The sequence below is a fragment of the Bos mutus genome, chromosome 16 (genome assembly GCF_027580195.1).
Source record: "Bos mutus isolate GX-2022 chromosome 16, NWIPB_WYAK_1.1, whole genome shotgun sequence".
NCBI lineage: Eukaryota > Metazoa > Chordata > Mammalia > Artiodactyla > Bovidae > Bos > Bos mutus.
Genome location: NC_091632.1, coordinates 2,721,011 through 2,862,639, shown reverse-complemented (window position 1 = coordinate 2,862,639; position 141,629 = coordinate 2,721,011). Strand labels below are relative to the sequence as shown.

Below are 141,629 nucleotides of genomic sequence, written 5' to 3'. Positions count from 1 at the left end.
CTTGTGTTGTTGGAAGAGGGTGTTTGCTATGACCAGTGCGTTCTCTTGGCAGAACTCTATTAGCCTTTGCCCTGCTTCATTCTGTACTCCAAGGCCAAATCTGCCTGTTACTCCAGGTGTTTCTTGACTTCCTACTTTTGCATTCCAGTCCCCTATAATGAAAAGGACATCTTTTTTGGGTCTTAGTTCTAGAAGGTCTTGTAGGTCTTTATAGAACCGTTCAACTTCAGCTTCTTCAGCGTCACTGGTCAGGGCATAGACTTGCATTACTGTAATATTGAATGGTTTGCCTTGGAAACAAACAGAGATCATTCTGTCATTTTTGAGATTGCATCCAAGTACTGCATTTTGGACTCTTTTGTTGACCATGATGGCTACTCCATTTCTTCTAAGGGATTCCTGCCCACAGTAGTAGATATAATGGTCATCTGAGTTAAATTCACCCATTCCAGTCCATCTTAGTTTGCTGATTCCTAAAATGTTGATGTTCACTCTTGCCATCTCCTATTTGACCAGTTCCAATTTGCCTTGATTCATGGACCTAACATTCCAGGTTCCTATCAATATTGCTCTTTACAGCATCAGACCTTGCTTCTATCACCAGTCCCATCCAACTGGGTGTTGTTTTTGCTTTGGCTCCATCCCTTCATTTTTTTCTGGAGTTATTTCTCCACTGATCTCCAGTAGTATATTGGGCACCTACTGACCTGGGGAGTTCCTCTTTCAGTATCCTATCATTTTTTTTTTTTTTTTAGTATTCTATCATTTTGCCTTTTCATACTGTTCATGGGGTTCTCAAGGCAAGAATACTGAAGTGGTTTGCCATTCCCTTCTCCAGAGGACCACATTCTGTCAGAACTCTCCACCATGACCCGTCCGTCTTGGGTGGCCCCACACAGCATGGCTTAGTTTCATTGAGTTAAACAAGGCTGTGGTCCGTGTGATCAGATTGGCTAGTTGTCTGTGATTGTGGTTTCAGTCTGTCTGCCCTCTGATGCCCACTCTCAGCGCCTACCGTCTTACCTCGGTTTCTCTTACCTTGGACATGGGTATCTCTTTAGGGCTGCTCCAGCGAAGTGCAGCGCTGCACCTTACCAAGGTAAAGAGCCCTGCAAATGTCCCTGCCATGCTGAATCTGCTCAAAGCTGCTTGGGTCCTGCCCCTTGGTGAACTTACCTGTGTTCTGTCCCTGAGACTCTCCTCTGGTCTAGGCTGGCCCTCTGAAGCCATTCCCATCTGACACTGACCTTGCCTGCAGAAAAGCCGACATGTTTTCATGGAAGAACGGACTCAGCATTTGTCTACCTCTGATCCCTATTCAGCTGGATCTCTCTGCTTTGAAGGCAATTTTGGTGTCTCCCCTGATTCCCTGGGCGCCTGGTGCGGCTGGGAGGAGGACTCAGGAGGAAGTTTAACTCCAGAGGAAAGTTCTCTTTGTAGAAGAGTTTCTGTTTCTTCACGGTCAGAGGGAAGTGTCCTGAAGAAAGTACCCTTAAAAGTGTTGGTGTTGTTTCAGACATTTCCCTGTATGTGTTACCACTCAGATTGGACTGTCCCCAGCTGCACAGCGGGGACTGCATTTGCCAGCGATTTTAAAGCTCTACCTTCTAGCAGTGACCCTCAGGGGCCACATGAGGACCTAGAGGCCACTGTCGCTGCCAAGCTTGAGATTTGAGGGGGAAGAGGCAGCTGTCCAGCTCTTCTCTCAGCACTTTCTGTTTCCTCCCCTCTGTGCTTGCGGAGTGTTTGTGATGGTGGAAATATGGCCCAAGTGTGGGGTTAGACCCCCCTTTCAAACTGCTCCATCCTATTTCTTCACCCAAAGCACTCTAAACCTCTCAGTTAAGGAGGCCCTGGGGGTGGTTTTCCTGCTCCGGCCCCCGATCTCCCAGTCCCTAACCTCTGAGCAGAAATGGGGTGCAAGAGTCCCCACTGGGGAGCAACCCATGGGTGACGGCTCCTTCCTCTTTCTTTATTTTATTCTTTTCCTTTAAAAAAATAATATTTATTGATTCTTTTCTTTCCATTTACAAAAGCAATTTATGATCCACTACAGAAAGATTTTCCTAACCTCCTGCTGCCCTATCAAAATCATCCATCCCATTCATTGAAACCCAGAGTTCACATTTTGGCTATGTCCTCTTAAAGCTTTTCTGTGGATATTCACCTAGTTTTTAAAACTTTTTATTTTGTAATACTTTTAGATTTACAGAAAAGTTGCAAAAGTCATACAGATTTCCCATATACCCTTCAACAAGTTTTCCCTGATGTTTTTGTTGTTTAGTTGCTAAGTTGTGTCTGATTCTTTGTGACCCAGTGGACTATAGCTCGCCAGTCTTCTCTGTCTATGGGATTTCCCATAGGCAAGAATACTGGAGTGGGTTGCCATTTCCTTCCCCAGGTTATCTTCCTGATTCAGGGATCCAACCCGTGTCTTCTGCATTGGCAGGTGGGTTCTTTACTGTTGAGCCACCAAGGAAGCTCTGATGTTAACATCAGAGTATAATAATCCAAACTGAGAAATTAGCCATCTGTATGTCTTCTTTGGAGAAATGTCTATTTAGTTCTTTGGCCCATTTTTTTGATTGGGTCATTTATTTTTCTGGAGTTGAGCTGTAGGAGTTGCTTGTATATTTTTGAGATTAGTTGTTTGTCAGTTGCTTCATTTGCTATTATTTTCTCCCATTCTGAAGGCTGTCTTTTCACCTTGCTAATAGTTTCCTTTGATGTGCAGAAGCTTTTAAGGTTAATTAGGTCCCATTTGTTTATTTTTGCTTTTATTTCCAATATTCTGGGAAGTGGTTCATAGAGGATCCTGCTGTGATGCATGTTAGAGAGTGTTTTGCCTATGTTCTCCTCTAGGAGTTTTATAGTTTCTGGTCTTACGTTGAGATCTTTAATCCATTTTGAGTTTATTTTTGTGTATGGTGTTAGAAAGTGTTCTAGTTTCATTCTTTTACAAGTGGTTGACCAGATTTCCCAGCACCACTTGTTAAAGAGATTGTCTTTAATCCATTGTATATTCTTGCCTCCTTTGTCAAAGATAAGGTGTCCATATGTGTGTGGATTTATTGCTGGGCTTTCTATTTTGTTCCATTGATCTATATTTCTGTCTTTGTGCCAGTACCATACTGTCTTGATAACTGTGGCTTTGTAGTAGAGCCTGAAGTCAGGTAGGTTGATTCCTCCAGTTCCATTCTTCTTTCTCAAGATCGCTTTGGCTATTCAAGGCTTTTTGTATTTCCATACAAATTGTGAAATTATTTGTTCTAGCTCTGTGAAGAATACTGTTGGTAGCTTGATAGGGATTGCATTGAATCTATAAATTGCTTTGGGTAGTATACTCATTTTCACTATATTGATTCTTCCAGTCCATAAACATGGTATATTTCTCCATCTATTAGCGTCCTCTTTGATTTCTTTCACTAGTGTTTTATAGTTTTCTATGTATAGGTCTTTAGTTTCTTTAGGTAGATATATTCCTAAGTATTTTATTCTTTCCGTTGCAACGGTGAATGGAATTGTTTCCTTAATTTCTCTTTCTGTTTTCTCATTATTAGTGTATAGGAATGCAAGGGATTTCTGTGTGTTGATTTTATATCCTGCAACTTTGCTATAGTCATTGATTAGTTCTAGTAATTTTCTGGTGGAGTCTTTAGGGTTTTCTATGTAGAGGATCATGTCATCTGCAAACAGTGAGAGTTTTACTTCTTCTTTTCCAATTTGGATTCCTTTTCTTTCTTTCTTTTTTTTTTTTTTTTTTTTTGGCCCCAAAATGGGCCAAAGAACTAAATAGACATTTCTCCAAAGAAGACATACAGATGGCTAACAAACACATGAAAAGATGCTCAACATCACTCATTATCAGAGAAATGCAAATCAAAACCACAATGAGGTACCATCTCACACCAGTCAGAATGGCTGCAATCCAAAAGTCTACAAATAATAAATGCTGGAGAGGGTGTGGAGAAAAGGGAACCCTCTTACACTGTTGGTGGGAATGCAAACTAGTACAGCCACTATGGAGAACAGTGTGGAGATTCCTTAAAAAACTGGAAATAGAACTGCCTTATGATCCAGCAATCCCACGGCTGGGCATACACACTGAGGAAACCAGAAGGGAAAGAGACACGTGTACCCCAGTGTTCATCGCAGCACTGTTTATAATAGCCAGGACATGGAAGCAACCTAGATGTCCATCAGCAGATGAATGGATAAGAAAGCTGTGGTACATATACACAATGGAGTATTACTCAGCCATTAAAAAGAATACATTTGAATCAGTTCTAATGAGGTGGATGAAACTGGAACCTATTATACAGAGTGAAGTAAGCCAGAAAGAAAAACACCAATACAGTATACTAACGCATATATATGGAATTTAGAAAGATAGTAACAATAACCCTGTGTACGAGACAGCAAAAGAGACACTGATGTATAGAACAGTCTTATGGACTCTGTGGGAGAGGGAGAGGGTGGGGAGATTTGGGAGAATGGCATTGAAACATGTAAAATATCATGTATGAAGCGAGTTGCCAGTCCAGGTTCGATGCACAATACTGGATGCTTGGGGCTAGTGCACTGGGATGACCCAGAGGGATGGTATGGGGAGGGAGGAGGGAGGAGGGTTCAGGATGGGGAACACATGTATACCTGTGGCGGATTCATTTTGATATTTGGCAAAACTAATACAATTATGTAAAGTTTAAAAATAAAATAAAAATTAAAAAAAAAAACTGAGAAATTAACACTGGTGGAGAACTATTCACTAACCAGTAGACTATTCAGATTCCACCAGTTTTTTTTTTACTAATGTTCCTTTTCTGTCCCAAATCCAATCCAGGATATCAGATTGCAGTATGTGGGAGCACTGATCTGCATTGTGGGATCCTTAGTTGCAGCTTGCGAACTCTTAATTGTGGCATGTGGGATCCAGTTCCCCAGCCTGGGATTGATCCTGGGCCCCCTGCATTAGGAGCTTGGAGCCACTGGATCACCAGGGAAGTCCCAGTATAAACCTAATTTTTAACAATGTACACCCTACTGTGCATACTATTTTGTACCCAGCTATTTTTATCAGTAATATAGCATAAGCATTTTCCCATTCAATTAAATTATTCTGTTATTATCATTTTTTAAAATAAATTTATTTATTTTAATTGGAGGCTAATTACTTTACAATGTTATTATCATTTTTAATGGCAGCATAATGTTCCATTATGTATGGGTGTGAGAGTTGGACCATAAAGAAGGCTGAGTGCTGAAGAATTGATGCTTTTGAATTATGGTGCTGGAGAAGACTCTTGAGAGTCCCTTGGACTGCAAGGAGATCAAACCAGTCAATCCTAAAGGAAATGAACCCTGAATATTCATTGGAGGGACTTATACTGAAGCTGAAGCTCCAACACTTCGGCCACTTGATTCAAAGAGCCGACTCATTGGAAAAGACCCTGATGCTGGGAAAGATTGAAGGCAAAAGGAGAACAGTCTGGCAGAGGATGACATGGTTAAACAGCATCACAAACTCAATGGAGTGAATCTGAGCAAACTCTGGGAGACAGTGAGGGACAGGGAAGTCTAGTGTGCTGCAGTCCTTGCGGTTGCAGAGTTGGACGCAACTGAGCAGCTGAACAACAACAACAATGTCCATTATGTGGATTTGCTGTAATTTACCCAGCCAATGGCTTATTAGTCTACATTTAAATTGTTTCTACTTTTTCACTATCATGAAGGATGATGAGATGAACATCTTGTACATACTTCTGATATACATCAGTTCAGTCGCTCAGTTGTGTCTGACTCTTTGTGACCCCATGGACTGCAGCAGGCCAGGCTTCCCTGTCCATCACCAACTCCTAGAGCGTGCTCAAACTCATGTCCATTGAGTCGGTGATGCCATCCAAGCATCTCATCCTCTGTCGTCCCCTTCTCCTCCCACCTTCAATCTTTCCCAGCATCAGGGTCTTTTCCAGTGAGTCAGTCCTTCGCATCAGGTGGCCAAAGTATTGGAGTTTCAGCTTCAGCATCAGTCCTTCCAATGAATATTCTGGATTGAATTCCTTTAGAATGGACTGGTTGGATCTCCTTGAGATACGTATCTCTAGTTATCCTTCCACAAGAGAAATTCTAGAAATCGAATTCTTATGTTCAGAATTCTTGGGTTCCATCCCTCCCCGTTCAAGGTCCACAGTGAAGATTTGGGCCAGTTTAGTGGCCTTTATGCTTAACGAGACTGCTGACCCATCATCCCAAGGCAAACAGAGGAAGAAGCAACAAGCCCTCTCCACCAGGACCACAGCCTTCGGGTGGTGGAGATGGGAGGGCAGGTGGAAACATTAAGGGAACTCTAGGTTCTTCATGGCTTCTCAGCCTTCGTTTTTCAGGCTAACCAGCCCCAGCTGGGTATCTTATCTCTGTAGAAAGAGGAAGACACTTCCTCTGAGCCCAAGGATAATGGGAAGGGGTTGTGGGTGGGGGATGGAGCAGAAGTTGCTAATGCATTTTTGCCAGCATCTTTGGTTTCTCCAATATCCAGCCAGACTATTAGCAGTTCCCCAAGGAATGCCTTGCTCCTCACGTCATCCCCTATTTCCTATAAATGGGAAGTGGCTAGGGAGTAGGGTGTGTGTATGTGTGTGTGTGTGTGTGTGTGTGTGTGTGTGTGTGTGTGGGGGGGGGGGGAGCAGAAGAAGGGGAAGGGACACGGTGGTTTTTCCACAGCTGACTTAGTGAGGCTCTGAAACCCAGAGAAACTGGTGTGGATGTTAGAACTTTCGTTTAGGCTTGGAAGTCACTGGCCAGGACTGCCTCTGCCTCGTTTCTGGGGCTCAGAGACTGTATGTGAGTGTGGGTGTGTAGTGTTAGCAGTAGTAATTGGACTGAGTGACTGCCTCAGTTCATCTGAAAATGGTACCCATGTCTTGCATCATTATGAGGAATGGATGAGTTTATGCATGAAATGCATTTAGAAGGGCGACTGGCACAGTCAGTAAAAGTTAACTATTATTATATGAGGCTACAGCAGCAGAAAAAGGGGAGGGAGCATCTTGCCAGCGGAGGGTCCTCCAGTCCCCTGTGCTGGGTGGGGCCTAGACAGTCTGCCCACCTGGTTTGGTAAAGAAGGGTCACCGGCAGTGCAGAGGGGTGAGCCAGCACTCATCCAGGTGGCCAGACCCCTAGTGGGGGCCAGGATCTCACAGGACACTGTCAGCTCAGTCTCTGAGCCCTCCTCCCCCTTCCTCCTCTCAGGACACAAGGCATGCAGGCTCCCCTAGTCAGGGGAGGGTGGGCTCCTGCTCCCTCTTGCACCCCCAGTGCTCCTCCCCCAAGCCTGGAAAAAACCACCATCCACGCTCTCCTGGCTCAGTAATTTTCCAACTGACCTGGAATTCCTCCTGACTGCTGCCCTCTTTTCTGGGGCAAGAGGGACACCAGCTAAGGGACCCAGGACTCCACCCAATCCTCTCTGCTGGCCACAAATGGGTGTGCCAAAGGCTTTGGAAAGCGATTGCAGCCCTGGAGGGTCACCTGCTGGGAGGCTGGGGGAGGGGTAAGTGTGCCCAGAGAGGCAACTTATTCAGTGATCCAGAAAATAGAGTAGATTCTTGTTTTTTTCTCCCTCTCTTCTCTCCTGTGCCCACTCTCCTCATCACCATCACCAGGGCTCCACTGTTCCTCTCTCCCTTCGAGATTTCCCATTCTTCTCTGCCTTCAATTGGAAGTTCCCTTAGAGACCCTCTGGCCAACTCCTTCTTACCCAGCCTCAGAATATGGAAGGGACTTGTTCCCACATCATGCCTGGTTGATGTCAGGGCCAGCCTTGGAGCCCTGTGCCTTGGTGCTGGATCCATGGCTACAGTCAACTAGGTCCTCCCTTTCAAAAGCATCTTCCCCCTGATTTTACAGTATTCAAATCAACAATGCACATAAATCGGAGTGCTCTCCACTCCATGGAGGAAGAAAGACACAACTGGGCCCCCCACCCCAAGGGCAGCCTGGGCCCCCAGTTCTCTCCCACCTGCACAGTTCAGTCTTGTTAAAGGCATCCTAGAAACAGGCATCTTCTGGGACCTTGCTCAACAGCTGATAAAGGGAACATTTTACTGTCAACATATCCTATTTCCCCCGCCCCTTTCCCGATACACAGCCTTAAGCAGAAAGAAAAAAATCTGAAATCTTTTTTAACTTCAGAAAGAGGGACTGAGTGAGCCATCAGGAAGCTCTTTCTGCTTCCGAGAACAGCAAACAGTAGGAAGAGTAACTCGGGGAGAATACGACATCTCTTGCAAGGGCTGGTCCTGGGTGGGTGGGGTGCGGCTCGGCCCGGGGGACCAGGGGCTGGCCGGCATAGCTCGCGCGGGTAATGGCTGCAGACCGGCCGCGGGGAGCGGAGGCGCCCCGAGAAGCCGGGCAGGTACTACCTAAATGTTTGGTGGCGAGGGCGAGGGCGAGGGGGCGGCGCACTGCCCTAGGTAATGATAGTCTGGGAGCCACGCGGGGGCTGCCCGTCGCGGTCGCGGCTACAAAGACAGCTCGGGGACCTCCCGCTTTCCTCCCCTGGGTACCGGCCCCACCCCGCCCCCTCCCCGCAGCCCCCCACCTTCGGCCCGCCTCGCCCCGCCCCCTCCGGGCCCAGCGCGCATGCTCTCTCCCCCCGCCGAGTAACCTGGAGATTTAAAAGCCGCCGGCTGGCGCGCTGGGGGCGGCGGGGGGGACGAGCCCGCGCGCGGCGGCCCCGGGTGACAGGCGCCCGCCTCGGCCAGGTAGGGGCGCGCCCGCCGCGCTCCGCGGGAAGGGTCCCGGCGCGGGGAGGGGCGCGGCGCTGCCGGGCTCCGCGGCGGCGCGTGTGTTGCGCCCTCGGGGAGGGGGCGGCTCGGTGGCCGTCCCGCGCCCGCGCGCTGGCTCCGCGAGTCCCGGGGGGTGTGACGGGCTGCAGGCTCCCGGGGCGCGCCCCTCGCCCTGCCGCGGGCGGGCTGCGGGGGCCCCCGCGGAGCCGCGCTTTCTCTCGCGGAGGCGGGCCAGGCTGGAGGCGCCGGGTCCCCCGCGTCCCCGACCGACCGGGCGGCGGGGCGGGCGGAGAGAGGCCCCTCCCTGGAGCCCCGGGTCTGGCCGACTGCGGGCGCAGCGGCCGCTCGCTCCGGTGGCCTTCTCCCGCGTCAGAGTTTTCTTTGGAAAGTTGCGTTTATTTTCTTCCCTTGTCTCGGCTTCACCGGAAAGGGGCAGGGTGAGTCACCGGGGCGCGCGCAGCCCGGGACCTGGGAGCCGAGGAAGGGGCCGACGGCCGGAACGCCGCGGGGTCCTCGGGCGCGGGCGGCTTGCCTGGGGGGAGTGAGGGGTTGTGAGGAGGGAAAGGGGGCTGAGCCCTTTCGCACGTCAGTCTCGGGGCTTGGCTCAGGGCCGAGAGCTGGGCTGCAGTGTGCGCGCCGTCCTGAGCCTCGGTTATCCGTCAGAAGAGGGGGGGAAAGAAAGGGCGTCCTTATCTTCGCCTCCCGGGCTCAGAGGTGCTGAAAATCCTGAGATCAGCCAACAGGTGTGCTGAGGTGGTCCCCGGGCACCCACCACAGCGTCGCAGGGCTCCGGGCCAGGCCTGCAGGGGAAGGCCCCAGGGAACTGCCGGGTCCCGTGGGTGAGGACCAGGTCTGCCCCGGTCCCCTGTGGTCCCCGGTGCTACATCACTGTGCGTTGACCTTGCCCTTGACCCCTGAATCGGTGTCTGCCTTCCTGACCGGCACTCTTGACCTGCTCCGCTTCCCGCCCTCCCCCGCCCCCCCGCCCCGAGGGCCACACCTCCCTATCTTTTTCCTCAGGGGCCAGACTGGAGGGTACAGTAGGGTTTGGCCCGGTGGGTACCTGGTGCAGACTTGTTCTTCAGCTGTAACACAGACCCCATCCCGGCGAAGCTGCCGTCTGCAGCTGGCCGCAGTCCGTGGACCAGGGCCTAAAGGGATCCTTGCTGGGCTCCCGAAAACGTTCTTCGGGGGCTTGATGAGGCCCTGGGGGGCTTCTGACTGCCTTTCCGGGCTCACTTCGAGAGGGACAGCCTTGGTGTTGGACGCCCCTGCGCGGAGGCCCGCCCGCAGGCTGGCGTGTTGGGGTGGGGAGGGCAGTGTAGGCTGCTGATTGCCCCAGCCTTCCCTATAGAGCAACTTCTTCCAGTGTGAGATTGCAAAGTTATTTGAGATCACAGCCAACAAATACGGGTCTCATCCTCCCATTCCTCCCTTATCTCCTCTCACCAGGCTTGTCCGAAACCAGGACTCTGTTCTAAAAGTGCCCAGAAAAATGGAACTTGAGTCCACAGGATGAATCTGAAGGTAAAAATACAGCTGTGAGTACAGCTGTGGACGTTCAGGCTCCAATTTAGTGCAGGCATGTTGGGGGTGGGAGTTTTTCTGTCTGCTCATGGAGTGTGCCCCTCCCGGCTCTGCGGTGTCCTTCAGGAGGATGAGGAGCTGCACAGTGATCCTCGGTGGCCACTGAGATACCTCCAGGCTGGGTGCTGGAGGGATAGCGTAAATACCTCTCTCTCAGCCTGGGCAGGGCTCTGGAGAGAAAAGGGAGAGAGGCCGGCTGTTCTTGAGGACTCTGAAAGGCAGATTAAGCTCTCATCAGGACTCTTGGAGCCTGAAACATAGTATCATAGATAACAAGCCAGATTGTCAGGTGTTTATATCCTGGCTGCTCCACAGGCTGAGGGATGAAGGGCAAGTTACGTAACATCTTTTAAGTCTCAGTATCCCTGGCTACAAAATGGACATGACAGTAATAATGAAAATTCCTACTCTGTAGCTTTGTTATTTATTAAATAATAATGGAGCAAATATAAATATATGTACACATCAGTTCAGTTCAGTCGCTCAGTCGTGTCTAACTCTTTGCGACCCCATGAACCACAGCACGCCAGGCCTCCCTGTCCATCACCAACTCCTATGTCTAAAATGTAGAAAGCACTCCAGCTTTATTAAACCATGCATACAGAGCACTGGACTGTGTGCCTGATAGGTAACAAGTGTCAGTTACAGGTAACTGGTGTTAACTATACCCACTGTATGCACACGTGTGCCCTAGTGGACAACAGCACCCACCCTGGGCCTCTGTTCTTGGGTTCTGCTGTAGACTTTGTTTCTTTGGGATCAAGGCCTTCTGTACTCTGGGGAGTCCGTATGACTAGTTAAGAGCCTGGGTTTGAATTCTGTTTCCTTTTATTTACTTATTTAGCTGCACTGGGTCTTGGGTGTGGCATGCAGGCTCTTTAGCTGTGGCATGTGGACTCTAGGTCCCTGACCAGGGACCGAACCTGGGCCTCCTGCACTGGGAGTGCAGAGCCTTAGCTGCTGGGCCACGAGGGAAGTCCCAGTCTTATTTCCTTTTGCACAAATTACTTCACCTATCTGTGCCTCAGCTTCCTCCTCTGTAAGATGAGGATAGCAGTACCTGCCTCGCAGTATTGTGAGGATTAAACAAGCTGACGATCTCAAGCTCTGAGCACAGCCACCGTGATAACGTCAGCTGCTATTGTTTGGTAGCGATGGAGGCAGTCCTTATGGTTCATGCTCAGGAACCAAAGTTTCTTAGCAAGGGAATTATACCGTATACAACTGTATGTAAGCTGTAAACGACACACTTGCAGTTGAACTTGTCCGGTGCAAAGAACACAGCAGGACTTGACGTCCTGGTGTCTTCCCTGTCAGTACTGTGCATGGCTTGTTTTTCGATCAGTCCAGAAACCCCTGCCCTGCCTGTTTCCTCAAGTTGGAAGAAAGTGCCATGAAATGATGAAGGTACAGTGCCTGAAAGGTTAAATGCCTTCTGTGCAGAGAAGACTTTTTTTGTTCTGGTTTTTAGAGAAACTGTGCGAGAGGAGGGAGGGTTCTGAAGTTACTGTTCTGCTCTGTCCTCCCGCCCCAGCCCTGGGAACCCTTTGCTTTCTGGTGTCAGGAAGAAAAACCCAGCCTGGCTTTCTGTATGTTAACAGTCCGGGGCCCTGTTTGCTGGATAGCAAGGGCGGAGGCTGGACCAGTTGGTACCAGGCCCAGTGTCTTGAACGGTGATGCCACTTGACTCCCAGCAGCAGAGCTGCAGCGTGGAGCTTTGTCCAGTGTATTGAGTGTCCCCGCCTGGGGGCAGGGGCTGGTGACAGAGCCATCACGGGATCGTCCTGATGGCTGACCAGAACTTCCTGTGTAAGCCCTTTTTGTGCTACACAGTCTGTGTTTCCTCCCCCACGGGAAGAAGTCCACATTTTGCCACTGACCCTTAACGACTTGTGGGCCTTCTTGCTTCTGATGTTGGAGACAAGCCTACCTCACCTGTTGGCCTTGGTTTCTGTGTCTGTAATGGAGATGATCGTATCCACCTTACAAGGGTACGGTAAGGATTAAATGAGATCACCATATTTAGCAAGGAGCCTGCACAGACCAGGTGCTTGGTACGTTTGTTCTTTTTGCCTTCTTTGTTAATTCTAGAGGTCATTCTCTCTAGGAACCTGGGATGAGCCAGCTGGAATGGAGTTTGGAGACCAGCCTCTGGTCTCATAGCCCGCAGTCCCTCAGTCATCAGATTCAGGCCAGATGAATGTCTAGGCAGACAGCATGCCCCCAGCAGCAGTCAGCCAGAGACAGACCCCCTTCCCCAGTGCTTTCTCTTATGCCCCCGCCTCCCTCGTCCCAAGCATACTTGAGTTAGCAAATAGCGTTCAAGCTGGGAGTGCCTGACCCATCCCTGGGAGTATGGCAATCTAGATTCCTGCTCCTGGCTCCTGTGGCTTAGAGCAGAGCACCTTCAGTGTACCTGGACACACTGGTCGGATCCCATCAGACAAGAACTCTGAATCAGCCGCACCTTTAAGGCCCTTGGTTGAGCACCTCCCTTGGCAGGGCCTGAGCAGGGACAATGCTCCTTGGTTTCTAGGAGCTGAAGGGCTGGTGGAGTGGGAGACAGGGAAGGACTACAAGTCAGAGACCAGGAGGACCATATCCATCACTCAGTGTCCAGTGAGTGTCATCAGGGTTTGGGAGAAAGGGGTCCTTGGCAGCTCGAGGTTCAGGTAGCCCTGGGGGACGTGGGGACTTTTGCTGGATAAGATTTAGGTGAAAGGGAGGGGAGGGCCAGGGGAGGTAACTGGAACATGATGGCTGCTTTGAAAATAAAAACAAGCCCAGTGCTGATGAATATCCCATGTCCCATGATTTGAGGTCTGGTATTCTTCCCGCCACACCTGACTCAGATCAGGTCAGTCGCTCAGTCGTGTCCGACTCTTTGCAACCCCATGAATCACAGCATGCCAGGCCTCCCTGTCCATCACCAACTCCCGGAGTTCACTCAGACTCACGTCCATCCAGTCAGTGATGCCATCCAGCCATCTCATCCTCTGTCGTCCCCTTCTCCTCTTGCCCCCAATCCCTCCCAGCATCAGTCTTTTCCAATGAGTCAACTCTTCACATGAGGTGGCCAAAGTACTGGAGTTTCAGCTTTAACATCATTCCTTCCAAAGAAATCCCAGGGCTGATCTCCTTCAGAATGGACTGGTTGGATCTCCTTGCAGTCCAAGGGACTCTCAAGAGTCTTCTCCAACACCACAGGTCAAAAGCATCAATTCTTCGGCGCTCAGCCTTCTTCACAGTCCAACTCTCACATCCATACATGACCACAGGAAAAACCACAGCCTTGACTAGACGGACCTCTGTTGGCAAAGTAATGTCTCTACTTTTGAATATGCTATCTAGGTTGGTCATAACTTTCCTTCCAAGGAGTAAGCGACACCTGACTGGGAAGGGGCTAAAAGGAGAGGCAGGTGCATATAGCAATCCCAGGCTCCCGTGGCGGTGTTTTATGGACATTGCCTTTTGTGCATAGTTCCTGCCTGCTGACTTTCACGGCTCAGCCTCCTCCAGGAACCCTGGAGAGCACGGAGCATGCACGCCTGCACCACCTCATGGTGCTTTGCCTGCATCTTGGCCCTTCTGAAGGGCGCTGGTGGGTTGTTTCCCAATCCCCAGCCCCTTCACAGCGGGGCTTGCACAGAGGGGGGCTCAGTGGTGGTGGGTGGGCAGGCTTTAGTCTCACTGACATTTCTCTGGGGGAGGTGAGGTTGTAATGAATGAGGCACACTCTCTTCAAAGGTGGGCAAACTCGGGCTCTTTAGCAGCAACAGAAAAAATGCCTCTTTCTTGGAGCCCCTCACACTCTGCTCACTGCTAAGGGGACTGTTTTGAAGAACACATCCCTAAGACTGAGTCCAGCCCAGAGCCCCCTCTGGTAAATGGGGCTGGTCACAGACCCTAGGATCAGTTCCCTTCAGTTCAGTCCCTCAGTCGTGTCCGACTCTTTGTGACCCCATGGACCGCAGCATGCCAGGCCTCCCTGTCCATCACCAGCTCCCGGAGTTTACCCAAACTCCAGCAGTCAGTCAGAGACAGACCCCCTTCCCCAGTGCTTTCCATTATGCCCCCGCCTCCCTCGTCCCAAGCATACTTGAGTTAGCAAATAGCATCCAGCCATCTCATCCTCTGTCGTCCCCTTCTCCTCCTGCCCTCAATCTTTCCCAGCATCAGGGTCTTTACAAATGAGTCAGCTCTTCGCATCAGGTGGCCAAAGTATTGGAGTTTCAGCTTCAGCATCAGGGCTGAAAGGGCCTCAGAGACCATTGAACTTGAGATCCAGGGGTGGGACCAGCACCATGGTCTAACTCCCGGGCCCAGGGCTCTCTGCTCCTTAGTAGGTCTGCCCAGACCTCCATGCCCTGGTCTCTTTCCTGTATCTGTCACCTTCTGAGGGAGGTCAAGCTCGGGGGTGGGGGTGGGGGGACAAGGATGTGTATGGCTGGGGAGAGCCGCCTGGTCTGGCTGGCTGGCAAAGTGCGAGTTCGCTGCAAGAGAGGCTGGTCAGGTTTCACTTTGCAGGGCTGTAGGGAGCAGGGGGAGGGGACTCCCCAGCAGCCTGAATGTGCCGCTTGCCCTTCTCCTGTGTTCCTCTCCCCCACCCCGGGCCAAGGGGTTCTTTGTGTACCACTACCCCCGCCTTGTAGGGAAGTGTTCATTGTGGCCCAAGTTGAGAAAGAATTTAGCTACTCTGCCAGGAACAGAGTCCAGCTCTGGGAGGGAGTAGGGGAGAGGTCAGTTCTGCCCCCAGATGGGTGGGTTACTCGGATCAGTTTCAGGTGACCGCTGACCCTTGGCACTCTATGTACTTGAGCACTGTGTAGGCAGGTAAAGGATGGGGTAAGTGTAGCTGGTGAACCCTTTTCCACCTGGTTCCTCTTGGCTCTCGGTGGTAGAGGACTAGGACTGCCCGGCCAGTGCCATGCGACATTGTTGGTGGGCACCGTCCATGGTGAGCACCCCACCTGGGGCCAGGGGGCAGGTGTGAGATCACATCGCCGTACAGTTGTAAAGAACTTGAGACAGCATCTAGACTAGCACTCATTTTACAGTGTGGAAACAGTCCCAGAGAGGTATTTCAGGATACACAGCTGTGAAAGTTGCTGAAACTGAACTACACTGTCCAGGCTCCTAGTTCAGAGCACTTTCTAGAATTCAGGAACAGTTTGAACTTTCCGTTCAACCGTTTTTTACCTGTGCAGCCTGGGCGTGTATTTCTCTGAACCTCTCCTTTCATCCTTGTGAAATAGGAATGTCAAATACTTTGTGGGATTGTGCAAATGGTATGAACTGGAGAAGATACATCAGGTACATGCAGACAACCTCCTGAACAGTCAGCAAGTGTCGGCCACTGTGATGATTTTCCGTGGCTGGGAACCACACTGTCCCCTAACTGGAAATGTCTACCCCAGCCTCCATTTCCCTTCGCAGCCTCCAGCACAGGCGCGTCTGCCCAGTGACCTCTCCTCACCTGCTGGGGCCAGCACCTGGGGAGGCATTTACATTCCTGGCATTCTTTGTGCCTTTGGGGGCCCCTGCAGGAGCCACGTGTGTGAGGGGGGTGGAAGCCGACGCAGAGCTGGTCCCCTTGCGACCTCTGCTGCTCCTGTTGGGAATGAGAGACCCCTTCCCACGTTTCTCCACAAGGAGGCCCAGTGCTGCATGAATTTGCAGGTCCTTGCTCTCACACACGGTGAGAGACGTTGGTGGTATTCATCTAAGCTTCCTCACCTGTCAAGTGGGTGCACTCATGCAACTGTCTCATCAAGCCAGTTGGAAGACTCAAACGCTTGGAAGGGCCCCTGGCATGTGGTAGACCTCAGTGTTAGCTGCTGTTGGTCATTGCAGATGAGGAAACTGAGGCTTAGGGAGGGCAGTGAACAAGGCCCTATAGTTACAGTGAGGTGCAGAGCTGGCAGGCGAACCCAGGTCAGGCTGATTGTCGAAACTTGGCCACCCTGGAGAACCCACTGGGATGTCTGGGTTGAAAGAGCTGCCAGTTGACTGTCTCCATCCGGACCGCACTGGGTCAAAGTGGTCCCGAGGGACCTTGGGTCGCCGCTGTTTGCAGGAGGGGCGTCTGATCCGGAGGCCGGCTGCCTGGCGTTAGGTGTGTGTCCGTTTTGACCGTCCCCATGGGGTTGCCAGGTGACTCTGGGAGGCGCGCTCGGCCTAGGCGGGCCCAGGTGAGGGTCGGCAGGCCCCGCCGCCCCGTGGCTGCATTGGCCGGGGGAGGTGGGCGGGCTCTGGGCCCCGGGTCCTTTCCCCTCCCCTCCCCCCGGCCTCCCCAGGCACTTGTGTGTCTCAGAGCCGGGTCTGGGGCTCTCAGGCAACAAAAGCGGCTTCCCTCCGCGCGCTGCCACCTGTTGGGTTTTCACACGTCGGGGGGAGTGGGGGGAGGGAGCCGCTGCCCTTTTCCCAGTGTCTGCGGCCGCCCCCCACCCCCAGCCCGGGGACTGGGGGTCTCTGCCTCCCAGCGTGGCGGGGCTCAGGGGCTGGGCGGGGAGAGGGCCGCAGCAGCTGGAAGGGGCCCGAGCGGGCAGGGGCCGGGGCGGCAGCCGAGGGGGAGTTTGACGGATTACTCTGCGGCCGAGAGGTCTCTCCCTAATCCCCCTTTGTGTCCCGGCTCGCAGCCCCGCGCTCGCTCTGACAAGCTGCTAAGCAGAAGGCTTCCCGTCCGAGCGAAGAAAAGGCGGCGCAGCAGGGCGGACGCTAAATCCCCGGCCCTGGGCCCGGGGGAGGCCGGGGCTGGGCTGCAGGAGGTGGGGGAGGGCCTTCTCTCTGCCGCGGCCGCAGCCCCGGGCCTCCCGCTCTGCGGCTGCATTCCGAGTGGGGCTCCGGCACGTCCTGGGGAGCCTAGGGGGTCGTGGGCCCTGGCTTCTTATGCAGATAGCTGTTGCCGGTGGTCGGGTCGGGGTTGGGGAGCAGACCCTTGCTTCTTTGGAAGTACACTTGAGCCTGGAGAATGCAGGCTGACGTGGGCTGGAAGGCGTGGGAGCTGCATGGAGGCTCCTCCCGCGTCCCCTTCTCCCTCGCTGCCCAGACAGGAGGAATTCCCACAGCCCAGCGGCCCAGGCAGAGAGGTTTGTCATGGTGGAAAGCTCGCCACCTCTCAAGCATGTTCATCTCCCATCTCCTGTCTGGCCAGCACAGGCTTTCTGGGGTGTCCTAAGGCTCCTGTGAAGAGCTCATTTTGGGGGTGCAGGGGGCTAGGTGTTACGAGGTAGGACCAAAGGTACTGGCCCCCTGGGTCTGAGGCAAGGGGCTGGGTGACCCCCCCCCCAAGAGGTTTTGGTGAGCTTCCAGAGCCATTCCCTGCCCACGACCCTAGAGGATCTGAGAGACGGCAATGTGGGGTGTGGCTCTGGGGTCCAGTCTGGTGTGGAGGAAACCGGGTCCCTCGTCCTGTGCGGTCTCGGGACCTCTACCTGTGGGATCCTTTGCACCTGCAGCCCCGGCCTGGGCTGGGGGGCATTAGGGAGCCTGGCCCGGGGTGACCCGACCCCTTTCTACTGCTGAGTCTAACCCTAACCCTGCCTCCTCCCCGTTTCCTTCTCTGCAGGGAGGGGCTCCCTGGCCTCGTGAGAAAGATGGCGGGCTCACACAGACCGCACGTCGCGGGGGGCTCGGGGTCAGGCCGGGGCTGGGGCCCTTTGATGCCTGGGCGATGTGGGGGCACCGGCCTGCATAAAGAGGCCACAGAGATGCCGCCCCCAGCCCACTCCCTCGGCCTCTGTCGTCCGCGGGGGCCGCCTGCTACCCCAGCCCCACCTCGCCGGAGGGGTGGCAGGAGCCCCTTTGAACGGCCTCAAAGGCCTCTTTATGCGTCCCTCCACACTCCCTTCCTGGAGGGGCCTTCCCACCCACCCCCCCACCAGCCTCCTCCAGCCCTCTGAGTTTTGGAGAGAAAGTTCAGGCCAAGTTTCACTCCTGTTGCTCAGTTGCACTTCCGTACTCCCTGCTGAGGCCTAACCTGAGAGGGGCCAGGGAGACAGGGGTGCCCTCCAGCCCAGGACCTTCTGCCATCCGCTCAAACCCCTGGCTGAGCCCTTAGGAGCCGCCCTCTGGGGGTCATGCTGGAGTCTCCTTGGGGTGTCTGGGCGTGGGGGCAGCACTTAGGTCCTGCTGTCCCTTCCACCTCCCACCCCGGGCTGCTGTCCGTGAGTTGTTCTTTAGATAAACGTTTCCCAGGCTCCTCTGCTAGAGTGGGTGCTGGAAAGCTGCATTGGTGCCTATAGCCCGCTCTGGGAGTGTGGCACCCGGAGTGTTTGGGTATCTGGAGCTGGGCAGGTAAAATGCAGGTTCACCCTCCATCTAAAGGGCTTGAGCTCTGGGGCAGAGGTCCCTAAAGCTTTCCAGAAGTCTTGGGGTTCCTTCAGCTTCCTTGCTGTCCTGTCATCCAGGATCTGGAAGGAAGGGGGGAAACAGTTGGACCTCGAGAGGGACTTGTTCTCCTAGAGGTCTTCCGTTCCTGTGCACAGGGTCAGCCCCCTTTCCCTCGTCTTCCCGCCCCCTCGCCACCAGGTGAGCTCCTCTGGTTGGGTCCAGGAGCCGTGGGGAGGAGGATGAGTCAGAAGCGTCTCTGAGGCTGGAGGGTGGAGGGTGGAGGCGTGGAGTGGACCCTGCTGCCCTGCCTGTGTCCCTGAGGACGCAGGGGGCTCTGAAAGCGGGGGGACCTATCGGGAGTCGTCACTTTCAAGCTTTAGGGAGAGGTGTTCCTTGGGATGCAGATGGGAGCGGGAGGCAGGAAGGTGGTGACAGACTGCCTGTCCGAGCCTGGGCCCTGGGCTCTTCTGTGTCTAGAAGGCTCCGGGAGGACCACTGGTGACTAGAGTTGGTACTGTGGGAGTCCTCCTCTAGCTTCCTCCTCCTGAGGGCTGAGGTGGGGGTCCTCCTCTAGCTTCCTCCTCCTGAGGGCTGAGATGGGAGTCCTCCTCTAGCTTCCTCCTCCTGAGGGCTGAGATGGGAGTCCTCCTCTAGCTTCCTCCTCCTGAGGGCTGAGATGGGAGTCCTCCTCTAGCTTCCTCCTCCTGAGGGCTGGGGGGGTCCTCCTCTAGCTTCCTCCTCCTGAGGGCTGAGGTGGGAGTCCTCCTCTAGCTTCCTCCTCCTGAGGGCTGACGGGGGGTCAAACGGGAGGCTGGGGCACTGGGGAACGGTAAGGAAAAGAAAGAGGGGCTTTGGAAGGGAGGGTGTTCTCATGGGCTTGGGCGTCTCTTGGGCAGTTCCGGGCTGGGGAGAGTCTGGGGTGGCAGGGGTGCCCAAGAGAGGGAGACCAGGCTCAGCACCCTGAGTGCAGAAGCAGCAGGGCTGGGTGCCCACCTCCTCCCCAGGAATCCCTCAGCTGGCCCAGGCCCTGGTCCTGGGCACAGCGCCTCCAGAGGGTGGAAAGAGGAGCCAGGCATGGGAAGGATTGCCTCTGGAGGGTGGAGAGAGGAGCCAGGCATGGGAAGGATTGCCTCCTGAGGGTGGAGAGAGGAGCCGGGCATGGGAAGGATTTCGTCCTCCTCAGTCCTGGCTGTGGGGAGCTGAACCGAAGGAGGGAGGGAGGCAGGGGGGTTGCTTGATAGTTGCTGGAGAGCTGCAATTTATTCTAAACAATCGGGGCAAACCAGGGTTTGGGAATGGGTGCCGGATGTGGGTGAGGCCGGGTCTGATAAAGTCTCTGTTTGCTCAGGGAGGACCTGGTCCCTTAAAGCCCAGGGCAGGGGAGTCCCCAGGGTGGGGAATGGAAGGGGCTGGAAGCCTTTAGACCCAGAACCCTTCCCTCCAGGTCAGACAGCACTGCCCCCTGGTCTCCATGGCCCCCCGCTTTCCTCCTGGGGTTGCCATGGCAGTGCAGGGACTGGGGAGAACTCGAGCGGAACCCACAGCCCCCAGCTAAGGGTGCTTTCTGGTCCCCCAACCCACTCTGGCGACCACATGGGTCCGTGTTTCACGTTTCTCCCATGCCATCCCCATAGCAGTCCGTGTCTCTTTCCAAAGTGGATGGTCTGGGTCTGAGTGGCTCTTGGAGGAGGAGGCTGCTGGTTGTCCAGCCTCGTGTGAAGTCCCTTTCTTCCTGGGCTACAAGTTGCACAACCCCAGCAGGCAGTTACGGGATGGACACTTCTTAGCCAGCACTGACCGCATCTGATTTCTTTGTGGCGCAGCGCAGACAGCACCTGCAGCATGCTTTGTAATGCACAGGCCCTGCGGGGCTTCGTGGTGTTAGATAAGGAAGCAGACGCTGAGATCGGAAGAGGGCACGGTGCTCCGGGAATGCGCTCGGTGGGGACAGGGGCTGGAGCCAGGCTCTCGGCCGTGAACCTTGCACTGCAGTAGTGCTTTTCAGCAGCGTTTGTGGCGCTGAGTCAGTGAGACTGGAGAAGGCACTCCAGGCTCCAGCCACGAGTGGCCTGAGGCTCTCTGTCCACCTGTCTACCCACCACGGGATGATGACAGGTTAGGGGACCAGGGCTCCCCTCTCTGCCTTCTCTGTGCAGCTGACTTGGTTTTCCCTCTTCTGTGGTCACTTGTAAACAGAATGGACTGAAGTGGGTGCAGTGGTCGGGAAGCAAGACCTAGAGGCCCACTGCCCGAGGGGCTGGGGACCAGGGTGGGTCTTCCCTGCTGGGATCTCTGAGCAGAAGGCCCAACGGAAAGGGCTGCGGGGATTTCTGGGCCAAGAGGGGAGCCGCCCCGGGGTCACTGGCATCATCACAGTGGCTGCCAGGTGGTGAGGCTGGGACCTGGGAGCAGCCCCCCAGTCCCCTGATAGTTGGGCAGCTTACACGGGAATGCTTCTTCCCCATGGCCACTGAGCATGGAGAGAAACTCAAGAGGGATTTTCAGGCTGAGGTTCTTCCAGGGGAGTGCTTTTCAAATGGTTTCAATGACAGGCTCAAACCCAACCCAAGAAACCACAGCCTTTTCTCTTCTCCTTGTCCTCCTCCTTGGGGTGGTAGTTTGGTGCAGCTTGGCTTGTGGCCAGGCAATGTGAAATAGGAAGTGTGATCTTAACAAAGGGGAATTGAACAGCCCAGCTTTGGCAAGTGGAGAGAGAAAAACAAACCGGGCCTTGCAGAGGGTCTCCAGGGGCACCTTGATAACAGTGCCTGGGGAACTGGGAATTCAGCTGGTTTGACTTTTTTTTTTCCCCCTCCCTTCTATACTAGGAAACAAGGGAAGTTGCAAAGATTTCAAAACAGAGAATTACTAACATCTAGTAGCCTCTGGAGTGTACTGAGGTTTAAATATCATGTTTACCTTATTAATTAGGTCAACCTTAAGCTAATATGAACATGCACTTCCTGCCTGCACAATAGGGGGTGGCTCCTGGGTGTCAGGGCCACGCCATCAGCCCGGGGGGTGAACCAGATTCAGAGTTCAGAGTGAATCCTAGAGCTTAGGTTCCCGGAACTTAATGCTCTGTGTTTGTGACTGTCCCTGCCCTTTTAGGATCGAGTGTTGACATCTGTACCCTGCCGAGGCCCCCCACGATGACAGGCGGTTAGCATGGCTGAGAAACCAGACCTGCACAGTGGGCCTGCAGGAGTGGGTTTCTGGCTGAGTCCTCGGCGGTCGGTGGCAACCAGGAGAGGCCTCGGCGTCTGCAGCAAGGCGGAGACGGAGCCATTCTGGAGCGTGTGAGCGGGCCAGAGCCCCACTTGCCCGGTCCAGCATGGTCCAGAGGCTGTGGGCAGGCCGCCTGCTGAGGCATCGGAAGGCCCAGCTCCTGCTGGTCAACCTGCTGACCTTCGGCCTGGAGGTGTGCCTGGCGGCGGGCATCACCTACGTGCCACCCCTGCTGCTGGAAGTGGGGGTGGAAGAGAAGTTCATGACCATGGTGCTGGGTGAGTCACTGCATCCTCTTCCCCTCCTGCTCCAGAGACAGGCCTCCCAGGGAAGGAAGGCACCAGCGCCTCTACCCAGAAGGTGCCTGCTGCCCCTTAGCCAGGGGGTCAGTGCTGCTGAACAGAGGGCTGACCCTGCGCCGAGGGGCTCCGAGAGAAAGAGGAGGACAGGGCCGTTCCCTGGTTACCTCTGTGTCCCAGGCCCCTACACATGTACAGCCCCCTGAGACGTGGAGAAACTGCCTCATCAGTTTGCAATTCAGACCTGTGGCCTCATCCAACTCCTGCAATAACGCTTTGAGGTTACCCATTTCAGAGAGAAGACAGTGGAGGCTAATGAGAGATTAGGTGACTTAGCCCAGCTGTACTGCTAACTTAGCTATGGATAAATTGGGTTGGGGTTCCCCCCACAACCAGCAAGGGCTCTTTCTGGCCCCCAGGGCAGGGGCTGGGCTCCTGGCTGGAGACGAATTCTGCGAAAGCCACAGAAGGCGAATGGGCACCATCGTTTGGTGGTGACCAAGCAAACGGTCACTTCCTTCACTCCCAGGAAGAGGGGTCTGTCGGGATGGCAGGGTCGGGGTCAGCCTGCCTGTTGAAACCCTGCCTCCCGCCCTCCCTGGCTCCGTGCCCGTGCAACTTATCACTGACCGGCTGCTTCATGCCTCAGTCTTAACATGGGGCGTTAGTGATCCCAGTTGTGAGGCATGTGTCGGGGTCCGGTGAAGTGGTTAGCACAGCACCAGTGCGGAGTGGGCCCTGCATGCGATGTCGTCGCCGCGTCCCTCCTTCTCGAGGAGGTTGGTCCCCGTCCCCCGCCCCTCCTGAGCCCTGGCCTTTCGCTCACACTCCTCGCCCTTCTTGCAGGCATCGGTCCGGTGCTGGGTCTGGTCTCGGTCCCGTTGCTTGGCTCGGCCAGTGACCACTGGCGCGGGCGCTACGGCCGCCGGAGACCCTTCATCTGGGCCCTGTCCCTGGGCGTCCTGCTGAGCCTCTTCCTCATCCCGAGGGCCAGCCGGCTGGCGGGGCTGCTGTGCCCGGACGCCAGGCCGCTGGAGCTGGCGCTGCTGATCCTAGGCGTGGGGCTGCTGGCCTTCTGCGGCCAGCTGTGCTTCACACCCCTGGAGGCCCTGCTCTCTGACCTCTTCCGGGACCCGGACCACTGTCGCCAGGCCTTCTCCGTCTACGCCTTCATGATCGGCCTCGGGGGCTGCCTGGGCTACCTCCTGCCCGCCATCGACTGGGACGCCAGCGCCCTGGCGCCCTACCTGGGCACCCAGGAGGAGTGCCTCTTTGGGCTGCTTGCTCTCATCTTCCTCACCTGCGTGGCAGCCACGGCATTCGTGGCCGAGGAGGCGGCCCTGGGCCCAGCCGAGCCTGCGGAAGGGCTCTCCGCCCCCTCGGTGCCGCCCTGCTGCCCAGGCCGCACCCGCCTGGCCCTGCGGAGCCTGGGTGCCCTCTGTCCTTGGCTGCGCCGGCTCTGTTGCCGCACGCCCCGCGCCCTGCGCCGGCTCTTTGTGGCGGAGCTGTGCAGCTGGATGGCATTCATGACGTTCACGTTATTTTACACAGACTTCGTGGGCGAGGGGCTGTACCAGGGCGTGCCTGGGGCTGAGCCAGGCACGGAGGCCCGCAGACACTATGATGAAGGTAAGGCCTTGGCTGTCCGGGGGGGCTGCTGTGGGAGCTGCCCTCCAATGGATGTTCGGGCATAGGGAGACGCCCACAGCCTGGGCATCTGGGCCCCGATTTCCCCACCTGGAAAATGGGCCAGCGTGCAGGCTGCATATGCAGTTGCTGAGGGAGAAGAGCAGCAGGTTGGCTGCAACCTCAGCGGAGCCTCGGGCTGTTTGTCAAGTTTTGATCAGTCATTGCCCCAACCTGGCGGATGGAGAGGCTGAGCTTATTTCAGGTCCGGAGGCCGGGCCGAGGTCTGCCTGGCCCCACGTTCTGTGTGCGCTCTGCGCCGCCGCTGCCGTGGCCACGCCTTGCAGCTCAGGTGTCCCAAACTCTTCCTTTGGAGGCCCTGGCGGGGCTGTCTTGGCCCCCTCCTGGAAGCTGAGTGCTCTGAGCCCTCAGAACGGCTTCCTTGGCCCTTGGCCAGTGGCTGTGATCACTTTCCCTAATCTAGACTCCTGCTGCTTGGGGTGGGTGCGGGGTGCTGGGTGCGGGTCTGGCAATAGCGGGTCTTGGGCAGCAGGGACCAATGCTCCTGGTTCCGAGTGCCCTGTGCCCCTGTGCTGAGCCTTCTCCCAACTACGTCTCATGGCCTTTCCCCCTCCACCCCCAGAGGTCCGGATGGGCTCAGGGACTGGTGCTCCTGGTTCCGAGTGCCCTGCGCCCTGTGCTGAACCCTCTCCCCAGCCCCATCTCATGGCCTCTCCCCCTCCACCCCAGGGGTCAGGATGGGCTCAGGGTCCGGATGGGCTCAGAGACCGGTGCTCCTGGTTCCGAGTGCCCTGCGCCCTGTGCTGAGCACTGTCCCCACCCCCTCTCATGGCCTTTCCCCCTCCACCCCCAGGGGTCCGGATGGGCAGCCTGGGGCTGTTCCTGCAGTGCGCCATCTCCCTGCTCTTCTCCCTGGTCATGGACCGGCTGGTGCAGCGGTTCGGCACCCGGGCAGTCTACCTAGCCAGCGTGGTGGCCTTCCCTGTGGCGGCTGGCGCCACGTGCCTGTCCCGCAGCGTGGCGGTGGTGACCGCCTCGGCTGCCCTCACCGGCGTCACCTTCTCTGCCCTGCAGATCCTGCCCTATACGCTCGCCTCCCTGTACCACCGCGAGAAGCAGGTACTCAGCGGAGCCGGGGGAGGGAGGGCTGACCTAGCAGTCTGGAGCCAGGGTCTGGCCAGAGAAGCTGGAGGAGGAATTCTTTGACGGGAGAGGAAGCCTGTTGTGGTCCCAGGGCCAGAGACCTGGGCTGCGGAAGGAGGGTGTAGATAAGATTCTGGGAATGACATCCTGATGTCAGGATTATAAAGCCCTTCAAGTGGATGATTGCAGGAAATGTGAAATCCTCTGGAAATCCTGAAGAAGCAGGCTAGTCAAAGTCCTCAGTCTGGGTTGCAGTGTTCTGTGCAGAAGCAGGGGGCTGGATCAGATGACCTTTGGGGCACCTAGCTTCCGCAGCCTGTGAGTGGGAAAGGCCTGGCGTGGGCCTTGTCCAGGGAGAGACCTGGTTACTGACCTTGCTCTGGTCTCAGACAGGGAAGGCTCCCGACTCCTCCCTCCCCTCTTTCAGTTTATCTTCCTTTTCCTGCCTCCCTCCTTTGCCTCGTCCGCTTCCCCCACCCCCACGGTGGATCTCTCAGAGCCTGAGGCCCCTGCCACTGCTCGCCTGGGCACTGTGTAAGTCGGGGGACCTCCTCCCTGCTTAGCCCCCCTCTAAGCAGTGGCGATGGCACCCCACTCCAGTACTCTTGCCTGGAAAATCCCATGGACAGAGGAGCCTGATAGGCTGCAGTCCATGGGGTCACGAAGAGTCGGGCACGACTGAGCGACTTCACTTTCACTTTTCACTTTCATGCATTGGAGAAGGAAATGGCAACCCACTCCAGTGTTCTTGCCTGGAGAATCCCAGGGATGGGGGAGCCTGGTGGGCTGCCCTCTATGGGGTCGCACAGAGTCGGACACGACTGAAGCGACTTAGCAGCAAGCAGCCCCTCCAGGAGCCTCCTCCTGTGGGAACCTTCTGAGCCAGGCTGTGTGGTCACCTCTGTGACCTCCACTAGCCTCACTGAGCTGCAGCCCTGTTGCAGAGTTCTGTCCAGGGGTGTCCCAAGAAAAAAGAGACTCAGCCTGCTGTCATAGGGCTTCCAAACTGCAGGGGAGACCTGTTCTGCCCCTTGCAGGCCACGGGTGAGGAAACACCTAGCTGGGGGGCGTGTTAACCCAATCGGTAGCTGCAGGGGTGGGTGTGGGTGGGGGAACCTGACCCCCGCGGCCCCTGTGGGTGCCGATGACCTTTATCAGCCTCCAGTCTCTCCTGCGCTGACTGGGGGCTCAGGCTGGCGTCCAGGGGCCAGCCTTGGACACGTGCCAGGAAATGTGCTGCGGTTGGTCTTCCCCTAGACTGGGGAGCACGTCTGTCCCCAGGGCAGGGCGGCCGGCTGGGGCAGGGTCCCGGGCACCGTTGGCCCCGTGCTGCCTGCCCGCCTCCTCCGCTTCCTGGCAGCACACGAGCCTTGGCTAGAGCTCCGCCGCGGTCTCCCGGCTCTGATGCAGCCGACCCTGAGAACGCGGTGTTCCAGGCACGCGTGGGCCCTGGGACGGCTGTCACACGGGCCTTGTCCTCAGATGGGAGGCTCTGGGGCGTCCCAGGCAGGGCAGGGGCAGGCCGTGGTTGTCCCCGGCAGACGGTGAGACGGACAGGACGGCTCCTACAGGAGCACATCCAGGCCATGGGAGCCAGGACGGGTGTTCCTCTCTTCTCCAGGCTGAGTCTGAGGACCCTGCCTGGCCCAGGCTGGGGCCACAGACCTCACAGGAGGGCAACAGCTGCAGCCTGGGCCTAGGCCCCGCAGCGGGCACATCTCTGTGTGGGGGTCGACGGTTTCCGGTGGCAGGTGGCAGGGGCCGGGAGGAGGAGGCCGGGAAGGAGCGTGCGGTTCGGGCGGCGGACCTCACCTGTGTTCCTCCGCTCCGCCGTGTCTCTCTGCCCGCCTGTCTTCCTTCTCCTGTCTTTCCTTTTACCTTGGGGTTCTGTTCCCCTCCGAACTGGCAGTACTGAGTGCATCTGCCATGCTGATTTGAGGAGAGGCTGGAGGAGACCTCGACATGTGGTTTCAGGGGTCCCCTTCCGGGCCCCCGACCCCCACTCCCGAGGAGACTCCTCGCAGGAGACGCAGACCACGCCGGGGTCTGCCCAGTTTTCTGCCCTGCTCCCGATTTTCATTGAGGCCCTTTGCTGGCTTCCTCTCGGCCCTGAGTTGAAGGCCTGGGCCGGTTCTCACAGCTGGGGGACCCCGTGTCTGGGTGCTGACCTGTCCTGGTGTGTCCCCCTCCCCTCCCCCAGGTTTTCCTGCCCAAGTACAGAGGAGACGACGGAGGCGGTGCCGGCGAGGATGGCGTGATGACCAGCTTCTTGCCGGGCCCCAAGGCTGCATCCCCCTTCCCTCACGGACACGGGGGGCCTGGCGGCCTGCTGGCAGCCCCGCCCGCTCTCTGCGGGGCCTCCGCCTGCGAGGGCTCCGTGCGCACCACGGTGGCTGAGCCACCGGAGGCCAGGGCAATCCCGGGCCGAGGCATCTGCCTAGACCTGGCCATTCTGGACAGCGCCTTCCTGCTGTCTCAGGTGGCCCCGTCTCTGTTTATGGGCTTCATCGTTCAGCTCAGCCAGTCCGTCACTGCCTACATGGTCTCGGCGGCAGGCCTGGGTCTGGTTGCCATTTACTTTGTCACGCAGGTAGTATTTGACAAGAGTGATTTGGCCAAATACTCTGTGTAGGGTGCTCACCAGGCACGGAGGGCGGAGGGCCTGCCTCCTGGTCCGGCTCTCCCTGCTCAGCCTCCTGGGGCCGGGGTTGGCCTTGCCCTTTCTGCTGCTGCCAAAGTGGTTGGTGTGGCTCTCCGCTGCCTCCTGGTGGCAGCGAGGTGCTTCTTCCCTCCCACCTCTTTCCCTCCCAGCCCTAAGCTAGTCTTGGCTGGCTTGGTAGCTCTTCAGAAGGCTTCAGTCTGGACTTCTTCAAGGGGAGAAGGGCAGGGCATTTAAGTAAGTCCACGCACTGGAATGCAGGACTCTGCCCAGGGATCACCCAGGCTCAAGGTGGACAGCTAGTGTCCTGGTCAAGATACACCCAGTGAAGGGATTGGGGTAAATCCCAAATTTGAGTAAATGCAACCACCTGTTCTGGCACCAAGGGCCTTTATCCTGTAGGTTCTCCCATCGTCGCTCCTGCGTGGGAGTTTCTGCTGTGAGACTCTGCAGGATTTGCAAGTACGAAAAGGACTTGGGGGGAGCACAATCCTGAGTGGTGAAGGCAAGCTGCCCCGCCCTCCAGCACCCCCTTTCTGCTATTCCCCCTCTCCTACACTTAGGACTTTGCTTGTTGGCCCCTGTGGTGCCATCACAGGGACCCTGGTCTTTAAATATTTAACTTATTTATTTAAGTAGAAGGAGAATCAAGGTGTCTAGGAGTTGGGTAGGATGAGATCCTCGGTGACTAGGTCCCCTGAGATGGTTGGTTATTGGGTTGAGGGTTGCCAGAATCTCCTTCTCCTGGAGGGATTGGTCTGGCCCCCAAACTGCCTAACCTTGACCTTGCAAACTCCACTCACCCCAACTGATATCCCAGCTCCTGGTACCCGAGGTGGGGAGGGCTGGGGAATGTGAAGGGTGGGGCTCCAGGTCTCAGCAGCCTCCCTAGCACCCCCCACCCCATGATCCTGCCAGCCCCCAAACCCCCAGCCTAGGGGGGCCTAGGACTGGGACTAGGCCTCCAAGCCTAGGACTTGGGCCTAGGACTGGGCCTCCAAGCCCACCTTTCCTCCCCCGCTCCACAGCCCCCTCCTTGGGGCTGTTTTGGGACCAGAAGCACAAAGTGTGGCTCCTTGAGCCTCTATCCGTCTCAGCCCCCAGGGCATATCTGTGCTTAAGAACTCTAGCGCAGAAACTCAGGAGCACCCCCTGCCTGGGCTAAGGAGGTCTTATCTCTCTGGGGGTTTAAGTGCCGTTTGTAATAATGTCACGTCTTATTTATTTAGCGGAGTAAATATTTTATGCTGTATGTGAGCAATCAGAGTATAATGTTTATGGTGATGAAATTAAAGCCTTCTTCTATGTTTCATCGGTCTTTGTGTCTTTTCTGAGGGGGAAACACCAGCCCCTGTCAAGACCCGGTCTGGGCAGCGGCAGGTCCCAGTACCACCAGCAGGTGGAGCCATAGACCAGCACTCATCTGTCTTCTGCCTGTTGGGTTGTGCTGCCTGAGGACTGGGGAAACCCTCTAGGGGGGAAGGGGAGTAAGGCACAGGGAGGGGGCGCATTTTCCTTATCACAGGGCTCACAGTGAGGCCAAGAAGACGAGCAAGCGCCCGTTATCAGCCTCAGCAAGAGGACGCACCTGGCAACCTTAATGGTCTTTGAAAGCTGCTTTGCTTTCTGGCATTAACAGATGTCCCGGCTCACCTTGTGTGTTTCTTGCCATAGATCTGAAATGAGCTATTTTCTCTAAGGGCATCTGATTGATTTCTGTGGAAAAAGGTTTTTTTCCACAGCAACCATAATATTGGCATTGGGGGTGCTTATTATTAGGTTGATTGTTGGTATTAGGCCTTTTCTGTGGACAAAACTAGGGGAAAAAATGTTTAATGTCAATACGTGGTGAGTTTCTATTGATATTGCCTGTTTAAGTTCAGGATTAGAGATTCAGTTCAGTTCATTCGCTCAGTCATGTCTGACTCTTCGCGACCCCATGAATCGCAGCACGCCAGGCCTCCCTGTCCATCACCAACTCCCAGAGTTCACTCAGACTCACGTCCATCAAGTCCGTGATGCCATCCAGCCATCTCATCCTCTGTCATCCCCTTCTCCTCCTGCCCCCAATCCCTCCCAGCATCAGAGTCTTTTCCAATGAGTCAACTCTTCTCATGAGGTGGCCAAAGTACTGGAGTTTCAGCTTTAGCATCATTCCTTCCAAAGAAATCCCAGGGCTGATCTCCTTCAGAATGGACTGGTTGGATCTCCTTGCAGTCCAAGGGACTCTCAAGAGTCTTCTCCAACAACCACAGTTTAAAAGCATCAATTCTTGGGCGCTCAGCTTTCTTCACAGTCCAACTCTCACATCCATACGTGACCATATGGAAAAACCATAGCCTTGACTAGACGGACCTTTGTTGGCAAAGTAATGTCTCTGCTTTTCAATATGCTGTCTAGGTTGGTCATAACTTTTCTTCCAAGGAGTAAGCGTCTTTTAATTTCATGGCTGCAATCACCATCTGCAGTGATTTTGGAGCCCCAAAAAATAAAGTCTGACACTGTTTCCACTGTTTCCCCATCTATTTCCCATGAAGTGATGGGACCAGATGCCATGATCTTCGTTTTCTGAATGTTGAGTTTTAAGCCAACTTTTTCACTCTCCTCTTTCACCTTCATCAAGAGGCTTTTTAGTTCTTCTTCACTTTCTGCCATAAGGGGGATGTCAACTGCATATCTGAGGTTACTGATATTTCTCCCAGCAATCTTGATTCCAGCTTGTGCTTCTTCCAGCCCAGCATTTCTCATGATGTACTCTGCATAGAAGTTAAATAAGCAGGGTGACAATATACAGCCTTGACATACTCCTTTTCCTATTTGGAACCAGTCTGTTGTTCCATGTCCAGTTCTAACTGTTGCTTCCTGACCTGCATACAAATTTCTCAAGAGGCAGGTCAGGTGGTCTGGTGTTCCTATCTCTTGAAGAATTTTCCACAGTTTGTGGTGATCCACACAGTCAAAGGCTTTGGCATAGTCAATGAAGCAGAAATAGATGTTTTTCTGGAACTCTCTTGCTTTTTCGATGATCCAGCAGATGTTGGCAATTTGACCTCTGGTTCCTCTGCCTTTTCTAAAACCAGCTTGAACATCTGGAAGTTCATGGTTCACGTATTGCTGAAGCCTGGCTTGGAGAATTTTGAGCATTACTTTACTCAGAAGATTGAGAGATTAGAGATTACATGTGTTTATATATACACATACATAAATATTTTACTTCTCTAATTTCTACCGCACTGAAACGGAACTCAAGGCCTGGCCTAGCAGGTATGCATGTGTGTGTGAGAAGCAAAAAGAGCCACCGGTCATCCATTACTCTGCCACCAGAAACTAGAAGCTGGCCCAGAGGCATGTTCATTGTTTTTCCTGGTCCAAAGGGAATGAACTTTCTGGCTAGCCCCATACACATCATTTACCTGTGTGGTTAGACTTATTCCTAAGTACTGTATTCTTTTGATGCACTTGTAAATAAGATTGTTTTCTTGGGCTTCCCTTGTGGCTCAGTGGTAAAGAATCCGCCTGCCAGTGCAGGAGACACAGGTTTGATCCCTGTTGGAAGGGAAGGAAGATCCCACATTCAAAGAGCAGCTGGGCCCGTGCACCACAACTATTGAGCCTTTGCTCAAAGAGCCGAGGAAGTGCACCTGCTGAAGCCTAGAGCCGAGATAAGGCCCTCTGGAATTAGGAAAACAAGCTTTTTTATATAATCTCACTTACTTATTCGTTGGCTATGCCGGGTCTTTGTTGCTGCACAGGCTTTTTCTCTAGCTGCAGTGAGAGGAGCTCCAGGTGTGGTCTGCAGGCCAAAGATTGTTTTCTTAATTTCAGAGGGCCTTGCTGCAGCTAAGTCGCTTCAGTCGTGTCCAACTCTGTGCGACCCCATAGATGGCAGCCCATCAGGCTCCCCCATTCCTGGGATTCTCCAGGCAAGCACATTGGAGTGGATTGCCATTTCCTTCTCCAATGCATGAAAGCGAAAAGTGAAAGTGAAGTCGCTCAGTCATGTCCGACTCTTTGTGACCCCATGGACTGCAGCCTACCAGGCTCCTCCATCCATGGGATTTTCCAGGCAAGAGTACTGGAGTGGGGTGCCATTGCCTTCTCCATCAGAGGGCCTTACTAGCACAAATTTTCAATCCTGGAGACCCGCTAAGCCAGCTCACAGGCTGTGAAGACTTGTGTTGGTAGTTCTTCAGTTTTTTTTTTTTTGGATTATAGTTGATTCACAACGGTAGTTCCTCAGCTTTAAACTACGTTCCTCCCAGAAATGCCAGCTCACTAAGAAGTACAGAAAAGGTGGAAAGGAGAAGGAAGAAAGGGGGCTCTGGAAAGAAAAAGGAAACTGCAAGTAACCTCAGTTAAGTTCAGTTCAGTCCAGTTCAGTTCAGTTGCTCAGTCGTGTCCGACTCTTTGCAACCCTATGAATCGCAGCACGCCAGGCCTCCCTGTCCATCTCCAATTCCCAGAGTTCACTCAGACTCACGTCCATCGAGTCAGTGATGCCATCCAGCCATCTCATCCTCTGTCATCCCCTTCTCCTCCTGCCCCCAATCCCTCCCAGCATCAGAGTCTTTTCCAATGAGTCAACTCTTTGCATGAGGTGGCCAAAGTACTGGAGTTTCAGCTTTAGCATCATTCCTTCCAAAGAAATCCCAGGGCTGATCTCCTTCAGAATGGACTGGTTGGATCTCCTTGCAGTCCAAGGGACTCTCAAGAGTCTTCTCCAACACCACAGGTCAAAAGCATCAATTCTTGGGCGCTCAGCTTTCTTCACAGTCCAACTCTCACATCCATACATGATCACAGGAAAAACCATAGCCTTGACTAGACGGACCTTTGTTGGCAAAGTAATGTCTCTGCTTTTGAATATGCTATCTAGGTTGGACATAACTTTCCTTCCAAGGAGTAAGCGTCTTTTAATTTCATGGCTGCAGTCACCATCTGCAGTGATTTTGGAGCCCCGAAAAATAAAGTCTGACACTGTTTCCACTGTTTCCCCATCTATTTCTCATGAAGTGATGGGACCAGATGCCATGATCTTCCAAATAAGATTTACTCAGTCCTTTCCATGTGGGTCTCAGATGAGTAAAGGACACAACCTGGCCAGTGTCCTTTAAGATCAGTAATTTACATGGAAAGGAATAAGAGGGATGAATCAGGTGTACATAGGTGCATCAGGCAGGATGTACGTAGAAAATTTCAGAACACGAAGCAAAGATGTTAACAGAGTTTAGAGAAAGGAAACGATTGTTGTGGAGAGAGGAGGGTCTGGCTATCCGCACCTCCCTACGCTCATCCCCTGGCTCCTGCCATCTCCCAGAGCGGGATGGAGTGCTGGCTTGTGGTCTGAGCCCAGGAATTGGAGGGGGGCTGGACTAGGGTTGGATGGGCTGCCCCATCCTTTGTTCCTTCGTGGGTCTGTCCTTCCGGCCTCGGGTGCTTCTCCCTGCAGGAACGGGAGTGGGAGGGGCAGGGGTCGGCAGCCTGGGTCTCGGGCTGCTGCTTGTGCAGCCGGGGAAAGAGCCCTTGGTTTCCAGGATCAGATTCGACTACAGCGGCCTGGCAGCTTTGTCACCGTTGGCTGGAGGGTTGTGCAGAGTTGGAACTCGCTGATGCCCAACACCGTCACGAGATCTCCACACACGAGGAGGTAGCGTGGGGTGCCCTGGCAACCCCGTCCCTTGACTTCAGTGTGCCCTTGACTAACGTCTGACCTTTGACAAGTCATTCCACTGTGTGTGCGCTGAGGGGTTAGCCGACCGTCTCTGCAGACACAGCTCTGGACTCCCGCCCTTCGTGGCCCTGGGCCACATTCTGCTCCCCAGGACGCTGTTTAGTACCCTACAGTGCCCAGTGAGCATTCTCTCCTTCTCGTCACAGTCTTTGTGTAGTTTCCCGTGTGCTGGACCTGACGTGCACCCTGGGGCTGTGGCAATGAAGACACAGTCACTGAGCTCAGATGCAGCTGGGAGGGGGCACACCGGGAGGGGGCATCTCGGGAGGGCCTCCTGCACCTTAGGGGGCTCTGTCCTGGGGAGGGGGTGGCCTCCAGGGAAGCGAGGTGAGAGTCCATCCGTGAAAAGCTGCCTGGACCCCGAGACTCCCTCACAGGTGGCCATGACTTCTCCCAGTGACCTGAAGAAAGTGGAGCGGTGGGAGGACCCTGGGATCCTTCTTCACCAGGGATGGCCCCGAGGCCTGCTAAGAAGAGGTGACTTGTCCCGGGCACACTGATGCTGGGCTGTTTCTGTGCTACTCAGTGGAAGTGAGGGGTACAGGGGAAGACTCTGCGTTATCTTTGCAGCTTTTATTATTCCAATATAAAAAGTTTCTTTCTTTTTAATGTGGAGGACTTGTGATCCATCTCACCACCTTCTAATAGGCACCCCAAAAATCTATTAATCAACCATTACTATTCACTCATAGGTGTAAGGCACCATTGTACATATAACTAAGGGGGTTATGAAGATATATCAAAGGTGGTCTTTGTTCTTTGTAAGTACTGAGGCTTCTCCATGGAAAAATAAAGCTTGTTCAAATGAGGTTATTTCTAATGGTGCAAGGCAGTTTGACACGTGCCAATGATACATAGGAGTACAAGGGGGATGGGGGAGAGACCACTGCCAGGAGGATGCTTTTAAAATAGGGACAGAGATTCAGTTCAGTTCAGTTCAGTTCAGTCACTCAGTCGTGTCTGACTCTTTGCCACCCCATGGACTGCAGCACGCCAAGCCTCCCTGTCCATCACCAGCTCCCGGAGTTCACCCAATTACATGTCCATCACGTCGGTGATGCCACCCAACCAACTCATCCTCTGTCGTCCCCTTCTCCTCCTGCCTTCAATCTTTCCCAGCATCAGGATCTTTTCCTGACTAGTTCTTCTCATCAGGTGGCCAAAGTATTGGAGTTCTAGCTTCAACATCAGTCCTTCCGATGAACACTTGGGACTGATCTCCTTTAGGATGGACTGGTTGGATCTCCTTGCAGTCCAAGGGACTCTCAAGAGTCTTCTCCAACACCACAGTTCAAAAGCATCAATTCTTCAGCTTTCAGCTTTCTTTATAGTCCAACTTTCACATCCATACATGACCACTGGAAAAACCATGGCCTTGACTAGACAGACCTTTGTTGGCAGAGTAATGTCTCTGCTTTTTAATATGCTATCTAGGTTGGTCATAACTTTCCTTCCAAGGAGTAAGCATCTTTTATTTTATTTTTTTTTCAATTCTGAATACTCTTATATTAGCTCCACTTCAAACATCAAAACAAATTTAAAAAAAAAATCCACACTGGTCAAACTGCTACAAAACAGTTCTTTAAACAGGTTGGAGGCACGGGTATGGCTTCATTCTGCTGCATCACAGTTATATCTGGCAGTTTTGCTTACCTAATTCTGTTTCTGAAACAAGCAACATCCAAAACAGACAAGAGTCAGGAATGTGCCGATTGTCTCCGACGTTTCCAGGCGCTCCCTGATCAGGCCTTCTTCCTGGCATTACTGAGCTTTCTCTCCCTGACTCTCAAAAGGCTAGTTCCTTTCTCAGGACTGACACGGGGTCATCAATCGTATGAACCCAAAGTTTTTAGTCTTGAAAGTGACTTTAGAAGAGGGTATAGGACTCTCCGCCCTGGTATACCTCCATGGGGTGCAGGAGGAGGAGGGCAGGGGTGAGAAAGTCACCCCTCCTCAGGGAGCAACCAAGGCTGACACAGAAGGCAGGATGCACTGTTAAGTTCTGACCAGGATCAGACTGCAAGAATAGTCCTTTTGGCCTCAGAAAACCAGTCTGAAGCCAAGGTGATCAGCTTAGTGAAGTAGTCAAAGTCACTCAGTCATGTCCGACTCTTGCGACCCCATGGACTGTAGCCCGAAAAGTTCCTCTGTCCATGGGATTCTCCAGGAAAGAATACTGGAGTGGGTTGCCATTTCCTCCTCCAAGTAAGCGTCTTTTAATTTCATGGCTGCAGCCACCGTCTGCAGTGATTTTGGAGCCCCAAAAATAAAGTCAGCCACTGTTTCCCCATCTATTTGGCATGAAGAGATGGGACTGGATGCCATGATCTTAGTTTTCTGAATGTTGAGCTTAAGCCAACTTTTTCACTCTCCTCTTTCACTTTCATCAAGAGGCTCTTTAGTTCCTCTTTGCTTTCTGTCATAAGGGTGATCATCTCACACAGTAGCAAAGTAATGCTCAAAATTCTCCAAGCCAGGCTTCAACAATACGTGAACCGTGAACTTCCAGATGTTCAAGCTGGTTTTAGAAAAGGCAGAGGAACCAGAGATCAAATTGCCAACATCTGCTGGATCATCGAAAAAGCAAGAGAGTTCCAGAAAAACATCTATTTCTGCTTTATTGATTATGCCAAAGCCTTTGACTGTGTGGATCACAACAAACTGTGGAAAGATATGGGAATACCAGACTACCTGACCTGCCTCCTGAGAAATTTGTATGCAGGTCAGGAAGCAACAGTTAGAACTGGACATGGAACAACAGACTGGTTCCAAATAGGAAAAGAAGTATGTCAAGGCTGTATATTGTTACTGTGCTTATTTAACTTATATGCAGAGTACATCATGAGAAACACTGGGCTGGATGAAGCACAAGCTGGAATCAAGATTGCCAGGAGAAATACCAATAACCTCAGATATGCAGAGAGCAAAGATTATTGCCTTCTAAAAAAAAAGTTCAGGGTTTTTTGACTTAATGAACACTTTAGAAATACATGAGCACTTCAATCAATTATATATACATTTTCTCAGTCTTCTTGCATTAGTCATAAATATCCTTCACCCTGACTGCCTCACTGCTAACCTCACTGCCCCGTCATGTCGTCCCTCTCCTGGACTAATTCATTAACCTTAGCCATCTCCCTTTCTCCAGTCTAATCTCCATTTAGCCTGACTGCTTGGACTGCAAGCAGTTACAGGCAAGTTAGGTCCGTGCTTGTCCCGCAGCCTGAGCTAGCTTCCCATGCGCCGAGCTGACGGCCCACGCAGGGGAGACTCGGGAGACTCACCTGCCTGTGGCTCCTTCACACGTGGCTCCATCCACCTCTTTATCCCCTTCCTCTCTACCTCCTCGTTCTCCCATCCCCTCAAACACCACTCCAGCCACAGTGGGTTTCTTCCCACTCCTCAACCAAACTTGGCTCGTATGAGCCTCAGGACTTTCGGCCTTGCTGCACTCTCTTCGTGGATAACCCTCTGCTTCTCTGCCTACAGCAGTTGTAGTTATTCTCCAGCCTTCAGCTTAAACCTCTCCTTCTTTGGTTCCCTGTAGTTAATCACTTCCTTTTCTGTCTTCCCACAACACACTGCTAACGTGCTACTCGTGTATGTTAGACAAAAACGTGGCTTATCCCACAGAATGGGGGAAATTAATGGAGTGACTGACAAGGGATTCATCTTCGAAATATATTCATATAAACAGCCCATGCAGCTCCATAACAAAAAACAACCCAATCAAAAAATGGCTGGAAGACCCAAATGGATATTTCTCCAAAGAAGACATACATTGGCCTCCAAAGAAGCCCAAAGTACATGAAAAGATGCTCAATATTATTAACTATTAGAGAAATGCAAATTAAAACTACAATGAGGTATCACCTCACACTGTCAGAATGCTGCTGAGTCACTTCAGTCGTGTCCGACTCTGTGCGACCCCATAGACGGCAGCCCACCAGGCTCCCCTGTCCCTGGGATTCTCCAGGCAAGAACACTGGAGTGGGTTGCCATTTCCTTCTCCAATTCATGAAAGTGAAAAGTGAAAATGAAGTCACTCAGCCGTGTCCAACCCTCAGCGACCCCATGGACTGCAGCCTACCAGGCTCCTCCATCCATGGGATTTTCCAGGCAAGAGTACTGGAGTGGGGTGCCATTGCCTTCTCCGCACTGTCAGAATGGCCATCATCAAAAAAAATCCACAAACAATACATGCTGGAAACGATGTGGAGAAAGGGGAACTTTTCTACACTGCTGGTGGGAATGTAAATTGGTACAACCACTATGGAGAACAGGATGAAGATTCCTTAAGAAAACCAAAAACAGAGCTACCATATAATCCAGCAGTCCCACTCCTAAGCATTTACCTGGGGAAAACCATAATTTGAAACGACACATGCCCTCCAGTGTTCATTCCAGCATTATTTACAATAGCTAGTATATGGAACGGAGAAGGCCGTGGCACCCCACTCCACTACTCTTGCCTGGAAAATCCCATGGACGGAGGAGCCTGGTGGGCTGCAGTCCATGGGGTCTCTAGGAGTCAGACACGACTGAGCGACTTCACTTTCACTTTTCACTTTCATGCACTGGAGAAGGAAATGGCAACCCACTCCAGTGTTCTTGCCTGGAGAATCCCAGGGACAGGGGAGCCTGGTGGGCTGCCGTCTATGGGGTCGGACACGACTGAAGTGACTTAGCAGCAGTATACGGAAGCAACCTAAATATCCATTGACAGATGAACGGATAAAGAAGATGTGGTACACATATACAATGGAATATCAGTCATAAAAAAGAACAAAATAATGCCATTTGTAGCAACATGGACGGACCTTGAGATTATCATACTGAGTGAAGTAGGTCAGGAGGAGAAAGGACAAATATTGTATGATATCGCTTGTAAGTGGAATCTAAAAATGGTACAAACGAACCTATTTACAAAATAGAAATAGAGTCACAGATGTATAAATCAATCTTAGAGTCACCAAGGGGAAAGGGAGGCGGGGTAACCTGGGAGACTGGGATTGACATATGCACACTACCACCTATAAAACAGGTAACTAATAAGGGCCTGCTGTTTAGCACAGGGAACTCTACTCAGTGCTCTGTAATGACCTATACGGAAAAAGAATCTAAAAAATAGTCGGTATATGTATAACTGATTTACTTTGCTGTAGAGCAGAAGCCAGCACACCATTGTAAATCAATTATATTCTAATAAAACAAAACTTGGCATAATCATCTATGAATTCTTTCCACAAACACTTTTTAAGTAGCTACCATGTGCCAGGACTGTGGCAGGGTGAAAAGATAGGAGCCCTCTTGGAGGTCTCTTGGAGGTCCCCAACCAATGAGGACTTTGGAGACACACAGAAGCAATTCAGAACGTGTGACAGTGCTGTGACGAGGAGCCCAGGGCTAGGGGGATACACACGGGGGCCCCTGTCTGGTCGGGATGAGCTCAGGTGGGGGCGGGGTGGAGAGGGCGCCCCAGAGGTGATGGTAAATGAGATGGGGAGCCCAAGCAGACATGTGCAGTCTGTTCTCCTATCAAGTTTCCCCAGAGCAAAACCTGCATCTCATTCATTGTTACTTTGCCCATATCCAGGTCTGTAGCTACACACAGTAGGGGATCACTAAATTTGCTTACTTGATTAAATGACTTGTTGAGCAAACAAAATGAATGGGCAAATAAAAACCGTCTTATTTTTAAGCAAACGGACAACCTCAGCTTAACACCCTGGCTTCTAATATCAGGTGGTTGAGCTGAGGATGAAGGCCGTGTTTTGCCTTTGCATTTCATGTGGTTTATTGTGGTACTTTTTTCTTTTTTTTTTTTTTTGACCTTTAGGTTTGGTTTAGTAATACTGTGTGAGTGGTTTTGTGTTTTTTTTTGGAAAGACTTTGTGGCTTTTGTTTCAGTATGCTGTAGAAGTAAGTATTTAATGCCTATGAACTTTATGGATAGATAATATTTCCTTTAAAATACTTGTAAAATTTTCTTAATGTTAAAAAAAAAAAGAAAAATTACAGTTGTGAAGTGGGACTGGAAAGAGACTGTAGGGGTGATGGGCGGGACAATAGGGGAAGACAGACTTGGATAACCTTGCCTTTACGTCTGGGAGTTCAAAGCAGTTTCCCATCCAATGTCTCTCTTGTTCAAAACCAGGGCCAGGCCTTTTGAGTGACCATCATCTACTTCTATGGTTAATTTTATGTGTCAACTTGACTGGGCTACAAGGTGCCCAACTATTTGGTTAAACATTATGATGAATCTTATCTGTGAAGATGTCTGGGAATGAGGGTGATATTTAAATTGGTAGATGGAGTGAAGCCAAAATGGGTGGGCCTCGTCCAATGTTGAAGTTCTGCGTAGAAAAAAAAGGCTGACCTTCCTCTGTGTTAAACAGAGTTCCTTCTTCCTGACTGCCCTCAAATTGGAACATCGAATTTTTCCTGCCTTTGGACTCAAACTGAAACATTGGCAGTTCCTGGAACTTAAGCCTGCTGGTCTTCATATTGGAGCTGTGCCACTGTTCTCTGGGCTCTCAGGCCTCTGGGCTTGGACTGGAACTGCACCACGGGCTCTCGGTTGACAGATGATGAAATTGCAGCCCAAGAAGGAAGGATCTTTACCTGACACACTTTACCTACCGTATTCACTACATAGCTGATGCTTGAAATCGCCTTAACTGGAAACCATATTTGCAAAGGATACTTAAAATGCAAATATCCCTAGGAAAATAATATACAGATATGGATTCATAAGAGAATATAAATGACTTGGTGGAATGTTTTCTGAAGAGCAGTTTTGGGTGGGGGAAGGCAAGTGTACAGGGTGAAATGGTAGACACAGTTCTTACCCTCTTTGAGGTCCTTGATGGATTAGACTTTCAGAGACGGATGGAAGCAAGCTGTGCACGATGGGCACGTTTGAATCTTAAAAGGAGGAGGCATTGGGGACAGTGGGACCTGGGTACAGGAGGGGCAGTGCAGGCCCGCAGACCTCACCTCTTTGACCTCAAGCACTGCCCCAGACCACGATCATTTGTGTTGTGCTGGGAAGTTGAGAGTTCACACATCCAGGGACATGAACGGCTGGAGCTGGCTAATCCTTAATTTCAGTGAGCTTGCAGGAAATTTCTGAAAATACAGACTTCTAGCAGTAACGCTTGTCTCTTTTTAGAAATAAAATTCTGCGTGCATGTGTCTGCCTTCCTGGCTACACTGGGATGTGTCATGGGTAGAGTGGGTGGCGGGTTATGTTGGGATGTGTTGTGGATAGAGTGGGCAGAGGCTGTTTCAAGCCATGAGGTAACCAGAAGCCTATTTTCAAACCTTTTGTGTAACTTTTCTGCTTTTTGCTTGTATGAAGCTTCTGATTGAATGTTCTCTTTATGGCAACAGCTTGAAGGAGGAAACTGTATTATGCCCATCTGGCCAGTATCATATTTGTCCTTCCTATTTAAAACAGGGGCAGTGGGCAAGATGGTGAAGATACTTGAAATCCCACCACACGATGAAGGTAAAAGGAGTCAGGGATGTGTTTAGTTTGGAGAAGAGACTCCTCAGGAGACTTGAGAGCAGCCTTCAGCTATTTAAAGAGCTGGTCTGTGTTCTTCCGAGGGCAGGGCCCGCCTGGAGGAAGGTCACAGGAATGCAGATTTTGATAGTCAAGAGTACACAGGCTGTTTCAGAAGGTAGAGCGTTCTCTGCACTGGAGGCACTGGACACGTGCTTGGTGCAGGGTAAGCATGAAGGTCTGATTGGCCTATGCTATTTTTTAAATTTATTCATCTGTTTGGCTTTATTGGGTCTCAGCCGCGGTGCGTGGGCTTCTCCCTAGGTGCAGCGCATGGGCTTAGATGCCCTGCAGCATGTGGGATCTTGGTTTCCTGACCAGGGATTGAACCCGCGTCCCCTGCATCGGAAGGCAAATTCTTAACCACTGGACTACCAGGGAAGTCCCTCTGTCATCTTTCATGTAGATCTATTCTTGATGCAGATTCTGAGATTCTCTGGTATGAGGCTACAGACTAGAGGAGTCTGAAGAGATTTAAGTATGACCACTCATCCAACCAAACACGTTGGTCTGTTGTGTATGAAGCACTGTTTGGCATGAGAAACTAAAGTCCCCATCCCAAAGGCACAGATGCCTTTAATACAAAGTAGAATGTTGTGGGTCTTCCCTGGTTGTCCCCTGGTTAAGAATCTGCCTGCCAATGCAGGGCACGTGAGTTTGCTCCCTGGTCCGGGAAGATCCCACATGCCATGGAGCAACTCAGCCTGTGCACACAAGTACCGAAGCCTGCACTCTAGCCTGTGAAGCTTGCGCTCCACAAGAGCAGCCTGAGCACCACGACTAGAGAGCAGCCCCTGCTCACACAGCGAGAGGAAGCGTGTGCCCAGCAACGAAGAGCCAGAGCAGCCAAAAATCGATAGATAAAGCTTCTAAAGTTTTTAAAAATACTTTTAAAAAGTGGACTGTTGTGTAGGCTGTACGGTGTGCATTTTTCTTCTTCTGTTGGATACAGAACCTGGACAAGCAGGCAGAGTTAGGCTAGAAGCCAGGAGGTTGCTTTAAGAGAGCTAAGGGGAATGGGTCAGTAAGAAACAGCAAGAGGGGACCAGACGGGGAAGGTGTTGGGGCGATCGGCCCCGCGCCGTTTGGAAGGGGCGCTCTTGCCTGCACCCTATTGTGCATTTGGCATATCCGGTTACCATGTGCTATGGTCTGAATGTTGCCATCTTCCCTAAATCTGTGTATTGGCTTCCTAACCCCCAAAGACGATGGTATTAGGAGGTGGGGCCTTTGGGGTGTGTTTCAGTCACGAGGGTGGAGCCTTTGTGAGTGGGATTAGCTCTCCTATAAAAGAAAGTCCACAGAGCTCTCTTGCTACTTCCACCCTGTGAGGACAGAAAGAGGTGTTGGTTCTGGCCCAGGAAGCAGGCTCTCACCAGAACGTGACCATGCTGGTGCCTTGATTCTGGGCTTCCCAGCCTTCAGAACGGTGAGAAATAAGGTTTCTGTTTATAAGCTGTGTGGTCTGTGGTATTTTGTTATAGCAGCCTGAATGGTCTAAGACATCATGAAACATTTGACTCATTCAGCTCACTCCCTCGGCCCATACACCGTACTCACCAGTTAGCAGGATGCTCATGATGTGGTCTTTCACATTAATTTCTCTATGGGACACATCTCAGTCTTCTAATCATTGCTTGTCCCCCTACTACCCTTGACTGAGGTTACTTATGGCCCTCTCTCTTTTCACAGGACCTGGTACTTAGCAGCAACTCATGAAATTTCTATTAAATGATGAAGGCTGGAGGGAACTATCACATTTAATTGTGGTGGAAGTGGGCAGTGGTCAGAAGAAATGAGATGTAACATTTGAGAGCTGGGCTTTCCTTGAAGTGGGAGTTCCTCATTCAGCACTTGCTGAGTCCCTATTATACCCAACACTGATCTAGGGGACACTGGGTGTACAGAGGTGACAGATACAGTACTTTTTCAAAGAATTCCATCGGATAGAGGAGACATTCCAGGCTGAGGGAACTACACACACAAAGTCCTGGGAGTGCTTGATATGTTTGAGGGGCTCTACTACGTATGGCTGGAGATTAGCCCGAAAAAGGGCTAGAATGCAAAGGGTCACTAATCAAAATAGGAAATGCTGTAGGATGATATGGCCTTTAAATCTTACTCCTCACAGGCCGCTTGGGCCAGAGTTTGGACTTTATCCCGGAAGCGGCAGAAAAATCAATCACAGGACACTAACATGGATGAGTGACGTAATCAAATGTGGGTTTTAGCAATTTTCCTTGTGGTAATGTGGAGGATGAGCTGAAATGCCTGGATACTGGGAGGGAAAGTAGAAAGCTATTGCAGTAGTCCTAGCAAGAGATGTTAAGAGCCTTTGGGATATGCATGAGGAGGGAACAGATGTGAGATATTCTAGAGATTAGGTACAACAGACCATGGTGACCAGTTGCATAGGGTGAGGAAAAAGGAATCATTAGAGATGACTAAAATGTCTGTGGAATGCTTTCAACTGAGGGGAAGGAGGATTTGGGGAAGGTGTGGCAGGGTATATATTCTGAGATGGAGGGAGGGTCATGAGGTCAGCCAGGGGAAAATACTCTGTAAGAAACTGGAAGCATGGATCCAGAGTTCAGGGCAGAAGTACAGATCAGAGATAAAGGTTAAAGGTCATTAGCACTGGGGTGGTAAACACAGCCATAGAGAAATTGAGGTCTCTTGTGGGGAGAAGCCCAAAGACAGAACTCTGAGGCAAGGATAGAACCCATTCTTCAGAGCTGGTGGAACAGAAGCCCCCAAAGAGAGAAAAACTGGCCAGAGAGAGAGAAGGAGAATCATGGAAGCCAAGAGAGAACTGTGTTTCAGGGAAGGTCCCAGGAAGGGACATCTAAGTTTGCTTTGGAGGTCAGGATATTTTGCCTAAGGGGGTGATGTCTGAATTAGTCTTAAGGACGGAGAACAGGATGAGGACTGGAAGGGGGAGGTTGGATCTGGCCATTTGGATGACTGTAACCTTCTCTAGGGCAGAGTCAGTGGTGGGGCCAGCAAACACATTCAGTGGATTAAAGATTGAGTACAAGGTGAGAAAGCGTAGGTGGCAAATATAAACATTATTTTTTGAAGCTCAGTACTAAAGGGCTTCCCCGATAACTCAGTTGGTAAAGAATCCACCTGCACTGCAAGAGACCCCAGTTCTATTCCTGGGTTGGGAAGATCCCCTGGAGAAGGGAAAGGCTACCCACTCCAGTATTCTGGCCTAGAGAATTCCATGGACTGTACAGTCCATGGGGTTGCAAAAGCTGGACATGACTGAGCGACTTTCACTAAAGCGAAGGAAAGAGAGGAAAACGTAGGCTGAGAGTTGGGGTTTCCTAAGGATGGTGACTTGTACCCCAGCACACTTCTCTGCATCATGCACGTTTGCGCTGTTCATCTTGATGATCTAGTCATTCTGTGAGTGTTTATTGAGTATGGTCCCTCCTGGGATAGGGACCATTCTGGGTGCTGGACTGCAATGGGGAACAAGACCTCTCAAGGACCTCATCCAAAGGTTAAAGAGACAAATAAGAAATTTCAGGGGCTTCCCTGATGGCTCAGTGGTAAAGAATCCACCTGCCAATACAGAAGACATGGGTTCTGTACTGTGAAGATCACACATGCCGTGGAACAGCCAAGCCCACGTGCCACAACAACTGAGCCTGTGCTCTGGAGCCTGGAGCCTGAAATTACTGAGCCCACGTGCTGCAGCTACTGAGGCCTGTGCACCCTGGAGCCTGCGCTCTGAAACGAGAGAAGCCATTGCAGTGGGGAGCCTGAGCACAACTAGAGAGCGGCCCCCGCTTACCACAACCAGAGGAAAAAGCCCACGCAGCCACGAAAATCCAGCAGAGCCAAAAATAAACACAATTATTTTAAGCAAAAAAGAAATTCCAGGTCAGTGCCACAGACAGGGTTAGTACTGGATACGATGGGAGATACTGGAGGTCACAGACCCCGCCTGGAGGCCTGGGAGGACTCCCTGGAGCAGGTGACATCTGAGCTGAGGCCTAAAGTAGAAGATAGCCAGGTAGGGCAGGGCAGGGGAAAAGGCATTCCAAGCAGAATGTCTTTCCTGCGCATCCCCTCCCCACCTTTCTCTAAACCCTAGACACCCTGGATGTCCATGGAGAACACAAGGAACCTCCTGTCCATGGTACCCTCGCCTCCCAGAACTTGTTTTTGCCCCCATTTGGCATGCCTTCCTATGTCATAGTGACTTTTGCCCCCTCATCTATTAGAAACGTCTAAAGAGAAGAGACTTGGCTTAGCCATCTGTCTGTCTGCTGACATATCTACAGCAGTTCTCATGGCTAATGCTTAAAAAAATTTTTATGTGACATCATCTAAGGGCCAAGGACCACTGTCATGGCTAATGCATTTTCAAGGGAGCCACTGGCAAGCTTAGTAAATAGAGGTATAAAGGGAAACGAAACATAGACAGGAATTAAAATAAGGCTGCGAGAAAAGCCTGTGGTGGGAGGTGGAGAGGAAGCAAAGAAGCGAAGAGAAAGTGTGCACAGAGTGGGGAGGGATACAGTTCCAAAGAAAATCTAACCCGAACTCCCTACTCCACACAACCCTGCCTTTGGTTTCTTTTCTGTCATGGGCAGGACTCCTTGTTCTCCCTCTTCTTCAGGGTTTTCCTGTTGGAATCTGATTTCTAGACATATTTCATCAGTTATATGCATCACAACTGCATTTTTTTCAGGAATGAGGAGAAGCTGAGAGAGAGAGAGGTGAGGAAAAAAGCCCTCCAGACCCAGTAATTTTCCCACCTCACAGTGTTGAGCCCAAACAGAATTCAAATTTCCTTCCCTTGAGAGAGGGAAGCTGGTGGCCGTGTCACACTTCTGAATTGGGTACACAACTCACAAGCTAAGTTCTCTAGCACAGCAAAACTAATTTTGTTTTGCAGCTGGATAAATAAAGTAAGGAAGAAAAAAGCAGGCATTACACATTTTTGAATTAGCACCAAGTCTTTCAAACTCCGCCTCTTTCAGGAAATGTTCCTTAATGTGGTGGGAGGTGGTAATTTCATTCCCTCTCCCAATCCTGCCTCACCACAAGAAACCCTGTTTAGAGCTGCACTTACCCCTTCATTTGTCAGGCTGACTTTGCTTTGCCCGGTGTCTCTGGGTCCTTCAGTGAATTCTCTGTCTCTGCCAATGGGGTCAAAAGAAAAGAGTGTGGAAGAACTCAAAAACTACCAAGGAAGTTGTACATGGTGATGGTCTCTGAGGGTGTCAGTACCACTGGTCCAAGACTGAAAGTTTCTAGAAAAAAGAACAAAGCCCCTTTGAGTTTTTCCTGCAATAAACAGGTGAGTATTATGCTGAATTAGTGGTTTCTGAACTAACTGTAATTGAAAAAGAAAAATTTTCCAGCCAGTTATCATAATATATGCAAGAGAGGAAACAAAACTTCTAGTTTAAAATTCAGAGCAATACGATCCTACAAGGAGTTGGACAAGCCACCCAGAATCTTGTACGTTACACATGAAGTGGATTTCATGAGCTTTTGTCAATTGAGCTATATCTTTTCTAAAGAGCAGTTCGGAATCAGGTTCCCTCCTCTTCTCTAGAACACACTTCATATCAATTTTCATAAGCCTAGGAAAAAGTACATTTATCAAAGACCAATAAAGTTATTTTAGATTAAAAATATAGTGGAGGAAGAAAGAAGTAGCTGGGTGTAGATTTTAAAGATGAAAACTATATGAAGTTATTCCTGAGGTGTGTATTTATGACGAGTCATTAAATATATTAGATAATCGTTATGCCCCAGGCACGTAACTGCAGTAACTCATGTCTCATCATGTCCTCTCTGAGAAAAACAATGTTCTGTGTGAAATTTACAGCTTGGGCTGAAAGATGTTGCCATGAGCTTTCCTCATAGTCTAGAAGCCACAAGTACCTTGTCCAAGGAGCTTTTCATGGATTTCTCTCTGGACCTTGAATATTCTCTGATTGTAAGTCTTATTATTGGAGAGGAAGCACTTCCCCGGTGGCTCACTTGGTAAAGAATCTGCCCGCAATGCGGGAGACCTGGGTTCAATCCCTGGGTTGGAAAGATCCCCTGGAGAAGGGAAAGACTACCCACTCCAGTATTCTGGCCTAGAGAATTCCATGGAGTGTGTAGTTCATGGGGTCGCAAAGAGTCGGACACAACTGAGTGACTTTCACTTACTTACTTATTTACTTGGAGAGGAAATATCTTTGTCAAGAACAAGTCTTGGTGAAAAGACATTTCTAACTTTAATTTCATTGATTGTCTTTGGTGAATTTTAGGTCCTTGATAGGTAGTGGGCTTAGCAAATGCTGCCAGATTTGATAGACAGCTAGCACACATTTTCATTGGAAAAGACTCTGATGCTGGGAGGAGTTGGAGGCAGGAGGAGAAGGGGACGACAGAGGATGAGATGGCTGGATGGCATCACCAACTCGATGGACGTGAATTTGAGTGAACTCCGGGAGTTGGTGATGAACAGGGAGGCCTGGTGTGCTGCAATTCATGGGGTCGCAAAGAGTTGGACACGACTGACTGAACTGAATTGAACTGAGCATGCATTTTATTTTCAAAGATAACTTTTCCTCTATGATTTCAGTCTTCACAAATACAGTTAACTGTAGGATCATTTAATAGGAGTTCAGGCATTGTTTGATCAGCCATCTTTTTCTTTTCACTCTATGCACCACACACTAGAAGTGAAAGGTATGACTTTATTTTTAACAATGTTGAAAGGGAGGCAGAAAAGATAAGGATGTTATTTCCTAGGACTTCCTCAGGAGGATCAAGCTTTGGCTAGAAGCCAGAGACCCCTGATTTTTCTTCTTTCATATCAGATGTGGAGCGATTTGCCTCAGATCCATCCCTGCCTGGGATTGTTGGTGCTCCTTTTGATCGAAGGTTATCTCTTCTCTATTTTGTGTGCTGTAAGACATTGCCTGGAAGACGCGCAGGTCAACTGGCTGTCTCCATGCTTGCTCAGTGAGTCAGGGTCCATGAAACATCTCTTTAGGAAAAAGGGATACATTCATCCCTCATGATCTGTGGAGGGTTGCTTCCAGGAACCCTGAGGATACCAAAATCTTAGGATGCCCAAGCCCCATATATAAAGTATTTGAATATAAAGTACATCCTCCCATATACTTTAAATTATCTCTAGATTGCTTATAATACTAATACAGGGGAACACATGTATACCTGTGGCGGATTCATTTTGATATTTGACAAAAATAATACAATTATGTAAAGTTTCAAAATAAAATAAAATTAAAAAAAAATACTAATACAGTGTAAATGCCATGTAAATAGTTATGTGCAGCCAATTAAAGTTTTGCTTTCTGGAACCTTCTGGAATTTTTTCCCCAGAAGTTTAGTTGGATTCATGAATGTGGAACCCCTGGACACAAAGGGCTGCCTGAGCTAACTTAGGGTAATGATGAGGTAGTGAAATAGAAGACAGGGATCAGGAAGTTGCCTTAAGAAGAAATGATCATAACTTACGGTTTCTTAGAAATGTAACTACGTTAGGGGAACTGGAGTGGCAGGTCTGGGATAATTGACACTCTAGGACATGTCAGGCAGAAACACGTGTTTAAATACTGCATAAAATCTGCAAATTATATGTGAGATAGCCCTGAGTAGTTAAGAATGAGAATCCATCTATCTGGTGGGAAAATGACAAACAAGATAACAAAAAAGCACAGTCTTTCTGGTTGACCAACATAACCACCATGGAGTTTTCAAAAACAGAACCATCTGTTGTATAAGGAACCCTGGAGAGAGAGTATGTATTTACAGAATCCCGCATGGGAAAAACAGGCATATTAATAAACTTTTTAAAAAATTAATTACTCTGAAATCCATTTTTCTTCTAGTTTCTCTGCTGTCAGCATATACTGTGTTGAAACAAACAAACAAAATATCCAGTCAATTTAAAAGCAGACAGACTTGCTATGACTAATTTAAGCACTTCCCAAAGTAGGCTCTTTTCCAAAAATACACAGCAATTGACAATACTGGCAGCTCAGTCTACAGGGTTATGATACAACTAAGACCCTGAGGATGAATGTGAAGTTTACTGCTAGTTTGGGCACAGTAGGGTAATCTGTAAAGGAGCGTCTACAGCCCTTAACTGTTTTTGGTATGGGGCTTCAAAATGAAGTCTTCCTATAACCTAATGTTTCCAATGGGTGTACCTTAAATAGTCTACCTTAATAATTCTTATTTTTCCCTCTTGGTTTCTAAAATGGAAGTTGTTGTAAGGAAAAATCTTGAAGGGCCCAGGAGCCCTAGTTGTATGCTCCTTTTAAAACACATTTCTTAGTGGCCTCCTTAGCACAGTAGGCAGTATGTCAGTCTCACAAAACATATATTTCTTTTAATTTTTTATTGAAGTTTAGTTGGATTATAGTGTGGTGTTAATTACTGCTGCGGAGAAGGCAATGGCACCCCACTCCAGTAGTCTTGCCTGGAAAATCCCATGGACAGAGGAGCCTGGTAGGCTGCAGTCCATGGGGTCGCTAAGAGTCGGATGCGACTGAGCGACTTCACTTTCACTTTTCACTTTCATGCATTGGAGAAGGAAATGGCAACCCATTCCAGTGTTCTTGCCTGGAGAATTCCAGGGACGGGGGAGCCTGGTGGGCTGCTGTCTATGGGGTCGCACAGAGTCGGACACGACTGACGCGACTTAGCAGCAGCAGCAGCAATTACAGCTGTGCAGCAAAGTGACTCACTACACATATATTTACATTCTTTTTCATGGTCCCAAACTCCCACCCCTTGGCAACCACCATTCTATTCTCTAAGTCCCTGATTTTGTTTCTGTTTCATAGATAGGTTCATTTGTAGAATACATTTCTTTACCAACTGCACTATCAGGGAAGCCCTGTAGAACACCTTTCTTTATGAAAATATGTGGTAAAATTATTTTTTAAAGCCTAACATCTTTAGGTGTTGTTGCTTTTTCATGAATACCTTTGTGCGTTATAATCACTCTGTATTATGGTGGAGGAGGTTGGAAATCAAAGTAAGTGATGATTCTCTTCCAAAAGGCTTCAAAGGGATAGTAAGATCACATTTCTTCCTTCCTTCATTCCTTTTAAATCCATAATTTTTCTAGGAACTTTTTCAACTAAGTTTTCATATATACCTTCATAAAATTATTCATAGTATTTTGTATGTATGATGTAAGTATGATAGCTTTTTAAAATTAATTTTTATTGGAGTATACTTGATATACAATGTTGTTACTTTGTACTGTACAGCCAGGTAGATCAGTTACACATATCCACTCTTTTTTAGGGTTTCCCTGATAGCTCAGTTGGTAAAGAATCCGCCCACATTGCAGGAGACCCTGGTTTGATCCCTTCCTTGGAGAAGGGAAAGGCTACCCACTCCAGTATTCTGGTCTGGAGAATTCCATGGACTGTAGAAGTCCATGGGGTCACAAAAAGTCAGACACCAGTCAGCGACTTTCACTTCACCACTGTTTTTTAACCTTCTCCCATGTAGGTCATTCCAGAGTATTTGAGTTCCCTGAGAGGATCACGTTTCACTGAGTTCAATTAATTTTACCAGGAGGAATTCCCTGGCAGTCCAGTAGTTGGGACTCCTGCTTTCACTGCCGTGGCCAGTGTTCAATCCCTGGTTGGGGAGCTAAGATCCTGCAAGCTTCTCTGTGCCGCCACAGAGAAATCAACTGTGGAGTTGAGGAGGCAAACATAAATGACCTCAGGACTTCCCTGGTGGTCCAGGGGCTGAAACTCCATACTCTCAATGCAGGGGGCCAGGATGCATCCTGGTCAGGGAACTAGATCCCACAGGCCGCAACTGAAGATTCTGTGTGCTAAGACCTGGCACAGCCCAGTAAATGCATTTTTTTTTTAATGGCATCATCATTTATTGTTTTATCTTCTCAGGAGTGCTGTACACGATCTTCATCTTATATGAGGGGGACTGAAGTTCAGAGAGGTGAAGGGACTCAAAGCTAGTAACTGGACACTGGACTGGCTTGTTGTTGGCTTCCTGCTAAGTGGGATACACAGTATATTTCTTGGAGGTTTTGTTCAGCAGTCTCTATACATCTTCCGCCTCTATACTGTTCAAGTAGTTGTACCAAGTGTGACCTGGTTCCTTAAGAATTCTATTTAATGAGCAAAGAGTCGGACACGACTGAGCAACTGAACCGAACTGATGGGCTAGACACTCCGCGAGGTGATTATACTTGGGTTCTCTCCATTTTACATATGATGAAATTGTTTCGGGAGATAAAGAAAGTTCTTAAAGATTGGCGAGCTCGTGAGAGGCAGAGCCACGGCTGGATTCCAGGTCTCTGACTCCAACGCCAGAAGGAGCTTTCCCCTCTTGACCAGTGTTTCCCTTTGTCAGCCCCGGGGCTAGAGGGCCACAAGGCTGACTGAACGTATATCAGCTGTTCACAGCGCCCTGGGGCCTGGCACTTCCACGAGACAGCTGTGGCGGTTCCGACCTCTCTGTCCACCCTGCCAAGAAGGCAGGACGGGCGGCCTGGAGGGGAAAAGCCCTCACACTCAAGCTTCGCGACGACACACGCGGCCCCCTGGAAGCCACTCAGTGAGCGCCACCCCTTCCCTCGGGCGGGGCAGACACCGAGGCCCTCCGAAGTCCTGACCCAAGCGGCAGCTCTGGCGTGCGGGCTTGGACCGCGCGCCTCAGGGAGCAGAAACCGCTAGCGGTCCGGGGGAGAGAGCAACGCGGGGAAGCCCAGGTGGCGGCTTCCCTCACGCCCGCACCCCTCACCCGGCACCCCGCGGACGCAGTCGGCGGCGGCCGGCAGCGCCCCTCAGCGGCCGGCCGCGCCCTTCCCGCCTCCGGAAGTGACGCGCAGCTGCTTCGGCGTCCGGGAGGGGCCCCCGACGCAGCCGTGGGGGGCTCGAGAGAGGCGGCGGCCGCAGAGCGACTGGCAGGCTCAGCCGCGGCGAGGAACGCCCAGAGCGCGCGCGCCCGGCGGGTAGCGGCCCTGACGACCCGCGCCGCCGCCGCGTGCGGGGGCGGGGAGGGCGGGGCGCGACGAGCCGCGGCGGCGGCGGCGGCGGCGGCGGCGGCGGGAGATGCGGGCGGCTGCGGGCACCCGGCGGGCTCGGCTCGGCCGCCGGCGCCTTCTCCGGCTCCGCCGCGAGGGTCGCAGCGGCTGCCGCGCCGTCCTCGAGTTCCCGGCGTGAGGAGAGGAGCGTCTTGTTGGAGGCGGAGACCCGGAGGGAGCCCCGCGCGTGGCCTCGGTGAGCGTCCGCGTCTGGGTCCCGCGGTCGCCGCCCCCGCCGGCGGGGCGCCGGGGCGGGGGGCTGGCCGCACCTCAGGAAGCGGGCGCGGGGCCGCGGCGCGCTCCCGAGGGGCCCGGCCCGGCCCGCTGGCGGGCCGGTGGGCGCGGGACAGACCCGCCTTGCTCCCTTCGCCCCTTATTTGGTCCCGCGAGGCCCCTGGGGCCAAAGGTGGCAGTGTTTTTTTATTCTTTTCTTTTTTCGCCGGGGGGGCGGAGGGGAGGGCCCGAGGGGAGCGTCTCTGGCTTTCTGTGGTGACAGGAAGTTGGAAAGTGAAAGCGCAGCGAGTCAGTGCTCACCCGGGCCCGGACTTTGATCTCCCCGGGGGCACGCGGTCTTCCGCGTTTCTTCCTCTCCCCACGCTCATAACTCATCCGGCGTCGACTTTCAGTTCTTTTTCTACTTCTTTCCAGCCAATCCTCTCCCCTCGTTACTTTCCGGTTAGTACACAGCTGCCGCGAGGCTTCTTTCTTGGGAAAACCAGTTGGAAACATCTTTTGGGGGCTGAATGTTAACTGACCTGGGCAGGCAACAGGGGACCTTGTTGACCGAGGTAGTCAAGAGATACAAGGTTGGCTCCCACCCCCCGCCCCCCAGGCTATTGGTATTTGAAGTTTAGGGCTTTTAAAGAAAAAGACTTCAGAGTTTCATCCCTCATCAGAACGGTTCACCCATCTCTTTGGTTGGTGTATAAGATCCTTCTTCCTCTCCTTTTGCCTTCTTCCACTCACCGTCCCACTGCGTGGAAAACTTGGTACTTCAGTATTTAAGACTGTCAGTGGTATTTTCTTTAAAACCTATTGTGATTCAGTTTTCCCCGTCAGTAACTCTCCCCACTTTGATTTTATTTAAACGTTAAAACTGCCTAAGTGGAATCCATTTAGGGAAATGTTTTAAAGTTTTTATTGTAATAGTACACTTTTAGTATTCTGTTGGTATAGAGTACTGAATAGTTAGATTTTTGACAGATACAAAGATTTTAACTCAAACTTCGCCTTAATGCCTTTTATAATTTGTTTCTGTTTTACTTAAGTAGCACTCTGAATTTGGAGACATTTATTTTTTGGGTCTTAGCTACTGTTTTTGAAAAATAGTTGGGCCATGGGTCACCACAGCAACTGGGCTGTGTGTATGATAAACATGTTTAGGGTGGAAAAGGTTTCGTTTAGTAGAGACTTCCTTTCCCTAATGAGTTACTTCCAATATGCTCCTTCTTTCCTTTTAGCACAGGGATTAATCTACTGTCTTTTAAGTATGAGTTAGTTAGTGTTAGTCGCTCAGTCCTGTCAGACTCTTTGCATGGACTGTGGCCCACCAAGCTCCTCTGCCCATGAAATTCTCCAGGCAAGAACACTGGAGTGGGTTGCCATTTCCTTCTCCATTTTAAGGGTTAGAATCAATTATGTTTTCCATATATAACCCCTCAAAAATCAGATTCCTTCATTTGGATCAGTTAAGTATTTCTCTTCCTCATTATACTACTTCTAAAAAACTCTTTAAAACTGAAATTTTGGGGAAAACTGTAGTTGTGAAAACATTGAGGTTTTCATGAAAAGGTTTTCAAGAAAAAGGATTTGGGTTTCTTTTGATAAGAATAAGAATAAATGTATTAAATATTTGTGTCTCTTTATTTCACCTTTGTAATTTTAAGTAACTTCTGACTGTTTTTACTTTAATCCCCTTTCACAGCTGAAGAAATCGTTGAATTTCATATCAATGGCACACTTTTAGGAACTCAAATGAAGAGGTTCAGCTTATGTGCCCAGTGGTTCACCGCCTTTTCAATCAAAGAATAAACATATCAAAGTTGAATGAGTAAAATATTCCTTTAAAGTACCTGCTGAGGATGTCCATTTTACGTCGTTAGTTTTTCCCAATAGAAGAAAAATTTTTTCCAGTACTTCAGTCCAAAACCACAGTGCCCATTTTCTTTCACAATAATTTTCTATCCTAGACATACTGTCAAGTACTACAGAAGCTTCAGCGTTTTCCACACAGTTAGGTTCTGCCGTGCAGTATCCAACAGCTCCACCAGGATTTGGCTCAGTCCACAGTTGAGTTCAGTTCAGTCGCTCAGTCGTGTCTAACTCTTTGCAACCCCATGGACTGCAGCATGCCAGGCTTCCCTGTCCATCACCAACTCCCGAACTTACTCAAGCTCAATCCACACTCTCCCCTAGTAACCGAAGGGAGAGGTGGAAATTAAACCCGCACCACCTTGGGAACACTTCCCATTTGCTCAGGATGACTCTTGTGTGATTGTTGCGGAAATATTCACTGTTATTTCTGTCGTTTTGTACGTATTGCTTAGCCATTATAAACCTGTAGGGCTCAAGCATTATCTGCAAGATAGGCATAAAACTCTAGGATTTGGTTTGGGGAATTTTTCCAAAAACAAAGGAAATTATAGGCACCAAACCTGTAATAGTCTTGATATTCCAGTTCTCTGCTTGTCTGTCCTTTCCCTCCTCCCCTCCTCCTAGCTTCGGCATCATCACCATCATCGTCTCTCTCACACATACACTGCTGTAAGCATTCTTAACATGAAGATGGTGTCTGGAAATGTAAAGACTTGGGTTCTTTGGTTAAGCTGAAATTTACTAGGGAATAGTTGTAACAGATTTAGACTAACAAATTGTTTAAGTGGGAAATATATATAGTTTAAAAGTAACTTACCATGACAGTCACCATTAGAAGAAAAGCCTCTCTGGTAAATTAAGAGAAATGACAGGGGACCCCTCCCCCCCAACTATACTTGATGGATATAGTATAAAACCACTGTTTTAATCCAGCTTAAGTGAGGCTCTAGAAAGCTGTTTTCTAGTGAACATGGTTATTTAGCATTAAAGTAGCACTTCATATTTGTACATTATTGTCAGTTATTATCTAACAATGTAATACAATGTAATACTTCTTTATAATCCTAGGTAATGTGAATGCTCTTATCCATCTAGGAAAGTGGTTTCCCTTGGGGACAGAGTACATGACTGTGATGAAAGAGACTTGGATTCATGGCCTCAGTTTCTCTGTTAACTCCCTAACTTTGGGAGGCATCTCCCTTTTTGTATTCTTAATTATTTTCTCATCTCTACTTTTGGACGACAGTATCTCTGTATAACCAGCTTCAAATTTATGACAATAATAGGAGGACATTTTGAATGTCTCAGAAAAATTACTGAGATATCTTACGATATAGTTGCTCATCTCTGGCCTTTTTGAAAGCAGACATTGTTGACTTAAGGATCCCGTCCTTTGTGAGTTGTGCATTGTTAGTGTTAGGTTTCTCAGGCCTAACTTTCGTGTTGTTTGGAGTGTTTGTTTTTAACGTTTTTATTGAGATATATTTCACATAGAGTAAAATTCGCTTGAAGTGTACAGTTCAGTGGTTTTAGTATATTCCCAGAGTTGTATTGCCACTACCACAATCTAAATTTAGAATGTTTTCATCACCCCATTAACAGTCACTCCCCTTTTCTTTTCCACACCCATCCCCCATTCCCAGCCCTAAGCAACCACCAGTCTGCTTTTTTTTTGCCTATGCAGATTAATGGCTGGTTTCTCTCCCTTAGCCTAATGTTTTCAAGGTTCATCCATTGAACTAGCCCATATCAGTACTTCATTCATTTTTCTGGCTAATATTCCGCTATGGGGTTATATGGAGGCTTTCCTGATAGCTCAGTTGGTAAAGAATTCGCCTGCAATGCAGGAGACCCTGGTTCAACTCCTGGGTTGGGAAGATGTGCTGGAGAAGGGACAGGCTACCCAGTGCAGTATTCTTGGGCTTCTCTTGTGGCTCAGCTGGTAAAGAATCTGCCTGCAATGTGGGAGACCTGGGTTCGATCCCTGGGTTGGGAAGATCCCCTGGAGAAGGGAAAGGCTATGTTTTGCTTGTCTGCTCATCAGTTGATGGACATCTGGGTAGTTTATACTTTTTTGGATATTATGAATACCACTCTGAACGTTCCTGCATATAAATGTCTGTGTGGACATATATTTTCATTTCTCTGGGACATACACCTAGGAGTGTAATTACTGGGTCATATGCTAACTCTGGGGAACTGCTGCAACTGTTCTCCAAAGTGGCTGTACCAGTTTACATTCCCATTGGCAATGTATGAGGGTTTCACTTTTCTCCACGTTTTAGCCAATACTTATCATCTGTCTTTTCTGTTTGGCTGCACTGGGTCTTCCTTGCTGTGTCTTCCTTGCTGGGTCTTCTCTCTAGCTGTGGTGTGTGGGCTTCTCATTGCGGTGGCTTCTCTTGTTGTGGGGCATGGGCTCAGTGTTGTGGTGCACAGCTAGTTACTCTGAGGCATGTGGAGTCTTCGGGGATCGAACCCACGTCCCCTGCATTGGCAGGCAGATTCCTAGCCACCGGGGAGGTCCATCACCTACCTGCCTTTTTGATCATAGCCATCCTAGTAGGTGTGAAGCAGTATCTTGTGTGGTTTTGATCTTTATTCCCCTAATGACTAGTCACATCTTTTCATGTGCTTAGTGGCTACCTGTATTACTTTTTGGAGAAATGTCTTTTCAAATCCTTTGCTTATTTTCAATTTTTTTAAATTGTAAGAACTCTTTATATTTTTTTGATGAAGGAGCCTTATTATTTGAAAATGCTTTCTTTCATTCCAAGGATTGTCTTCTCATTTGATGGTATTGTTTACAGCACAAAAGTTTTAATTTTTGCTGTTGTCCAATTTATCTGTTTTTATAGTATTTTAACAGAATTGATTTGACTTAGTTTCTGTTCTGATCCAGTGAGATCTAATTCACAGACTGAAAACAGGAATGTTTTGTGTATGTGTGTGTATGTGTAAAGTTCCCTTATAGACGTTTTAGGATGTGCTTATGTATATTTGGCCAGAGTTTCCACCCTAAGATTTCTTTCTTAGAAACAAGATGTTTTAAAGTTTTTGTGAGGAAAATAACTTTGAGAGAACATTTCCCTGCCGCTCCATTGCCTAAACCAGTGGTTATTAACTGAGATGATACTGTCCCTCAGAATGTTTGGCAATGTGTGTAGACATTTTAATTGCCAAATTGGGCAGGAGATGTTAGTGGCATCTGGTTGGTAGAGGCCAGGGATGTTAAACTGCAATGCCAAAACAGCCTCCAAGAACAAAAGAATTATCTGGAGAACAAAAGAATTATCTGGCCCAAAATATCAATAGTGCTGAATTTAAGAAAGACTGGCCTAAACAGGAAGATCTTAAAACTTGAGATATTGAAAGGTTTTTCAGTTCAAATCTTGATAATCAAATAAAGGTTGCTAATCAAATAAAAGGATCTGTGTATAGGTGGACTTCCTGTGGACAGAATGGTGGCAGAACTTGTAAATCAGGGAACATTCTGCTGAGTTTTCAGTGCTGTCAACTTATACGAAAATTACATTTATTATAATGGAAACTATTCCCCCTATCTCTGGGCCACCCTGAGACACACAGAACATCCTGGCATATAAATCAACTGGGCTAGTATAGATAGATGCTGAAATGGCGGTCACCTCAGAGAATATGGAGAAGGAAATGGCACCCCACTCCAGTACTCCTGCCTCGAAAATCCCATGGACAGAGGAGCCTGGTAGGCTACAGTCCAAGGGGTCGCAGAGAGTCGGACACGACTGAGCGACTTCACTTCAGAGAATATGACGATGAGTTGTTTTTTTAATATTTATTTATTTAGCTGCACCAGGTTTGAGTTGTGACATGCAGATTCTTAGTTGGGGCATGTGTGCCCAAGTTCTCTGACCACAGACCAGCCCAGCCCCCCTGCATTGGGAATATGGAGTCTTAGCCCCGGGGCCCCCAGAAGTCCCGACAGTGAGTTTTTAAGATAAAATTTAGTAACAGTGATACTGCACTGGTTGGCATTCATCAGTCTGCTCCTGTAATTTATGAAATTAGCTTTATCTCATAGCAAGACTTTTCTTAAGCAGTATTGCATGTTTAAGAGTTTGGGTCTGTATTCAGATTGCCTGGGTTTAAATCTCAGCTCCACCATTTACTTGTGTGAGCTTAGACAAGTTACTTAACTCTGTAATGAATCAGTTTTTTCACATATAAAATGAGGCTGCAGTAGTATCTGTCTTAAGGATTCTTGTGGGATGAAATGAACAATTAATAGTCTAATGCATTTAAAGTGCTTAAAACAGTATGTGATACAGTGTTGCCTCTTTCAGCTCATTGCTATGGACAGTGCTATCACCCTGTGGCAGTTCCTCCTTCAGCTCCTAAAGGAGCCTCAGAACGACCACATGATCTGCTGGACCTCTAATAATGGGGAGTTCAAGCTTTTGCAGGCAGAAGAGGTGGCTCGTCTCTGGGGCATTCGAAAGAACAAGCCTAATATGAATTATGACAAACTCAGCCGAGCCCTCAGATACTACTATGTGAAGGTAATACACGTCCACCTCGAAACAAAAATTGTTCCTTCTCTTCTGTTGAGGTTAGACATACTAATGTTGTGGTTTGTTCAGTTATTAAAGTAACTTTTTAATTGAGGTGTAATTGACATATTGCTTTTGAGTGTACAGCATAATGATGCAATATTTGTACGCATTGTGAAATGATCACTGTTTTGGTTTTAACTCAATTTATTTTACAGCTTCAGCAGCTTGGAATTAGAATAAAAGATGTAAATGTTCTAAGTGTATTTCTGCAAATTCATATTCAGTACCGGACTCCTATGCACATATTTTATTCCTAATTGCAGTTGTCTTTAAATAAAAAATGATTATAGAGTTAGAATAAGGAAAAGGAAATTTGAAATTCTTCAGCATAAATACTCTTGTTTATATCATCAGATCAGATCAGATCAGTCGCTCATTTACTTTAAAAATTATCTCATACTGTTTTTTTAGATGTACTTAATTTTTATTGTTTAGTTTAACTCAGAACACAGTACCTTAAAGAATAACTGTTAATACCTAGATTTGATTTCTTAGTTAAAATTTTTTTGTAATTTCTAATTATTTTGAATACATTCTTGGGCACGGAAGTAAAATAAAATGCTCAAATGAAGAGAATTAGAGTGAGAAGCTGGGATCTTAATTTCTTTCACCTTTGAGTGTTGATATTATCAGCTTTCCTGTGTGGAGAGATGAGGTAAGAAACAGCTCGAGTTTCTGAAGGAAGTAGGAACCTTAGAAGTAATGTTCTAAATTCCTTTTGCTTCCTGAGGATATGAGTGTTTTTGTACCTTTGGAGTTAAGCAATTAAAATCTTTCAGCTTTTATGCAACATATTAGTTCAGTTGTTAATAAGACATTTAAATGTTTTTAACTTGTACTCCATAATGGTCAGAACTGTGTTTGGTATGGCTGGATAAATTTAGGTGATTTTGAAGTTTTCAACTAAACTGCCTATCAAATAGAAAACCCCATTCAGTCAGCTTTCTCATGATCTTTGAGGGGGTGGAGTAAAGTTTTAACAAATGCTTAAGAAAGGTTTAAGAAAGTCTGAGTGCTTATTTTATTTATCTACAGAATATCATTAAAAAAGTGAATGGTCAGAAGTTTGTGTACAAGTTTGTCTCATACCCAGAGATTTTGAACATGGACCCAATGACAGTGGGCAGGGTTGAGGGGGAGTGTGAAGCTTTAAGCCTCAGTGAGCTCAGCAGCAGCAGTTCCAAAGATGTGGAGAATGGCGGGAAAGAGAAGCCACCACAGCCTGGTGCCAAGACCTCGAGCCGCAATGACTACATACACTCCGGCTTATATTCTTCTTTTACTCTCAACTCTTTGAACTCCTCCAATAGGAAGCTTTTCAAATCTATAAAGGTTGAGAATCCGGCTGAGAAATTGGCAGAGAAAAAGTCTCCTCAGGAGCCAACTCCATCTGTTATCAAATTTGTAACAACACCTTCTAAAAAGCCACCAGTTGAATCTCCTGCTGCCTCCATTTCAGCTGGCCCGGGTATTTCTCCATCTTCAGAAGAAACTATCCAAGCGTTGGAGACTTTGGCTTCCCCCAGACTGCCTTCCTTGGAAGCACCAACTTCTGCATCAGGAGTGACTGCCCCTTTTACCACCACACCTCCTGTTTCGTCCGTGTCCCCTCTGCAGGAGCCTCCTAGAACTCCTTCACCACCGCTGAGTTCCAACCCAGACATGGACACGGACATGGAATCAGTGGCTTCTCAGCCAATGCAGCTTCCAGAGAACTTGTCCCTGGAGCCTAAAGACCAGGATTTAGCTTTGCTAGAAAAGGACAAAACAAATAATTCATCGAGGTCCAAGAAGCCCAAAGGGTTAGAGCTGGCACCAACCCTTGTGATCACGGGCAGTGATCCAAGCCCACTGGGAATATTAAGCCCATCTCTCCCTACAGCTTCTCTTACGCCAGCGCTTTTTTCACAGGTAACATTCTCTTTCCTTTTAGTGCCACCATTTATCTTGTTTTTTCTCATCTTTTAAAACAAATCCAGAATTTATAACCTCAGTTCTCATTCTTCTACATAGTAGTTTTGCTTTAGAGAGTTTATATGTGACCCTGTGAAAGTAACCTAATTTTTCCACTTTGTCCTAAAGAAAATAAGTATATTCTATCTCTCTCTCTCTCTCTGGTGGAGGCGGGGGGTGGTCTTATAAAACAACAGTGACAATCTCACGTTAGAAAATAACAGATCCTGCGGACCTTAATAAACATGGTGTGATGTTGAATAACAAGTTTTACAGTTAGCTAACATTAGCTATTTCTTAACTTTTTCGTCTCATAGAACATTTAAACACATACCTACTCATTGTTAAGGGGAAAGCATAGTTGTGACTCAGTTACCCATTATTTTTCCATACTTGAATTCAGATTGGTTTTATTTTTCTATTTGACAAAGATTGTATGAGAAACAGTTTAGAAAATACTTTGACCTTTTTCTTTTCTGGGTTGTAAAAGTAATTTCCGACTGTTTCCTGAGGATAAGATTTCAGACTTGGAGATATTTGGAATGGAGAATAGGACAATATTTGGGTTCAGGGCTAATTGTGTATTATTACAAGGATAAAACATAATCCTGATAAGCCATTTAGTTATATTTTTGGCTTGTATATTGCAGACACCCATCTTACTGACTCCAAGCCCCTTGCTCTCCAGTATCCACTTTTGGAGTACTCTCAGCCCTGTTGCTCCCCTGAGTCCAGCCAGACTACAAGGTGCTAACACACTTTTTCAGGTAAGTTACACAGAAGCTTGTCTTTTGTAACTGGGGTATGGTAAATGAACAGAGAGGCAAAAAGGCAAAACTTCTATTTAAAAAGTGTTCCTTAGATTTACTTTTGAATTTCTAAGTGTTAGTTTTCTGGCCCACACATAACTCAGATAAATATTCACAGCAGAGTTTCCTTTTCATTGTTTACTATTCCATACATTTGAATTAGACTAAGAATTGTTCAATACTGTAGTAGATTTTGAGCTCATCCAGTTTTTTAAATCATTTTAAATGCTGGACATCCTCTTTTCTAAAAAAGTATGTGTGTGTGTGTGTGTATGTATATATATTTGGGGGCATTCTCTGCACATAGATTTCCCCTTTTAACCGAGGATTTTTTTTTTTAATAGAAAAAACTCTTGAGAATAGTATTATCAAATACTCCCATTTTCCTGTCACTCAGAACTGATACTCATCAGCATTTTAAATATGCATGTATATATTTTAAAAATGAATATTGCATTATCTCTTAACGAAAATCTTATTAAGAAAGATCTCATAGCTGTAAACCATTATTTTGCCTAAACTATCTAGACTTTATAACTTGGTCAGCTTTCTTATATTGATTCATTCACTTATTCCAGGGTGACTCCCTGGGAGATTTTCTTAGATTTTGTAATTTAAATTTTCATTTGTTCTTTTGAAAATGAAATGGTAAGGGGTGGGGAAAGAAGAAAAATTGTTTAAATCTTTCTACTAATGCAATTACTTTTGCAGAAGCTTCTAAATTGCTGAATAGAAAGAGTATGGAAAATTTTCCATATTTTCCTTTTACATTTTTGTTTGCCTCTCACAAAGAGATAATTGATTTATATAGAGAAAGCCATAGTGCTCATGTAGCTTCAACCTGGAATCTCCATACAAATTTGGTCTCAGAATACATGATGGGGAGTGCTTTTTTAGGATGAGCACACTGCAACTGTTTGTAGCAGGTATGAGATGGGCATCTCCTCCTGGACCTCTTTTTGACAGTCTGTGATTTGCTATATGACTGAATTATAGTCTACAGTGTGCCTGCTATCATTTACTGAACTTTCATTCGAAGTCAGGTGTGAACCTGTGTACTTTAGCATCTAAGGAAAAGTATAGATTTGTTCTTTACATTCCATCAAGGTAGGCTGGAGAGTGTTAATATGTAAGACAAACATTTTTTTTACAGTTTTTGTGACATCATATTGTTCCATGATAAACAGTCAGTGCCTTTGTCCTGTGAGCCACTGCAGGTGCTGCTGTGTTCTGCCTTAGGGAATGTAACAGGGACAGAAAGTGAAGTTTAGGATTGCATAATAGGATGATAATGTGTTTTATTTTCTTTCTCAGTTTCCTTCTGTGCTGAACAGTCATGGGCCGTTCACTCTGTCTGGCCTGGATGGACCTTCTACCCCTGGCCCATTTTCCCCAGATCTACAGAAAACATAACCTATGCACTTGTGGAAGGAGAGAATCAAGGCATAAGGAAAGAGAAAGACATTCAACACGATTACATTTAAAGTGAGGGATTGATACTTCACAATGCTGATAATAGACTGTTATGATTTCTGCCGTTCCCCATTAAAATGCTTTTTAGGATTCCCTTTGAATAGGACTCAAGGTAGACTGTATATAAAAATGCCTTAATTGGAGTCCAAACTCTACCTTCTTCTTTCTTTCTTTTTAAAAAATATTTTGAACCTTGTGTTAAGGAAATTTTTAATGGGGTTTAGCAGCAAGCTATGCTTTGCAAGAGAATTAAGAACAAAGTTATTCCTCTTGCCTTATTGGGACCCTTTGGCAGTTGTGCTTTGAGCATATTATATAAAGAAATACTAGTTAAATGAAATTAGCCTTATCTTTAGGACTTACATGTGCTCTGTTGAATGCTAAAAGTGAGTTGTGCATAAGCAGTGGAGGAAAAAGAATCATTCCTATTCACACGAAATAAGATTGGAGCAGGACTATTGGGGATATTCTGTTTTGCTGTGAAGTATAATCTATGTAAGCAACTCCACAAACAGTTACCTTATTTACATTTATTCAGGGTGGTTCCCTTAGCCCTATGTATGATCTTGCCTGAATCTGAACAGAGCATGGAGCTAGTTTATTCCCACATAAGATTTTTAAACCTGGGGCTTAAGGCAGTATTTGGAACAAACAGTGAGAATATGGGGCCTCATATCTGGCACAGAAATGTCATCTGCTGGTATGATTCCACACCCATGGAATACTTATGGTAAATGATGGCTTTTAGGGGGATGAACCTGGGATTTGAGAGTCTGAGGCATCTCTAAATCAAGGATTCAATTGAAAAAACTTGAAACATGTAGGCGTTTCCCAGTTAGAAGATACCCATTGTGAAGGACCTTTTTTTCTGTTCGTTTTATCCCATTTCGTACTATTTATTTATCTTTTAAATTTAAAGTTGTTGGAGGTTATGATAGTTTTAATTAGGAAGATGAAATGCAAAGTGAACTCTTTAAATCTGTAGTGAAGTAAAAATACACTTGTTTTTTTTTTTTTTTTTAAATTAGGAAGTAGCAAAGCTCATCTGGAAGTGCTCATACATAGGGACTGGATTATTCATATTAGTAGTGAAAAATGTAGGCCTTCATCTCTGCCAGATTTGTGAAATGTTAGCATATAGTCATCACTGCCAGGTACAGACAGATTTGTTGAACCCCTAAGCTGATTTGATGCCAACATCACAGTGGAGTCTTTTGAAAAATTTGGCTTTAAAGTCCAGGATTAGATTATACGCTGCAGCCACCCCTCCGCCATCACCCCTGCCCATTAAACTACTCTTTTAAGCCTAGAAATAGTTCCTATAATTGAACAACTTGAACTAAATGGTATACGAAAGTAGTAAAGGACTTGAGGGCTCAAAGTGACACTGCTATAAACCAGCATCTCCCAGTTGTATATGTTTGCTTGAAATTTGTTTTATACAGGATAGAGAAACTCTGGTATAAGATGCCTGTGCTAGTTCATTAGTAGCAGAAGGATGGTATTCAGGGAGCTGCCTTTATATTTGTAGTGTTGGAGACCTGTTACTGTTTAATTGGTGGTTATCAGCTGAAAAGTTCTGTTCCTGAGATGTGCAATAGTAGTGTTGAAAGGTACTGTTCAATAGTGATGGGGAACAGACATACTGGATTTTTTCTCCCACATTGAATCATGTAGTTTGCATGCTTTTTTGAAATCAGACTGCTCAGCAGCGCTTTGGACTAGTTTTATTAGGTTAATTCACATTTTATACATTAGATAAGTAAATATTGATGGCTTGATTTAACTAGTCTTTAAAATTTTGAAAGCACAAAAAGTATTTTATTTTGAATCAAAGGAGAAAAGCCATTGGTTTGTTTTCACAGATAGTATCTTTGATAACGAACTGTTTCAGTAAAAGGGTGCCTGGGAACCAACAGCACTATTAAAACTCAGTCAAAGCAACTTCCTAGGAACCAGTTTTAGTGAGTCCTCTGCCTGTAAACCTCTCCTGGAAGTCTCTGAGAGGTGTGGGCCTTACGAGGTTGATGATGATCTGCTTTTTCTTTGAGATAACTATTTAGGGGAAGCTGGTGTGTGTGTGTGTATGTGTTCATGTTTTTAAGTGAAATAAAACTGCAACCATAGTGAAGTGTATGAGGCAGGCTGTTCTATTTGTAAACTACCTCCTTCCTGGGAAAGTCTGATTTTGAAACATCCACAGAGTTCTTCTTAGCATCAAAAGGTGACATACCACTTCAGATCAGTATTCACTGGAGAGGCTTATATTTGGTAGCTGTAGCTGGTATCCATCACTAGTCACTTTGCCAGGATGAATGCTGGTAGGCAGAAGTAGCCCAGGTTAAAATAGGAGAGCAGGTTTAGTGAACTTTTGCAGCTTCTGCTGTGATTAGCTTAGCTTTTCATTTGCTCTGGCCGGTATCTAAATCAGTTGTGTGCTGGAAGGTGTTTAACTACCAGGCTGTCTGAAGGGGAAAAGGCCTTAAATTGTAGCATTTGCTGAGTCCATTCTGTGGTGTAAGTGACTCCCCTGTGGCTGACTTCAGGCCACCACCTTGGAGCTGAGAAGGGATGCCCACAGGGGGCTCAGGTCCACACACTCAGCCAGTGAACCACTGCATTTATTCTGCCCTTGGGTGGATTGTCACCTAATTTCTAAAATAATTTTTTCCTTTTGGTTTGTCATAGTGCTTTTGTGATGTAATACTCTTCATGGCCATTTTTGTATTCAAACAAAGGTGGAAACTTCCATTGATTTTTGAAAAAATTTATACATGATGGAAGAATCCAAAAACCCTCAAAAGATCAACCTTAAGCTTCTTAGAGTTAAAAGTTAAAATATAGGTTTAATTTTTCTGTATTTTGGTGGCTAAAATACAGGTAATGTGACTTTTTCTTTAGATTTTGATGGGGAAAATAAGCCCATGAGCCTATATAGTAAAATGGAACTGGATTTTTTTTTTTTTTTTTTTTACTGGATTTTTTTTTTTTTTTTTTTTTACACTCAAAGAATTCCTTGAAGATTTACATACTCTATTAGAGATCAAAAAAAAAAAGAGGGCTAGACTGACTGTTCAATCTATTTTACACGGCATGATTTCTAGTTTTTTCATCCTGTGTGTCACTTAGGTTTGGAGGGACATGTAGGTCAGAGGCTTGGAACTCTGGAGCCGAAACTGCAGGCTGTTGATGTTACACTGTACTGTCCACTCAGATGACAGTATTTCCTGCTGATCTCAGAACTTGTGTTACGATCCTGAAGTTCTCAAAGTCAGTTCTAATGAATTTAGGCCCATTAGAGCCACTCCTTGGCATTTCAGAGAAACATTCTCTAAGCTTTTTGAACACACACCTTGATCAATAAAAGGCTTTGAACACAATCCCCTATTGCAAATTTGTGTGTATGTTTGTTAGGTTATGTACTGCTAAACACAAAAACAGAAATTAAGGATGATATAAAAATAAATCTTGAGTAGAAATTCTGACGTTCTTCCTGCGTCCAGTAGATTGTGTTGTGCACCCTCTGGGGCACACTCTGCTTTAAAGACCCCTGACTCAGCATATTGTTCCTCAGTCTGATCTTGAAAAAAAAAGTTTTGGTTGTGATATATGGGGAAATCCTTTACATATTTGATCTGATTTTTATGTAAAATCTCTAGAAGAGATTAGGAACTTTTCAGCAGAGCTTGTCATCAGCTTTCTGAAATTTGCTCTTTCTTTTTCATACGTTGGTAAATAACCATTACCAAATGTTTTACAGAGCTTCGTGCTTACTGTTTGTTGACAGTGTGGCTGTCTCTTTTCCTTTTCATATTAGGTGACTTTAAAATTTACTGGCCATTCACAAATTTCTTTTGGCCTTATTATTATTATATTTTACCAACACTTTCAGAATTACTTCAAGTTGCTTTGTTTTAAAATACATAACAACTCCATTTTCTTGCTGCATTACTCAGTTTTTATTATTATTTTGGTAACATTTTGGTGTCTGAAGAAATACTTTCTTGATGAGCCTGTTCTGTGTATCACTTCATTTACTGTATATATATTTTATTTGCCTATGCCAGAAATGTAGAGTTGTGCTGAGGTACCATTCTTAGCTATGTAAACAAGTATGGTGACAAGTGTAGGTCTCTGTGCAGAAGCCTGGAGTTCTGAGTGAAGGACCGCTTTCCAGTAGGAAAGCTAGACTCCTCACAAAGTTGGTGGTCTGTTATCTGAGGGTGTGATAGGCCGGAATTGAGAAGTTAATTGTTCAATTCATAGTAATGAAGTGGAGGCCAGCCATGATTGTTCCAGCCAGGTACTCTGACCAGAGAATCAGTTGGGTGGAAAGTGTTTTGTTAGTTATCTTCCTGGTTTTGGGTCAGCAGAGTGTTTTGTTACTGTATTTAATGCTGCTGGCATTGCCTGAAACAAGGTGCCTGTTATTCTTCTGTGTCAACAGAACTGTGCTTACTGAGGTTGAAGTTTTAATCTTAGAATCTAGAATTCTTGTGGGTGGTGGTGTATTAAGCAAGAAGAGAAGGCGGTTTGATTTCATTTCTCGTACTTGGTGGAACCTGTTAGAAGGAAAGTCATGTTTTTACCTGTAAATGGAGCAGATCTGAAAAGGTGAGTTGTTGATGTAGTATAAATGTTCCATTTGAAGCTGCCGTTTCTTCAAGCTCCTTTTCTAGAAGAAAAAAAAAAATTGTGATAGATTGACAGCCTGGCAGAAAACAGTGATCTCTAGGGTGCTGTGATCTGCACTTAGCCATTATGAAAATGGAAATGAGAGTGGTTTACCTGAGAGGGGCAAGGGTAGCTCTAAGCTTTCTACAGAAACCAGGAGATTCAGGCAGTTGTTAACGTTTTCAGTGATACCTTTAACAAGAAAATTTATGAGGGATACAATCCAGCATAGAAAGTCTCTTGAACTCTAATCTTTTGAGTATAATACACATCAAGAAGTTTTATGAGGCTTAAATTTTTATTTTAAAATATTTAGTTGGGAAACCAGAGCATTTTTTTCCAAGTCACTCTGATTGGCTGAGTGCATGTGTATGTGTACTGATTATTGACTTGAGTATGTGTTTGTATGTATGTGTGTAAATAAATCTGTGTTTCAGAGGGAACATGGTCATCCTACTCTAGGATGGTTCCTAGGCTATTTTATACTAAAACTTCAGAAAAAAATTGGCTGCACTTTGCAGTTGTCACTTTTTAAAAAATAAATGCCTTGCACATTTCCATTTTTTTAAATGCATAGAATCATAGGCCTTAAAAATTGCTTGTCAACATTTTAGAAATACTGTATAGTGCTACCTGTGATATACTTTAAGCAAAGTCACCATAAACTGTTCTCTTACGTTCATGTATTATTGAGCAAATAAGGATGTTCTTTCTATAAATTTCTACATTTTTGTGTAAAATCCTTGCTATATTGTGTTCTAAGTTTCTCAGAGAGGATGTTTATACCAGATGTAGTATTTCTAAAATACAGCTCTAACCATGACTGAGCTAGTGGTGGAGAGATTCTGGCACTGTAGCCTGTTTATCCTTTTGAACTATACATAGAAAGCATTCACAGAAACCTCAGAGTATCTTGGGCTGCATGTTCTTAGTTTTGCCTTGTTTCCCATCTCATCAGGGCCCATGCTGGTTCTTGTCCCCTCCAAGGATTATGAGCCCTGCGAAGACAAGGCCTGGGATCTTCTGGACAAGTTTGGGGGGTGGGGGTGCCCTGTGGTTGGGCCTGACTTCTAGTTGGTGGAATCATTCAAGCCTGCCTAGAGTTCAGGGGTGGGAATGCCATGTACTGGTATGACATTCATTACTTGGCACTTTTGGGGCACCATTATTAGCACTGTTTCGTTTTTTAATAACTGGAAGCACTTAATGATTATTTTGTTTAATTTCAACTTAAGGATATTGAGGGTCAGGGACGTTAAGGTTTATTGTTTATACTTTCTGGAACTTAAGACTATTTGGATAAGGGATAAATGGATTACCCAGTGAGCCATTCTAGGCCCTGCAAGGTATGCTCTTTTGACTAGGATGCTTTAAAAAATTTACAATCTTTTAATATTGTGCTTTTGTAAAAATGTATGACTTTTAATAATTTGCAGTTGGTGCATTATACTCAACTTTGTGAACTTGCCAACTTTCTTTTCTGTTTAATCATTGTTGCTTATTGTCTATCATGTAGGGGACATAGTTCCTTCTAAGACATTTCATACTTTTTGTTTTTGATGGCAGTATTACCAAGGGTGTTTATGTGTACATTACATTCATTGCTTATGTGATAAAGGAACACCAACATATTGTATGAATTTCCCTGTTCAGTATTAGTGAAATTAAGATACATATATGTGAAATTAACTAAGATGCATATATGTAAAGGCAGAAATGAATACAACTAATTTTTGATTACTTGAGGCCTATTTATTTGGTTTGGCCATTCAGCCTTTTCTAGTCACAATCATAGGTATTTTTTTCACTTTTACCTTCTAGCAGTTTCATTTATCTTTGTGGGTAGAGAAGATTAAATATGAAACTCAGTCCAGTCATTTTGCTACTGATGGGCTTTGGATTGAGGCAAATACAATTTTCGACTAAAACTAGATTTTTAGAATGAAAAAACTTTTCACTAGATAATCAAGTTGACTTTTTAAAAAAGTGTACAATCTTGTGTTTTGAAGAACAAATAATTTTCTATGAGTCCTACTGGATCTTCAAGTGTGGACATCACTTGAAAATTAAATAATGTTAAACTTTTGATTTTCACCCACTGAATCTGTAAGTCAGAAAGAAAAAGCACGTCTGCTCTGGTGTTAACACACAGAGACGCATCCTTTACATCATGTGTCTCAGCTTGCCTCTGTGGTAATGAGAACTTGTCAGGGTGCTCTCCTCAGACTTTGATTCTTTCAGCTGTGAAGACAGTTACTTCATTGTTTATTTTTCCCCTTGTTTATTCTGTTGAAATCTGTCTCTCATAATATCTAGTATCCTCTACTCTTGTATAAACAGAATACTTATATAAAATGCCAGTGTACACCTACCTACCCAAAAGACTGCATTACTGCTAAAGTGTCATTAATAATTTGTCTTGATTAACTTCAGTGTAACTTACATGAGGGAGACCTTCAAAGTATTAAAACCACATTTCTTTTCTTTTTCCTAAAACAATTCAAGTGACGGTAACTGCCTACACATTTATTAAAATCACATCAATCATTGATGCAACTGGAGAGAGACTGCCACCTCTCTAGCCGAGCAGTCTGACTTACCTGTTGGGAAACTAAAGAGTGTTGTCTTAAGGTGATTAAGATTAGCCAGAGCCTTAGCTCTACGTGTGTGTGGCAGAGAAATTTTACAGAATCTAGGTTGGTGAGGAAGAGCCTGCGCTGACACTTTGAGGGCTTCAAAATATGCTGCTTTTAAGAGGAAAAAGTGTAGTTAATACTCAGTGCATCTCCAGACAGAGTAAGGGATTGCTCTGAAAACTAATCAGGTGATCTTTGTTTTCTATTGCTTCAAGTTTTATACAAAATATTGTTAAATTCTGTAATGATGATATGCATCTTTTTAGAAAGATAATACATTTTAAAAAACTATTTTATGTAAGAACTGACAGAGGAATTTGCTTTGTATAATGGCAAGCTGGCTTTAAGAAAGCACTGTATCAAATTTACTAGTCCAAAATTATATAGATATGTTAATAGATGTATGTGCAACTAGATATGGACAATTGTATTTTTTTAAATAAATATTTTTAATAAAATGACTTTCTGAATTACTTCCCTCCTTTCTCATCTATTGAGGTGGTCTCTATGTATTAAATTTCCATCTGTGCCAAATGTGGATAAGGAAAGTTCAGCTTTTCCAAAGGTTATCATTAAAACCTGGCCTTCAGCTATTTGATATATATCTACATTAAAATATTTAAAGCCTGTGTTGAGATAGGTAGTGAAAAGAGGAAATTGTAAAATGATTGTTGATATAAAAAGGAATTAAAAGAATACTAACTGGCTAGAAAAATTATTTGCCTTGTGAAATCTTTTTATTTTGCTTTTAAATTTTACTCACATTTTTCAGTTCAGTTCAGTTCAGTCACTCAGTCATGTCCAACTCTTTGTGACCCCATGAACCGCAGCACGCCAGGCCTCCCCGTCAATCAGTGACTCCTGGAGTCTACCCAAATGCATGTCCATCAAGTCGGTGATGCCATCCAGCCATCTCATCCTCTGTCATCCCCTTCCCCTCCTGCCTTCGATCTTTCCCAGCATCAGGGTCTTTTCAAATGAGTCAGCTCTTTGCATCAGGTGGCCAAAGTATTGGGTCTCAGCTTCAACATCAGTCCTTCCAATGAACACCCAGGACTGATCTCCTTTAGGATGGACTGGTTGGATCTCCTTGCAGTCCGAGGGACTCTCAAGAGTCTTCTCCAACACCACTCAAAAGCATCAATTCTTCGGCACTCAGCTTTCTTTATAGTCCAACTCTCACATCCATACATGACCACTGGAAAAACCATAGCCTTGACTAGATGGACCTTTGTTGGCAAAGTAATGTCTCTGCTTTTTAATATGCTGTATAGGTTGGTCATAACTTTACTTCCAAGGAGCAAGCATTTTTTAATTTCATGGCTGCAATCACTATCTGCAGTGATTTTGGAGCCTCCCCAAATAAAGTCTGCTACTGTTTCCACATCTGTTTGCCATGAAGTGATGGGACCAGGTGCCATGATTTAGTTTTCTGAATGTTGAGCTTTAAGCCAACTTTTTCACTCTCTTTAACTTTCATCAAGAGTGGAAAAGTTCTTAACTTCTTTAGTTCTTCACTTTTCTGCCCTAAGGGTGGTGTCATCTGCATATCTGAGATTATTGATATTTCGCCCAGCAATCTTGACTCCAGCTTGTGCTTCATCCAGCCCAGCGTTTCTCATGATGTACTCTGCATATAAGTTAAATAAGCAGGGTGACAATATACAGCCTTGATGTACTCCTTTTTCTATTTGGAACCAGTCTGTTGTTCCATGTCCAGTTCTAACTGTTGCTTCCTGACCTGCATACAAATTTCTCAAGAGGCAGGTCATGTGGTCTGGTATTCCCCATCTCTTGAAGAATGTTCCACAGTTCATTGTGATCCACACAGTCAAAGGCTTTGGCATAGTCAATAAAGCAGAAATAGATGTTTTTCTGGAACTCTCTTGCTTTTTCCATGATCCAGCGGATGTTGGCAATTTGATCTCTGGTTCCTCTGCCTTTTCTAAAACCAGCATGAACGTCTGGAAGTTCACGGTTCACGTATTGTTGAAGCCTGGCTTGGAGAAATTTGAACATTACTTTGCTAGCGTGTGAGATGAGTGCAATTGTGTGGTAGTTTGAGCGTTCTTTGGCATTGCCTTTCTTAGGGACTGGAATGAAAACTGATATTTTCCAGTCCTGTGGCCACTGCTGAGTTTTCCAAATTTGCTGATATACTGAGTGCAGCACTTTCACAGCATCATCTTTGGATCATCACTGGAATTCCATCACCTCCACTAGCTTTGTTCGTAGTGATGCTTCCTAAGGCCCACTTGACTTCACATTCCAAGATGTCTGGCTCTAGGTGAGTGATCACACCATCGTGATTATCTGGGTCACGAAGATCTTTTTTGTACAGTTCTGTGTATTCTTGCCACCTCTTCTTAATATCTTCTGCTTCTGTTAGGTCCATACCATTTCTGTCCTTTATTGAGCCCATCTTTGCATGAAATGTTCCCTTGGTATCTCTAATTTTCTTGAAGAGATCTCTAGTCTTTCCCATTCTGTTGTTTTCCTCTATTTCTTTGCAGTGATCGCTGAGGAAGGCTTTCTTATCTCTCCTTGCTATTCTTTGGAACTCTGCATTCAGATGGGTATATCTTTCCTTTTCTCCTTTGCTTTTCACTTCTTTTCACAGCTATTTGTAAGGCCTCCTCAGACAGCCACTTTGCTTTTTTGCATTTCTTTTTCTTGGGGATGGTCTTGCTCCCTGTCTCCTGTACAATGTCATGAACCTCCGTCCATAGTTCATTTTTCATAGTTACATTTTAAAGAAGTATTTAAATTTTAATCAGACTTTTTTGTTTTAGTCCTTTGTAAATAGCAGCTTTTGCTTATTTCCACTCTAGGCACTGTTTCTTCACATAGTTTTTCAAATTAGAAACTAGAGACTTCAGTTCATTTAGCAAATGAAATTAGGCCTTTTTAGAACTGTTCTGATAAACATGGGTGCAGGTGGGGTTAATAGGTGTAAAATCACATTGGAGGTCTGTTTGATGTGTCCAGATGAAAGTCAGAGGAACACACTGCTCCGAGGGGCATGGCAGCCCTGGTGAGACCCCTTCAGACGGTGGGCAGTGTTCCCTCAGCACAGGGGGTGGTACCTACTAGTAAGGCCTGCTGGATTCTCCTAGACCAACGTTCTGGTACCTAGAATGGTAGTCCCATGAGGGCGAATAAGTTTGGGAAATTGGGTCTTCACCTCTTGGCGAGTCAGAAAGCCTTTTAGAATACTAAAAGCTCTAAGGAGTCCTTTAGGAAAAAAGCTTGCTTAATCCACCACTTCTAACCTCTCTGACTGCTGACACACCCTCTTTTGAGAGCCATAATGTTGATTTTATAATTACTTTGTATTTCAGAGATGCAATCTAGTGATAAACAAATATCCTAATATTGGGTAATTTTCCAGGTGGGATTATTAGGTAGGAGAGAATCATTAACAGTTGTAAGATTTCATATTGATTGTCAGTACAAAGTACTGCACTTATTGGAATACACCATGTTACCATGAAGGGAGCGCATGAAGTTGACTTCATTTGGAATAATTTTATAGTAAGAGGGCATTATATAATGAAAAATGAAACAGGAACAGTAATTTCTAGCAGCTGTGCAAGGTTAGGTGGCAAGCACTGGTGTCAGGGGGGTTCCTGAGACATCAGACTTGATTTCAGGATTCTCATATGTTTTGAATACACCATCATTTGATAGGAAACCCTCTCTAGTCAAGGTCACCTTCGGTATTGCCAAATCCAGTGCCTGGTGTTCAGTCCACGTGGGACCTTGTGGCAGCGCTGGTTACTTCCTCCTCGGGATACTCTTCACATGCCTTCCAGGAAACCACATTCTCTCCTGAACTTCCTCCTGCTTCTGTGGCTTCTCTTATTTGCTCTGCTGGATCCTGTTCTTTTTTTTTTTTTCCCAAACCTCTCCGTGTTACAGAATCCCAGGGCTCAACCTTCGAGCTCTACATTCCTCCCTGGAAGATCTCATTCCGTCCCATGGCTTTAAACAATCCATATATATATATATATATATATATATATATATATATAGGTCCTATATATATATATCCTATATATATATTATATATAGCAAATAAATATATATATAAGATATATATATCCTATATATATATATAAACATAGCAAATATATATATATATATAATCCTATATATACCTGAAGGTATAAATTTCACGGTCACCTATATATAGGTGACCGTGAAATTTATACCTTCAGGCTTGACTTTTAAGCTCTAGATTTGATATCTATCAGCATTCTTGACATCCAAGATTGCATCATAAAAGAACTATCCTGAGACAACTGTTGAGCAACCCCCTTGTCTTCAGTGTTAAATGGCGTCATCACATGCCCATTACACAAGTCAAATGCCTTGGGGTTATCCTTGATTCCCACCTTTCTTTCATGCCCCCAACCTGATTTATCAGCATATTTTGAGTTTGACTTTCAAAATACACTTTAACCCAATCACTTTCACCACTTCTGATGCTACCAACATTGTCCAAACCATCACCACCTGACTTACGTAGTTGACTGCAGCTGTACCGTTTCTGGTGTCCCCAGTTTTATCCTTGTTCCACAGTCTCTTCACACAGCCACCAGAGTATCACATTTAAACACGTAAATCAGATCATGAAACTTGCCTGCCTGGAACTCTCCCAATAACGGTCACGTGACAAAAAAAAACCACATTCCTACCATGGCTTATATGATCTAGCCCCCAACTCCCACCCTGAGTTACTTCCTGCCACTCTTCCGCCTTCCTCACCGCACTCAGCCACACTGGCCTGCTTGCTGGCCCTCAGATTCTTCAAGCGTACTCAGTCTAAGGGTCCAAGGCCTCTGCACACACTGTGTGCCCTGCCTGACAGGATCTTCCCCGGGTGCTTGATCGTGTCTTTCTTTCTGGTTTCTTCATAAATGCCACCTCTTTAAAAAGGCTATCTGGAGCCTCTCTTTACATGCCGTCTTCGCATCCCCCTTTCCTACTTTATTTTTCTCTGTGGCACTCGGTTGTCACTCATCCCGTGGCATGTTATTTCTCCGTGTACTGTCTTTGCAAGGCAGGGACTTCTAATTCTTTGCTGTATCTGCACCTAGATCAGTGCCTTAAACCTAGTAGGTGACCAGCAAATCTTTTTAAAATGAATGAATGAATGATCTAAAAGACTTTAGTCACTGTGTCTTCCTTTTGCGAATCTGGTGTACTGATGGGTTCGATTCCAAGTAGCAGAAGGAAATGTAGGAACAGGATAATTCCACAGCACTCTGAAATGTCAAAACCCACCAAAGAAGATCAGGAAGAAAGCCCCGCTTTCTCTGTACCTGATAACGGAAGTGTGGTATAAAAGCCTTCGGTCTCTCCTTATTCTGCGTCTGTGTAAGAGGGAAGAGTGGTTTTCAGTCCCCGCTCTGAGAATTTTACTTCTAAACTATCAGCCACGTGTATGGCTGAGAGAGACCCACGTCAGGAGAGACCCGTCTTCAGGGAGCATTGGATCGTTTGTTTCTGTGTGCGCGCTCAGTCATGTCCAACTCTTTACGACCCTGTCGACTGGAGCCCACCAGGCTCCTCTGTCCATGGACTCTCCAGGCAAGAATACTGGAGTGGGTTGCCATTTTCTCCTCCAGGGGATCTTCCCGACCCAGGGATTGAACTTATGTCTCCTGCGGCTCCTGCGTTGGCAGGAAGATTCTTTACCACCAAGCCACTTGAGAAGCCCCCATTTGCCTTTGAGCGTATATAAAAGGATCGATTGTCCATAATGGACAACAGGCTTATTAAATTTAAAATATTTTATTTTAGGAAAGATACTCTTAGATTGGTTTCAGTCTTGTTTTTTATATTCACAAATTTAATCATGATCACCTTAGATATAACCATTGATTCTTCTAAATCTGTATGAAAAGGATGTTTTCTTGGAAAAACACAAGGAAAATATAGCTGCTTTCTTCTTCCCCAGGTCAGTCACTCAGTAAGGTTAGATTGCACGTACATAAATTTGGCTGTCATAAAATAAGTATTTATGGACATAGTTAAAACTATACCCCTAGGCCACCAGCTTTCAAAAGATTTTGAATCTTTTGATTTACAGTAAATACATACCAAACATATGAACAGTTTCTAAGCTGCTAATGAGGGGGTTTTCAAAATAAAAATGGCTCACCATTTTTAAGCAAATTTCTATGTCAGGCATATAATTGCTTTACACAAATTTACTTAATTCTTTCGGAATTCCTTTGAGGTAGGGTAGTGTTCTTTTAGAAATACCACTTTACAGGTACAGAAAGCAAGGCTGGAAGGGCCTCAGTGATCTGTGCAGGGCCACACGTCCACAAGTTGAGGCCAGGGCTTGAACCAGGATTCTCTCTCTAGCCAGGTTTTCATCACCACGCGGAGGGCAGATGGAGCTGGCTTACATGACCATGCTTATGGTTCCAGGATAAGCCTTTTAGTGTGGGGCAGGTAAATGCTCCACCTGGACAGGTTATTGAGAGCCATGACCCACTTATTCTGCATATTTATATGCATACATTTGTATTTACACAGAGGAAGTGCAGGTAAACTAACAGAGAGCCCCTGTGGCGGCGGTTTCACTGCTTCCAGAAGTCTGCGCGCTCCGAGCTCCTCCAGGTTGCTGAGTCTGCATTCTCTGTGACTGCAGGACTTGATCTGGACAAGAGTTGGTACTCCTTGACTGAACTGCTTTCACTATACTGCACAGCTCAAGGTGTTCAGTCGTCCAGGTTTTGTTAAAGAAAAGAACTCTGACGTGGTATAGTTTTTTTCCCCTATGGAAGATGTACAGTTTAAATTAGATATTTTTTGAGAAATTCTTAGTACTGTTTCTGCACCTTTTGCTAAGCTATTCAATGTCAGTAAGAAAAGCAGAAGCTCCATCCCATTCTCTCAGACAGCTTCTGGACCAATTAGCATTGGTGATTAGCAGTGGTATGCTGATAAATGTTTATCAGATGATTCTCCAAGGAGACAATAAAGTCATGATTTTGCCAATTTCTCACCATAAATACTCTCACCATGGCTGATCTCAAGCCACTAACCTGTTATCACTGAAAGTGGAATTGGAAAGATATACACCGAAGGATACCTTTATATAGTATTTCTACCCTGCAGGTACAATAAATAAGCCTCAAGAGCATAGGTATAAAAAAATTAAGAAATGATATCTTTTGAGTGAAAGTGTTAGTTGCTCAGTTATGTCTGACTCTTTGCAACCCCATGGATCGTAGCCTGCCAGGCTCCTCTGTCCATGGAATTCTCCAGGCAAGAATGCTGGAGTGGGTTGCCATTCCACTCTCCAGGGATGCTTCTGACCCAGGGATTGAACTCGAGCCTCCTGCATTGCAGGCAGATCCTTTACCATCTGAGTGCGTGCGTGCAAAGTCACTGCAGTTGTGTCCAACTCTGTGCGACCCTATGGACTGTAGCCTGCCAGGCTCCTCTGTCCATGAGATTCTCCAGGCACGAATACTGGAGTGGCTTGCCATTTCCTTCTCCATTACCATCTGAGTAGTTATAAATTACATTAAAAAACAAAGGCAATAAATTTCTCTAATTTTAAATAATAGCTATGTTTAACAAGTAGCTCTCAAAATGAAAACTTAACAATTGGCTTTTATAAGCTGGTATGAGCTAGCCCAGCATACCGCTGAATTAGTGTCCCAAAGGTAGCAAGATTCAACTTTCCTTTCGATGTTTTAGACTATAGATGAACTACTGATAGCAGGGGTTGGAGGGATTTTGGACGATTAATAAGTAAAAGCACAGTCCTTTGAGCATGCCAAGGAATAACCTGGGGTTTGTTTTGATTAACTTAAAATCTGTCTATATATAGCAATGATCATTGCTCTTTATAATTTCAACTTATTTTTTCAAACTTCAACCAAGAGTGATCTTCAAACTCAGGGTGTGGTTCATGCAGAAGGTGGCCAATGGATGAAGTGTCTCGTTATCTTCCTTTCCAGCTGAGTATCTTGACTCACTCTCACCAAAAGTCTGAGCCAGGGAAGAGGAGAGCAACTTGAACAGCCAGGTAAACATCTAATGATTTGCCCAGGGAGGTCCGGGTACAGAACTCAATTTAATTTCTTTTACCCCACCCAGTATCAGTGAAGATGAGAACCAAAGAGTCGAGAGGTGCCTCTGCTGCCACCCTGGGTTCTTCAGCCCTTTGAGCTGAGCTGCTGCTCAGGAGACTAGACGTCTTCACCTGCCTCCGCCTCCTAGCTCTACCTCTGGTAGCTCTCCAGGCTCTCCATTCCAAGTGCTTTGTCTCGAGTAGGACCTACCAGAGAGAGAAGACAGGTAGCACGTTGCAGCAGCTCTGATTAGCCCTTATTTACTCCAAGACCTTACCCAGGCTTTTTATTTCCCTGCTATTCACTGGCTCACATCAGGGAGCCAAGTGGAAAGTTAGACCTACTAATTCTGGCAAGCTAGTTGGTGGAGGCAGTTTGTTGAGACTAGTGTCTAGGGCTTGGGAAATATATACTTCTTTTTTGTCTTTTGTGAACAGGGAACTCCTTAAGTGTTACTCCTTGGATATTCAGCAAATCTTTCTTGAACGGTGGCTTAACTGAAGGCACCGTGCCTAAGGTTGGACTGGACCACACGGGTCCTACCACCTCCGGCTCAAGGCTGCAGCGGGTGCTGACTGGGGCCCTCACACTGATGTTTAAAGGGAGCGTATGTCCACCTACTGAGGGACAGGGCTGAGGCTGTGGCCCTTCAGTCTTTGTGAGGGGTATTTTGCTTTCACTAATGAGGAGGAGGGTTTGCCTGGGCACCTTCTCTTAAGAATTGGCTACATGCACAGCTGGTTCAGTTGCTGGGATTTTGAGAGCGCTGGGTGGAAAGGCAAGTGAGGTTTCAGGGTTGTGAAAATAGCTTTGGGACTTCCCCTGCCTGGGGGCTCCAGGAGCGAGACTATTCTTAGGGGGTGCCTCTGTCCTGAACAAGCTTTTCTGTGCCACTTGGCCTGAGGACTTCTTTTTGAGAAAGAGAGTTGGACTGGAGTCAAATCCCAAACTGCAAAGAGATGACCAATTAGGCTTCTGGGCCAAGTTCCAGCCAAGGAGACAGGCTCTGCCTCTCAGTGCTCGGCCCAGGCTGGAAAGCGATTCTTGGCCCATGGTCCCCGGGCCTGGTGGGATGCAGGAAGCCAGGTCACAGACCATGGCCCGCTCCTGATGGAGAAGCCGTGAGTCAGCCTCTCCCGCTCCCTCCAGCCCTGGGAGCCCAGAGCGGACAATCGCAGGGCAAAGCAGGAAGGGGGAAAGGAAGCTGTAGAAAAATAAACATTTCCTTGCATTTTACTTGGAACAGAACATCATTTGTGGCGTGCTAAGATCCACGGCATCTCCCACACACCCCCCTGCTCTCTTTTCCTCCTCTTGTGTAGAAATAGATTCTTTCCTTACCTGATGAGAGTCCAGGGTGCATCCTGTGGAAAAACAGGAGCAAGATATAGAAGGTAAAAGCCAAGCCACCAAAGATCACACCACAGACCAGGAAACTATAGCTGCCCTGAGCCTGGAATATCTGCCAAAGGGGAAAACACAGAGATACAGGCCATCAAAACCTCACATGAAGATGTATTGGAGGAAGCGCCTTCTCAGGCCGTGGCAGGTTTTTCAGTCAAGTTCAGGCCCGCCACACCTATAGACAGAAACACAGGTAGGAGGGACATCTTGGCCTCGTTTCAAGGTTATGTTTCTGGAGGTAGCAGAAATCCTGCTGTGCAGCAGCGGTTGGACCCGCTGACCCCTGCAGTCCCTTTCAGCCCTATGTCCTGGACGCTTTGAAAATCTCCATCTCTTCCTTAAAACTCCAGTCATATTAGGTGTTTCTGTACCCACAGGCCCTGAGCAGAACTCTGCAGAGAAGGTGTGTATATATGTACATATATATATCCTTTTATTATGGAAAATGTAAAACATACGCCAGTGTGTTTCATGGAGTTCCCATGGGCCCATCCCCAGCTTTAGCACTTAGCACGTTTCCTCTGTACCCCTCATGTCTTCCTGCACTAGATTCCACTGTGGTGAAGCCCAGGTGCCACCTCATTTCGACGCAGAGGGTGTCCTAAGGGAGCGCTCGTCCCCTGGTCCAGCAGAGCGAAGGGAGAGGAGAATCAAGCAGTGGTTAGAGGGGTTTCAGGGACTGAAAGGCCTAACTCTGGACATCATCTCTGTTGGTTATTAGAAGTGTGACTGAGGGCAAGTCGCTTAATTTCTGAGTTTCAGTATCCTCTCTAAAAACAAGCATCACAATATCTACATTATAGTCTACCCTAAAAAGCAGATGGGTTTTTTTTTTCCCCTGCTGAACAAATGAAACGTGGGTATGTTTGAAGAGAACTGGGCGACTTGGCCCTTGATCAGGCAGGAGTCGTGCAGGAAAACTGGGCCCTTTGTAGGGTAGCCAGAGGTGAGGAGAGGTAGGGCAGGGAATGGGGGGTTAGGGGGATGGAAAGGAACTCCATTCTTGGGCCTGCAGCCCAAGCCTGTCCCGGGCTCTGAGAGTTAAACGTTCCCACGGGGCCCCTGGCCCCGCTCCCAGACACGGCTTGTGTTTGCTTTGGACCATGCCTCGTGGCCCTTCACATCTCCACTCCCGCATTTGGAGGCTCAGCTTCCAGGGGTGGCTCAGAAGCGGAAACAGGCGACACAGACGGAGTGGGGCCCTGCCTGCCGTGCGGGAGGCCCGGGGAAGGGACAGCCGGGTTCAGGAGGGGCTGGCCACATCTTCTCACTGCCTGGAGGGCCACGCCCCTCATCCCCCCGCCCTGGGTCTCCCGACATACCGAGCCGACCAGCATCTGGAGGACCATCTCTCCAATGCCCGCGCCTGTCACCAGCACTGTGGTCGCACAGCCTGAGCAGGAGAGAAGGATGGGGCTTAGTGATGGCAAGTTAAGGAGACATATCCGCTGGCATAATCCAGGTGGACTCCTGAGGTTTCTCAGATGTGAGCCCTTCACCATGCTTGGGTCTGCCATTATATTATTTCCCTGTTCTGAAACCTTCAGTTACTCACGATTATCTTCAGCATTTATTCCAAGTTGCTTAGCCTGGCATTCAGGGCCCTTCCCATTGTGAACACCAACTACTTTTCCAGGAAGATTCCCTCTCTCCTCTGCCAGGCAGGCCTCACTCCCTGGCATTGCACTAATCAGCCAGCTTCTGATCAACCTGGCCACGTGGCACAGACCTTCAGAGCCCAAGCTTCAGAGTCAGACCTGGGTTCTAAGCCTGCTCCACCACCTACTTACTACAAGACCTCAGGCAATTCCTTCCCCGTCTCTTTGGTAAAACGGGCATGGGATCTCCTCAGGGCTGTTGTGTGGATAACCCTGACGCAAACACATGTGAGCGCTCAGCACAGCGCTGCCCACAGTAAAGCCTCAACACCATGCCGGTTCTCTGCTTAAACCCTCACTCACCCTGCCGTCAGGGTCAGGGCAGATGCTTTAATGTGGCTTGCATGGGCCCTCATCACCTGCCCCACTGCAAGCTCAGACTGTCACACTGTCTGCTCACAATCCACCTTCCTGCCAGGAGAGACTCCTGAGTCTGCTAATCTGCACACACGCTCATAGCCAGCTTCTGACACGCGCCTTCACCCTCTCCTGAACACTCCTCCTCCTCCTCTTGGTCTGGAAAATTCATTCGTCATTGGAGACTGCCTTCATTATCATCTCCCCCAGCCCTGAACCTGGATTAGCTGCTGTTCCTCTGTGCTCCCTCTGTCCCCTGCTCCCGGCTCTCATGTAGCGCCCCCTCCGCCCGCCCTGGCTGCCAGGCAGCCTCCCTCACAGACTGGAAGCCCACTAGAGAGGCCGCACCTTGAATTTTAGTTCAGCGGCCTGTATCACTGCCTGTCGCCAGCACCAACATATTCTAGACACTCAGAGATCAGCATCATCTCCTCCGGCATTCCAGGCCCCCGTTCTTCCCACGTAGGTGTCCCCCCGTCTCAGCCTTCGCTCTCACACTGCCCACTGCCCTGCCCCTCCCTTCCCCAGCACGCCCTTGCTCTTGTGACTTGACCCACCCTGGGCCAGCTCAGTCCTCTGTCCCCTCCGTGAGCCTGTCTCTAGATGGTCCCTAGCACCCGTGTGAGTGTCTGCTCTCCTCAGACAATCAGAAACCTCTCAGTACCGTCTATGCAGCAGGTACTGTGCTAAACCCTGAGGGCACTCAGGTGACTCATCCGAGTTAACACCTATACTGAGCACCTGTGAGCACCTTACGCTGCTGAGTCAGGAGCTTTGCGTGCCCTCTAACGCACAGAACAACCCTAAAAGGAAGGGGGGAGGAAGATGAATTGCACAAGGTGACAAAGCCAGAAGGTAGGGAGGCAAGGCGGACCTTCAGGTCTGCTGCTGACCTCAAAGCAGCCTTCTTGCCTCCGTCCCTTGCTGGTGCACTTAGGGTGCATGTCGAGAAGCAGCAGATAATGTTAGGATGAAGGTCTCGAGGTGGGACCGACAGGCGAGACGGGGCGGGGACAAGGAGGGGGCTTGCCTTCCCAGTGGGGTCAGAGAGGCTCCTGAGGGTGTGAAGGTGGGGGCACCAGCAGGCAGATGAGAGGGCGTTCCAGGCGAGGGTCCCCACTGCAGCAAACGGTGGAGATAGACAGCGGGTTTTGTGCCATCGGGGGATGGCAGGGTTTTGTGCCGTCGGGATGGCGGGTGATTGAATGAGGCAGCCTCTGAGGGGAAGCAGGCAGGGCGGCTGCAGAAAGGGAGAGAGCTCCGGAGGAAGGCGTGAGGACTGTGAGCAGCTCTGCATTTCCAAGTGGTCCCTCTGCATCTGCAGAGCGTGGTGGCCCAGGAAGTGGCCCTCACCCTGACTACACGTTACCATCACCCGGCAGCTCGAGTACATCAGACTGTGTGGAGATGAAACCCAGGCTCTGTTTACAAGGGCTCTGGGTGATTTGAATGTGGAACCACATTGAGAACCTCTGATGAAGGCAAATCGGAAGGCCAGGAGACAAGCCAAGAGCTGCCACGGCACGGATGGGGGTGATCAGAAATCACGAAAAGGTGGGCTCCATTAACTATTCCAAGCAGGTGAGAGGTTGATAAAGGCCTGAACCAAGGCAAGGATGGTGAGAAAAGAGGAGGGATTGAGTGATTATCTGCAGCAGAACCAACCAACATAACATTGTTATTATCATTAAACTCTAACATTTGTTGATCCCTTTAACCTCTTAAGATATACTAGGTGACGTGTGATACCCACATCAGCTCATTCCTTCATTTACTTCTTTGAAGTTTGGGATTTCAAGGATCCTGGTCTCAGGATCAGCTCAGCGGATGGGTGGGCTGTAGCACTAATTGCTCTGATCCCGTCTTGCCCCACACCCCAGCCCCCCAGACACCAACTGCCCCCACTCCTGCTCCAAAGAAATCACTCATCTTTAGTGGTGGTTTTCCAACACTCTAGGGAATCTCTGATTGTGTCTGAGGGTAACATTAAATGTTCAAAACATAATTATTTTTAATTAACTTGTTTTTCTGAAAAAGATCTTTGCTATGCACACTTGGGAAGCTACAGAAAGGGAAGATTAGTTCAGAGAATCAGAGGTTTTCAAAGAAGCCATGTCACAACCCTGAATCAGATGTGGAGTCATTGTTCCAATCCTCTGTTTCCAACAACATCCACAAGAAAACAAAGCAAGGAGCTACTTTTACTGATGAGTTATAAAACCCTTTCCCTGTGCTATAATTCCTCCCATGCATATTTGCTTTTCCTTGAACTTGGAATTTCCAGCACATGCATGTTACACAAAATGCCAGCTGTGTAACATGCTCGGTTGGTAACGAATCTGCCTGCAATGCAGGAGACTTGGGTTCGATCCCTGGGTCAGGAAGATCCCCTGGAGAAGGAAATGGCAGTCCACTCCAGTATTCTTGCCTGGAAAATCCCATGGACAGAGGAGCCTGGCAGGCTACAGTCCAGGTCACACAGAGTGGACTGAGCGACTAAACCACCACCACCACCAACCACTATGGGGAAAAAGAAGATGGGGAAGAGGTGCTCACTGCTGGTCTGTAGTCTGAAATCTCACCATCCACCACCATATGTTGAAAGAAGGGGGCCATGCTGGTCGGAACAACACGGTTTATGAGCCTTTCCCACATTCAGGCAGTGAGGAGGTGGGCGGGGACCTTCTGGCTGGAAGGCCCCAGGGAGAGGGTGAAGGCGGAGGAAGGAGGGGCTCACCTCTGTACTGCAGCACGTCCTCGGTGTAGGCCAGCATGCTGGGGAAGGTGCTGCTGAGGGACAGACCCAGGCTGGCCGTCCCCACGAACAGGAAGACCACGTTATGCGAGAAAACAAGAAGCACCAGGAACGTCGCCACCACGCCGACCTGTCACAGCAGAGAAGGGGGCGCTGAGGAGCTGGGGGCAGCTGGGTGGCCGCTGAGAAAGGAAAGCCTGTCCGTCTCCAGACGTGAGAAACGCCTCCTGGCCCCTGGCGGGCTGTGTGACTAGGGCACGGCCCTGTGGAGTGCGCGGGAACTGCACCTTCCCCAGCTGGCGTCTGCCAAGGAAGGAGAACGCGGAGGACAGGAGAGACCCGGAGAGAGGAGGGCGAGGAGCCCCGGCATCTCGCGGACGGCCTGCCGCGCAAGCTTAAGGGGCGTTCTCCTGCTCCCCTCCGCTTGCACCAGGCCTCCAAGAGTCACCTGAGAATCGCTACACTTGGCACGTTTGAAAAACACCTAACTCAGGACTTCGCTGGCGGTCCAGCGGTTCAGAACCTGAGCTTCCATCGCCGGGGCGGGGGTGGGGGGAATGGGGGGTGGGGGGTGTGTTTGATCCCTGGATGGGGAACTAAGATCCCACATGTTGCGAGGTGTGGCAACAACAACAACAAATCCCACGTCACTCTCTTATTTTAGCCTGATTGACAGAAGACGCAGGATGCCAGGGCAAATTAGCAACTCCGCCCCTACTCGGCGTGCCCCGCCCGCCAGCCGGGGAGCAGACTGGCGCTCAGCCCGCTCCCCAGCTGCCTACCAGCCCCTCACCCTCGCCTTGCCTTCCAGCCAGGACACAGACTCCCTCTCCCCATCCTCTTCCCTAGCCAACTGGAAGCGCCCTAAACACAGAGAGCTCCTCTTAGAGAACGCGGCAGCCCAGCCGTTCCCTACAGGGCCCCGCACAGAGCGTGTGTGCTCATCAACCCGTGAGTGACTGCTGAGATCCAGGAGAACATCAAGAGCAGAATAACCCTTAATTTAAAACGGAGCGGAATCTGGGAAGAAACCGCGGTGAATTTGAGACTTGGCAGCTGCAGCCTGTTCAGGGCGGTTCAGCTATGGTCCCAGCAACCTGCCCAAGAAAAGTACCTGAAGAGCTTAAAAACAACTTAGACACCCGGGTTCCACTCCACTCCTCCCCCACTCCCCGGGGCCGGGGCCCAGGAATCTGTATATTCCAAAAGCACCTCAGCAGGGGTGAGGGGGCTAATGTATTTGGGAATCACTTGCTGTAGGATAGTGTTTTTCCAAACTTCTTGATGACAGACGGGAACACCGCCCCTGCCAACTCCGACCCCCACCCCCGGGTGTCTGTTGACCATATAGATTGCTAGCCCCTACCCCTGGACATTCAGATTCACCAAGTCTGAGCTGGACTGAGGAATCTGATTTTCCTCTTTAAATCCAGCACCCTGGGTGAGTTTATTGCCAGTGCCTGAGTCCTGTGGAGGCTTCCAACTTCCTGCTTTCTCCCAAACCCAGAGTCACTCTGTCTTTAAGCATCTGGCCTCGTGTGCTGGAGAGCCAGGCCACCAGCAGCCTCTGTACCTTCATCTTCTCCCCCGGGGGGACCTGCATTGCTCCACCCCCCTCCACAGAACTGGACCTCTTCTTCCTGAGCTTAGCACGCTGCCCTCCAGCCCCTCGCCTCTCCCCGGCCTCCCCATTCGCATTCCCTCTGACACGGTGTCGTCACAGGCTTCCCTCCCTTTCTCCTCTGCCTGCAAACGCACCCACAACACCCAACTCTTGTCAAACAAGCCTGTTCAGCTCAGACATATTTGTAATCCTCACACGTCTACTTCCTTCTCTCCCTCTCCCTTCCCTTCCCTGCTCTCAGCCCCCATCAAATCCATGCCCTCTGCAGTAGAAGCAATGAGTCCTCACCACTAACCCGCACCACCAGGGAATTCCCACTCTCAACTCCTTGAGGTTGGCTTCTACGCCACCCCCACCTCCCAGCTACATTGAACAAAAGTTCTTTCTTTTAAGTTATCAGTCAGCACAAGGCCGAATCCAAGGGCCTTTCTTGGGGCTCATGACCTTTGGCCTCTATGGTGGTGGTGGTGGTGGTGGTTTAGTCACACAGTCGTGTCCGACTCTTGCAACCCCATGGACTGTAGCCTGCCAGGCTCCTCTGTCCATGGGAATTCTCCAGGCAAGAGCCTCTACATTATTTCCCAACCCTCTCTTCTCTAGAAACTCAAGAAAGTACATTCTGACAGTGGATTGGACTTCTTGGAGAGGTGGTGAGTTTCCATTCACTAGGGGTGTTTAGACAGACTTTGGGGCCCCTTGGAAGCGGTATTATAGAGGTGATTTGAGCCCTGGTCAGAAGTTGGGCTAAACCACCTTATAGGAATCTGTAATCTGGACCCTTTGTCATAGGTGGTGGCAGGGATACACATCAGGACGAAAAGTTTTAACCACCTCTCAGGCCCAGACCTCCAGAGAGACTAGCTCCTTGAAGGTCATTCTACGTGCCACTTTGGGAGAGCTGCAAGATGCAGATTCCCAGGCGCCATCCCCGAGATGGTGCCTCTGCCGGCCACAGCACTCTGACCCCCCTGGGCACCAGGGTGAACCAGGGAGGATCGAGGTCAGCACTGCTTCCCTCCTCATCCAGCAGGCTGTCAGCAGGGAGCTGCTCCTGACACAGCACCAGTCACTTCCCATAGCCTCTTTCTTCAGTGGGTACAAAGTCCGAGCCCCAGAGAGAGGAAAGGGCTTTTCCAAGACCATGCAAGTGGGCCTCACGCCTTGAGTTTCCACCCCAGCATCTCTTTCCCACCCTTGTACGCCGACATCTCCCCCAACCCCACAACCTGGGGCACAGTCCAGTCTGAGAAGGTGTCCTGGGGCAGGGCTGTGGCACAGGGTGAACGGTTCTTCTGGGTCTCCAAGGAGTGAAAGGGGCCGCTTACCACATTGATGAAAACCATGGTGGCTGGCTTCACTCTGGAGGAGACAGGAATGGAGATGAGCCGGCCCAGGGTGATGAAGCCCCAGAAGAGGCTGGGGAGGTAACCGGCCACCTTGTGTCCCACGGACAGCGGCTTCTCCACCGCGTAGCTGTACACGAAGGCGGAGTATGCGCCCTGTGGGGAGACGGGTCCCGCTGAGCACACCTGCAGCGTCCCCAGCCGGGCAGGCGTGGTCTGGGCCGGCGGGGACCGGCCCTGCTCCACCCGGCGCCTGTAGGCCTGAGCTGAGGCTGGAACCTGGGCGGCACAGCGGGCAGACGGTGCCCGCGGGAGCCGGGGGCTCAGGAAGGCGTGTCTGGGCCCCAGAGGAGCCCCACAGGGTCCAGGCAGGCAGGCAGGCTCCGCCCCCCTCAGCCAGAGCAGAGTTTCACCACATGCCCCGTTTAGGAGGATTCCACAGAAGGTTTTTTGCTAAAGGAAGGGTACTGCAGCTAAAAAAGGTGTGTACAGGCATCTCATTTTACAGATGAAAGGGTGGAGGGAAGTGACTTGCCCAAGGTCACACTGAGCGTTGGAAGTCAACCAGTTCTGTCACGAGTACTTTCTACCAGGTCATCTAGGCCTTTAGGGCCTTTTCTTTGGAGAGTCCCTCATATGGCAACCAGTTAATCAAGCAGCTGCTGCAAACGGTCCTAATCTAATCCTGCAGAGGTTTCTGGAGAAAGGCAGTAAATAGAGTAACAGAGGTCACTGGTGGCCCGAACAGCTAGCTGGGCCCGGACACTGCCTGCAGCTTGTTTACCACGCAGCTTGAGAGGCCGAGGCTTGGAATGTGTTCCAGGAAGCAGAAAGCCCTAGCATCTATATGGCATGACCTCTACCTGGGGGAACCGGGCACTGCCCCTTTGAAAAAAATGTAACACACCAGAGTCTCCTATCCACAGGGTTCATGAAAATAAAAACAGAACGACACAGAAGACCATAGTTCCAAGAGGCTGTATTCAGTTCTAGAGAGGCTCTTCCCTGGGACTTATACTGGGTTTAAACACTTGGATCGACTGTACTAGAGGTGCGGTCTCTAGGAAACCTTGATCCACCTCCTTTCTCTCTACATGCCCAGACTTGAGGCTCAGGGGGTGCCCCATGAGGGGCGCCCTCCGAGGGCAGGCTCACCGTCAGCCCGTCGGTCATGAACAGGACCAGGGCGGCTGTGATGTGGATGGCGAAGAAGGAAGAAGGGACCCCTCTGAAGTTCTTCCTCTGGCAGCAGCTGAACAGGTCCTCGTGCCCTGGACAGGACACAGGAATGGGGGACAGGTCTCAGTTCTGGCAGAAAGGAGACCACTTCCTGCCTCCCACCTTCCAACGGCTCATGAGGACAGCCCCCGTCCGTTTCGCAGGGCGGTTGGAAGCAGGGCTCCAAGAGGCCAGGCAGCGTGCCCGAGGTCACACAGGCAGGGTGCCTGAGGTCACACTGCCAGGGTGAGGCAGGGAGGGGGCGGGAGCTGCTGTCCTCTCCTCCTGGCCCGTTTGCTCCATCTCTTGCCCCTCCCCACACCCCGAGACCAGCAGGGCCAAGGGTTTTTTCCCAGCCATTACCACCTGTGATCCACGTCCGCCCTCTGGGCGGAAGGGCTTAGCAGGGGAGCCTTGGAACGGGGCCTTGAGCCTGAGGGTTCCTTAGAGCCCCCACCTGGGTGGAACTTGGGGGACAGCGAGGATGCGTCTTCCTTCTCAGGAGGCTGTGTCTCCAGGGTGAGCTCGTCCGCGGACAGCAGCAGGGGCCTCCTCTGAGGGCAGCAGGCCAGCAGGCGCTCTTTGGACAGCAGATGCAGCACAGCCAAAGGCACCGGGAGCTGGGGGTGAGCAGAGGGTCAGGAGAGCCCATGCCCCGCCAGTCAGCCCGTTTCCCAGCCAGGCCTGCTGCACCCCCTCCGCCTGGCTGTGTGGCCAAGGTCTGCACGGTCCTGGGAGACGACGGCTCCTTCCACAGGGCGTCCCCTCAGAGCCAACCCCAGCTCAGATAGCGAAGTGCCTCGACCCCTGCAGGCTTGCTGTAATTGCTGCCAGACTTCAACCGCAGTCATTTCCCTGAGACAGGTGCTTCTCACACGCGAAGCTTGGACTCACATGGGGCCTCTGCTGGCACAGGACGTGCAAGAGATAAACTCCTTTCCAACATCCTTGTCCTGAGCAGGGCTGGAAATGGCCCCTCACACTCATTCACGCTGGTAGAGCATGTGATGCTTTAGAAAGGAGTTTGGCTTTTGTTCATCACAGTTCTGTAAAACGTGCTGGGGGAAATCATTAAACCTACTTTCCAGGTGGGGCACCTGAGGCTCAGAGTTATCACTTAGTCTAAACCTGCTGCAGTGGGAAGGTCTGAGAGCATTAGTGCGGGCCACACAGCTGACTTGAGGCAGAATTAGACTGGCACCTAGGCATCCTGATTCTGACCAGTGCTATCTCCATGTCAGGGGCTGTTCTGGGTGATATACCTCACAAAAGCATAGGGACTGCCCTCAAGGTAAACAGAGGCAGGGACTCCTTTAGATTGAGAAATACATGCTACGAGCAACACGCACGCAGAGCCCAGAGTCAGGCTGACTGATGTTTGTGTTAAGTCGCTTAGGTTTTACGAACTCCCCAGAGCAATGAGAAATGTCTCCTCTCCTGGAGTTGCCTCCACCGCCTCCCTCAGGTGCCTTGCCTGTGTCTAACCACCCTTGCTGCCAGGAAGTCCTTCGTCAAGTCTAACCTCTGCCCTTCCTGCTGTAACTGCATCCCGGCTCCTTTTGCTTCAGAAGAAGAAGCCCAGGGAGCTGTAGAAGTGTCCCAGGGACCAATAGGCTCCTCGGGGCTCACAGGCAAAGCTGGCGCAGACATCAGCTAGCTGCCAGCTTCTGCCTGGCACTGCGCTGGGCAAGCCTCTACCTTGCCTGGAGACAGGCTGGCTCACACAGGCATTTCCCCAAGTCACCTAAACACCACCTCTGTGCTGGCACCTCCCTGGGGGCACCTTGGAAGCCTCCTTCCACTTATTAATGTCAGTCAGGCACACCCCAGCAGCATTAGAGCAATAAACTGGGCCTGAATGGAGGAGATGGCCCTTGCCTCCGGAGTCCTGGGTCTGATGCGGGAGGTGAAGCCCTCTCTCCAGTCTGATGGGGGAAACAGGAAACCCACATGCAGAGCCCTGTGGCAGCAGAATGCCTGGGAGAAGGCCAAGGGGAAACAGCTGTAAAAGAGGTGTGCTCACTCAGGCTGGGCTTTCCAGAGAGGTGGGTGGTGGGAAGGACTTCACCAGGGTTGGCTGATGTTGCCAGCAGGAACACACTGGGTCTTTATTAGGAGCCCATTCAGGAAAGAGAGGCTCCACTTTAAAGGTCAGAGGATGCCAGGTGGGCTGGCCTGTGTGTTTGCATTTGCCCACATGCATGCTTAGCCCATTCTCTTCTGGGGTGGACTGTTTATCTTCAGACACAAACCAATGGAAAAACTCCGGAAATCCTGCAGCAAACAAAGTGCCTCCAGTCTGTACCTCGTGGAGCAAGAGAAAACAGACCTCAGGCTTAAGCTGGCTGGACGTTCCGGCCTCCTGGTCCCAGAGTCTCAGCCTTGACATTGTACTGACAGGGCACTCTGCCTTCCTAGGTCCCCCTTGGAGGACAAGGCCCAAAGCTGCATTGTTCCCCAAACAATGATGGGCATGGGAAGAAAACAGAAGGAGCAGAGGGAGAGGGGTGCACTTCTGAGGCCTTCCCGTGAGGACTCTGGTACAGGGAAAGTTACAAAAGAGAAGGGAAATGAGCAGTTGATTACAAGGCAGCTGGGAGGGGCTTGTGCCGGAAGTCAGGGTTCCAGCCTGGTCAAGTCTCTTACTGGCCCCTTTATCAGGCCCTGGAGCCAGTGACGGTCTGACTGTTTAGTGGGACTGGGTGTCCTCAAAGGCCTCTTTCAATGCTACCTGTATGGCGCCACTCTGAGGCCTGGCCTGCCTGCCTTGGGATGGGTGACAAGACTAGCAGACTCCAAATCAGGCTGATAAACTATGAGGCACCTCCATCCCACGGCCAGACGGACCACCCCCGCCCCAGCGCCTGCTCCACCTCCACCCCCCCGACCCCAGCGCCTGCTGCACCTCCAACCCCCCACCCCAGGGCCTGCTCCACCTCCACCCCATGGCCGGGTGGACCACCCCCGCCCCAGCGCCTGCTGCACCTCCACCCCCCAACCCCAGCGCCTGCTGCACCTGCACCCCACGGCCGGGCGGACCACCCCCACCCCAGCACCTGCTCCATTTTCCACCCCCCCGACCCCAGCGCCTGCTGCACCTCCAACCCCCCACCCCAGGGCCTGCTCCACCTCCGCCCCATGGCCGGGCGGACCACCCCCGCCCCAGCGCCTGCTGCACCTCCACCCCCCCCAACCCAGCGCCTGCTGCACCTCCAACCCCCCACCCCAGGGCCTGTTGCACCTCCACCCCATGGGGGCAGACCACCCCCACCCCAGAGCCTGCCCCTGCTGCTTCCAGCCATCGGCCCTAAGCTGGCCAGGAGCTGGTGGGGGTTCCCCATCCTCTCCCTCTGGCCCCAGCCTGGGCTGACCTAGGCTGCAGGGCCCCGGGGGGTTTCCAGCCAAGTGCGAGTCAGCCCTGACTTGGCAGAGGAGCATGCGAGCTGGGGTGCAGAGAGCCCCGGGATCCGCCCCGGGCACCATGCGGTGGTCTCCCTATTCTGTCCCCACCAGGGCAGCCACATCACGTGGGGCCCCTTGGAGGTCATTTTGTCCATCCTCCAGCCTCCACGGGGGCCCACCTCATAGCAGGAACAGGAGAAGCCCACTAGTGACTGAGGACCCCAGAGGGGAGCCTGGCGTGTTCTGCAGGGCTCTGTCCCAGGGTCCATTGCGCCTGCCCGTGGAGGAGGAGAGCTGGTTGCCTTAAGGGAGCTCTGAGGACTTGGAAGTTGACCCTGATGTGATGGTGCTAAACCTGCTCACTGTTTACCTCCTTGGAGAATTGCAATCCCAGGATGCCACAACCGAAGGGCCTTAGAGGTGACCTCCTGCACTCCTTGTGGTCAGGATTCATCTCTGGGGGTCAGCTCTCCCATCTTCCTGAAGGCATATCTCAGCCCCAGTCCATTTCTCAGAAACGGAAGAATCTGTACTGGGAGCTGGTATGGACTGGTAGGGAACTGTCAACTAGCCCTCACCCAACCCTGCCCAGGGGCACTCACATTGATCAGGGCCATAATCCAGAAGGCATAGGACACACGGGTCCCTGCCCCGTCCTGAGAGGGCAGCCCAGGCAGCGTCCGGTTGGACCGAGGCTGGGCCTCAGGGTGCTGGCGGCCCAGGACCCTGGAGGCATGGAACACAGAGGTGGCATTGGCTGTGCTATTGGCAGGCAAGCAGTTGGCCTCAGACAGGAAAGGGTCGGCGATGAGAGGGCTCAGCAGTGCACCAAAGCCCACAAAGAAATGGAGAACCTGCGGGGGAAGAGAATTGGGGGTGGTGAAGGCATGGCTCAGGCTTTGCATGACCCCCCGGCGTGTCCCATCTGGGGAGCCCCTGCCTGGGAGCAGCAGCGGGTGGGAGGCAGGAGGGGTGAGGAGTGAAGTTCCTGTCCCCACCTTCCTGCTTGAGATAACTTGGTGACAGTGACCAACCTCTCCCTCCCTCCCTTCTTTCCCAAAGCTTAACCCTCAGCTGGGGCTATCCGCATGCTAGAATCCACCAGGTAACACCCCAAAGGGAAGAAGGCTTGATAAAGGGAAGGGCTGGACTAGAGTCCTGGGCAACAGGGAGGAGAAGGATGTAAGAAGAAACACAGGAGGAGACGAGAGAACAGCAAGTCCTTCCATCACACTTCTTCCCAATTTACAAAGAGCCTTTTCTCATTAGCGCTTAGATTCCTGTGACTCTCTGAGCACAATGGTCATTACCCCGTTTTAGAGATGAAGACATCCAAGTCCAGAGATAACAGCCAGTATGGCCCAGCTGGAAGTGGTCACTCTGAACTTGACCCTGCTGCTCTTTCCAGGTCACTGTCCTGGCCGTGAGGAAGGGACACTCGGCCCGCGGAGAGGGCTGAGGAAGCTCCTTTGAGTCCCGCCCTGCCCCGCCCCAGCCCCAGGCCCGCCGGGGGGCTCACCTGGAGGAAGACGGCCGAGTCCTTCTGGTAGATCCTCACCAGCTGCATGTTGGCCACGGTGTCGATGCAGCCCATGGCCAGGCCGGCCAGTGCCATGACGGAGGCCAGCACCTCCACGTCCCGGCAGAAGGGGATGGTGGCGAACACCAGGGAGATGGCCAGGGAGGAGGTGAAGAGGGCCCACAGCGACTGGGCCAGGCTGCAGGGTGGGGGGTGAGGTCAGTGGACGGGGCTGCAGCCCTTCGCGTGAGGACCCCCCCAGCCCCATCTACTCGCTGGGTAGGTCCCCAGGGAAGCCGAGACATTCCTCTCATCCTCTGGTCCGAGGGTGAGGGGAGCTGTGGCGCTCTCTCGCTTATTAGCTATAGGTTGTGGGCAAGATGTCTGGGTCTCCTCCAGTGATAGTCCCTGCCGCGCAGGGTGGCCGTGAGAACCATGTGAGGGACGCTTCACAAAGCATAATTGCTATTATTGGACTTACAAAAGTGATCTTGCATCATTTACTTTAAACTGTTTGCTGATAAACAATTATGATGCGAAGATACCTCCATCCCTCTCAGGGAAGGTGTGGGGTGAATTGGTTCTGAGCATCTCCAGGGAGCTGTGCCACGTATGTGAGGCTGGAGGTGGGCCCGGGAGGGCAGCCAGACCCCCGCCACACACAGGTGTAGGGCACACCGGGCCCTCTGCAGGCGCCAGGCCCAAGCTGCCCAAACCAAGCCCTCAGCCTGGGTATCTGGGTAATCTGGTGACCCTTCTACGTGCCCAGCAAGTGTCCAGAAGCGAGGCCCTCAGCCTTCCCCACGGAACGGTGTCTGGGTGGAGAGCTTTCCCCAGAGGAGCCCAGAGCAGGCTGCTGAGTGAGTGAACACTGCATGGAAGCCTGAGGCTTTGTCGAGATCTTTCGGGTGCACCTGCCCAGCAACCAGACTCTCGAGAAAGGAAGGAAGCCTCGTGTTTTCTGGGGCCAGTCTGAAAGGCTAAGGTGGGGGCAGGGGGGTGAGGAGAGTGGGCAGAAGAAGGTTCTGGAAGGGAGGGCTTGTAGAGGAAGCACCTCAGATTATGAGAAGTTGGAGAGCCCTAGGCACTTCCATCTGGCTCTCCAGACCTGGAGGGTCAAGGGGGTTAGTGACAGTCAGTATTTACACGTCAAGACCTGCATTTCCAGCTCACTGACGACAAGCGAGAGGCCTCAAAAGACCCCTCAGACTGTCCTTTCCTAGGAGTTCTTGCCTGTGACCCTGTTGGCGCTGTTTTCATCTCGTTCCATCTTTGGTTAAATCCCTTATCAGAAGGGCTCTGCTGATAGCAGTGGGTCGTTATTTCTTCGTTTTCTTGTTTGCAGGCTAGTCTACCCATTGTGACCCCTGCCAACTCCCAGCTCAGAGCTGTGTGTGAGAAGACAGGGGAGACTGAGCCGCCAGAAGGGCAGCAAGAGGGGGTCATGCTGTGGGCAGGCCTGCTCGGGTCCCCACCCCAGCCAGCGTCCTGCTCCCCCCGCACCCCTGGCCTCCAGCACGGACGGCCGGCCTGCTCCCCGAGCTTCACGTGCTTCTGCTTCCTGCTTCCCGCTGGGTCGTCTCCTGGTACTGGCACAGAGAAGATGCCCACACCTCGCAGGCCAACAGGCCTCTCAGACAGCTCTCTCCCCTTCCTTTCCCTGCACAAGACTGACTGGGCAGCCTCCGGGGTGGCCTGACTTCAGGGGTAGCAGAGGGTCCCTGTCCCCTCCTCAAGGTCTCCCCTCTGAGCTACTCCACGGACCTGGCATTGCCACTTCCTCACTCACCACTTTCTGGTAAAGCACAGATGCCCCGAGTACAAAAAGGTAAAGTATTACCCTAAAGTATTACTCCTAAAGCTGTCTGGAAAAACACTATCATTCCTGTCTTGAAAAACCAGGATGAGAGTGGTTAAGCAGCCTGTAGTACAGTCCTGGGGGCACCTGACCTGGGGTCGGTGAGCTGAGAGGGGCGGGAGTGTGGGAAGGTATGGGGAAAGAAGGGAGAACTAACGTTAGGTGGGCATGAGAACAAGGACACTTGTTCACAGCGTCCAGGACATTGGGTGCACACGACAAGGCTGTGAGCTAGACCTTGCAACTGGGCCTCGTGTGACTCACAAGAAACCAAGGTCAGAGAGGGATCAGAGACGGTTAGGAGAGGGCTAGAAAGCAGTGGACAGATCCCTAACCGCCGCCCGGGGCTGCTGACTTGTTCCCTACGCCATGCTGCTTTCCCATGGAGGAGTGTGCACACACACTTGTGTGCGTAAAAAGGCAGGTGCTGGGCCACAGACCCCGCCGGGCTGAGAGGGGAGCATGAATGAGGCCAGGTTCTGCAGAGCCTTGCACATAGAAAGCGCAGCAAACGGCTATAGTCGCTAGAACCTAGTGGACTCTCTGCTGGCGTTCCGGGAGCTCCAACTGCTTCCCGATAATGCTGGCTCCATCACAAGTTTCCTAAGGAAACTGCTGCCTTCTGCTCTTTGTGGGACCCACGGCTGGACTGTCCCTGGACCCCATCCCTGAGGTGTTTGATCTGGGGTTGCTAAATATTGCCAGTGAGATGGGTATGCTTGAGGAAGGCCTGTCTTATCACCCCATGCAGCACGGCCTGGACAAAGGGATCAGAGACAGTTAGCGGGCTTATGGTATGGTGGTGACAGAGAGAAGGAGACAGAGGTGACGAGATAAAGAGTCTAGAGGGCCAGGTGGCCAGAAGGTGCGGAGTGAAACAGCAGGTGGCTCGGGAGACAGGGTTGGGGCTCAGAAGGGCTGGGGGCCACTGGGCAGCCCTGCCAGGCCTCTCCTCTCTCCAGTGGGCACCCTCTCACTTTGCTGTTCTAGAGAGGGACACTCAGTATCCAGAGGGGGCCCTTTTGTTCCCAGGCCCAGGGACAGACAGGAGAGAGGGATGGAAAGAGAACTCGAGGAAAGGAAAGGCTGGAGGCAGGCTGGCCTGGGAAGTCCCTTCTGCTAACCCCGGGCCAAGCCAGGCCAGCTCCTGCCAACCTCAGGCCGTGGTTTGGGCTTGCAGCCTGCCAGCTGGGTTCCTGGGGTACCCTGGGGTGGGGTGGGGTAGGGGCAGCCAGGGGGTGAAGACCAGTTCCCAGGAAATGGGGACAGCTGCAACTCAACGAACATTGGGTTTGCATCCCAGGCCGCTCACCCTCCCCAGCTGTTTCAGTGGGGCTGTGCCCGGTCATTCCAAAAATCACCCTGAACAAGTTTCTTTAGGATGGTAATGTTGCTGTCAGGAAAAAAGGAGTCCTAGAGACATCCTAGAGCCAGACTGAAATATACTAATTGGCCTGGTCACAATGATTTGGTCAAGGGTCGCTTCTAAGAAAGTGGGTAATTGAAAATTACAGAATAACAATGTCATTCCCTGGTGGCTCAGAGAGTAAAAGATCTGCCTGCAATGCACGATACCTGCGTTTGATCCCTCAAGAAGGGAGTGGCAACCCACTCCAGGATTCTTGCCTGAAGAATTCCATGGACAGCAGAGCCTGGTGGGCTACAATGCATGGGGTTGCAAAGAGTAAGACACGACTGAGCGACTAACACTTTGCACTTTTCTTCAAGGTCACTGCCGCTTTGGCAGCATGAATGTGTTTGTAATCAGAAGACTGGTCCTAGGCCCACCTTTGCCAGTTCCCAGGGGGTGGCTTGGGGCAAGGCATTTACACTTAGCCCTTCTGAGCCTCAGTTTCTCTGCTGTACGTCGAGGATGGTGAGCGCCTCCTTGCAAGGCTCCTGTGCGGAGGGAGTGAGATGTCCGCTTGTCCCCCTCTGCTTAGCTGTCCGCCTCCCTCGTTCAGCCATCTGCAGCTCACCTGCAGGTCCCGGGCTGCCCCAGGGGGACACACCAGCCCACTCGGCATTCAGGGTCAGAGGCTTGGAGCCAGCTCTTGCTTGATCCCCGGCCCTGCCCCTGGTTCCCGCTGGCAGGCCCTCGGGTGATCCTGCGAGGCTGGCCCGGAAACTGCCAGAGTGGCACCAAGGACCGAAGAGCCCTACCCTCATTTTACACATCGGGAGGCGGGCCCAGATGAGAGAGGTGTGAGACAGGCCCCGCGGGGACCCAGCTTCTGACCACAACCCGGGAGAAGGCCAGTGTGGTATCACTGCCTGTCCCTCCCTGGCCTGGGTTCTGAAGCCAGTGCAGGCCAGTGGAAAGAAGGGCCCCGGTCCCCCAAGACAGTCTGGGGAGCCCTTCCTCAGGAAGCCGGAGAAATGTCCAAGTTACTTATTAACGGCCCCACACAGGAGGTACAGACCGGGGCGGGAGCAGAGTCAGGCCCTCTCGGCGGGCAGTGCTGAGCTGCCGCCCCCCTTGGCCACGTGACCTTGAGCACGGCTGACTGCTCAGCCCGGGGCTTGGCCTTGCCCAGAGGGCACCTGTGACCCCCCGTGCACCTGCACTGGCCTTTCTGGTTCTGTGATAAGAGGCGGGGCTGCCTGGCTCCGAAACAGGGGAAGGGCTTGAATAGGCAGATGTCAGCCAGGGTCCCACCCCCGACTGCCTGGGTGTGGGGAAGAATGCGGCCACATTCCCTTCACAGTTCTACTGCAAGGGAGTCCCTCTGTCCACCTTGGACAAGCTCCTCCCCGAAGGGCAAGGGGCAGAAGGCAGACCCAGGAGGCGTCAGAGGCATCCAGACCTTCTCCACCCCCACAGGGGCAAGGGCAGGCTGCAGACTCTGCTCCAGCCTGGGAGAAAGGGCAGGGCTGACACCCAGAAGGAGGGGCAGGGGAAAGCCCTCCAGCAGGGTCACCCCCACACTCACACCCCTGCCTGTTTGACACCCTCTGCTAAGGCTGAGGGGACCCTGAAGGAGGAACAAGGGAGCCTGACTTGGGAGGGATCTCAGCCAAAGGCAGCTGCCCTGTTAGCCCCAGATCAGGGCAGCACCCTTGCGCGACGATGTCCCCTGGCCTGGAGGGTGCTGGGCCCACATGGAGTGCCCCCTGCACACCGGTTAAACTTGTAGCCCTGTCTGCCTGAAACACCTCTCCCCACATTCTTTGCTTGCACGGCTCTCTCCTGCAGTCAGGTGTCAGCTCAGAGAGGTCTTCCCCACAGAGCTAAAGTAACCCCAACTCTGTAACTCCACATCCTTACCTTGCTTTATTTCCTTCATCTCACCAAAATAGTCTTCCAGAATGTAAGCACCCTAGGAGCAGGGACCTGTGTCATATTCACCCTGAAAACAGGGTCTAGCTCAAGAGATATTTGTTAAATTACTGAATTAAAGGCTAGGATGGGTTTTGAGATTTTTTTTAATTAAAAAATATTGAGATAATTTACATGCCATAAACTATCTATTTCAAGCACACAATTAAGTGTTTTTTCAAAAATGTATTCAGAGTTATGAACTCATCACCATGATCTACGAGCATTTATATCACCCCCAGAAGAAACCCTTCACCCATTAGCAGTCACTCCCTGTTCTTCTCTGCACGAACCCTTAGCCCTAAGAAACTACTCATTTACCTTCTGTCTCTAGCTGCTGCTAAATCGCTTCAGTCGTGTCCGACTCTGTGCGACCCCATAGACGGCAGCCCACCAGGCTCCCCTGTCCCTGGGATTCTCCAGGCAAGACCACTGGAGTGGGTTGCCATTTCCTTCTCCAGTGCATGAAAGTGAAAAGTGAAAGTGAAGTCGCTCAGTCGTTCCCGACTCTTAGTGACCCCATGGACTGGAGCCTACCAGGCTCCTCCGTCCATGGGATTTTCCAGGCAAGAGTACTGGAGTGGGGTGCCATTTCCTTCTCCAATGCATGAAATTGAAGACGCTCAGTCGTGTCCGACTCCATGGACTGCAGCCTATGCTCCTCCGTCCATGGGATTTTCCAGGCAAGAGTACTGGAGTGGGTTGCCATTGCTGTCTCTAAAGATTTTCCCAACTCTGGACTTTCATGAAAATGGCACCATAAGAGTGGTCTCCTGTGACGGGCCTCTTTCACTTAGCATAACGTTGTCAAAGATCACCCACTTATAGGATGAGTCAGTTCTTCATGCCTTTTTATGACTGAATCATATTCCATTGTGTGGACAGACCACATTTTGTTTGCCCATCCATCTGCAGATAAACATTTGGCTGTTATGAATAGCCACTATGATCCTATAGGATGCTGCTATGAACATTCATGTACAAGTTTTTGTGTGGACATGTTTTCAGTTCTTTGAAGAATATACCTAGGAGTGAAACTGTTGGGCCAGATGCTATCTCCCGTGGAGACAGATTTTTCAAGCTCAGGTCTGCTGCATGCTGGAAGGTGGACAAGCTGCTGGCGGGAGAGGAGGAGGCTTTCTAGATGGGAGACCAACCCGGGCCTGGCTCAGAGAAGGGGACTGGCTTTCGCACTGTGTTCCCAGGACCGCGGGGAGCCAGCATCCTGGGGAAGTAGGTCAGAGAGTGGCCTGGGGAAATGGCCACGGAGACCGGGTTCCATGCAGTGGGCAGGGAGAGTCAGAGGTGGGTCTTGGGAAGGTGGGACTTGTAAGAAATTGAGGGAAAAAAAGAAAGGTAGAGAAAAAGATAGTTAATAGAGCAAAGAGAAGACAAACTCAAGCCTTCAATTAAGAGCACACACGCAGAGGAGACACCCAGGCAAGGCTGGGGAAAGTTTGGGGAAGCTCTGAAAGTCATTTATCTGCCCTGATATCTTTGAGATCAAGGGGTCTCCCAAACTGCCCAGGGTTGTAAGACAGGTCCCCGTGAAACCAGGAACAAAACCCCAACCTTTTGTCTAAATACCCACCCCTTCTTCCTGTCTGACAAAGCACATATCTACACACCCTGCCAGCTAGGTGGCTTTGGGTTTTTTTCTGAAAAGTTTCCTGCTCTTGATAAGATTTCTCTAAGGAAGGTTGTGTCCAGCTTCTTCTAGCCCTAAACACACCCTTCTCCCCTCTCGGCCTACATGTAGTGCTTGCTTCGAGCTCTCCAACTGTGTCAGAAAAGAGGGAGAGCTGGTCCCCCCAAGAAGAGGGTGCCTGCCCTCCTCTGCACCCATGCTGATGTTGAGGCTCTCCACACCCAGTCCCTCCAGAGCACGTTCTCGTGGAGGCAACCAGAGAGCCAATTCAGCCCTGCTCCTCAGTGCAGGCCAAGGACTGGGCAGGACCCGAGCAGGAGCTGCTCTGACTCTCCCCTCCCTGGCGTGTGCCATCCCACACTTTCCTCACTCCCTCGCAACAGCTGGCCCTCCCGTCCCAGTTTGTTAAACCAACTCCCCCACTGCAGAACTAGCAGCACACTGGCAGTAATCACTTAAGCGGAAAAGCACTAGCAGCCGTATTAGCATTTTAGCTCTGGTGAGGCCCCAAGGAGTCGAGGCTGAGAGGCCAATTTCAGGCTGGCAGAGGTTCTGTTTGCTTTGAGGGATGGAGGATTGTGATGAGCTGTCCAGCTCTTCTAGGTAGGTGATGACTCCTGTCTGCGCACAGGCCACTCCTGTGACCTCCCTCTACTTCCACTGACGTCTACTTTGCTCTTAACCAAGGGACAGGATTAGGACATGTTGTCTTGCAGTGGGAGGACTGAGGTTCACAATTTAAACCTGAATCACAGATGGGACATACTCCCCCTGCCCTACCCGACCCCCACCCCTCACTCCCAGCAGGAGGTCCCAGAAGGCCACAGTTTCCTCCCTGGGAGTGTCCGCTTAAGAATACTCGGCCCATGAGTATGGACTGTATGCCTCTGCCTGGAGAGTATACGGTATAACTTGTACCCTGCAGAGCTGAAGCTGACTACTATGAGTCAGCTTGTTTTTTTATGAAAAAGCAAGAGGCATTTCCAAACTATATGGTTCTAGACACAAATGTGTGGGTTCATATCCTGGCCAGCTTAATAGCTCTGTGACCTGGGGCATGTTTCTTAACCTCCCTCTGATTTGGCCTCCTTCCGCACAAAATGAAGATAATAGACCTTATCTACTGGATTGTCGTGAAGGTTAAATGAGTTGATACAAGAACGTTACTAAGAAAGAAGTTACAGGCTTGTGTGCTCAGCCATGCCTGACTCTTTGACAGCCTGTCAGGCTCCTCTGTCCAAGGAATATTCCTGGCAAAATACTGGACTGGATTGCCATTTCCTTCTCCAGGTGATCTTCCCAACCCAGGGATCGAACCTGTGTCTCATGCATTAGCAGGTGGATTCTTTACCACCACGCCACCTCAGAAGCCCAAGTAAGAACAGTGCTTGGCATGGCCTAAATGCTCAAAAAAACAAATTATTATTGCTACCATGATTATCCTCCTTTTCCCTGAGCCAGTTTCCTGTGCCAAGACCCTTCCCACTGCCTGTTTAGAGCCCCTTGTTGAGTAAGGAGCCCTGAGGGAGGTCCTGAGCAGGTAAGGAAGAGCCGGCCCAATTGGGTGTGTATCTTTGCTGTTCTCGCAAATCCTGGCATGCCAACCTGCCGTTCAGAATTATCCTCATTCCCCTTCCTGTTCTTTGCCCTACACAGGTTTCTAAAAAGTTCCAGGTAAGGGAGCTTTTGTAAGTCAAAATACTTAAAAACAAAAACAGAAAAATACCCTGAATGATTTCTAATGAAACCTGTAGGCAGAATCAGAAAGAATCTTGAGCTTTTTCTTAAGATTTTCTGAGTTCTCCACACATCCACTCTTGTACAAAACCCACAGAAACACTAGTGTCCACAAGGATACTTGCTTCTTAAGAGGAGACTTCTTTGGTTTACAAGAGGATTTTGGCCATGGGGATAATCACTCATGAATTGATGATGTTTGGTCAGCTGGGTGGCATAAAGTGGGATCTCCATGCATGGACACTGTGTTCCTCCCCATCAGCTCTAGGGGACCCACCTCACAGACACTTGTAGCAGTGAGCTGAAGAGCAGAGCTTCGGCCCAGAATCCCACCCCCACATCCCCCCAGAGGCTTCCACTGTGGCTTGGTTCCCAGGCTTCTGCTTGTCTGAGGCCATGCAGTCCAGGAAACCACCCAGCCAGAGGCCACGACTAGGGACGCCTCCAGCAGCCTCTGGCTCGCAAGTCATCCAGCCCCTGCTTGGGTCTCCTCTCCCCGGTGCCCCAGGAGAGTGGATCCTGCCGCCTTTCCAAAGGGCTGCATGGAGGTGGCCCTGTCAAATTCAAGCCTGGAGAATGAGGCTCTGCAATAGTAGGCAAAGGGGAGCCTCTGGGGGCCATGCCAGACAGAGCTCAGAGCCCTGCCCTGGGGCAGACAGCGGGCAGGAGTAACATGGGGTGGGAGAAGCGGAGGGGGACCCCAGGCCAGAGATGGAGGGTCACCTCACTAAGCTACGGGTGGGTCACCCTGCACCTCCCCTTCGGTGAACTCAGAGCTAAGGTCCTGCTTGTCTCAGAGCCAGAAGGGTGCTGCCTGCAGAGGCCAATGCAGGAACCCTGGCGCCCCCAGGAGCAGGACCACACAGGACCCACCAGCCCCGTGGTCACCGGGGAAGGGACACCCTTTGTTGGCTGCTGTGGAGCTCAGGATCTGAGCGGAGCCCGCCCCAGGGCACTCTGTCCAGCTGCAGCCAGCCCTGGCACTGGGCACAGCCCCTGAGGTCCAGTCCCTCTCCTGCCACCTCACTTCCAATTCCGCCCCCGGCGGCAGGGGCTACGGACAGACCTCAAACGGATTGTGCCAGAGGCGACCCCGCGGCCTTTGGGAGCTCGCTGCCACTCTCCCTAGGGGGTTGGGGTGGGATAAGCAGGATGAGGGCTGGGTCTGTGAGTAAGGGCAAATAAATAATCCAGAAGTCACCTTCAGTCTCCGGAGAGTTTTGGGGAGAGAGCTGGGGAGAGGGGGTAGGGAGGCAGCCCTCCGGCTAAGGTAGGGCACCGCTGGCGGGGCGGGGAGGGGTGATCGCGGCCTTCCGGAGGCAGGGATGACCCCCGGCGCGAGCCTCGCAGAAGGCAGAACGAGGGCGACGGGAAGGGCCGGGGGCTGGCACTCACGTCCTCTTGAAGACGCCCCCGAGGGCGCTGCCCAGCAGGAGGCAGAACTGCTGCGAGAAGAAGACCCAGGAGATCTCGGGCAGCGAGCTGCGCGTCTGGCAGCGCAGGTCCAGCAGCGTGGGCCCCAGGAAGGCGATGCACAGGCCGAAGCTGAAGAAGACGCTCCAGTAGGTGAGCGTGGGCTGCAGGTTGCGGCGGAGCAGCCCCGACACCCGGACGTCGCAGCCCATGGCCCCGGCCGGCGGGCTCGCGGCTGCTGGTGCGGGCGCGCGCGGTGCCCGAGTGCCGCTTCGCCCGCCAGCCCGCCAGCCGGCGGGAGGGCCAGCCGGCCGGGGAGCCCAGGGCCGGGGGAGGGGCGGGGGCGGGCGGGGAGGGGCCGCCCGGCGAGGGGCCCCGCCCTCGGGCCCAGGGAGCGCCGCGTCCGGGCCCGCGCGGTGCCAGTCGCGGGTCTCGCCGCCTCCCCACACCCAGGTTCCCACCCTCCCCCGGCTGCGGGAGACCCTCCGGGAGCCACTTGTCACCCCCCCACCCCGTCCCCCATCCAGCTCCGTGTCTTTCCAGTCTCCTTATCCGGCCCCGCAGGGTCGGAGGGCCCTGGACGCCCATTGGCGAACTGGGCAAACTGAGAGCCTGAGACGCCCAGTAAGGACACCCGGAGGCTGGCGAGCGGGGTCTTCCGGCGCTTCTCTGAGGCTGGAGCTGCCAGCCCTCCGCAGACAGCGTTCTGGCCTGTGCTTTCATAGTGAAGGGACCCCGATCCCTCCCCACTAAACTAGGGGCTTCACTGATGGACTTCGGGCGTCCGACAGCGCCCGGTCTCCCCCTGGAATAGAAGGCAAAATCGCCTGCATACGTTTTTTTTTTTTTTTTTTTTCTAGGCAGAGTATTCCTGGCTTTCACCAGAAAGGTAATCGCTCTAAGCTCAGCAGAAGGGCCTGAGACACATCTCCTTGGTGCCCTGTCCAGGTAGGATGGAGGAACACATCTCTCTCCTTTCCTCCTTATTGAGAAGGGGGCGAGAGGAGGGTGGGAAGAGCAGGGTAGTGACTTGGAGGCATTCTAAAATCGTCCTCGAGGGAAAGAAAAAAAGAGTTTTGGGGGAAATTGCTTTTTTTTTTTCTTCACTGGAAGAAGAGCTGGCTGGGGGGTGGAGTGGGAGGGTGTTAAACTCCAGACTGGGAGTCCTTCCAGGAGCCTGCAGTTGACACAGGCTGTTACTCCCCCCCAGTGGCCGTGTGGCTGTTGGGTCCTGTGTGGTCCTGCTCATGAGGGAGCCAGGCACCTGTCCTGCACTGACCTCTGGGGCAGAGCAGAAAGGCCCCTCAGGTCACCTTGACCCAGGCGCTCTAGCGGTGGCAGGAGCCATGACGTCATGGCCGCTCGCCGGGCACAGGGCACCAAGGCTGAAAGGGCCGAGGCGGTCAGGGAGCGGGTGTCCCCACGCTGCTTCGACGTGTGGTGGAGGCAGCCAGCTTCCCTTGCACGTGCCTGTCCGCTCTCACTGGGCACCCTAGCGTCTGCTCCGTCCTCCCAGGGTGGGGAGCCCCAGGGTCCCTCTGGCTTGGTTGTCTATAGTTGATGGCAGTGATTATGTTGGGCCTGCACAGTACTTGCAATTAAGTAAAATGTTATCCTCTGGGGAGGGGGGAGAAAAATAATTGAGTCCTCTCTGCCACTCTCAAAGAATTCCAGAAGCTCAGAGTTGGAAGGAGCTATCTCCAGTTGAGTCCCCTGTCCCCACCCCATCAGTGCTGATAAATGCTCATCAGTACAGTGCTTGACTGGTGCCTCTTAGTGACAGGGACCTCACTTATCATTTCCGGGGGTCTGCTTCCAGTTAGAGTCAGCTCTGGTTGTAGGAAAGGTTTTATGCTGAACTGAAATGCTTCTCCCTGTGGCTCCCCACTGCCACCCACAGGACAAGTCTAAGTGCTTTGTGCATGCTAGTCCTTCACACACATAATGACCTCACCCCCACACTTGGCTTCTGCAGCCCAGATGTTTGAAATTCTTTCATAATTCTCTTAGACGGTACTTCCCAGTTATATCATCCTACTGGTTCAGCTCTTGACACTGACTCTGATACAGTGAGGAAGTCCACAGTGTCTGGAATGCTAGAAGCTTTCTATAACTTGATCTGGGGGGTGGTTACACAGTTGTGAACATATAAATATTATACCCCACCTTGAATGCAGCACCCAGTCACCTTACAGTCAAATCTTTCTGCCTTCCTTCTTTCCTTCCTTCCTTTCTTCCTTCCTTAGGTGTGAGGCCCTTGAGCAGAGACAAAGAGGTAAGGAAACAAATAATAATGTACATTCTATAATAGGAGTGCTTTGAGAGCCTAGGGGAGAGGGAAGACAGTTCTGCCTGGGAAGGCTTCATGGAGCAGGTGATTACTAAACTGGATCTGGAAGGGCACATGTGAAAAAGTTTTGCTTATGTGCTCTTTCTTCTCTTTCTCTGTCTCATCTGTTTTCCAGCACCATCACATTGTCTACCTCCTCCAGGAAGCTTTCTCAGAAAAATATCTATCTAGCTCCCAAGTCCCAGCAAGCCCCCTCCACTCCTTTTGCCCTACAGTCTTTGTCATGTCAGCTGTTACATTTCACCAAGTGCTAGCTTCCTGTTCCTGCCACCCTGCCTCTCCTGCGGCCAATTAAACAGTGAGTTCTTAAGGACTACAACTATATTTGCCTCTAACTCCCCACCTTTGCCTTCTTTGGGATCGAAGTGAAAACTGACTTTTCCAGTTCTGTGGCCACTGCCGAGTTTTCCAAATTTGCTGGCATATTGAGTGCAGCACTTTAACAGTATCATCTTTTAGGATTTGAAAGAGCTCATCTGGAAGTCCATCACCTCCACTAGCTTTTTTTGCCGTGATGCTTCCTAAGGCCCACTTGACTTCACACTCTAAGATGTATAATCATAAGGGGTTTGATTTAGGTCATACCTGAATGGCCTAGTGGTTTTCCCTACTTTCTTCAATTTAAGTCTGAATTTGGTAATAAGGAGTTCATGATCTGAGCCACAGTCAGCTCCTGGTCTTGTTTCTGCTGACTGTATAGAGCTTCTCCATCTTTGGCTGCAAAGAATATAATCAGTCCAATTTCAGTGTTGGCCATCTGGTGATGTCCATGTGTAGAGTCTTCTCTTGTGTTGTTGGAGAGGGTGTTTGCTATGACCAGTGCGTTCTCTTGGCAAAAGTCCGTTAGCTTTTTCCCTGCTTCATTTTGTACTCCAAGGCCAAACTTGCCTGTTACTCCAGGTATTTTTTGACTTCCTACTTTTGCATTCCATTCCTCTATGATGAAAAGGACATCTTTTTTTGGTGTTAGTTCTAGAAGGTCTCGGAGAAGGCAATGGCACCCCACTCCAGTACTCTTGCCTGGAAAATCCCATGGACAGAGGGGCCTGGTAGGCTGCAGTCCGTGGGGTCACTGAGGGTCGGACACGACTGAGCAACTTCACTTTCACTTTTCACTTTCATGCATTGGAGAAGGAAATGGCAACCCACTCCAGTGTTCTTGCCTGGAGAATCCCAGGGACAGGGGAGCCTGGTGGGCTGCCATCTATGGGGTCGCACAGAGTCGGGCACGACTGAAGTGACTTAGCAGCAGCAGCAGCAGCTAGAAGGTCTTGTAGGTCTTCAGAGAACTGTTCAACTTCAGCTTCTTCAGCATTAGTGGTTGGGGCATAGACTTGGATTACTGTGATATTGAATGGTTTGTCTTGGAAACAAATGGAGATCATTGTCATTTTTGAGATTGCACCCAAGTACTGCATTTCAGACTCTTTTGTTGACTATGAGGGCTACTCCATTTCTTCTAAAGGATTCTTGCCCACAGTCGTAGATATATGGTCATCGGAATTAAATTCGCCCATTCCAGTCCATTTTAGTTCACTGATTCCTAAAATATCGTTGTTCACTCTTGCCATTTCCTGTTTGACCACTTCCAATTTATCTTGATTCATGGACCTAACATTCCAGGTTCCTATTCAATATTGTTCTTTACAGCATTGGACTTTACTTTCACCACCAGACACATCCACGACTGGGTGTTGTTTCCTTTTTGGCCCAGCCTCTTCATTCCTTCTGGAGCTATTGGGGAGTTCATCTTTCAATGTCATATCTTTCTGCCTTTTCATACTATCCATGGGGTTCTCAAGGCAAGAAAGCTGAAGTGGTTTGCCATTCCCTTCTCCAGTGAACCATATTTTGTCAGAACTCTCCACCATGACCCATCTGTCTTGGGTGGCCCTACACGGCATAGATCATAGTTTCACTGAGTTAGGCGAGGCTGTGGTCCATGTGATCAGATTGGTTAGTTTCCTGTGATTGTGATTTTCATTCTGTCTGCCCTCTGATGGATGAAGATAAGAGGCTTGTGGATCCTTCCTGATGGGAGGGACTGGCTGCAGGGAAAACTGGGTCTTGCTCTGGTGGGCAAGGACATGCTCAGTAAATCTTTAATCCAATTTTCTGCTGATGGGTGGGGCTGTGTTCCCTCCCTGTAGTTTGATCTGAGGCCAAACTTTGGTGGAGGTAATGGCAATAATGGTGACCTCCTTCCAGAGGACGGAGCCTCCCAGGACTGCTGTAGTCAGTGCTCTGACCCCACGGAAGGCCACAGTCAACCCACATCTCCATCAGAGACTCTGGACACTCACGGGTAAGGCTGGCTCAGTCTCTTATGGGGTCACTGATCTCCAGAGATCAAATTTCCAACATCTGTTGGACCATAGAAAAGCAAGAGAATTCCAGAAAAACATCTACTTCTGCCTTGTTGATTACACTAAAGTCTTTGACTATGTGGATCACAACAAACTGTGGAAAATTCTTAAAGAGATAGGAATACCAAACCACCTTACCTGCTTCCTGCAAAACCTGTATGTAGGTCAAGAAGCAACAGTTAGAACCAGACATGGAACAACGGACTGGTTCAAAATTGGGAAAGGAGTACATCAAGGCTGTGTATTGTTACCCTGCTTCAGTTCAGTTCAGTTCAGTCACTCAGTCGTGTCCGACTCTATGACTCCATGGACTGCAGCACGCCAGGCTTCCCAGTACATCACCAACTCTCAGAGCTTGCTCAAACCATCTCATCCTCTGTCATCCCCTTCTCCTCCCACCTTAAGTCTTTCCCAGCATCAGGATCTTTTCAAATGAGTCAGTTCTTCAAATCAGGTGACCAAAGTTTTGGAATTTCAGCTTCAGCATCAGTCCTTCCAAAGAATATTCAGGAATGATTTCCTTTAGGATTGACTGACTGGATCTCCTTGCAGTCCCAGGGACTCTCAAGAGTCTTCTCTAATGCCACAGTTCAAAAGCATCAATTCTTTGGCATTCAGCTTTCTTTATGGTTCAACTCTCACATCCATATATGACTACTGGAAAAACCATAGCTTTGACTAGACAGACCTTTGTTAGTCACCCTGCTTATTTTACTTATATGCAGAGTACATCATGTGAAATGCCAAGCTGCATGAAGCACAAGCTGGAATCAAGATTGCTGGGAGAAATATCAGTAACCTCAGATATGCAGATGACACCACTCTTATGGCAGAAAGTGAAGCAGAACTAAAGAGCCTCTTGATGAAAATGAAAGAGGAGAGTGAAAAAGCTGGCTTAAAACTCAACATTCAGAAAGCTAAGATCATAGCATCCAGTCCCATCACTTCATGGCAAATAGATGGGGAAACAATGGAAACAATGTCAGGCTTTTTTTTCTTGGGTTCCAAAATCGCTGCAGATGGGCAGCCATGAGATTAAAAGACTCTTGCTCCTTGGAAGAAAAGCTATGATCAACCTAGACAACATTTTAAAAAGCAGAGACATTACTTTGCCAAAAAAGTTCTGTCTAGTCAAAGCTTTGGCTTTTCCAGTAGTCATGTATGGATGTGAGAGTTGGTCCTTGAAGAAGGCTGAGTGCTGAAGAATTGATGCTTTTGAACTGTGGTGTTGGAGAAGACTCTTGGACTGCAAGGAGATCAAACTAGTCAGTCCTAAAGAAAATCAAGAAGACTCTTGAGAGTCCCTTGGACTGTAAGGAGATCAAACCAGTCAATCCTAAAGGAAATCAACCCTGAATATTCATTGGAAGGACTGATGCTGAAGCTGAAGTTCCAATACTTTGGCCACCTGATGCGAAGCGCTGGCTCATTAGAAAAGATCCTGATGCTGGGAAAGATTGAAGGCAGGAGGAGAAGAGGGCAACAGAGGATGAGATGGTTGCGTGGCATCACTGACACAATGGACATGAGTTTGAGCAAGCTCTGGGAGATGGTGAAGGACAGTGAAGCCTGGCATGCTGCATCCAGTCCATGGGGTCGCAGAGTAGGACATGACTGAGTGAGTGAACAACAGCACCCTTGCCTTATGCCTCACAGAACACCTTGCAGCTAACAAGCCCTGGATACGTAGCTGTGAACTGAATTATTTACATAACACCTTTTGATTATTTTTTTATTTTCATTTACATATCTTTTCTCCTAGTAATACCGAGTTTCCCAAGGGCAGAGTCTGTCTTTTGTGCTGTGTATTCAAATGTCTTGCCCTATCTAGTTACCCTGTGGCCATTCTTAAATTTGAAAGAAAACCTTGGGTAGTCCCAGAGCCATTCTCTGATTTACCTCCTTGTAAACTGGAAAGAAATTACCCCTGTTTCTCACAAGCTTTGGAAAGCAGTTTGAGACCTCAAAATATGAAAAAAGTGACCTGGCAAAAAGAGTGAAGAGTTCTCAGATTCTTGCTTGCAATCTGCTCTTTTGCTTCAAGTGTCACCCTCTCCAGGAAGCTTTCTCTGACTTTCCTAGGGTCCCTCCTTGGGGCTCCCAACGGAAACCATTGATAATGACCTGTTTACTGCTGCTGTTCAAGGCAAGGGTCATGGGGCTTGTTCTTCACTGGGTATGAGGATTGACTCCTGGTGAGAAGTGTTTGCACTGCACTTACATCCTGCCTGCACTTCGAAGTTTACGAGCAATAAACCAGTGGCTTGTCCTGGACTATGGATAGGTGATCTAAATCCTGAGAATACTCAAAGTGAAAGCAAATAAGATAGTGTAACAGTGTGAAGTGAGAGCCAGATGCCCTCACCATGATTCTTCCACACGCATCACAGCTCCCCAGATGCCTTAGTGTGCAAACCTACAGTGTACATTTTGTTGTTGTTACTGTTTCTATTAGCATTGAAAACCTTAAGTATTACAAAATGGACAAAGAGAAAAGGTCTGATTATAGCAATCTAGAGGGGGAATTCCTGGGACTTAGGCCTATTTCATGCTTGGCAGAATCCTCTATGTGACCACAGAGACCCCCAGTCCCCAGGGCCCTGTGTTCTCTGCTTCCCAGACTCTCATAAAGCTAGGTAGGAGCAACAGAGTTAAGTCTCTGTTCAAGATCATTAAGCATATCCTGCGGTTCCTCTGGCTTTTCCAGGGCATGAGACTGGCCCTCCCCCACTTCTAGATTTTGGCTACTTGTCCACATCCTCACCTGGTTGGCCAGACTGTGGAAAGTGGGTTGGCAGGCTCTGTCTGGGATTGGCATAGGGCGGTTGGCAAATAGCTTGGTACCGAGGACTGCCCCTGGATGACCCAGCCACCCTACCACGCACATAGCAAAGAGCCTTCTTTACCAAGTATCCAGGTGAACTGAGTTTTCATCTTCGTGGACGGTGAAGAAGGTGGTGGCTGCAAGGTGCCAGGAGGGATAGGAGGGACAGGAACAGGCGAAATGGCCCAGAAGCATCTTAAAAATTAGACCAGTGGCCACACATATCCTGGAGAGAATGTTGCATGCTGCTGCTGCTGCTAAGTTGCTCCAGTCGTGTCCAACCCTGTCCGACCCCATAGACAGCAGCCCACCAGGCTCCCCCGTCCCTGGGATTCTCCAGGCAAGAACACTGGAGTGGGTTGCCATTTCCTTCTCCAATGCATGAAAGTGAACAGTGAAAATGAAGTTGCTCAGTCCTGTCCGACTCTTTGAGACCCCATGGACTGCAGTCTACCAGGCTCCTCTGTCCATGGGATTTTCCAGGCAAGAGTACTGGAGTGGGGTGCCATTGCCTTCTCCAGAGAATGTTGCATAGAACCTGACATTTAGTTGGAGTTAAAAGTGTTAGTTGAAGCTAATCTGACTTTGAAAGTTGAAAGGACTCTCTGAAATTATCTAGTGCAACCTCCCACTCAGAAACAGAATTTTATTTACAGCATCCTTGAAGGTGGCCACAGCTTCAATGTGCTCAGGCTTGATGTCAGAAGAATCTAGTCTAAGCTATAAGACCTGTGAAAAGTGAGCCTCTGTTCTCTTCCTCTCTAAAATGGGAGGAATAATTCTTCCCTTACTGAGAGAAAATGTAGACATTGTATAACACAGGAGCTAGTACACCAAGTTCTCATTAAATGATGATTATTATTATTTTCAACACCAATTCAAACTGCTCTCCTAGTCTTGTACGCTAAAACAGTGGCTAATGAGACCAAGTCTGCCTAAAATTGAGTCCCCATTCTGAGTCCTCTCTGTCTAAAAGTATTCCCCATCTTATCCCTTCTGACCTCAATCCTGTACTAAGCACTAATCACCCAGAGTTAGAGGACTAAAATTGCTGTTGACAATAACATTGTTAATGTACAGACTCAGATGGTTTCTCCAGACAGGATGAGCTAGCAGAGCCCTGGGTCATGGGCCACCAGACCAGAGACTCATAAACCTTAGGCATCCTGACCCCTAAAACTATGAACTATGATTAAGAAATGTCATATGATGATGATTAATCTTTAACTTCCCCTTTAACAACCCCTAACTTAGAGACTTCCCTGGTGGCCCAGTGGTTAAGACTCCATGTTCCCATTGGAGGGGCCTGAGTTTGATCCTTGGTCAGGATCCCACACGCCACAACCAAAGATCCTGTATGCCACAAAGAATGTCGAAGACCCCACGTGCTGCAAATAAGACCTGTGCAGCCAAATAAATAAATAAATATACTTTTTAAAAATTAAAAAAAAAAAAAAACCTCTTAACTCAAAAGACCCCGTGGGGGTGGATCTGAGGCTTATCTCCCACTCCCTTGTTTGATGCCCTGCAGTAAACCCTGACTTTGCTGCAAATGTCTGCTTTCAGGGGTTGGCTTTCTAAATGGCGGGCTCGTGAGCCCTCTGGCTAGGTTGTAATTTGGCCACCATAAAGGGACCTCCCAGGTTCCTCTGAAGTTAGTGCCTGTGGTCTGCAGCCCTCTGCCAGTGTGGAGCTTCCCTTAGCAGATCCAGCAGCTGAGGCTCTTTTGGCCAAGAAATCCAATCAGGGAAGTTCCTTTTGGACCAAGCGTCAGCAACCCTAGGCAGTAGTCCAGGCTTGCAATGAAGGAATGGGTTTTAGATTGGAAGACCTCTATGGTAAAGAACTAGCACAATGGTATGGGCTGAAAACTTTTATGTTTGTAAGTTGATGCCCTCCTAGGTCCATTGCTGGATATGGAAGGATGCATTGGGTTTGATAAAAGTGTGAGCCTGAAACTTCTCTGGTGGCACAGTGGATAAAGAATCCTCCTGCCAGTGCAGGGAACATGGGTTCAATCCCTGTTCTGGGAGGATTCTACATCCTGGGAGTAACAAAGCCTGTGTACCACAACTGTGGAGTGGGCACTCTTGAGCCCACGTGCTGCAACTACTGAAGCCCATACGCCCAGAGCCTGTGCTCCGCCACCAGAGGAGCCGCCTCAGAGAGAAGCCTGCACGCCGTAACGAAGAATAGCCCCCCGCCCCCGCCACAGCAAAGAAAGCCCATGCACAACACGAAGACCCCGTGCAGCCAAAATAAAAACAAATACTTTTTTTTTTAAAAATTATGAGCCTAAGGTTTCTTTTGGAATTGGTTTGGCTTTAAACTTTGGGAATTGGGTTGACTTTTGTCTTATGTGTGGGTCTATTTGGCGGACTGGGAAACAGAAGTTCATTTTCTAAACATAGCCTTTTAGGATACTGCAAAATTAGACCACCTTTATGTATTGTTCCCCAAAACTGGGTTGCTGACTTAATAAAACATCTTTTCAGTGTTCCAACTCAGGGAACAAGCACTTCTAGGGGGAACTTGCTTTTTTCTACCTATGCCTTCTCTACATGTAAATGTTCTACCAGGGCTCTCAAGAAATTTTATCTTACTCTTATCTAGACCATCTCCAACTCCTGAGACTGAGAGGGGAAAGGGGAAAAGAGACCCTTTTAAACTTAACTTATTCCAACTGTTATTTATAAACAGATGAGTTTTGTATTATACCTGATTCTTGACTAAGTTTTAAAATGAAGCTATGAGATCTCTGGTTGTGTCTGTCTATAAGTCTGTGTGTGCATCACAAATGTATGTCTTTACATTTTGATAGTATTATCAAAGTTAATTTGTAAGTAAACTATTTCATTGGCTTAAAGGAAATTAAATTCTCAGAAATACAAAAGAAACTAACCTGAATTAATTAAAGTTCACATGATTTGTGAAATATTCAGTATTAAATTGATACCTGATATTATAAAGTTAGTTTAAGCTTGTTGGCTTAACTAATATGGATGTGTCTTTATTTTTTTATATTTATTTTATTTATTTAGCTGAGGTGGGTCCTAGTTCTTACATGTGGGATCTAGTTCCCTGACCAGGAATTGAGCCAGGCTTCCTGCACTGGGAGCGTGGACTCTTAGCCACCGGGCCAACACGGAAGTCCCTGATGTCTTCAGAATCATCAACATTAAATATCATACTTTTCTTGTACCTAGGTTTACTGAAAGTCAAATAAGGTCATATTTCTTCCTTTCTGCTTTCTCTTTATTTAATTAAGGTATTGTTGATTTACAATATAATGTAAGTTTCAGATGTACAATGTAGCACTGTGCAATATTAAAGTTATATTCCATTTATAGTTATTATAAAATATTTGCTTTCCCTGTGCAGTACAATATATCCTTATAGCTTATTTGTTTTGTGGCTGGACCTCTTAATCCCCTGCCTGTATATTGCCCCTCCTCCCATCCCTCTCCCCACTGGTAACCGCTAGTGTGTTGTCTATATTTGTGAGGGATCTTATTGTTTCTGTTACAAAAATTGGTCATTAAGAAAAATAATATGATATAATGAAGTTTTATAAGCAAATTAAATGTAAATGAAATGAGAGTTTTTAGGTAAACTCTTTAGAAATGATTATTTTAGGAATGTCTACTTAAAAGCGGTGTCTCCGGATTTTTAGTGAGTTGAAATTTTAGAGTTTTGCTAAATGAAGTTAACTGATGGGAGTTTATTAAATATCTGGGTCATTCCCAAATAAAATAAGATACTGGAATATTAATAACTGAATGTAGCCTTCCTTTTACAGAAAAGCTAAAGATAGGACTATTAATAAATATTTTGGTGTCATACTGAGATATTTTCTAAAAGAAGGCATGTGTTTTTTGTATTTATAAGTTTGCAGTCTACACAGTGATCACATGAAAGGCAAAAGGTTTATATGACCTGAAGAGAAAGTCAGGTCTACTGAGTTCTCCTCAGTACCGGTAGAATACTAACATAAAAGACAAAAACTGCTTACTTTTAAGTTTTTGCTAGAAACTAGGTTTTTAAAGGTTAAGGATTAGAAATAATATCTCTAATTAAAACTACTAAAAAGTAATAAGGAAAATATTTTTGTATGCAAGAAAAAAGAAGGTATAAGGAATGGAAATGTTTTTTGTTAAGAGAAAAGAAAGTGATTTTGTCCTAAAGCTGATCATTTCTAAATGCAAAAGAAAATAAGGGACAAATTAATATGAATATAGAAAGTATACAAGGTTTATAAGAAAAAAAAAAGAATCATTGGAAGGGAATTCTATGTATGGTCAGGACTGACTAAAATTAGAATACATTTAATTGAATAAATGAATTTTAATATTAAAGATAAGATGGTGCACAACTAGAATTTGTTTCCCCTTTATAAAGAAGACAAAATTTTCTTGGAAAATAGAGCTGCTTTTGATAACATACTGTAAGTTTCTTTACATTTTAAGTGATCGTTATGACTTTATGTATTTGTCTTTGAATTATTTTACTATCACATTGGTTAAGTAAGTATAGTTTCACAGTAAATCATGATTCTACTCTTTCAGGTGTTTTTGTTTTCCAGTTATATATATGAAAGTGAAAGTGTTAGTCCCTCAGTCGTGTCCCACTCTTTGCGATCCCGTGCACTGTAGCACATCAGGTTCCTCTGTCCATGGGATTTCCCAGGCAAGAACACTGGAGTGGGTTGCCATTCGCTTCTTCACGGATCTTCCCAATCGAACCCGGCTCTCCTGCACTCCAGACAGATTCCTTACTATCTGAGCCACCAGGGACTTTTAGTTATATATGTATATATATATATATATATATATATATATATATATATATATACACACACACACACACACACATATATATATTAGTTATATATTTATTTATTTATTTTTAATTAAAGGATAATTGCTTTACAATATTGTGCTAGTTTCTGTCATCAGTTCAGTCACTCAGTTGTGTCCGACTCTTTGCGACCCCATGGACTGTAGCACTCTAGGCCTCCCTGTCCATCCCCAACTCCCAGAGTTTACTCAAATTCATGTCCATTGAGTCGGTGATGCCATCCAACTATCTCATCCTCTGTTATCCCCTTCTCCTCCCACCTTCAATCTTTCCCAGTATCAGGGTCTTTTTCAAATGAGTCAGTTTTTTTGCATCAGATGGCCAAAGTATTGGAGTTTCAGCTTCAACATCAGTCCTTCCAATGAATACCCAGGACTGATTTCCTTTAGGATGAACTGGTTGGATCTCCTTGCAGTCCAAGGGACTCTCAAGAGTCTTCTCCAACACCACAGTTCAAAAGCATCAATTCTTCAGTGCTCAGCTTTCTTTATAGTCCAACTCACATCCATACATGACTACTGGAAAACCATAGCTTTGGCTAGACAGACCTTTGTTGGCAAAGTAATGTCTCTGCTTTTTAATATGCTGTCTAGGTTGGTCATAACTTTCCTTCCAAGGAGTAAGCGTCTTTTAATTTCATGGCTGAAGTCACCAACTGCAGTGATTTTGGAGCTCCCCAAAATAAAGTCAGCCACTGTTTCCACTGTTTCCCCATTTATTTGCCATGAAGTGATGGGACCAGATGCCATGATCTTAGTTTTCTGAATGCTGAGTTTTAAGCCAACTTTTTCATGCTCCTCTTTCACTTTCATCAAGAGGCTCTTTAGTTCTTCTTCACTTTCTGCCATAAGGGTGGTATCATCTGCATATCTGAGGTTATTGATATTTCTCCTGGTAATCTTGACTCCAGCTTGTGCTTCATTCAGCCCAGCGTTTCTCATGATGTACTCTGCATATAAGTTAAATAAGCAGGGTGACAATATACAGCCTTGACGTACTCCTTTCCCTATTTGGAACCAGTCTGTTGTTCCATGACCAGTTCTAACTGTTGCTTCCTGACCTGCATACAGATTTCTCAAGAGGCAGGTCAGGTGGTCTGGTATTCCCATCTCTTGAAGAATGTTCCAGAGTTTGTTGTGGTCCACACAGTCAAAAGCTTTGGCATAGTCAATAAAGCAGAAATAGATGTTTTTCTGGAACTTTCTTGCTTTTTCAATGATCCAGCGGATGTTGGCAATTTGATCTCTGGTTTCTCTGCCTTTTCTAAAACCAGCATGAACATCTGGAAGTTCACAGTTCACATATTGTTGAAGCCTGGCTTGGAGAATTTTGAGCATTACTTTACTAGCATGTGAGATGAGTGCAATTGTGTGGTAGTTTGAGCGTTCTTTGGCATTGCCTTTCTTAGGGACTGGAATAAAAACTGACCTTTTCCAGTCCTGTGGCCACAGCTGAGTTTTTCAAGTTTGCTGGCATATTTAGTGCAGCACTTGCACAGCATCATCTTCCAAGATTTGAAATAGCTCAACTGGAATTCCATCACCTCCACTAGCTTTGTTCGTAGTGATGCTTTCTCAGGCCCACTTGACTTCACATTCCAGGATGTCTGGCTCTAGTTGGTGATCACCCATCATGATTATCTGGTTCATGAAGATCTTTTTTGTACAGTTCTTCTGTGTATTCTTGCCACCTCTTCTTAATATCTTCTGCTTCTGTTAGATCCATACCATTTCTGTCCTTTATTGAGCCTATCTTTGCACGAAATGTTCCCTTGGTGTCTAATTTTCTTGAAAAGATCTCTAGACTTTCCCATTCTACTGTTTTCCTCTATTTCTTTTACTGATCACTGAGGAAGGCTTTCTTATCTCTCCTTGCTATTCTTTGGAACTTTGCATTCAGATGCTTATATCTTTCTTTTTCTCCTTTGCTTTTTGCTTCTCTTCTTTTCACAGCTATTTGTGAGGCCTCCTCAGACAATCATTTTGCCTTTTTGCATTTCTTTTCCTTGGGGATGGTCTTGATCCCTGCCTCCTGTCATGAACTTCCATCCATAGTTCTTCAGGCACTCAGTCTGTCAGATCTAAGCCACTGAATCTATTTGTCACTTCTACTGTATAATCATAAGGGATTTGATTTAGGTCACACCTGAATGGCCTGGTGCTTTTCCCTACTTTCTTCAATTTAAGTCTGAATTTGGTAATAAGGAGTTCATGGTCTGTGCCACAGTCAGCTCCTGGTCTTGTTTTTGCTGACTGTATAGAACTTCTCCATCTTTGGCTGCAAAGAATATAATCAATCTGATTTCAGTATTGACCATCTGGTGATGTCCATGTGTAGAGTCTTCTCTTGTGTTGTTGGAAGAGGGTGTTTGCTATGACCAGTACGTTCTCTTGGCAAAACTCTGTTAGCCTTTTCCCTGTTTAAGGCCAAATTTGCCTGTTACTCCAGGTATTTCTTGACTTCCTACTTTTGCATTCCAGTCCCCTATGATGAAAAGGACATCTTTTTTTTGGTGTTAGTTCTAGAAGGTCTTGTAGGTCTTCATAGAACCATTCAACTTCAGCTTCTTCAGCGTTAGTGGTTGGGGCATAGACTTGGATTACTATGATATTGAATGGTTTGCCTTGGAAATGAACAGAGATCATTCTGTCGTTTTTGAGATTGCACCCAAGTACTGCATTTTGGACTCTTTTGTTGACTGTGATGGCTACTCCATTTCTTCTAAGCATCAGTCCTTTCAGTGAATATTCAGGACTGATTTTCTTTAGGTTGTCAGCATGAATCTATACCTATACATTAATTATATTTATTCATTTATTTTTAATTGAAGGATAATTGCTTTACAATATTGTGTTAGTTTCTGTCCTATGTCAGCATGAATCAGCCTTTGGTACAAGTTGTTCCCTCTCTCATGAGCCTCCCTCCCACCTCCCACTGCATTCCACCGCTCTAGGTTGTCACAGAGCCCCAATTTAAGTTCCCTGAGTCATACAGCGAATTCCCATTGGCTGTCTATTTTACATATTGTGGTGCATATGTTTCCATGCTAGCTTCTGCGTTCGTTCCACTCTCTCCCACACATCCCTGCCACGTCCACAGGTCTCTTCTCTAGGTCTGCATCTCCATTGCTGTCCTGCAAATCGGTTCATCAGTACCGTCTGTCTAGATTCCATATGTGTGCTAATAAATTCTCCAGGCCGGGATACTGGAGTGGGTAGCTGTTCCCTTCTCCAGGGGATCTTCCCAACCCAGGGATCAAACCCAGGTCTCCCACATTGCAGGTAGATTCTTTACCAGTTGAGCCACCAAGGAAGCCCATATATGTTAATATTTGTTTTCCTTTTTCTGACTTTCTTCACTCTGTATAATAGGCTCTGTCTAGATTCATCCACCTCATTAGAACTGACTCAAATGCATTCCTGTTTATGGCTGAGTAATATTCTATTGTATATATGTACCACAGCTTCCTTATCCAGTCATCTGTCAATGGACGTCTAGGTTGCTTCCATGTCTTAGCTATTGTGAATCTTGCTGCAGTGAGCATTGGGATACATGTGTCTTTTTCAATTATGATTTTCTCAGGGTGTATGCCCAGTAGTGGGATTGTTGGATCATACGGTAGTTTTATTTCTAGTTTTTTAATGACTCTCCATACTGGTCTCCATGCTAACTGCTAAGTCACTTCAGTCGCGTCCGACTCTGTGCGACCCTATGGACGGCAGCCCACCAGGCTCCCCCGTCCCTGGGATTCTCCAGGCAAGAACACTGGAGTGGGTTTCCATTTCCTTCTCCAATGCATGAAAGTGAAAAGTGAAAGTAAAGTCATTCAGTCATGTCCGACTCTTAGCGATCCCATGGACTGCAGCCAACCAGGCTCCTCCGTCCATGGGATTTTCCAGGCAAGAGTACTGGAGTGGGGTGCCATTGCCTTCTCTGCTGGTCTCCATAGCAGCTGTATCAATAAATTCCCACCAACAATGCATGATGGTTGCCTTTTCTTCACACCCTCTCTAGCTTTTCTTCTTTGTAGGTTTTCGATGATGGCCATTCTGACCAGTGTGAGGTGATGTCTCATTGTGGTTTGGATTTGCGTTTCTCTAATAATGAGCGATGTTGAGCATCTTTTCATCTTGTTGTTGTCGTTCAGTTGCTCAGCTGTGTTTGACTCTTTGTGACCCCGTGGACTACAGCACGCCAGGCTTCCCTGTCCTTCACCATCTCCCACAGTTTGCTCAAACTCATGTCCATTGAGTAGGTGATGCCACCCAACCATCTCGTCCCCTTCTCCTCCTGCCTTCTGTCTTTCCCAGCATCAGGGTCTTTTCCAGTGAGTCAGTTCTTCACATCAGGGGGCCAAAGTATTGGAGCTTCAGCTTCAGCATCAGTCCTTCCAATGAATATTCAGGGTTGATTTCCTTTATGATTGATTGGTTTGATCTCCTCGCTGTCCAAGGGACTCTCAAGAGTCTTCTTCAATACCACAGTTTATCAGTTCTTCGGTGCATGGGTTTATCTCTGGGCTTTCTATCTTGTTCCATTGATCTATGTTTCTGGTTTTGTTCCAGTACCATACTGTCTTGATGACTGTAGCTTTGTAGTATAGTCTGAAGTCAGGAGGTTGACTCCTCCAGCTCCATTCTTCTTTCTCAAGAGTGCTTTGGTTATCCCGGGGTCTTTTGCGTTTCCATACAAACTGTGAAATTTTTTGTTCTAATTCTGTGAAAAATGCCCTTGGTGATTTGACAGGGATTGCACTGACTCTGTAAATTGCATTTTGTAGTGTAGTTATTTTCACAATATTGATTCTTCCAACCCAGGAACATGGAGATCTCTCCATCTGTTTATGTCGTCTTTGATTTCTCTCATCAGTGTTGTATAGTTTTCTGTATATAGCTCTTTTATCACCTTATGTAGCTTTATTCCTAGGTATTTTATTCTTTTCTTGCAGTGGTAAATGGGATTGATTCCTTAATTTCTCTTTTTTGATTTTTTGTTGTCATAGGAGTGTATAAGAATGCAAGTGATTTTTATGTATTGATTTTGTATCCTGTGACTTTACTAAATTCACTGATTAGCTCTAGTAATTTTCTGGTAGTATCTTTAGGGTTTTCTATGTATTAGTATCATGTTGTCTGCAAATAGTGAGAGTTTTGTTTCTTCTTTTCCTATCTGGATTCCTTTTATTTCTTTTTCTTTCTGATTGCCATAGTTAGGACTTCCAAAACTATGTTGAATAATAGTGGTAAAAATGGGCGTCCTTGCCTTGTTCCTGATCTTAGAGCAAATGCTTTCAGTTTCTCACCATTGAGAATAATGTTTGCTGTGGGTTTATCATATATAGCCTTTATTATGTTGAGATTCCTTCTATGCGTACTTTTTGAAGTTTTTATCATAAATGGGTGTTGAATTTTGTTGAAAGCTTTTTCTGCATCTATTGAGATTATCATGTGGTTTTTATCTTTCAACTTGTTAATATGGTGTATCACATTGATTGATTTGCATATGTTGTAGACTTCTTGCCTCCCTGGAGTAAACCTGACTTGATCATAGTGTATGATGTTTTTAATGTGTTGTTGAATTCTGTTTGCTAGAATTTTGTTGAGTATTTTTGCATCTATGTTCTGTATGTCCTGTGTTTTGCATCTATGGCCTGTAATTTTATTTTTTTGTTTTTCTGGTTTTGGTATCAGGGTGATGGTAGCCTCATAGAATGAGTTTGGAAGTGTTCCTTTCTCTTCAATTTTTTGAAAGAGTTTCAGAAGGATAGTCATTAGCTCTTCTCTAAATGTTTGATAGAATTTACCTGTGAAGTCATCTGGCCCTGGGCATTTGTTTAGGGAGATCTTTTCTTAATCACAGTTTTCAGTGCTTGTGATTGGCTTGTTTGTAATTTCTCTTTCGTCCTGGTTCAGTCTTGGAAGGTTGAACTTCTCTAAGAATCTGTCCATTTCTTCAAGGTTGTCCATTTTATTGGCATGTAGTTGCTCATAATACTCTCTTATGGTCCTTTGTATCTCTGCATTGTCTGTTAACCTCTCCTTTTCTATTCCTAATTTTGTTGATTTGATTCTTCTCCCTTGTCTTCTTGATGAGTCTGGCTAATGGTTTGTCAATTTTGTTTATCTTCTCAAAGAACCAACTTTTAGTTTTATTAATTTTTACTATTGTTTTCTTCATGTTTTTTTCATTTATTTCTGCTCTGATATATATGATTTCTTTCCTTTTAACTTTGGGGGTTTTTGTTGTTGCTCTTGTTCTTCTTTTTCCAGTTGTTTTAGGTTGACTATTTGATATTTTTCTTTTCCTTAAGGTAGGACTGTATTTCTATAAACTTCCCTCTTAGAATTGCTTTTGCTACATCCCATAGATTTTGTGTCATCATGTTTTCACTGTCATTTGTTTATAGGAATTTTTTGATTTCCCTTTTTATTTCTTCAGTAACCTGTTCATTATTTAGAAACATATTGTTTAATCTCCATGTGTTTATGTTTTTAAAAGTTTTTTTCCTTAGCTGATATCTAGTCTCATAGCCTGACTGTTGTAGTCAGAAAAGATGCTTGATACAATTTCAATTTTCTTAAATTTACTGATGCTTGATTTGTTTCCCAAGATGTGGTCTATCCTGGAGAATGTTCCATGCGCACTTAAGAAGAAAGTATTCTTCTGTATTTGGTTGGAATGTCCTAGAGATATTGATTAGGTCCATCTGGTCTGATGTGTCATTTGAGGCTTATGTTTCCTTATTGATTTTCTGTTTTGATGATCTGTCCATTTGTGTAAGTGGGGTGTTAAAGTCCCCTACTATTATTGTTTCTGTCAATTTCCCCTTTTATGTCTCTTAGTGTGCCTTATGTATTGACAGGCTCCTTTGTTGGGTGCATAAATATTTACAATTGTCATGTCTTCTTCTGGGATTGATCCCTTGATCATTATGTAGTGGCCTTCCTTGTCTCTTGTAATGTTTTTTATCTTCAGGTCTGTCTTGTCTGAGATGAGAATTGCTACTCTGGCTTTCTTTTGATTTCCATTCCATTTAATGGAATATCTTTTTCCATCCTCTCACTTTCAGTCTGTATGTGTCTCTAGGTCTGAAGTGGGTCTCTTGTAGACAGCATATATATATATATATATATATATATATATATGGGTCTCATTTTTGTATCCATTTAGCCAGTCTGTGTCTTTTGGTTGGAATGTTTAATCCATTTACATTTAAAGTAATTATTGATACATATGCTCCTATTGGCATTCTCTTAATTATTTTGGGTTTGTTTTTATAGGTCTTTTCCTTCTTTTGTGTTCCTGCCTATAAAAGTACCTTTGACATTTGTTGCAAAGCTAGTTTGGTGGTACTGCTGCTGCTGCTAAGTCACTTCAGTTGTGTCTGACTCCGTGCGACCCCATAGACGGCAGCCCACCAGGCTCCCCCGTCCCTAGGATTCTCCAGGCAAGAACACTGGAGTGGGTTGCCACCACCTTCTCCAATGGATGAAAGTGAAAAGTGAAAGTGAAGTTGTTCAGTCGTGTCTGACTCTTAGCGACCCCATGGACTGCAGCCCACCAGGCTCCTCCGTCCATGGGATTTTCCAGGCAAGAGCACTGGAGTGGGGTGCCATTGCCTTCTCCGTTGGTGGTACTAAATTCTCTTAACTTTTGTTTGTCTGTTCAGTTCAGTTCAATTCAGTCACTCAGTCGTGTCCAACTCTTTGCGACCCCATGAATCACAGCACGCCAGGCCTCCCTGTCCAACACCAACTCCTGGAGTTCACTCAGACTCATGTCCATCAAGTCAGTGATGCCATCCAGCCATCTCATCCTCTGTCGTCCCCTTCTCTTCCTGCCCCCAATCCCTCCCAGCATCAGAGTCTTTTCTATGAGTCAACTCTTCACATGAGGTGGCCAAAGTACTGGAGTTTCAGCTTTAGCATCATTCCTTCCAAAGAACACCCAGGGCTGATCTCCTTTAGAATGGACTGGTTGGATCTCCTTGCAGTCCAAGGGACTCTCAGGAGTCTTCTCCAACACCACACTTCAAAAGCATCAATTCTTCAGCGCTCAGCTTTCTTCACAGTCCAACTCTCACATCCATACATGACCACTGGAAAAACCATAGCCTTGACTAGATGGAGCTTTGTTGGCAAAGTAATGTCTCTGCTTTTCAATATGCTATCTAGGTCGGTCATAACTTTTCTTCCAAGGAGTAAGCATCTTTTAATTTCATGGCTGCAATCACCATCTGCAGTGATTTTGGAGCCCCCCAAAATAAAGTCTGCCACTATTTCCACTGTTTCCCCATCTATTTCCCATCTCCATCACCTTTGAATGAGATCCTTGCCGGGTAGAGTAATCTTGGTTGTAGATTTTCCCCTTTCAGTGTATGTATATATACATACTTTTCCTTCAAATATATCCACCATTCCCTTCTGGCCTGAAGAGTTTCTGCTGAAAAATCAGCTGTTAAACATATGGGTTTTCTCTTGTATGTTACTTGTTGCTTTCCCCTTGCTGCTTTTAATATTCTTTCTTTGTGTTTAACCTTTGTTATTTTGATTAGCATGTATCTCAGTTTTTCTCCTTGGCTTCATCCTGTGTGGGACTCTTTGTACTTCTTGGACTTTGACTATTTCCCTTCCCGTGTTAGGGAAGTTTTTGACTAAAATCTCTTCAAATATTTTCTCAAACTCTTCCTTTTTCTCTTCTTCTTCTGGGAACCGTATAATTCGAATGTTGTTGCATTTAATGTTGTCCCACAGGTCTCTGAGATTATCCTCAATTCTTTTCATTCTTTTTCCTTTATTCCATTCTTCAGCAGTTATTTCCACCATTCTACCTTCCAGCTCACTTATCCCTTCTTCTGCCTCAGTTTATCTGCTACTGATTTCTTCTAGAGTATTTTTGATTTCAGTAATTGTATTGCTTGTTTCTGTTTGTTACTTCTTTATTTCTTCTAGATACTTGTTAAATGCGTTAATTGATTCTTGCATTTTCTCCATTCTATATTTGAGGTTTTGGATCATCTTTACAATCATTATTCTGAATTCTTTTTCAGGTAGTTTGCTTATTTCCTCTTCGTTTATTTGGTCTTGTGAGTTTTTACCTTGCTCCCTCATTTGCTCAATATCTCTCTGTCTTTTCTTTCTTTTTTTCCTATCTTACTGTGTTTGAGGTCTCCTTTCCCCAGGCTTTAGGGTAGTATTCCCTCTTTCTTTTGGCTCTGCTCTCATTGGGTTAGTTTGGTCCAGTGGTTTTTGTAGGCTTTGTGTTGGGTGCTACTTGTGCCTGGGTTCTGATGGGAGGAGGTGAGTTTTTTTTCCCCTCTGGTGGACAGGGCTGTGTGAGGTGGTATTTTTGGGGTGTCTGTGAGGAGTGGGTCTGCTGATGACTGGGTTTGTGTTTTGTCTTGCTTGTTGTTTGTGTGAGGCATCCTGCACTGGGTGCTGCCAGCAGTTGGGTGATGCCAGGTCTTGGATACAGGTGGAGGCCCTCATGGGAGTTCTCACTAATTAATACTCCCTGGGGTCAGGAGTTCTCTGGCATTCTAGGGTCCTGGACTCAGCTCTCCCACTCCAAAGGCTCAGGCCCAGTCTCTGGCCAGGGAACCAAGATTCCACAATCCATTTGTCATGGCATTAAACACACAAAAACAAGCAAACACACAAAAGCAACAAGAAATAAAAGATGAATCCCAGACAAATCGTAAATACAAAATCAGACAAATAAAAACAAAGGAACTCACACACACACAATACCAAAACAGTCCAAAAAGAAAAGAAAGGTAAGAAAAGAAAGTATAAGAGAGTAACCTGGTGAGCAAAGAAAACCAAAAATGGTATCAACCAATTAAAAACAAAACTAACCAAAACACAAACCTGAAAACAAAACAAAACCAGACTGCCAACTGGGAAACAGAGCAAATAAAACAAAACAAACACTCAAACATGGTGAAATAAAGAGAAAAGAAAACAATAGAAAAGCAAAGTTAAACAGAAGTATATAAAAAAAGATTTGTACGTATTAAAGTATAACTACAGAATGAAAAGAACAATAAGGAAAACAAAGAAAGAAGAACAAAAGCAAAAACAAAAGTTTTAAAGAAAAAAACCCCACAGAACTGCAAAAAGCCAACATAGAGGTAAAAGTGTATAAAGGAAATTAAAAGTGTAGTTTTTTTTAAAAAGTTCTCAGAAGCTTAAAGTTAACAGTAATAATAAAATCTATAACCACAGCAGCAGATAAAAAAAGAAGAAGAAAATCCAGAACCAACTATAGAACAAATGAAAATATAAGGATAGAAAGAAATGGTTTTTTTTGGATCTCAGCTGCCGGCATCCTCTCCTTCACTGTACGTCACAGTCAACCTCCACCTCCCTAAGATGCCTTCTAATACTGGACCGGACTCTGACCTGCTGAGGGGACAGCTTACTTTATCATGGCCCTGCTCCTGCGTGTTCTTGCCTCCAGTGTCCACAGCTGGGAGAGCTAATGTGTTTGTTTTTGTGTGTGGGAACTCTCATTTTCCTTTTATATATTCTATAGATACAGAGTCTGCCTGTGTGGATTTAATGTTCAGCTTGCACAGCTGGTGGGAAGGTTTTTGATTCTTTTTGTTAGCCACATTGCCCTGGCATTCAACTGTGGCTTTATCCCCACCTCTGCATGTGGATCATCTGCAGAAGTTTACTCCTGAGGCTGCTCTGGAGGACTTGGGTCTACCCCAGTGAGTACCTGGCTGGAGGTGGTGTAACTGCTTGGTTTTCAGGGACCCTGGAAGCACCAGGTATGCAAGGGAGCCAGCAGTCATTGGCATGGGAGATACGGTGCTTTTAGGGCTTTTTTCCTAGCCTCTGGCAGCTCTGCCCTAGTGAGGATTGAGTGTGGAGGTGGTGCAGCTGCTTGGATCTCAGAGACCTGGTGGTACCAAGTGTGGAGGGATTCCAGCTGCCTCGGGTGCTGAGGCAAGAACACGCAGGAGCAGGGCCATGATAAAGTAAGCTGTCCCCACAGCAGGTCAGAGTCCGGTCCAGTATTAGAAGGCATCTTAGGGAGGTGGAGGTGGACTCTGACGTACAGTGAAGGAAAGGATGCCGGCAGCTGAGATCCAGATAGCAAATAGTGCTGAGGCACTATCAGAGTCTTTTTCTAACCTCTGGCAGCTGACACCCAAAGGGCCTCCCTGGCTGGTCCTTCTCTGCTGCTTGGAGCAGCAGGTGCTCAGAGGCCTCCCTGGCTGGGGTTTTCTCTATTGCTTTGTGTGTCAGGCACCAAAAGGCCTGGCTGACCGGGGTTCTTCTCTATTGCTTTGGCACCAGGCACTTAAAGGACCACTGTCTCTGGGATCTCTCTCTATTGGTCAGCTGCCAGTGCTGCTGGGGAGAGAAAAGCTACAGTGAGGTCTCCATCCCCTGCGCGTGATTCAGCAGTATCACCTCGTCTCCATGGCTGCCTGGCTTTCCTCCAAAGGCATTCCCCACTAAGATCTTCTCCCTCACATCCCCTCAGGCCGTCTCCCAGCAGTCAACACCAGACCTCCCGCTGGGATTGCTTTCCCATCCCTATGCTCCAGCTCCCAGCTGCTTCACATCCCAGGGGACTTGCATCCCTGCCCAGGGTACAGAGGGCTGCAGCAAGGATTGTCTGTGTGGTTCTCGCTCCATTCAGACTGTCACAGATCAGCTGCTGTATTCTCCAACAGTCTCAAATGCTTCTCCTCTGTCCCAAACAGTTACCCCGATATGGGGATCTGACCCCTGCTTCGGTTTCCCCACAGCTCAGGTGCAGCAGGGTCAATCCTGCTCACCCTCCCTCCTCTTTTTCTCTCCTCGCTTGTCTTACCAAGTTTTGCGTGGGTCTATGTATTCCTTTCTGGTGATCAGGGTCTCCTGCCTGCTCTCAGCTGGTGTTCTGCAAGACCTTCTGCATCTAAAGATGTACTCCTGATGCATCCACGGAGAGAGATGTGCTCCACGTCCACCTACACCTGCGCCATCGTGGCTTCTCTCGGCCAAGTATTTTAAAATTTTGTTTTCAACATTTTTGATAAACTCCCCAAATATCACATTCTAATTGAATTTCCTTTGACCTCCAGTTAACTTTGGGATGTTTCCAAGGAACTCTGAAGCATCTGAGAGAGAGATTAAGCTAATTTAGGATTACTTGAAATGTTAAATTACATGAGAACATTGTCAAATGAGTGGTGATAAACATTAAGTTATATTGTATAGACACAATATTCAGTTCAGTTCAGTTCAGTCTCTCAATCGTGTCCGACTCTTTGTGACCCCATGAATCGCAGCACGCCAGGCCTCCCTGTCCATTACCAACTCCCGGAGTTCACTCAGACTCACGTCTATCCAGTCAGTGATGCCATCCAACCATCTCTTCCTCTGTCGTCCCCTTCTCCTCCTGCCCCCAATCCCTCCCAGCATCAGAGTCTTTTCCAATAAGTCAACTCTTCACATGAGGTGGCCAAAGTACTGGAGTTTCTTCAGCTTTAGCATCATTCCTTCCAAAGAACACCCAGGGCTGATCTCCTTTAGGATGGACTGGTTGTATCTCCTTGCAGTCCAAGGGACTCTCAAGAGTCTTCTCCAACACCACAGTTCAAAAGCATCAATTCTTGGGTGCTCAGCTTTCTTCACAGTCCAACTCTCACATCCATACATGACCACTGGAAAAACCATATTAATAACATTAATATAAATATTCTAGAAATTATATAAAATTTCTAAGATTTGAATATGTCCTGGTATAACGTTAAATTGTTTTAATGTTTTACATTTACAGAAATATATTTCTTTGTCATTGCAATGTAATCAGATCGTTCTGCTGTTTTAAGTCTTTTGTCATTCATGGACAGTTATTGTTTTACTCTAGTGCTCTAACAAAGACGCTTCATCTTCAAGAAGATTCATAGAAAGGACTTTTTGCTGTGTGACTTGTGGCATCTTAGTTTAATGACCAAGGATTGAACCCGCACCTACAGCAGTGAGAGCATGGAATCCTAACAACTGGACTGCCATGGAATTCCCAAGTACAGATTTTTTAATGCTTTTTTTTTTTGGTCTGAAATATTGCTGGCTTTTAACCTATGTTTCAAGCTGGTTTTAGAAAAGGCAGAGAAACCAGAGATCAAATTGCCAACATCCGCTGGATCATTGAAAAAGCAAGAGAGTTCCAGAAAAACATCTATTTCTGCTTTATTGACTATGCCAAAGCCTTTGACTGTGTGGATCACTATAAACTGTGGGAAATTCTTCAAGAGATGGGAATACCAGACCACCTGACCTGCCTCTTGAGAAACCTGTATGCAGGTCAGGAAGCAACAGTTAGAACTGGACATGGAACAACAGACTGGTTCCAAATAGGAAAAGGAGTACATCAAGGCTGTATATTGTCACCCTGCTTATTTAACTTCTATGCAGAGTACATCATGAGAAACACTGGGCTGGAAGAAACACAAGCTGGAATCAAGATTGCCGGGAGAAATATCAATAACCTCAGTTATGTGGATGACACCACCCTGATGGGAGAAAGTGAAGAAAAACTAAAGAGACTCTTGAATAACTAAAGAGACTCTTGATGAAAGAGGAGAGTGAAAAAGTTGGCTTAAAGCTCAACATTCAGAAAACTAAAATCATGGCACCTGGTCCCATCACTTCATGGCAAATAGATGGGGAAACAGTGGAAACAGTGTCAGACTTTATTTTTTGGGGCTCCAAAATCACTGCAGATGGTGATTGCAGCCATGAAATTAAAAGATGCTTACTCCTTGGAAGAAAAGTTATGACCAACCTGCTGCTGCTACTGCTAAGTCGCTTCAGTCATGTCCGACTGACTCTGTGCGACCCCATAGACGGAAGCCCACCAGGCTCCCCCGTCCCTGGGATTCTCCAGGCAAGAACACTGGAGTAGGTTGCCATTTCCTTCTCCAATGCATGAAAGTGAAAAGTAAAAGTGAAGTTGCTCAGTCGCATCCGACTCTTAGTGACCCCATGGACTGCAGCCCACCAGGCTTCGTCATCCGTGGGATTTTCCAGGCAAGAGAACTAGAGTGGGGTGCCATTGCCTTCTCCATGACCAACCTAGACAGCATATTGGAAAGCAGAGACATTACTTTGCCAACAAAGGTCCACCTAGTCAAGGCTATGGTTTTTCCAGTGGTCATGTATGGATGTGAGAGTTGGACTGTGAAGAAGGCTGAGTGCCGAAGAATTGATGCTTTTGAACTATATTGTTGGAGAAGACTCTTGAGAGTCCCTTGGACTGCAAGGAGATCCAACCAGTCCATCCTAAAGGAGATCAGCCCTGAGTGTTCATTGGAAAGACTGATGTTGAAGCTGAAACTCCAATACTTTGGCCACCTGATGCAAAGAGCTGACTCATCATCCCTCCCTGATGCTGGGAGGGATTGGGGGCAGGAGAAGAAGGGGACAACAGAAGATGAGATGGTTGGATGGCATTACCAACTCAATGGACCTGGGTTTGGGTAGACTCCAAGAGTTGGTGATGGACAGGGAGGCCTGGGGTGCTGCGGTTCATGGGGTCGCAAAAAGTCAGACATGACTGAGCAACTGAACTGAACTGAAACTATGTTTTCCAGATATAAAGAAACCTTTCCCTTTATGCTAATTATGACTTACAGCAATTTAGCAAATTATTCCTTTATACACAGAATTGAAACATTTACCTTTTCTCTCTACCTGATCCTTGTAGAAATTGGAAACCCTTAGGTTTCCCATAGTTTTAAAAGGCGAATAAGAAGGGCCACCTTCCTACTGTTGCAGGAATCTCAAGATAGTTTAAGGAAATTGAGAAGAGAGGAATTCAGCCAAACCTATAGATATCACAGACAGAATTTGATGGCAAGTCCTTGATGTAGTTTTTCTAGCCTTGGGAGGCTTTTTAAAAGTTCATTCTGAGTTCTTGTTGTTAAGTCATTAAGTTGTGTCTGACTCTTTGTGACCCCACGGACTGGAGCACACCAGGCTTCCTGTCCATCACCAACTCCCAAAGTTTGCCCAAGTTCATGTCCATTGAACTGGTGATACTATCCAACCATCTCATCCTCTGCCACCCTCTTCTGCTGCCTTCAGTCTTTCCCAGCATCAGAGTCTTTTCCAGTGAATCAGCTCTTCCTATCCAGTGGCCAAAGTATTGGAGCTTCAGCTTCAGCATCAGTCCTTCTAATGAGTATTCAGAGTTGATTTCCTCTAAGATTGAATGGTTTGATATCCTTGCTGTTCAAGGGACTCTCAAGAGTCATAGCTTTCCTGCCTGGAAGAAATCATCTTCTAATTTCATGGCTGCAGTCACCATCTGCAGTGATTTTAGAGCCCAAGAAGAGGAAATCTGTCACTGCTTCCACCTTTTCCCCATTCTGTTTGCCATGAAGTTGTGGGACTGGATGCCAAACTGGATCTTAGTTTTTTTAATATTAAGTTTTAAGCCGGCTTTTTCACTCTCCTCTTTCACCCTCATCAAGAGGTTCTTTAGTTCTTCACTTTCTGCCATTAAAGTGGTATCATCTGCATACCTAAGTTTGTTGACATTTCTCCCGGAAATCTTGATTCCAGCTTGTAATTCATGCAGCCTTGCATTTCACAGGATATGCTCTGTGTATAAGTTAAATAAACAGGGTGACAATAAACAGCCTTGTCATACTCCTTTCTCAATCTTGAGCCAGTCAGTGGTTCCACGCAAGGTTCTTATTGTTGCTTCTTAACTTGTATACAGGTTTCTCAGGAGACATGTAAGATGGTCTGGTATTCCCATTTCTTTAAGAATTTCCCACTGTATGCTATGATCCACACAATCAAAGACTTTAGTGTAGTCAGTGAAACAGGTAAATGTTTTCCTGGCCTTCTGTTGCTTTCTCTGTGATCCAGCAAATGTTGGCAACTTGATCTCTGAGTCATTTGCCTTTTCTAAACCCAGCTTGGACATTTGGAAGTTCTAAGATTCCCCATGAAAAGTTCCAGCACATCTAATTTAAAAGAGCCTTTGTGAATTCCCTGGTGATCCAGTGGTTAGGATCACTGCAAGGGCCTAGTTCAGTCTGTAGCTGGGGAACTAAGATCCCAAAAGACATGTGGTGTGGCCAGTAAAATAAAACAACCTTTGTGATCAGTAACATATGAAATAATCAGACCAAGCTTGAGATCAGACTAAATTACAAACAAATTAGTCTTAATTTGGCTTTATTTGGTAGAAATGAGGGTGATTTTAGAGAAAAAGATTATGTTTCAGTGAATATTAAATTCTAGTTTTGTTAATTAAGATCTGTGTTTATTGCCTAAGACTCACTTCCCAGCGGTAAGTTACATTATTGTAAAGTTTAACTGAATTATTAAAAGTGCACTCTGTGTTTGTTTCTGAAGCTTATCACAGCAATCTGTGTTTGGATGAAGATCAGATGCTCCATGACCTGTAATCATGAGATTATGTATATGGGAAAGGACTGCTCCAGCCTAGAAGAAAATCTCCCTAATAGTCTTAAGTAGCTCAATCTCAGTAAAACTGAAGGAAATTGACTCTTGACTTCGTATTTCCCATTTAAGAAGGGCCTATGCCCTGAACAGGTCTATAGAAAGGACTGCTAATCCCAAATGACACCAGCATAAAATGATGACAACAGCCACGGTAGACAGTTGACCGAAGAATCCAGACCAGACCTGTAAGACCCATCCTACCAGTTCAATGCACTTTTTAACAACTGTACGTCTCTCTGCCAAAACTGGAAATTATTCTTTTACGTCTAAGCATACTATTGCCTCCAATGTTCAGGATAGAAAGAAGTTTCTCTAGTGAAGTTCTCACAGGGTTTAACTACCCACAACGTATATCAGAGCTTGCTGTGAGTCTATTGCTAGAAGCACACGTATGATGCTTGTGCAACAATTTGGTATAATTGATAAAAATACGTAGTGTATAAAATGTTTTCTGATTAGTATGCCTCTAAGCTTGTTCAGTATGTCTTATTAGTTTTCTCTCGATATGGATAACTAGGCAAATATCTATAAGCAAAAAGTAGACCCAGCACCTAGGGATATGATGGACCCAGGGCAGGTAGCAACCACCTGGCATTGAGGGACAAATATTTTTGATCATCAATATAGCATATTCAAAAGCAGACACATTACTTTGCCCACAAAGGTCCATCTAGTCAAGGCTATGGTTTCTCCAGTGGTCATGTATGGATGTGAGAGTTGGACTGTGAAGAAGGCTGAGTGCTGAAGAATTGATGCTTTTGAACTGTGGTGTTGGAGAAGACTCTTGAGAGTCCCTTGGACTGCAAGGAGATCCAACCAGTCCATTCTAAAGGAGATCAGTCCTGGGTGTTCTTTGGAAGGAATGATGCTAAAGCTGAAACTCCAATACTTTGGCCACCTCATGTGAAGAGTTCACTCATAGAAAAGACTCTGATGCTGGGAGGGATTGGGGGCAGGAAGAGAAGGGGACGACAGAGGATGAGATGGCAGGATGGCACCACCGACTTGATGGACGTGAGTTTGGGTGAACTCCGGGGGTTGGTGATGGACAGGGAGGCCTGGCATAATGTGATTCATGGGGTCGCAAAGAGTCGGACACTACTGAGTGACTGAACTGAACTTTCTATTGAATGACTTCCCTGGTGGGCCAGTAGTTAAGAATCTGCTTTCCAATGCAGGGGATGTGGGTTTGATCCCTGGTTGGAGAACTAATATACTACATGCCATGGAGCAACTAAACCCTGGTAGCACAACTGCTGAGCCTAGGCACCTCAGAGAGCCTGCGTGCTGCAAACTGCAGAGCCCATGCACTCCGGAGCCCACGTGGCAGAGCTAGAGAAAAGCCTGTGTGCCGCAACGAAGACCCAAGGCACCAAAAATAAATGAATAAATAAGTACATATTTCGTATTGAAAGACTTGCAAACAAAGCTGCTTCATCTTCCCTAGAAACTTTGACAGCCATTTATTGGGTGCCCCCTCTGTGCCAACCACGTGACATACAAAAACTTTTTGTTTACTTTTTTATTGAGATTAACTTTATATACATCAAAGTGCACAAGCCTTAAGTGAACACATTGAATTTTTATATGTGTATTTACATTCTCAAGTGACCGCCACCCAGGTTAAATTATAGAACACTTTCAGCACCCACCCCAGAAACAGTACTGTGATCGTTCGGTGTCCTGTCTATGATAGTAGTTCTTTGTTTTCCATTGATATGTAGGAGTCCTTTATATGCATACACCACACTTTTTTTACCCTGTCTACTGTTGATGGCTATTCAGGCAGTATCCGGTTTGGCGCTATTGAAAATAAAGCTGCTGTGTGCATTTCATGTATTTGTCTTTTGGTGGACGTGAGCTCTCATTCTATTGAGATTATGCCCAAAAATGAAATTGCCAGGTCATGGGACTGGCTTAGCTTTCGTAGCTGCTGCCAGTTACCAAAGTGATAAGATCAGAGTACAGACCTGTTCCAGTTGCTCCACTTCCTTGTCAACACTTGGCATTGCCTTAATCGTTGTGTTGGTAGAGTCTCGGTGGTATCCACCAGTATCTCAGTGGTTTTAATTTACACTTCCCTTGCAATAAATACTGCTCAGTATCTTATCAAATGCTTACCGACTACCTGCATGTCATCTTTTGTGAAATGCCCTTTCAAGTCTTCTGCCTACCTACAAAATTGGACTGTCTTGTCTTTTAAAAACTTATTTAGGGGTTCTTGATATATTCTGGGTATGCGTCTTTTCTCTGATAAGTGTATTGTAAACAACTGCTTCTTACCTATACCTACATTATCTTTAATCTGGTGGCTGAGATGGTAAAGAATCTGCCGGCAATGCAAGAGACCCGGGTTCGATCCCTGGGTCGAGAAGATGCCCTGGAGAAGATAATGGCAACCCACTCCAGGATTCTTGCCTGGAGAATCCCATGGACAGAAAAGCCTGGTGGGCTATAGTCCATGGGGTCACAAAGAGTCAGACACAACGGAGTCTGAGCGACTAACTAAAGATCGTGTGAGACAGGCATTATTAACCCTATATTATGAAAAAAGAAACTGAAGCTCAGGAATGCGCAGTATCTTGCCCAAAGTCACACACTTAGAAAATAATGAGGCTGAATTTGGGGCCAGGTCTCCTGATTCCAACATCTGACTGCTTCCCATGATATCATTTGCCTCTTATACTCTTTCTTAGACATGTAAGATGTGTGCTTAAGCTTATAGCTGTGAATATTTTCACCCACAGGAACCACTGTTGAACTAAGTCTTCCCATTTCATTTGGGAGCAGTTGATGTCTTGAATCCAAGTATAAGCCTTAGTATACATGGAATAATGGGAAGAACCTGGACCTGGGAGAAGGTCAGGCCTTCACTAGGTTCTGGCTCCCCCCCTGGCTGTGTCGACTCAGGGCCTGCCATTATAAATCTGATTTTCTTCAATGTAAAATATCAGATTCTTACAGTGCTGTGGTGGGATGAGATGTGAGCACGCGCACAACAGCTTGCAGACCCTCTGTGGTGCTGCTCACACTTCTTGCTTGCCTTCTCCTGTTCCCGAGTTTCAGTTAGTTTGGGTTTGAGTTCCTCTCCCCTGCAGCACACTTTGGGTTACAATTCAGCCATGTAGCAGAAGGGCTACTCCTCCAGCTGTTCCAGAGGAAGGATGGCAACTCACATTCATAATGTATATTTACTAATACAGTTGACCCTTGAACAACACAGGTTTGAGCTCTGAGGGCGCCCTTACAGGCAGATTTTTTTTCAGTAAATACTGTACATGATCCGTGGCTTGTTGAATCCTCAGATGCAAAAACTGGGATGTGGAGGGCTGACTCTGGGACTTGATAATCCACAGATTTGTGTATCGACAGTGGGTCCCGGAACCAGGAATGACTGTACTCACCCAAATCACTGAGAAAAGTTTTGAACACACTGCACCATTCTCCACCCTTCTCTCCTATTGAATCTTTCCTTCAGGCCTCAGATGAGCTGTACATTCTACTGGGAGCCCACTGAGGGCTGCCTCAGGTGCCTGCCCTGTGTCCCCCTCGTCTCCTCACTTACCTCCCTTTCTTGTGTCACCAACTGGGGTGTCCATAATGTGGATCAACTGTCAGCTCCTTGAGGATGGAAGTTGGGGCACACATTAATTATCAGGGCATTGTACAGCAAGCACCCAGCATATAAGTGGCATTTAGAAAATATTAGCTATGCAAATACGTGTTTAATTATCATAACCTTGAATTTATGAAAAACTGAGGCAAGAAATAATATTCATAGAGGATTCCATGAGGGATGTACAACTCTTCTATTTAATCAGTACTTCTCAGACCTGGCTATACAGATCCTGCTCAACTTATGATAGAGTTACAGCCCGGTAAGCCCAAAGTTGAAAATATTATAAGTCAAAAGTGCACTTAATAGGGAGTTTTCTGGTGGCCTAGTGGTTAGAATTCTGGGCTTTCACCGCCGTGGTTAGAATTCTGGGCTTTCCCCGCCATGGCCAGGATTCAATCTCTGATTAGGGATTTGAGATCTTGCAAGCCACGTGGTATGGCAAAAAAAAAAAAAGCATTTAATACACAACCTACCGAACATCATGGCTTAGATTAGCCTACCTTAAACATGCTCAGAATATTTACATTAGCCACTGGGCAAAATCATCCAACAGAAAGCCTGTTTTAATATTTATTTATTTGGGGTTGCATCCACTCTCAGTGTGGCACGCAGGACCTTCGCTGGGCATGAGGGATCTTTCGTTGTGGTGCACAGGCCTTTCTCTAGTTGTGGTGTGTGGGCTCTCTGGTTGAGGCGCCTAGGCATAGTTGCTCCACTGCATGTGGGATATTAGTTCCCCAATCAGAGATCAAACCCACATCCCCTGCATTGGAAGGCAGATTCTTCACCACTGGACCACCAAGAAAGTCCCAGAAAGCCTATTTTATAACAAAGTATTGAACATCTCTTGTAACTGAATGTTGTACTGAAAGTGAAAAGCAAAATGTAACCACATCAGTTGCTTTCGTCTGTGATCCCACGGCTGCTTGGGAACATTGGTTCATTGCCACCGCCTAGGATCAGGAGAGGATATTGTACTGCATATAGACAGCCCGGAATTCAAAATTCCAAGTATGGGTCCTACTGAGCGCATATCACATTGTCAAGTCAAAATGTTAGAAGTGAGCCATCTTAAGTTGGAACGTATGAATGTTAGAATAATTTGAAATCTCAAAAATGTCAGACTTTCTGGCTCATGGAGTCTTGTGATGTTGGCAGTTTGCAAAAACTCCCCAGGGCTTTCTAATGTGCAGCCAAAGTTGGAAACTGCTGCTCCAAAGAATCCACATTTTATCAACAAGAGCTGCTTACATATCATGCACCATCTAAGTCTCACATTAAAACTCACTCTTTTAAAGTGTACAATTTGTGATTTTTAGTATAGTCACATCACCGCTGAGAGCAGCACCACTAACTAAGTGCAGAACATTTTCATCACCCCCAGAAGAAACTCTTTACCCATTGGCAGTTGCTCCTCCTTCACCCCTCCCCTCAGCCTTTGGCAAGCAATGGTCAACTTTCTGTCTATGGTTTTGCCTATTCTGGAGATTTCATATAAATGAAGTCATATAATTATGTGGTCCTTTATGTCTGGCTTCATTAATTTAGTGTAATGTTTTCAAAGTTCACTTACATTGAAGCTTGTATCAATACTTTATTCCTTTTCATAGCTGAATAATATTCCATTGTTCAGAATGAAAGTACCACATTTTGTTTTTCCATGGACTTTTGGGTTTCCACATTTTGGCTATCATGAATAATGCTGCTTAAACATTCATTTAGAAGGCAATGGCACCCCACTCCAGTACTCTTGCCTGGAAAATCCCATGGATGGAGGAGCCTGGTAGGCTGTAGTCCATGGGGTCGCTAAGAGTCAGACACGACTGAGCGACTTCCCTTTCACTTTTCTCTTTCATGCATTGGAGGAGGAAATGGCAACCCACTCCAGTGTTCTTGCCTGGAGAATCCCAGGGACGGGGGAGCCTGGTGGGCTGCCGTCTATGGGGTCACACAGAGTCGGACACGACTGAAGCGACTTAGCAGCAGCAGCAGCAGCAGAAGTTTTTGTGAACATGTTTCAGTTCTCTTGGGTATATACCTACAGGTGCATTTGTCAGATCATATAGTACTTCTATGTTTAAATTTTTGAGACTCCTTTCTCATTAAAATTCTTTGATCTTATTGTATTGTATGTATCTCTGTAAGCCACTGCAAATCCTTCTTTTTGCAAGGAGGCAGAGTATAAATAAATAAATAAATCACAAAGCACTCTCAAGCCATCTGTTTAATAATCTGTGCTAGACTTTTGCCAGGATTCTGTATTGAGCCATTTGGTCTATAGTTTCCAGAAATACCTTCTGTCTCTTTGTGAAAATCAGAACGTTTTCTTATCTCCAATTTCCTCATGGTTTATCCAGGTTGTTTTTCATTCCTACTTGCAAGTTATTTCGTGACTCTATATCTAATTCATCTGAATCTGGCCCCCAGAATTCATCTGCAGCCACATAAGTTCTCAAATGTCTTGTGATGGACTTCAATTTTTATAGCCAAGTAATTTGTGTTCATGGTTAAAAATAAAGCAGAAGAGCTTACAACGAACAGTCCCACCTCATTCCTTCTCCCTGTAGTCCTGCTCCCAGAGGCAACTGCTTCTAAGTCTGTTAGCACTTTATTCTGGGAAGGACTTCTATATCTCTAAATAATGTGCTTATGTGACTATTTCTGGATTTCTCAGTTTAAAATATCCTTTCTTTGTTTATAACTATAAAAGATAAGAATTTATTTCATATACATCATCCAAATAACCCCCCTACCCCCCTCACAACGTGGTTGTATAGCTATTTTTATTTAGATCTTCTAAATAAAATAAAAATAAGTGTGTTGATTATCTATTCTGCTTTAAGTAACAGATTTACATCTTTATGTCTCATCCCATCAGCTATTGACAGTAGTCTTGACCCACTATTTTGTAGGATAAGGATGTCACCCCTACCTCTCCGTTTGGCTTCCCTTCCCAGCTTCTGTCTTCTGCGTGTTTATTTTAGATGATCAATGTTGATAACCTGTATGTATAATTTTTCTAAGTGTAATTGTCTTCTGTGTTCCATTTATTAGTTGGTTCTAAAAGTTTAAGCCAATAAATAATGTTTACATTTGTAACCATGTAAATATATCTTTTGCAAAGCCAGCAAAGCCCTGTAATTACATTTCTTTTATTTGTTTTCTTTTCTTACAGTTTCAGATTACCTTTCTTCTCCTTCCTCTTAACCCTTCTCTTCTCTCTCCTTGCCATGATGATTTCCTCATGTTTGTTTCTGACTTTTCTGTTATTGAGTATTCTATTTCTGAGGTTCCTGTCTTCCCCAGGCACCCCACACAGGGCCCCTCCGTTATATGCTCTAATTTGGGCCTGTTGCTTTTCTGTTAGGCAGCTGTTGGCCGGGCGCTTCTTTTCACTGCTGCCCTGAGCTGGTCCCACTGTTCTCCTCCCCTTCCCTCCTTCTTTATTCTGTCCCTCCCTCCCTCTGTTTTTGTGTAGGCTGTTATCTTGCTGCACCACATCTCAGGTAATTTCTTAAAAGGAGTGTTTGTATGGCTGAGAGATAATTTAGGAGTTTGGAATTAACATAGATACACTCCTGTGTATAAAACAACAACAAGGACCTACCATATAGCACAGGGAACTATACTTAATGTCCTGTAATAACCTGTAATGGAAAAGAATCTGAAAAAGAATATATATATATACTTGGTTACATATGTATTACACCTATGTAATTGAATCAGTTTGCTGTACACCTGAAGCTAACACAACATTGTAATTAACTTTACTTCAATTTTACAAAATGGTTCTTTGGAAAGAAGGAGTGTGGTATGTCATAGATTTTCTGAGTCTCTAGCTCCTCAACGTGTTACAGCTCCATCCTCATACTTGAATGATGATTTGGATGGATATAGACTTCTTTGTGGAAAATTGTTTTTTTCACAGAATGTTGATGGCATCATTCCAGCTTTTGCTAATGAGAGCCCTGAGGTCAGTTTGATTCCTACATTTTTAAAGGTAAAATTTTCTTATTCTCTAGGGAAATGTTTAGGATCTTGTCTTTATCATGGCTATTCTAAAATTTCACCATGATGATGTTCATAAGCGGGTCCCTTATTCACTCATTGTGCTGGATCCTCGGTGTCCCCTTTACAAGCTGTTCTTCAGCTTTGAAGAATTATTTTGTTTTCTTATTTGAGAATTTCTTCCCTTCTGTTTTCTCTTTACTTCTTTTTTTCCTGGACATTTCTCTCATGTAGTCATCAAACTAATTCTCTAACTCTCTTGCCTCTCAACACTGTCTCTTGAAATTTCAATTTCCATAATCCTATCTTTAATTTCCAGGTGCTCACATTTATTTTCTGGTTCTCCTTTCATAGCATCCTGTACTTGTTTAGGTATGTACACTTCCTCAAATCTCCCTGATTACCTATTAGTTATTGAAAATTTCTTTACTTTTCTGTTCCCTAAATTATATATTTTTATTATGGAGTATCCGCCCCCCAAATTTATCTGTATCTTTTATTCATACCAGAGACTTTTTTTTCCAAATGTCTGATGATCGTTTTCTTTTCATATTTAAGAGTGAGGCTGGTCAGGTCAGGTGGGAGGTTGGCAGTGAGCCTGCATCGCACGAGGACTCCAGTATTAGAGGCGAAGCCCCTGCTCTGGAGGCATTGCACTGAACCCTCCATCTGCGGGCGTACCCCTGGCTGCAAGCCTGCTGCTGGGAACTGACTGTTCCGTGTGCCGCCGGTCCGTCCCCCTCACTTCAGCGGCGGCTGTGTCTCCTGCCTCTGCCCCTCACGGTGTCTGCAAGGCCTGAGCCCCCTCTGGTTCTGCAAGGATGGTGTGCAGCTGTCTTGCTGCCTTCTCCTCTGTCCTCCACCCACGTCGTCAGTGACCTCTTTTCTCCATTTCTCAGCTCCTGTGTGTTTCCTGACAATGCTTATCTGCAGTGACTTCCCTCCTATTCCCTTCATCATTAGGAGAGTAAAATTTCCTCGTTGCTTTGTGGTCATTTTAGTGGGGTCACAGAAGAGGTGGCAAACACGTGTGGCCAAGAAACTGTCCTTCATGGGGATCTTCAATCCCCTCTTAATGTGTCTGTTTTACCTTTTTTCAGAGTGGAGCTCATTTTCCTTGACATAGGAGAATGAAACAAATTAAGAGCTTTATTATTGTAACAAATGTCTCTACACTTTGAGAAGGGGAGACTTCGGGGGACCCCTTACTTCTGTTTGCCTGCTTTTGTTTCACCTGTCTTACTGTAGACACCGTTTCCATACCTACCCAGTCAGCCTGTCACAGACCTTTGCACACGCACATCCAAATGCCATTTGTGTCTTCTCCTCTCAGTTCTAAGTCCATAACGTTTCTTAATTCACGGCTCCAGCTCCTTTGTCCAGGTGGGTTTCTCCTGCTCTGTTGCAACAGCCTCTAAGGAGGCTGTCTGCCCACCTTTAATCCAGCTTCCTTAGTCGAAGTTCAGACCTGATTTTATCCCTCA

At 47.8% G+C, this 141,629-nt stretch overlaps 3 protein-coding genes and 1 long non-coding RNA gene across 6 annotated transcripts; 3 read left to right on the top strand and 1 right to left on the bottom strand.

The window, feature by feature from the left end:
- Positions 1-8,654: 8,654 nt before the first annotated feature.
- On the top strand, positions 8,655-28,686 carry SLC45A3 (solute carrier family 45 member 3). Of its 3 annotated transcripts, none has more exons than XM_070384573.1 (5): positions 8,655-8,762; positions 21,816-22,210; positions 23,078-23,860; positions 24,732-24,997; positions 27,222-28,686. In XM_070384573.1, exons 2-5 carry the CDS (start codon positions 22,039-22,041, stop codon positions 27,651-27,653), a joined length of 1,653 nt encoding a protein of 550 aa, XP_070240674.1. In that variant the 5' UTR covers positions 8,655-8,762; positions 21,816-22,038; the 3' UTR covers positions 27,654-28,686. The 3 variants fall into 3 exon arrangements, with proteins under 3 accessions (XP_070240674.1, XP_070240676.1, XP_070240675.1); XM_070384575.1 differs by lacking the exon at positions 8,655-8,762 and adding an exon at positions 8,826-9,223; XM_070384574.1 differs by lacking the exon at positions 8,655-8,762 and adding an exon at positions 9,372-10,313.
- Positions 28,687-52,107: 23,421 nt separating this feature from the next.
- On the top strand, positions 52,108-70,738 carry ELK4 (ETS transcription factor ELK4). The gene is made up of 5 exons (XM_070384572.1): positions 52,108-52,242; positions 58,463-58,678; positions 59,768-60,643; positions 61,336-61,452; positions 62,809-70,738. Exons 2-5 carry the CDS (start codon positions 58,472-58,474, stop codon positions 62,905-62,907), a joined length of 1,299 nt encoding a protein of 432 aa, XP_070240673.1. The 5' UTR covers positions 52,108-52,242; positions 58,463-58,471; the 3' UTR covers positions 62,908-70,738.
- A 7,625-nt stretch (positions 70,739-78,363) lies between these two features.
- MFSD4A (major facilitator superfamily domain containing 4A) lies at positions 78,364-103,947 on the bottom strand. The gene is made up of 10 exons (XM_005909659.3): positions 103,617-103,947; positions 93,660-93,858; positions 92,743-92,994; positions 89,196-89,358; positions 88,676-88,791; positions 87,503-87,676; positions 84,536-84,683; positions 81,106-81,176; positions 79,721-79,841; positions 78,364-78,585 (listed from the first exon to the last, which is right to left on the bottom strand). Exons 1-10 carry the CDS (start codon positions 103,844-103,846, stop codon positions 78,530-78,532), a joined length of 1,530 nt encoding a protein of 509 aa, XP_005909721.1. The 5' UTR covers positions 103,847-103,947; the 3' UTR covers positions 78,364-78,529.
- On the top strand, positions 103,652-115,464 carry LOC138991219 (uncharacterized). Its single transcript, XR_011467180.1, has 3 exons — positions 103,652-103,787; positions 104,495-104,582; positions 109,076-115,464. It is a non-coding gene; the product is annotated as an uncharacterized lncRNA (long non-coding RNA).
- Positions 115,465-141,629: the final 26,165 nt, after the last annotated feature.

What these genes read in the sequence shown, in the direction of transcription:
- MFSD4A (XM_005909659.3), bottom strand. Translation starts at nt 103,846, where the DNA reads ATGGGCTGCGACGTCCGGGTGTCGGGGCTGCTCCGCCGCAACCTGCAG. An exon ending in TCATGACCGACGGGCTGACG is followed by an intron (nt 87,677 to 88,675) that starts GTGAGCCTGCCC and finishes GTCTCCCCACAG; the next exon opens with GGCGCATACTCCGCCTTCGT. An exon ending in GCACCCTGGACTCTCATCAG is followed by an intron (nt 78,586 to 79,720) that starts GTAAGGAAAGAA and finishes TCTCTCTGGTAG; the next exon opens with GTCCTACTCGAGACAAAGCA.
- ELK4 (XM_070384572.1), top strand. Translation starts at nt 58,472, where the DNA reads ATGGACAGTGCTATCACCCTGTGGCAGTTCCTCCTTCAGCTCCTAAAG. An exon ending in CGCCAGCGCTTTTTTCACAG is followed by an intron (nt 60,644 to 61,335) that starts GTAACATTCTCT and finishes TGTATATTGCAG; the next exon opens with ACACCCATCTTACTGACTCC. An exon ending in GTGCTAACACACTTTTTCAG is followed by an intron (nt 61,453 to 62,808) that starts GTAAGTTACACA and finishes TTTCTTTCTCAG; the next exon opens with TTTCCTTCTGTGCTGAACAG.
- SLC45A3 (XM_070384573.1), top strand. Translation starts at nt 22,039, where the DNA reads ATGGTCCAGAGGCTGTGGGCAGGCCGCCTGCTGAGGCATCGGAAGGCC. An exon ending in CCGCAGACACTATGATGAAG is followed by an intron (nt 23,861 to 24,731) that starts GTAAGGCCTTGG and finishes CTCCACCCCCAG; the next exon opens with GGGTCCGGATGGGCAGCCTG. An exon ending in TGTACCACCGCGAGAAGCAG is followed by an intron (nt 24,998 to 27,221) that starts GTACTCAGCGGA and finishes CCCCTCCCCCAG; the next exon opens with GTTTTCCTGCCCAAGTACAG.